Source organism: Ascaphus truei, chromosome 3 (assembly GCF_040206685.1).
Source record: "Ascaphus truei isolate aAscTru1 chromosome 3, aAscTru1.hap1, whole genome shotgun sequence".
Taxonomy (NCBI): domain Eukaryota; kingdom Metazoa; phylum Chordata; class Amphibia; order Anura; family Ascaphidae; genus Ascaphus; species Ascaphus truei.
Window position 1 is genome coordinate 253,048,873 of NC_134485.1, and position 144,179 is coordinate 253,193,051.

At 42.2% G+C, this 144,179-nt stretch overlaps 2 protein-coding genes across 6 annotated transcripts; one reads left to right on the forward strand and one right to left on the reverse strand.

Moving 5' to 3' along the window:
• Nucleotides 1-26,441: 26,441 nt before the first annotated feature.
• ATP4B (ATPase H+/K+ transporting subunit beta) lies at nt 26,442-39,512 on the forward strand. The gene is made up of 8 exons (XM_075590622.1): nt 26,442-26,599; nt 27,469-27,597; nt 31,360-31,473; nt 33,506-33,708; nt 34,694-34,753; nt 37,036-37,122; nt 37,236-37,434; nt 38,380-39,512. Exons 1-7 carry the CDS (start codon nt 26,488-26,490, stop codon nt 37,395-37,397), a joined length of 867 nt encoding a protein of 288 aa, XP_075446737.1. The 5' UTR covers nt 26,442-26,487; the 3' UTR covers nt 37,398-37,434; nt 38,380-39,512.
• Nucleotides 39,513-56,779: 17,267 nt separating this feature from the next.
• Nucleotides 56,780-102,025, reverse strand: TFDP1 (transcription factor Dp-1). 5 transcript variants are annotated; one of them, XM_075590625.1, is made up of 12 exons: nt 101,898-102,025; nt 98,616-98,704; nt 81,424-81,490; nt 74,743-74,849; nt 69,410-69,531; nt 68,018-68,183; nt 67,711-67,857; nt 66,712-66,780; nt 63,159-63,310; nt 61,670-61,836; nt 61,187-61,268; nt 56,780-57,051 (listed from the first exon to the last, which is right to left on the reverse strand). In XM_075590625.1, exons 2-12 carry the CDS (start codon nt 98,625-98,627, stop codon nt 56,907-56,909), a joined length of 1,236 nt encoding a protein of 411 aa, XP_075446740.1. In that variant the 5' UTR covers nt 98,628-98,704; nt 101,898-102,025; the 3' UTR covers nt 56,780-56,906. The 5 variants fall into 5 exon arrangements, with proteins under 5 accessions (XP_075446740.1, XP_075446739.1, XP_075446738.1 ...); XM_075590624.1 differs by lacking the exon at nt 101,898-102,025 and adding an exon at nt 101,303-101,891; XM_075590623.1 differs by lacking the exon at nt 101,898-102,025 and adding an exon at nt 101,273-101,891.
• Between the last annotated feature and the right edge of the window lie 42,154 nt (nt 102,026-144,179).

Genomic DNA, 144,179 nt, shown 5'->3' on the forward strand with positions numbered 1-144,179 from the left:
TGTGTGTGTTTATTAGGGGAGGTGGGTTAGTGTGTGTATTGGGAAGGTCATTGTGCGTGTGTATTGGGGAGGGGAGGTTATTGTGTGTGTATTGGGGGTGGGGGAGTTATTGTGTGTGTGTCTTGGGGGATGGGGTGCTACTGTGTGTGTGTATTGGGAAGGGGAGGTTATTGTGTGTGTATTGGAGGAGGGGGTTTATTGTGTGTGTATTGGGGAAGGGGGTTATTGTATGTGTATTGGGGAGGGGAGGATATTGTGTGCGTGCATGTGTATTGGGAGCGGGGGGTTATTGTGTCTGTGTGTATTGGGGGCGGGTGGGTTGTGTGTGTGTATTGGGAGGGGAGTTAGTGTGTGTATGTATGTATTGGGGAGGGTGGCTAGTGCATGTGTATTGGGGAAGGGGGGGTTAGTGTGAGTATATGTAACTGTGTTTACCCCCCCAATCGCATATCGGGGGCCATTACTTGGTGTTGGTGTTGCATACCTGCTGGTAACAAGAGGGCTGAGTCGTCCGCGGAAACTTTTGGACACAGGAACAGGCTTCTGGGGTCCATACCCCATATAATACTTAGCAGTGCAGCGCCTTCATCTGCCGTAGGCTCCAGGGATATGGAGGCGATCTCCCACGGTAGAACTGTAACTCTCCCCCCAATTAGATCACACAGGCAGGAGGTATATTGCAAAACAGGAACAGGTTTATTACTACTCTTATTGCAGTAATACAGGTATTCAGTAGTCACCTGCCGGATCGCAGTCTCTTCTCTCAGATAACATCGGAGATAGTCCCTGGACAGTCACTACGGGGCTAGGGCACCCGCAGCTGTCGTAGCTATTTCCCACCTCCCTAGCAGAGGCAGAGGTATAGTCACTCTACTCCTCCCCAGAGGGAAGAGCACATGGGAAAGCCCCAATCTCAGTCTCCCAGTCGTGACTTGCCTTCCTCATTAGGAAGGACAACCACACTACTTTTATGGTGGTCCTGCCCTTAAGTACAGCCAGAGGGCGGGCATCCCGTTGATCCAGCCACAACAGGATATGTCACCCCCTGCTGTCATTCAAGCGCAGCACCAAAGGATGAAAAGGGGAAACCCCATGACAACTCCTGGCAAACCTGTGAACACCAGGGTTTACTGCCAGCTTTGTGGGTAGATTTAGTAACCAGGGGGTACCCTGCTACACTCTCCCTCTGGTGGAAATACCAACGTCCCCGCTTGGCGTTCTACATCTTCGGGTACCATCTCTGATGTAACCTGAACAACAAAATAACATTTCACATGATATCACATTAACATGCATGATATATATTTTCGTTGCGAAAACAGTTTAGTTTATATATTCACCGTAAGCTTATATTATGGTTTAAATATCACCTCTATGCTGATGACACACAAATTTACCTTTCAACCCCTGACCTTACACCTGCTATAAAGACCAAAGTTTCTGAATGTCTCTCTGGAATATCATCCTGGATGGCCATCCGCCGACTGAAACTTAACATGGCAAAAACAGAGCTCCTTATACTTCCTCCTAAACCTGGCCCTACTACCTCCTTCCACATCACTGTGGTGAAATACGATCATTCACCCAGTAGCCCAAGCATGCTACCTAGGGGTCACACTTTATTCCTCTCTCATAATCTCCTCTCACATTCAAAACGTTTCTAAAACTTGTTGCTTTTTCCTCCGCAATATCACAAAGATACGCCCTTTCCTCTGTTACTCGACTGCTAAAACTCTGACTCAGGCCCTCATTCTCTCCCGTCTCGATTACTGCAACCTCCTGCTGTCCGGCCTCCCTGCCCCTCACCTGTCTCCCCTACAATCTATCCTAAACGCTGCTGCCAGAATCACTCTACTCTTTCCTAAATCTGTCTCCGCGTCTCCCCTCCTGAAATCCCTCTCCTGGCTTCCGATCAAATCCCGCATCTCACACTCAATTCTCCTCCTCACTTTTAAAGCTTTACACTCTTCTGCCCCTCCTTACATCTCAGCCCTAATTTCTCGCTATGCACCATCCCAACTCTTGCGTTCTTCTCAAGGATGTCTTCTTTCTACCCCCTTTGTATCTAAAGCCCTCTCCCGCCTTAAACCTTTCTCACTTTCTGCCCCGCACCTCTGAAATGCCCTTCCCCTCAATACCCGACTAGCACCCTCTCTATCCATCTTTAAGACTCACCTTAAGACACATTTGCTTAAAGAATCATATGAATAGCAGTGGATAATCCTGGACACATGATACATAATGCTTGGCCCCCTGTTGACGCACTTACTAGAATTCCCTCCTACTGTCTCTATACGTTCCCCTACCTACCAATTAGATTGTAAGCTCCTCGGAGCACTTATTCCCATGACCTGTTATTTATATTATTTGTTATTTATATGATTACAACATGTTTTACTACTGTGAAGCGCTATGTATATTTATGGCGCTATATAAATAAAGACATACAATACAATACAATACATGGTGGTAATAGACACATAGGTTCCTCCAACAGGGAGAACCTTATTATATTATTAGTGCTCCGGTTTTTATAGCCAACTAATGCGCTGTACTACTGGACACTGTTACTGAAATTACCCTATTATGGTGGTCTGCGTACGGCATGGCCTACAAGATTTACAGCAACCACGGAACGACATTCCTGGTAACACAAGGGGCACGCACAACCCGGCAAAGTAGTAGGCAGGGAGTCTATGTATGCAGAAATATCCCTATAGGATAACCCAGGGGAGCGCAAACTTTTAGTGCTGCTCCCCCCTTTCTCTCTCCCCCGTCACGTGACCCGCGATGTCATTTGACGCGTGACGTCACTTCACATGGTTGCCATGGCGACGCAACACAGCTGGCTGAATCCCGGTAAGTAAACAGTTGCAGGGGCCTCACGCGATCCCCCAGCATTTCATTTAAATACCTGGGGAAGAGCACAGGACCTCTGCAACTGCCCGCACCCCCCCTAGCAAATGTCTCCTGCCCCCCTGCGTTTCACGCCCCGCACTTTGCACACCGCTGGGATAACCCATAAGCGCTTTTCTCTGAATTAGGCATACCCCAATCTGAATTATACTCTACCATAATCTCACTAACCCACTGTGGTGCATCATCAGGTTGTGTGGATAGAATTCTGGGCGCATGTTTTTCATGAATTATCAGTGAATCATCCTTAATGACTCTATCAGAGAAACCCCTTAACTCCCTCTCTTTGGTACCAGGCTCACTATCCTCACTCTCATTGGAGCTAAAGAAAATATCCTCATTCCCAGTACTATACTCAAACTCTATATCCTCTCCTATTGGTCCCTGAAAATAGAATTCGGATCTCAATCGGTTTCTTTCCTACCTAGTCATACGCTTGAAATTCGCGGCCATATCTGGTTCAGGCAAAACAGTCTCTATGGGGACAAGAGAAACATTGTCTTTAATTTGCTCCACTTCCGAAGGAGGTGATCCCTCCATGCCAGCAATATAGGACTCTATTGGCGGCGGAAAAGATTGTTCCTTAGCATCGTTCTGGTGCTCAGCCAAAGTCTCACGTATGAGTGGTAACACCGCAACTTGGCTGGGAGCTTTAGAACGTCCAAAAGGCTTACAAAGCCCTCTTGTAGAAGCAAAGGTAACAGGGGCGGTACTCACTGGAGTGGAAATCGGCCATTTCTCGTCCGCCCCGGCAGTCGCCGTTGGAAGAACATCATCAGATCCCGGTATCCCGGAATCTCGATCAGCATCGCTGCTTTCATCCTCGGTATCAGAACTGGCAGTAGAAGGTACTTGGTCAGCTGGTATTGCCATTGGGTTCTGCTGGCAGTAAGGAGGTGGTTTCTCACCGCTCCGTGAGTATATTGGAATCCCGATGATCACTTGAGGCTAGGTCCGGCTGCTGCTCGCCTCATCAATTTTTGACACCCTAGCTCTTCCCCAACTCCCTAGCAGAGGCCGAGGTATAGTCACTCTACTCCTCCCTGGAGGGAAGAGCACATGGGAAGGCCCCAATCTCAGGCTCCCAGTCATGTCCTGCCTTCCTCATAGGTAAGGACAACGACACCTAACTTTAGGGCGGTCATGCCGTTAAGTACAGCCAGTGGGCGCTCATCCCGTTGGCCCAGCCACAAAAAGATATGCCATCCCCTGCTGTCACTGAAGCGTAGCACCAAAGGATGAAGGGGGAAACCCCCATGATTATTGGCAAACCCGTGAACACCAGGGTTTACTGCCAGCCCATTGGGTAGATTTAGTAGCCAGGGGGTACCCTGCTACATTTATATTTGGTAGCAATATGTATGTGTTGCTTCCAATTACCTGGTCCTTGGCACCATCTAGTCCTCTGACTGTAGCAAGAGACTTTCCCCTCTCCCCCCCCCCCTTTTATATGTATATTGCTACTTGGCGTTTAGTCGCCTTCGCTCTTAGCAAATAATTTTATCATGGCAGGATTTCTGTCCAACAGGTCTGAATACGACTTGGCAGAATGAAGCACATGACGTCTTTTCACCGGATGGAATGATTATTTCCCTCACTATTACAGCTATTAAGGGTTATTTCCAGACCTTAGAAAGACTACACAAACAACAGTCTAAGTTGTGGTGGGAAATTACAAGCCTGGAGAACTACATTAAACAGGACATTGTACCAATTGGCCTTAGGGCCAACGTATGTATCTCCATCAGAACAAGCATCAGATGATGATTTTACTACAGCGTGGGAAAAAATACTTATTCAATGTTCCATGGAACTGATGCAATTAATCATAGACCATGAAAGCCATATCATGAAAGGGATTTATCTATGAAAGACTTGCCCCCTTTCTGTTTCCTAGTACAGTAACTCTGAGCCCGTCTTTTGCCTTTTCAATCTTTTCCTCTCTAATTCACTACAGTTGCTGTACTCCCATTGGCTCAGGCGATTTCCCCTCTGGATTGTCTCACAGCGCACCATGTGACCACGTCGCCGCATGGCAACACAATATTGTTGTATCCTCTCCTGGCTGATGCGCCACAGTGCCTCGTAAGCCTAAACAAAAGGAGACACCGGGGCCTGCAGCAACAAAGGTTAGTGGCCGGTGGGTGGCGCCGCTGTCACCACCGGGGACCTGGTGACACCGTCACCACCGGGGACCTGGAAAGACAGAATCTATAAAATACTATAGAATAAATACTATAGCGACTCATGTCTGAGAATAATGTTGCCTTCAATGCAAATATGCAGTAATCAGGGCTGAGTTAACAACAAGAAGCAATTGTTACACAATCTATTATGGAGACCGCCTTAAGACACCCAGAGAAATGTATTTTACATGAATACTGCTTTAAAGCCGTTCAAGCTGTCGTTTACACAAAATGTAATTCAATGTGTGCATCAATACAATTTACACACTGACAAGTGGTTAGCTAGGTTACTTATCGATCCGTTCTCCTGTAATCGATCGCTGAAGATTCGGCTCAGGTTCATTAAATGCATCTTGCGTAATCTTCTGCTGCATTGAATAGCCAAAGTTCTGTGTGGAAGATCATGTGACCAGGCTGGCACTAGATTCAATTGGTTCCCTGCTAGAGAGAGGACAGTGCTTCAAAAAGGTGATGCTGTTTCAGAAGGGGAAGTGACTTTGTAAATGGTTGCTATATGAACAAAAATGCTTGTTACATTAGAATACATAAAACATATCTTTAAAATTGTTTTTTTATTTTTAATGCAACAAGTATTTTCTCATAGTACAGAACTGATCTATTTTTCATTTTTAAAACACACGTAGGATATTGCTTGAACTGCAGCTTTAAAATAGAAAAGAAAAAGAGATCACAAAAAAATGAATATATACATTAAGCAAAGCATACAATAAATACATTAAAGTTAAAGGCCGTGTTAAAAAAAACTGAGCTTCATTTTTTATTCTAGTAAATATTTCAGCTCTACCTCTAAGTGTGAATTTGTGTTAAAAGGTCTGCAAGCAATGCCAATTCCCAATGATAAAAAAAAACAATATATGTACAATAAGGTATCATCTTTAGAATGTTTTAATAATATTTTGAGAGGTTAATTAAATGCATTGTATTAGAGGATATTCCCATGCAGTATCAGATAGTGTGCATTATTTGTTTATATGATAGCAAAAGCTAAGCATTTTGAGGATAGGGAAAAAAGGGGGAAAGTTTGCGCCAAAAAAGAAAGAATTATCCTACTGTTCAATTTGTGGTTCCAGTCCTTTCCACAGAGTGATTTCGCTGCCTGAGTCTTTCAGAGGTTATTCACCAACCTCTGTATGGATTTGACGTCACTGAGGAAGCATTGGCGAAACGCGTCTGACGTTTTTTGGTCTCTACAAGCCACCATAGTGAGGAGGTCTGATTTCCCTGGCCCAGCGTCTCGCCGTCTGCGCATGCGCATGCACAGCGGAGCAGAGAAGCCTGGAATTGTCTGCACGGGGAAGATAGGCAGCCGGAGGGGGAGGACATAGCCTGTGCACGGGCTCTGGACATCCGCACTGCGGCTACCTGCAACCCAAGCCACAGACAGCATACATCTGCCAAGTGGGAACCAGCCGATACAGGACATCACTGCCCAGAAAGGGATTAATTGTGGAACCTGGCGGCATCTCCTTCCTATGCTCGAATTGATCGGTCGCATGTAAGTTTTAAATCTCAAGTTTTTATTCGTTAATAAATTGTATTGCACTATTTTTTCCCTTTATTTTTTTACTAAGGAAGATTTTAGAAGGCATCTCCTCGGCCTCAACCCATCTACCTGCACATAGAAGAGAAGACATCTGTTGAAGACACCTACTACAGAAAGAGAAGGAAATACCAATTCAAGTTTTGAGAGTTTTAATGTGAGTGTGTCCCCAGTCAACAAGTTTGATTTAATATCAGCTTTCCCTTGTCTTTATTTCTCACCCCTCGCAACCACCCCCCCCCCTTCCCTCCACCCTGATGAAAAAGTGTGCAAAACTTTGAGCTGTCTTTTTTCACTGTGGCCCTTCTCTCTCTCTTTTGCCCTGCATATAATACACGCCGTGGAGCCGCAAGCAGAGTGACGCGCCCGAGGACATTCAACCCCGCATTTTGAGGATAGAATTAAAGAAAACAATCTTAATTGTCAAGTATATCCATGAGTCCTCTATGTACACTTGGGTGACATTACAGTAGATCTGTTTCTGGTGAGCCTGTTCCATTTTTTCCTTCCTCTGATATATACAAATTACTAATGCTCTGACACCTATTAACAGAGGATTAGTGATCACCATACATTTGCCTACAGTGCATGTTGTGTCTCGTTGCCTTATGTGCTTTTAACACATGCCAAGCAAGAGGTCCTGGCCATCAAAGTGACTTTTCTAAGTAAACAGTAAATGTTCTACTCTCTGTGCTATTGTAACTAACAGAGCCGTTTTAAAACAGAGTGTGAACACCATTCTTTAGTAATAGATATGTCTCTCCCTTCTAACCGTTTTGATTTAGGACAAGATATCATTGCAATAGAAAAACCATGTTAAAGAAAATCTTACACGTATATCTCACACAGGAAATGCTGGATACATTTTGCATCATTGTACAGATTGTAGCAGTGGTTAATGCTCTTGTTGGCGTGTTGCAGTGGAGCACACACAATGGACCAGCGGGAGTAACCAGCCTTCTAAATGCATACACCGCGGGCAAAGAAGGAACGAGAAATGTTTGTTGAAATCAGACTGCACATAGGCTATATTGATTACATTCACTGTGCCAGACACGTCAGTGCATGGTGAACCATGCGATAAAAAATGCTATTAAACATCCACAGGTAGTAATAACATTTTAAAAACATAGCAAAATGCAAGTAAATTGTAGCAAGGAAGGTGGGTAGAATGATATCCAGTTTTATAGCATACTTAAATATGTTTCACTATATTTTTGTTGTAGCCAAGAAAAAATAAATGTTGGTCCAAATGTGATTTTCTACAGTGTTTCTACATAAGAGCAATTTGTTAACGTTAGCACCGAGTACATTTAATTACAGGTAACGAACTTGACACTAAGCTACTATAAATAGATTTTACTCTTTTGAAAATGTTTTTTCCCCAGGAAAACTAACCCAAAATAAACATTGTGACAGACAAAATTAGGACTAACAATCCTATTGCATTTCTATGTAAGGCAAACAACACCATGCTAACTATATATACTGTGTGTCTATATATATTGTGAGATGCTGCTGTACAACATTTTTGTGTCAAAAACGGCACAAAAATCTAGAAATAACTCCGCAACCTTGTGGGTGCCAGGACATCAGGCGACCACTGATACGTTCTGGGGCACAGGTAAGATTTATAAAAAGAAAAGGAATGAGCAGCGGGTTTGGTGCTTCAACCTCTAGAGTGCTCTTATGACATATCTGGTACATCATATGCCATGGCATGCAAGAGGCCCTATTGACATACTTGGTACATAATGATACAAATGCTTATTTTCGAGAGCAGCAGTGCGCAAAGTGGGTGCGCGAGACTCACTGCGGTGGTCGCGGTGTTTACAGAGGCCCCCGCATGCTTCCCGAATACATTTAAATTAATGCCGGGGGAGCTGCAGGGCCTCTGTAAACTTCTACTTACCCTGTTTCCGACGCTCCTGGTCATGCGTCAACATGGCAACGCGGCGTCAAATGACGCCACTGGGTCATGTGACGTTGCGTTGCCGTGGCAACGCTACGCCAGAGCGTCTAAAGCAAGGTAAGCAGGGGGGAGGTGCGAGGAGAGGGGAACAGGCGGCATGGGGGCGCAGGGAAAAAAGATTGTGCTCCCCTGTTCTAGAGGCTGATCAGGTTAGCACCCTCCAATTCCATTTCTGTCAGCTTGGGGGCGGTGGCAGTCATCTGAAATGCTGGAGGTCCACTGGCATTCTGGTGTCCACTGACCTCTGCCACCACTCATTATTAAGGCACTCATTCATTGTCCTACATTGTATTACAAGCAATTAAAAACATTTGACCACAAGCTTTACAGACATAGAACAGGCTGTGAAAGAATACAAATCACATAATAACAACTATGCAGTGCTACTGGTAACATCTTATGGTGAACACCTGATATCATTCCTGATAGATGCCAATGAAACCAAATCTCATTGACAGCTAAGGAAATTATCTGATGGGATATACCATGACCCCAAGCAGCTTCATGTAGGCAATGACAGTGTTGATCCTGTAAGTCCAAGATTACTGTTCTTGACCTCTATCAGATCAAACAAAGGGATATGTGCATAATTGCAAATCCTATGGTCTGAGACAACTGCATATGGAAATCCTCCCACTAATGGTAAATTGATCTGTAATGTGACATGTGTAAGGTCTGGTAGAGTGAAGTTTAAAGGCAATGCATAGCAAAACAGATACAAATTGGCTTAGCTGTAGAACTTTTTTTTTAGCCAGCTTCAGTCTCACTTGGGTAAGCCTGTAACACACACACATTATGAAGTATGCTCTGTCATTACTCTAAATAGGAAAGACAAGTCATTTTTTAATGACTGAGAAGTCAGGATAGAAATTAGAATGGATTGGTTCTTTATTGAGACTACTTCGTTTCGGACAAACTTAAATTCAATTCTCCTCTTACTGACACAATTTATTCCCATAGATGATCATGTTGCTGATGTTTATGTTTACTTTCTAATTCTGATTTTTTGGAGAGTTGGTCAATCTTTTTATTCTTCAATCTCTTTCTTCTTGCTGCAAGTTTAAATAAGGTTCCTGTTATTACCGCCTTGTGGGCTACCTAGAGCAGTGAAGGAGATATGTCTTGTCTCAGTTTGGTCTTAAAATAAGACGATATCTCTTCTCCTAGCTCATGTATAATTTCTGGAATAAACAAGAGGGCATTGTTGAGTCACCATGTAGGTTGTGATCTAGAAGTGCATAACCCCAGGATGGTCACCTCCATGGCCGCATGGTTCGATCACGTTATATTATGTATTACTGCATTTGTCAATAGCGAGACCAAGGAGGAACTAAAGAATAAGAAGTCGATCCTCAAGTATGACCGGTGAGGGGTAAAGTATGTGTAATCGCTTGCTGTTGGGTGTAATCCCCTCCACATGTCCACCAGAGACCCAGCCTCCAGCCGCTCAGACAATACTCAGGAAGCACATGGGACCTGGCCCAAGATTACAGATCCTTCTGGGGCATTGGATCTGTCCATTGCTGGATTTGGGGTTGTATTAAAATCACCTCCCAGAAGTACTTCTCCTTGTCTAATGGAATTTAATGAATCCTAAAAGGATGTAAAGAATTGAGTTCTGGATTTATTTGGGGCATATACATATACGAGCGTAACCTTAATGTCTCGCATGTTGCCGGTTATGATAATAAATCTACCTGTGGGATCTTTCTTAATTTTGTCTGGGACAAATGACAGTTTCCTATGTAGTAGGATGACTACTCTTTTCTTCACCGGAGCCGAGGCTGCAAACACCTGTGGGTACGCCTTGTTCGAAAAGGTGGGGTGTTAGTCGCATTTAAAGTGAATCTCCTGTAGGAATAACAGGTCTGATCATAATTTTTTATAGTTGTTCATGGCTGTCCTACGTTTGTAGGGACTATTCAGGCCTTTGAGGTTATACGTAATACATTTTGGGTTAGCTATGGAAGATTGATGTGGGGGCTTGTTTCCTGTGGTTTGAAAATGTGTGTTATCGAGTTAAGCGAGGCAGGGATCTATCGCTTACCTTGCCAGGTGTGGATCCTTTCTGGGTGAATCCCAACTTCTAAATTTGGTAGGAACGCCCTGGTCAGGTATGAGAAATCCATGGAGCGTTTCTGCAGTCTGTTGCCACTCAACCTGTGTGCATACTTGCTTCCAACAAGTAAACAAACAGAAATGTACCAACATATCAGGGGGTGTGGGGGGGAGGGGGTGTTGAGGTCAGCAAAGAGTGGGGAACTTTTTTTGGGGGGGGGGACTCTGGGATGTCACATAACCCAGGTGTTGCCCTCCTTCCTGAGCATGAAGGTATTGAATGAATGTAGCAGGTTAACAGAGGGAACAAAAATAGCTGCTTTCTTGTCACAGAGATAGGGGTAGCATGCTGTCATTAGTCAGGGGAAACCTTTTGGGGGGGGGGGTGTTGAGGAGGCCCTCTGGATGGCAAATTTACATACAGTATATTAATGTGAAACACATGAACAGATGTAGGGTCAACAACAGCGTGCTACTGCAGCAACAAACTGTCTCTCCCCTTTATGTGTCGATGTTTCTGCACTTCACATAAGCATATCCTATAAGACATTGATTCTTGCATTGAAGTGGAAGGGTTCTTCAACCGTGTTACATATATTCTGTGACAACGTAACCTGCATTTTAGGAAGACTGTGATGTGTTTAGCAACAGTACATTACCACAATGACACTACTGAGGTCTTTTGGTAATGGTACTTTTTCTCTGCAATAGTCTCTGCATGCTATTCTATACATCTCAAGTCCAGTATTATAAAGATGAGTTGTTATAGGTGCGCTACAGTTTTCTGTATTGTGATTTAAGCATCTAAATTGTAACCAACATGTAAACTTATAGAAACATGTTCTGAATAACTGGTATCAGTAACTCATAAAGCTGGTATAAACCTGTTCTAGGCTGTAACCCAGGAAACGGCACCACGACCAACGCTAACAGTGTTTGGGAAGCAACACAGTCAAATCCCTGTTCATGTCAGGTTACCCTGTTCGCAATACAGAGGGGGTATACTAGTGCTCCGTGGCTATCTCAGGGAAGTCCGAAGGCCTGCCTACAGAAGTCCCTGGCAGCCATATCTGATGTCCAGAACGGCACTGTTTCGACCAACGTGGCCACGCCACAGCTCCAGAGTTTTTATTTTGGAGGTTTGTTTGTAGTTTTGGAAGGCACCTTACTTCAAATTGGTCTCTGTTATTTACTTGAAGCGAGCCTCGTCGCGTTGTCATCTGGTTCCATTTGTACGTCTAGGCCCATTTCTTCAGCAGAGCTTCTACTTCATCCGGATCTTTAATCGATGTCTGTACACGTTTGTATAAGATAATCAATCTGAATGGAAATCCCCATTTGTATTTGATCTCATGTCTCCATAGTTGTTCTGTAGTTTTCCGTAGATCTCTACGTCTGATTAGTGTTCTAGAGGAAATATCTATGTAAATCTGTACGTATGAGCCCTTAAATTCGATGGATGAGGTATTTTTTGCGGCCGCCATTATAATTTCATTTTCTTGGAAGTAATGCAGCCTGGTAATGATATCCCTGGAGCTTTCTGATATCGTCGGTCTTGCTCCCAGGGCCCTATACACTCTATCAAGATGAAAGCGGGATTTATCCAAGTTCGGAGCCAGGGACTGAAAAAGCCTTAGTAGGTATGATTCCGGATTGGGGGTAGACTCTGGGGCTCCTCTCACCCTGATATTATTCCCCCTCTATCTATTTTTGAGATCTTCCAGGCCTTACAATTATTCATCCACGTAGTCTCTCAGGGCCTTCCTCTTCTGGTCAGCCAATTTCTGTTCTTCTAGGACCTCATTGACTTTTGTCTCAATTATATCCATTCTTTTGCCCTATTGATTGATGTCTTGGTGGATTTCTCTGAGGGTGGCTTCCAGTACTGTGTGGAAAACGCCTTTAATATTATGAAATGTCTTTAATGTGTTGTTTTGTGTAGAAGGCAGGGAGTCATGGTCTCTGTGCACGATTCTACTCTTGTGGAGTCACTCTGCTCTGTTGTGTGGAAGGGGTTTTCCAGCCGCTTGAAGAATTCTTTTAAGTTCTTGCGAGGAGGAAACTTTTTTGCTGTTGGTGGGTGTAGACGGACGTTCACAGAGGTACACAATTTGGAGACTTTATAAGGTGAAATTATAATAGGCTTTATTGTGCCTTTTCCTTTTCATCAGGAAATCATCCAAACACAGGGGGGGGAACAAAGCTTCTATTCACTTGGGAGTATCACTAGTGAAAATACCATGCAATTAATTCACAACTCCCTAAGTCAAGCATGTCTCGCAGCCCCAAAACATATAGCATAAAATAAGCAGATATAAGCAGTCTCTTAATAATGACAGTCTTATCTGTTAGCTGCTGTAGAGTAAGCTTCTCTGCTCTCCTGGAACCGCACCCGTGCGTGCACAGAAAATATCAGCATCAAGGTTTAGAAGTCTTATTTGGTGTCTTGCAATCAACTATGCTGGGCAGAGCTCAAGACATGTGCTGTCTCCAAAGGTCAGCTCTCAGTCAGAGCTAAGGAGTCACTTCCTGTCTCAACAGAAAGGCTTTTGTAAGCAATCTAAATCAGGCAGGTGGTGTTTATTAATTGACTACCAGCAGTTAACCACCACACTGTTAGATTAAAGGCACATTACTTGAACAGGGATTACTCCCCTGTTACATACCTCCCCTGTTTGTGGGAAGCTCGGGCTTGCCACGGCCAAAGCCCATAACTTCCACTCTCATTCTAGATATCTCTGTGACTTGAATGAGAGTGGATGGAGGAAGAGAACCCTCAGTCCTGTTGGGATTGGAGCCCTTTCTCCAGTTTATTCGTGTCTCCTCCTGAAGGTGTTTGAGATCAGCACCCCTCAGTCGCTCGAGGAGGACTTTCTCCAAGTATAGTCTTTTTTCTTTTCGGATGCTCATCTTATTGTAGGCATACTGTATGGCAGCAGTTGCAGAGCGTTTAAAAACAGCCCCTTTTAGATTAAGTTGCAATTCCACACACACTTCCAAAGAATGTCCCATTTTTTCAGCTTCATCAGCTAAGGATTCTTCTGGTTTTAATTCAGCACGTGTACCTTCTTTTGTTGCCTGCTGGGTGGCTGAAGGTTTTGCTAGTGCTTGTTTAGGTGGTTCAAATTTTGCAACCTTGTCTTTTAGATGAGCGGTATTCCCAGCTCTCACTGTACCCTTGTCTTCATGGGTTTTTGAGGCTGTGGGATACTGACGCTTAGTCAGGGTCAATACTTGTCCTTGTAGGACTGTAATCTCATCCGCGAGAGATCCCTGGTTTTTGAGTGCATCTTGCAAGTCTCTTCTCAGGGAATTTATCTGCATGCTTTGCTTTCCCTGAGTCTGTATCAGAGTCTCCTTCATATTCTGGAGCGCTGTAATTTTTGTCGTCAAGGTTGCCGCTGCGTCTGTTTTCTCCTTGGTGTACTGACTCAAGGGAATGGAACAGTCTCTCTGTCTCTCCAGCTCTTGCTCCAGTTTCTGAGCCGTCTCACGCTCCCTCTCATACAGAGTCACCTGGTATCGAAGCTCCGCCTCCAATGATGCTCTGGTGACATGCAGCGTGGCCTTTAGCTCCTCATAATGATCTGTGGGGACGTACTGGGTATTCAGACGTTCCTGCAGCGCTTGTACCTCTTTAGCAGCCTGCAGCTTTTCTTCCTGCAGTGTTTGCTGCTTCTCCTCAGCATACTGGAGGTGTGTACGCAGACCTTGCAATTGGTTCTGCAGTCGGTGCTCTGCGTCCCTTGAAATGTCCAGCTCCTCAGTGAGACTGTGTAGTTCCTTTCTGGAAACTTCCAGGTCTGTGCGGCAGCTGTTGGTCTCATGATGTCAGGCATCCAGTGCTCTGTGGAGTGTCTGAACCTCTTTCTGAGATATGTCCACCTCTATCCGGACACTGTTGACCTCCTGTTGTGAGGCATTCAGCTCTATGCGAAGAGTGTGAACCTCTTGCTGGAAGACTGTGATCTGCGTCAGTGCCTCCTCATACTTCCGCTTTAGCGTAGCCACCATTTTATCAGATTGGCTCTGCTTTTCATCCATGGCGGAAATAGTAGCCTTTGCAGTATCTAGCTCAGTCTTGAGATCCTCCAATTCAGTCTTGGCCGCAGAGTAAATTGCGAGCACAGTCTTCTGTAGCTCAGCATTATTTTCTCTCTCCCTTCCCAATTCTTCACAGAGCAGATCACAGTCATGCCTGGCAGCTTGCAGTGCATCTTCATGGCTGGTCAAGGGATCGTCACTCACTGGCTCCGACTCCACTTCCCTGGGATGGTTGGTTGAGGGTTCCTCACTGTTGGCACCGGACAGACACTTCTTTGGGGTACACGACTTCTGCCTTGGGCCCTCTGGATATTCGGTTAACCGCGGGACGAATTCTCCACTTTCTCTAGGCTGCAGGGCAACTCGGTCCCCCTTTTCCTCCACAGGATCTGCGGACGTGTCTGTTCCTTCCACGTTAAGTGAAGAACCGCTTTTCTTTTTCTTTTTCCGCCTTTTTGATTTGGATGACACCGTCCCTTCAGGGATATTGGGGTCTCCATCTTCATTTGAAATTTTAGCAGCGTCACTGGATCCACCCGGCTTTTCTTGCAACTGTAATAGCTGATGGAAATATTCGGTGATCTGCTGCTCCCGCTCTGTCTCCTGTTGATCAGATTCGTCATCAAAGGGAGTGGTCTTTTCTGTTCGTGCCGAGTTCAGGCACCCCCACCATTCTTGGGGTGTTTTGTGGGTGTGACTCGGTTCGGGTTCCCCATAAGAGATGTCTTCCTCTTTATTGGACTGGAAGGGCCACTCTTCCGTGGGGTAGGGTTCATTACAGGAACGCTGCATCTTGTCCTCCATTTTTAGGCTAACAGGTGTAATTTTCTTCCTGACCTCAGGAGGCGCTATTGCAGCTGTTGCCACTGTATTTGCTAGAGCCCCCAATTGTGGTAGTCCTACAGATGGGCATATTTTGCTTGTAGAGGTCATAGCTCTCACAGGCATCTCTGTAGACTTTTGTTTGTTGGGTAATTTTTTTTCAATATCAGCAGTTCTGTGCATGCATTTTCTCTTATCAGGTATACAAGATGTGCAGTTCCTAGGTAAAAAAAAAAAAAGTCTATTTGCTATACACCATTTACTTGCTAGGTGCAATGCCTCCGCTTCAGCAACAGAATTTGGTTTTCTGCCTGAGTTCAGTAATTTTCAGTCTCATCTTTGGGTATTATGGCATTCACACTTCACACTTTCTTTCTCACATTCTTTGCAGTGGACTATTTCTTTCATTCCCGGCAGGGTGACTCAACACTCAGCAATTGTTTGCAAAAAATTCCCCTGCTTCAGCACAGTCTTGTATCAATTTTCACACTTTTCTGCATATACTCCATTCATAGCTGGTAGCTCTATGCAGTGTGGCAACCTTTATTTGCAAAATCAGTCCCACTCGTGGATCACCATCTGTATTCACTGCTTCAGCGAAACTTTTGAAAACAACAAACACCTATCCCTTTTTAAGGGCTGACTCACTTCTTGAAGCCTGACTATGGCTGAAAGGCAAAACCCCTATTTCAATGACCATATTACACTTTGTGATAGGCAAAATAAGGTTTAGCTACATCAGCAGTCTCTCTCCTCTAGGGATTGGGGCAAAGAGTCCATCTGTGGTTTTGTAAGTTTCAGTACAGTGTGGTTTCAGTGGTGTGTATCCCTTTAACTGTGATCTCTGCTGCATGAGGGTTTTTTTTTTTTTCTCTCAGACTGTTTGTAGGCAAAAAGCATAACAAAAAAAATTTCACATAAAATCTCCGGTCCTTTTTAACTTCAAAGACACCTCTTGTCCCACTTCGGACACCATATGTAGACGGACGTTCACAGAAGTACACAATTTGGAGACTTTATAAGGTGAAATTATAATAGGCTTTATTGTGCCTTTTCCTTTTCATCAGGAAATCATCCAAACACAGGGGGGGGGACGGGACCAAAGCTTCTATTCACTTGGGAGTATCTCTAGTGAAAATACCATGCAATTAATTCACAACTCTCTAAGTCAAGCATGTCTCGCAGCCCCAAAACATATAGCATAAAATAAGCAGATATAAGCAGTCTCTTAATAATGACAGTCTTATCTGTTAGCTGCTGTAGAGTAAGCTTCTCTGCTCTCCTGGAACCGCACCCGTGCGTGCAAAGAAAATAACAGCATCAAGGTTTAGAAGTCTTATTTGGTGTCTTGCAATCAGCTATGCTGGGCAGAGCTCAAGACATGTGCTGTCTCCAAAGGTCAGCTCTCAGTCAGAGCTAAGGAGTCACTTCCTGTCTCAACAGAAAGGCTTTTGTAAGCAATCTAAATCAAGCAGGTGGTGTTTATTAATTGACTACCAGCAGTTAACCACCACACTGCTAGATTAAAGGCACATTACTTGAACAGGGATTACTCCCCTGTTACAGTGGGTGGCATGGCCGGGTACTATTGTATTCCCCTTCCTTATTAGGTGGGTAAGCACGCTAATCGGGTCCTTTAAAAAGCTAATGTTGTGTTATTTCCCCTGAACTCATGCAGAGCTGAGCTAGGCAGCAGCCATCTTTCTGATCATTTTTTTGATAATCTCCATGTAGGTGCCATACATCTCATGTTTAATGTGATGCTCTTATGTTTTTGCTTTTCTAGAACCGTCTCTTAGATATACCATCTTTATTTACAATAAGGTTTAATTTACCACTGCCCTATAAATACTCCCATATGTGCCCCACCATCTTATTCTCCTGATGAACCAAAAATAACCTTGTGAAACACGCAGAGCCAAGTTAACAGGAAGATCTCCAGAGGGCAGACCCAGCCCTTCAGCTGCAAACTGTAGCTGTAGCAGCCACTGCACCTCTGAGCCCAGTGGAAACTGTAATCCTCGGCCCCGAAAAAGGTGTCTGTGGTCCTGATAATAATTTTACTTCTATAGCGCTTTTCTCCCAATGGGACTCAAAGCACTTCACAGTTATAAAAAACAACATTTAAAGCTGCAGTTCAGTCAATATCCTGCATGTTTGTTTTTTTTTAATAAATCAGTTCTGTAGTAAGAAAAAATACTTTTAGCATTTTCTGTTTTTAAAAAAACAACTTTGAAAGACCAATTTTCTTGTATTCTATTTTAACAGCCATTTGCTAAGGCACTGCCCCTTCTTGTCCTGTCACAAGCTCTGGCACACCCCTTTGTCAGCCCTGCCCTCCCTCTAGCACTTGTCTGTGCAGGATTGCTCATGAATATTCATGAGCTTCCACTGCCAGTCAAGCAGATTATAAACAAATGCCAGCTTTTAATATGTCACCAAATTTCGACCTATCAATACATGGAAAACGAATTGAGCTGCAGCTATACTGTTCTTTAGGTAATTAGAGATTGCACACATAAAACTACAGGCATACCCCGCTTTAAGTACACTCACTTTAAGTACACTCGCGAGTAAGTACATATCGCCCAATAGGCAAATGGCAGCTCACGCATGCGCCTGCCAGCACGTCCTGAACAGCAATACCGGCTCCCTACCTGTACGAAGCTGTGCGCAAGCGGGGAGACTATAGAGCCTGTTACGCATGCGTTATTTACATCAGTTATGCACATATATGACAATTGCAGTACAGTACAAGCATCGATAAATGGGAAAAGGTAGTGCTTCACTTTAAGTACATTTTCGCTTTACATACATGCTCCGGTCCCATTGCGTATGTTAATGCGGGGTATGCCTGTATTGAAGTAAAAAAATAAATGTAAAAAAAAAAAAAGACTGAACTGCAGCTTTAAGGTTATAAAAGATACCAAACAAGGAAATATACAATACATGATGGGACGGTACTGTAGCTATAAAATTCTGGACAAGTTGTGGTTCATTAATTAAATGCCTGGGTACACAGGTTGGTCTTGAACCTGTTTTTATAGATTTCCATAGAACGGGCCTCTCGAACTGTACGAGGCAAACTGTTCCAAAGAGTGGGAGCAGCGTAGCTAAAAGCTCAGGCCCCAAAGGAAGTCAAAGAGACTTTTGGAACTGTTAGGAGTCCTTCATCTGCAGATCAAAGTGAGCGACTGAGACAGTAAAGAACTAGAAGCTCTTTAAGATAGCTAGGCCCCTGGTCATGAAGTGCTTTGAATGTCAAGAAGCCAACCTTTAAATACATTTTCCATATTACAGGCAGCCAGTGTAGAGAAAAGAGAACAGATGTTGAGTGGCAAAAATGGGTCTGATTAGTTAATGGGAACCCCCAAGCTTAAGGCCAGTGTGTTGACGTAGCTGCAGCCTTGTCTTCCAATGGTTAGTATCCACCACGGGCACTTCTGTCTTGTTAGGATTCAAACCTTCATCAACTGGCACTCATCCACTCTAGGAGCTCAGATAAATATCTATTGAAGACTGATAATGGGTCCTTAGTTTTTGGTGCAAAGGACAAGTAGAGTTGAGTGTCATCTGCATAGCAGTGATAACCCACGCCATGCTGTCTGATTATATCACCTAATGGCAGCATGTACACTACAAACAACATGGGAGACTGGATAGAACCCTGTGAAACTCCACGACAGGGGCATTCATGTAGAGAAGTTCATTCCTGAAGATACTCTCTGTTGCCTGCCAGTGAGAAAAGATCTGAAACAGCTGAGAACTGTGCCACCCAGTCCACAGAAATCCTTCAGGTGCAGTTTTTGTATTAAAGATAAAGTTCTGAAGTATTACGTGCCTATAGAAAAGATAACACTGAGCGCACCAAAGGTGACGATATGGTGTATTGAGCAGTACAAAATACAGCAAGTGTAAACTTACATGTATAATGTCAGCAATTCAGTAGATTATAGAAAGATCTGTTCGTGCTGCCCAGTTTTGGATCCAGAAAGGGTAAGAGACAGAATGAATCTTGGAGCAGTGTATCCCGTGCGCTGGGATCTGCTGTTTCTAAACATTGACCTGCCACTTCCGGATTTGTAAGTCCTGCATGTTGCAGTCAGACGCGTCTCACTTCTGAAAAAGAGAAGGGGTAAAGTGAGGGGGTGGAAGGGAAAGGAGGGAATGATGGGGAAGGGAACAGGGAAAGGGGAAGGAAGGGAAGGAGGGAAAGGTGAATAAAAATGGGAGGGAATGGGAAAACCCACAGAGAACATGGCAGTGTAAGGTGGGTTAATTGATAGAAGTGAATACAAATTAACCGACAAATTTCAAGGGACTGTATACTACAGTTTAAATAACATTTTAAAATCTAAAAAGATTTTTTATGAACCTTTGATCAATTTGGTTAAGGTTCACAAACCATCTATTTTAAAAGGGGGATAAGTTCTATGTAATCGTTTAGTCCCCCATGAAATTTGCTCTGTAATGTAAATATCCAATATTGCTCACCTGGCAATATAGAGATCACGGTCCCCTGCTCTAATATCCTCCTCTATTTTTCTATACCCATGAACCATACCCCATCTGTACTACATCTATGAAAGTCCCAGAAATGGGTCAGAAGATGGGTCAATGGTTTTGATATTTCCTCAAATTTGTGAATATTAAGAATGTTTCTAAGATATTCCATGATTCGTAATTACAGGTTCCTTTTTGTTCTGCCCACCTACTGCAGTCCACAGATACAGTACATTGTAAAACGTAGACAGTTAATAAAACTGGTAATGTGGTACTGAGTTCCTGAAACGTGATGTCAGCGTTTTTTGGGGCATAATTTAGGTGCAGATTTTGCATTTCACGCATTTATAGTTTCCCACCGGGCCTAAAGTGTCTCTGAGGTCTTTCTTGAGTTTTTTATTTGTGCCTTTGAGTAGACTAGGAGACAGTATGTTCTTTAATGTTTGTGATCTTGTAAAAACGACAGGTGTTTTTTTTTAGAAAGGACGTTTTTCAAGATTGGATCCATGTGCAAGATATGCCAGTGTTGTGACAATGTTTGTTTAATGAGCCTATGGGAACTGTTACATTTTGTAACAAAGAAGGGGCTATGTTGTTTAGATGTTGAAATATCAATATTGATATTTGGAGATGTATCATATTTTGTTGTTATGTCGGTTTTTATTAATTGTATATTGGGATCTATTTTTCTTCTTCTTTTGTAGTAGTGTTTCTCTTTTTCTATTAAGAGCTTTTTATATGCAGTTTGTATGAGATGTTCATTATACCCCCTGTTTATGAATCTTTGACTTAAAATTTTAGATTGTTCTTCAAACTGTGTGTCATCCACACAGTTTCGTCTTAAATGGAGAAACTGACTAAATGGGATGTTCTCAATGCATTTTCGTTCATGGCCACTAGTTGGGTGTAAAAATGAATTGACATTAGTACTTTTGAAGTGAGTTTTAGTGAAGATACTATCATTTTGAATATATAGAAAGGTAATGTGATCTTAATTTAATTCACTAGTGAAGTTTAAATTGAATTGGTTGGAATTGATCTGATGAACAAAGTTAAATGATTCTTCGTCCACATTCCAATTAACAAGGATGTCATCAATGTATCTCCTCCACAGCACTAGCATCGGCCCCCCATAGGTGTAATGACTCCCAGCATCCCATATAAAGGTTGGCAAATTAAAGTGCAAACAATGTCCCAATTGCAGTGCAATAAAGTTTGTAAATAAAACTCGTGATTGAATAAAAAATAATTGTATTTTAGGATAAATTCAATAGAGTTGTGAATAAATTGATGTTGCTTAAGTGGTAGTGTGCCATGCAATAACAAGTAATAGTCAATAGCTTGAAGACTCCCATTGTGTGGTATACTAGTGTAGTAAAGTGCCTGAACATCTAGTGTGGATAATTTATATGTGGGTTCCCAAGTGATAGTGTTAAGGAGAAACAAAACAGATGTGGTGTCCAGTAAATGTGAAGGTAATGTGGGCATCAGTGGCTGTAAATAATAATCTAAATATTGGGAAAGATTGGCAGTTAGTGAATCTATTCCTGAAATAATAGGTTGCCTGGGTGGATATAAATGTGATTTGTGAATTTTGGGCAGGTGATAGAATATGGGAATGGTGGGAGTTGGACGATATAGGTTCTCAAATCGCAAAACTCCGGAATCACGTGCTTCACTAAACATCACTTTCAACTCTGCCAAATACTCAACACTGGGATCTTTCTTTAGTTTACAATAAGAATGATCCGAGAGGATTCTATCTTCTTCCTTACAGTAATCTAGTTTGTCCTGAAGTACTGTACCTCCCCCCTTGCCTGCCTCACGGATAATGATATTAGTGTTAGATTAAAAATTTTAAATTAATTTTTTTTTTAAACTTTTCTCCTGAATAGTAAGGATGCCTTAGCGTAGTTTTTGGAATCATGAGATTGAAAGAGATCCAGAAAATCCTTTTCTACTAATGTATTGAATATGTCAATGTATTGTCCTTTGGAATGATATGGATAAAATATCGATTTCGGTTTATGTTGTGAATGAATAATGGGCTTATCTCCAAGCTGATCTGTACAACCTTGATCTACTAGATCTATAACGTCAACTAAAGCAGCTTGTTCATTAGTTGTAAAAGCACCAGTATCCAGTATATTGTAGGTAGCTGGTGTATGTTGACTGTTTATACTGGTAGAAAAGTGTTTGTATAGCGTACGCTTCCTGATGAATTTTTTGTAGGTCACATAGAGGTTAAAGTTGTCGACATTGCTAGTCAGAGCAAATGACAATCCTCTCCCTAGAACTTTCATAAGGGAGGTAGATACATTGAAAATCCCATTTGAGACTAGTGTTGTGTTATCTGGGATAGTTTCTTGGATAGTGTTTCTCTCATTCTCCCCCCTCTTCTACCTCTTCTGAATCTGATCTCTTTCTTGTTATTTTGTTTCTTTTATCTAGTGGGGGTAGGAGGTCGGGATCCCATACGGGTTTGTACTACCTACATCTGCATTATTCAGTGTCTAATATGTGGAACTGTACGCTTTAATCCTCCAAGGCAATGTTATTTCAACCGCTGGCGCACTGTAGCGGGAATTCACAATGCACCAGCGGGAGAAGCAGCCATTGTTTTGAATCAGCTGCACACGTGACAGGTGTGGGGCTTCCTCGCTATTGCACCCTTGGGAGCATGCCAGCGGGTGCAATAATGTTGGTTACATCTGTATTTGAATGCTACTGTGCTTGTTTTATAGATGAGAATAAAAAAGGAAATGGGAGAAAGAAAATACATTCTTGCATTAAATTATTTTTATATTGGCAACATAGTTCAAACTCTCCAAGTACTGAAACAGGAGAAAATAGTTTTTCATGCTACATTTTCATGCTACATATAAAACTAAAGTTTTTCAATATAATTTTTTTTTCTGTAAAACTCAAAAGGTGCAATATATTAAGGAGATGATATACTGGAGGAATACAAAACCCCAGGTATAATAAAGAGACACAATTCCATTGCTATGGACACCTTTGTTACATCTGGTTCTGTTTTTGCCTGGGTTTAGCACCAATGGGCGGTTATAAACTTCAGAGTCCCAGCTTCCAAACTAGGGCAACATTAATGCACCAGATTTATCAAACAAAACATTCCAGTTGCTTTCAATGGGATTCTTCAGAGACATGATGAGGCTTCTCACTATGTTGAATATATTGCTAACTGTACGTTGCTTCTCACTATATTGAATAGAAGTGTAAAAGTCTCACACATTCTGGGCCTGCTTGCAAAGTTATAATGTCAGTGGACCTTTCACAGCTTTAGGCTAAGGCCCCGCTCCCTCAGTCAGCGCGCCCGCACTGCAGACAGGCGGGGCACTGACAGACACAGACCGCGATATGCGGTCTGTAGGGAGCCAGGAGCCGGGGCTGGAGAGGGGGAGTGAGGGGGGCGGGAGTGGGAGGGAAGGGGGCGGGATCTGATCGTTGTGCCGTCCACCCCCCCACACACATACACACACACATACACACACACACACACACACACACACATATACATAACACATACATACACACACATACATACATACATACATATACACACACACACACTTTAACCTGCAGCTCCTTCCCTGCTCCCCGCCCAAGGCACCTCCCATCTAGCTCCTTCCCTCCCCTCCTCCCCATTGGCTGACTCGCGTACCATGTGACGCGTCGCCGCACGGGAACACATTTCTCTGGTATCCCCTGCTGGCTGACGCGTCACAGTACGTAGTCAGTTGGCAGTGAGGAGGGACTGGGACCGGATCGCGAGGCTACAAGGCAATGGCGAGTAGCGCTCACGCGGCCGCCCGGGTCCCAGCTTTAGCCCCTGTACGGTTACTTCCTTATCAAAGTAAATATAGTTATCAGGGTGAACATACTCACAAGTTGTTCACCAACTGCAGACAATGCGTAACACTGGTTAGTGAGGTATTTAGGGGGAAATGGAATGGCATGTGATATCCAGAAACTCTTTGCTCTGCACTATCAGGAGTGTTTATTAAGGGAGATAGTTATGCTAATATAAGAAATGTATTTCATCTGATTTGACGGTAGAAGCCAATGTCATCTAAGCAACCTTCAAAAGTTGCTATATAAGTGAGCCTGGGTTTCATCACAGGCTGCTTTGTGAGTGTGTTGGATTTGTTGTCCAGTAAAAAGGGTTCCATCGTGTTTAAAAAAATGGCAACTTTTAATGAAAAGAAGACTTGTAGTCAGCGCATGGAAAACTTTGGGCGTTTTCTATGGAATCCTGACACAGGAGAGCTGATGGGAAGAACCTTAATCAAATGGGGTAGGTGTTCTTGCATAATGACAATAGTTCAATATACTGTAAGTACAACTATAGGATAAAGTATCTGTCTTCTAAATTTAGCATAGGTTGAACTTTATGGACGTATGTCTTTTTTCAACCTCATCTACTATGTACTGGAACTATGTTCCATCTTTTTTACATGCGTTCAACCATCTACAGATCCTGTAGCCAAATTGAAACAAATGTTATTGATACTTTGTATAGATAAAGGATGGGTTTGGGGCTCATGTGACCTCCAAAATAATAAGGATACATGATAAAATCTATTTATAGGACAAATTTACATGTATCTATAGCTTTGCCGTGTTTAATGCAACTGAAGTATCACAGTGCAGATAAATTAGGACAGACCAAGATTCTACATATGGACAGAGTTTAGCAACCAGAAACCCCCAAGCTTAAGGCCAATTGGTTGACGTAGCTGCAGCCTTGTCTTCTGCCGGTGAGCATCCACCATGGGCACTTCTGTCCTATCAGGATTCAACCTCAACAAACTGGAACTCATCCATTCTAGGAGCTCAGATAAACATCTATTGAAGACTGATAAAGGGACCTTAGTTCTTGGTGCAAAGGACAAGTACAGTTGAGTGTCATATGCATAGTAGTGATAACCCAGGTCATGCTGTCTGATTATATCACCTAATGGCAGCATGTACACTGCGAACAACATAGGAGATAGGATAGAACCCTGTGGCACTCCACATGACAGGGGCATGGGTGCAGAGGAGTACCCTCCTGAAGATACTCTCTGTTGTCTGCCAGTGAGAAACGATCTGAATCAGCTGAGAACTGTGCCACCCAGTCCACAGAAATATTTAGGTGCAGTTTTTGTATTAAAGATAAACTTCTGAAGTATTATTACCTACATCTGCATTAATCGGTGTCTAATATGTACGCTTTAATCCTCCAAAGCAATGTTATTGCAACCGCTGGCGCACTGTAGCAGGAATTCACAATGCACCAGCAGGAGAAGCCGCCATTGTTTTGAATCAGCTGCGCACGTGACAGGTGTGGGGCTTCCTCGCTATTGCACCCTTGGGAGCATGCCAGCGGGTGCAATAATGTTGGTTACATCTGTATTTGAAGGCTACTGTGCTTGTTATATAGACGAGAATAAAAAAGGAAATGGGAGAAAAAAATACATTCTTACATTAAATTATTTTTATATTAGCAACATAGCTAAAAGTCTCCAAGTACTGAAACAGGAAAAATGTACACTTTTACATTAATAGCGTTGTTGGTTTTCATGCTACATATAAAACTAAAGTTTTTCAATATAATTTTTTTTTCTGTAAAACTCAAAAGGTGCCATATATTAAGGAGATGATATACTGGAGGAATACAAAGCCCCAGGTATAATAAAGAGACACAATTCCATTGCTATGGTCACCTTTGTTACACCTGGTTCTGTTTTTGCCTGGGTTTAGCACCAATGGGCGGTTATAAACTTCAGAGTCCCAGCTTCCAAACTAGGGCAACATTAATGCACCAGATTTATCAAACAAAACATTCCAGTTGCTTTCAATGGGATTCTTCCCTTTCAGAGACACGGTGCGGCTTCTCACACTGGTGTCGCTCTCACTTCAGTTGTTAGAACCCATAGTCCTCTAAGTTGATGCATTGCTAACTGTACGTTGCTTCTCACTATATCGAATAGAAGTGTAAAAGTCTCACACATTCTGGGCCTGCTTGCAAAGTTATATTGTCAGTGGACCTTTCACCAGCCTTAGCCCCTGTACGGTTACTTCCTTATCAAAATAAATATAGTTATCAGGGTGAACATGCTCACAAGTTGTTCACCCACTGCAAACAATGCGTAACACTGGTTAATGAGGTATTTAGGGGGAAATGGAATGGCATGTGATATCCAGAAACTCTTTGCTCTGCACTATCAGGAGTGTTTATTAAGGGAGATAGTTATGCTAATATAAGTAATGTATTTCATCTGATTTGACGGTAGAAGCCAATGTCATCTAAACAACCTTCAAAAGTTGCTATATAAGTGAGCCTGGGTTTCATCACAGGCCGCTTTGTGATTGTGTTGGATTTGTTGTCTGGTAAAAAGTGTTTCATCGTGTTTAAAAAAATGGCTACTTTTAATGAAAAGAAGACTTGTAGTCAGCGCATGGAAAACTTTGGGCGTTTTCTATGGAATCCTGACACAGGAGAGCTGATGGGAAGAACCTTAATCAAATGGGGTAGGTGTTCTTGCATAATGACAATAAGTTCCATCTTTTTTATATACGTTCAACCATCTACATACAGATCCTGTAGCCAAAATTGCAAATAATTTTATTGATACTTTGTAAAAAATAAAGGATAGGCTTTTGGCAGCATGTTACCTCCAAAATAATAGGGATACATGATCATATCCATTTATAGGACAAAGTTACATGTATCCATAGCTTTGCCGTGTTAATTGCCACTGAAGCATCACAGTGCTGATAAATTATATCAACCTGTTTACTATCTGTCTGGAGGTGACTTTGTTAGAAACCCCAAGAAAAGTTGAGTTACTGTTTGGGGAAAAATGACTCCTCTCCTGGTTTTACCTACAGGTAGTAAGTGGTATCTTGTTAGCCAACAGAAATTAATAGGGGGTAAAAAATAAAAAAAAATCTCTAAATAGTTTATAAATATAAGAGATGGTTGTTTATTGTCTAACTGATATCTAAAGATTCAAACATTTTAAAAGAGAAATGTCACTTCTTATGTTAGAGAGAAAAACAAATGTATGAATCTACATCACCTAATTTCTAAGTGTTTGCAGGATTACTTTGAGTATGCAACAATGCAATGCGAGAAACTACAGCTAAGTAGTTGTGTTAGTGCTGAGCCGCTGTGCGCAATATACTTTCGCAATGTAGACATTTCTGCTCATCTTAAGCATGGAAGTTATGCACGGGTTACTGAAGCTCTCCGTCATTCTCTAGGGGGAAATACAATATGCTCAGACACAAATGCAGAAGGAAAAAGTAAGAAACAGGAGATGTTGTGGATCCTGTGTCAGGATCTGTCTTTGCAATCTGTTGAAATGTTAACGCTCATTCCCGTTTTATCTTTGCAGTATACATCAGCCTTTACTATGTCGCCTTCTATATTGTAATGGTTGGACTCTTTGCACTCTCGTTGTATTCCCTGATGAAAACTCTCAGCCCCTATGAACCAGACTATCAGGATCGTTTGAAATCGCCAGGTAAGAGAATAACATTATTTTTATTTGAAATTGTACAGCGAAAAAAGGAAACGTCCATGTAGGTGAAATTAAAGAATCTCAGCTATCAATTATTATCTATATTTCTATACTTTTATATGACTTCCTAATCTACAAAACTCCCGGAGTTTTTATTTTTTATTTTTTAAAGGTTGCGATAATAAATTGTTAAACAGAAATGGCATGATGGTCAGAAAGAGTGTGCTATACGTTTATACACCAATACATTCTTATTTCCCATTATACATAGACAGTACACAGTATAACCTGATAACTGTTGGAGACATGCTATGGCTGTTACCTGTCTAAGGACGTGCCTAGAGTGCCGTCGATAGCGAGGGCGACACGACGGGTGATGTCACCCGTCGCTGTTGCCACCGGCGAAAGTTATATTCTGCCGGGCGGCGGCGGCACGTAATTTCGGCAATTTGATTGGTTGAAGAGCTGTCACATGACGCGACAGCCCTTGAAAAATCAAATTTTTGCCGGCTACCAGTTTTCACGACGGCAATGTCGCTTTGTCGCCGACGCGCGCACTATAAGCGCACGCGGCGGCAATGCTTTTGTTTTTGGGCGATGTCGCATTGCCGGCACTATAAGCATGGCCTAAGGAGGTGATTGTATATGTGCCGAAGCAGACAATGACTTCCATGGTGAAATTCGGCAGAAAACAACCCTATCGGCCCTTTCAGCACATATAGAAACAGTCCCTAAATGGTTAAAAACTAAAAACGCTGAATCTGTCAACAATGAATTGTGAGGGGGGACTTCATCTTATGCATTTCATTTAACACACTAACATATATATATTTAAAAAAAAAAAAATATATATATATATATATATATATATATATATATATAATACTGAGTTAAGTTATGGTGAGTAAAAAAAGTGACAAAAACCCTCCACAGGAAAGCAAATATGCAAATATAACTGTATGCTCATCTGCATGTCTTAGGCAGGTCTGGAAAGGTGGGGTTGCAGACCTGCCTAAGACATGCAGATGAGCATACAGTTATATTTGCATATATTTGCATATATATATATATATATATATATATATATATATAAACAAAGAAAAGACTGTGCCTAACAGGTATATTTACCACTGAGATGAAATATATATTGATATAAAACAGTATGGATATGGCAAAAAAAAGTTTGACTATACACTTATTAAAAAATAAAATAGTATAAAATATATAGCTAAAATAATGAGTTATTTGTGGACATGCTAAGGATAAACATAAATGGTGTGAATTGTGGACCAATGAATTAACCAGTGGATACTGATACCCTATTTCAAAAATGAATTGTGATTACAAATAGTAAAAAATGAAAAATCAAGAAAAATAAAAATGAAAAAAAGGGGGGGGGGGTTCAAAAATAGGATCTGGCAGCTCTCCACAAGGACCAACGACCTCCCAAGAATCTGCGAACAACAAGAAAAGAAAGCGCCCGATCCTAGTGCAATATGAAAATAACACTTTTAATAAAATCTAGTAGGTCCAACAATAGGAGGCGAATGAGTATACTCATTACATGCTTTAACTTTTTATTCGTTTGTGAGTGTAATATTGTTGGACCTACTAGATTTTATTAAAAGTGTTATTTTCATATTGCACTAGGATCGGGCGCTTTCTTTTCTTGTTGTTCATATATATATATATATATATATATCCACATATATATCTATATCTATATCTATATATATCTATATATATCTATATATATCTATATATATCTATATATATATATATATATATATACACACACACACACATATATATATATTTGGGGCACCAAGACATTACATCACCTGGACAGCAGAGACGAAGTTTGAGCTTTTGACTCATACATGCTTGAGAACTGTCGGCGTTTGTGTTTAACCATTGCAGACTCACTGCTTGTTTTTTTATTAAATCGTCTTTATGGTATCACACTAGAAGTGTGCGCTTCTCTTTCTTTTTCCTTTATATATATGTAGCGCTGCTTCCCCCTCCCCCCTCTGGGAGATCTTGCTAAAGCTACAGGTGTCATGGTGCTTGTTACCTGTGAGGGTTCAGGAGAGACGAGCATCCGTGATGGTAAGGGGAAACGGGACACGCTTTTGGTGATCCTCAGGCTGACATTCTAGTTCTGGTGCAACACCTCCAGTCATAGCAGGTTCCAGGGTTACTAGAGACAGTCCCCACCATGACAGTCTTCTCTTGCATACTCCTACCCAATCGACTGTAGGCTCAGGCAGGGGTATATAAAACAGGATCCTTTATTGGCATCCACTGCAGGTGTTATTACAGCGAATGCATAGGTTTTTAGGATAGGTCCCAGACCTATCCGGCCTTCTCACAGTCTTGAGGCCTGCCACTCTGTTCAGATCTTTGGCTGCAGTCAGCCCCAGGAGAGCGAGAGCTGAACTGCATGTCTCTACCCCAGGAGGGGGATACCTGGAACTGACTATAATTTTGAACACTTCCTCCCTAAAGCACAGAGGGGCAGGGCACAAGCTCTGCACCATGATTGGCTGTACACAGACCCAGTTCACCCCCACCCCAGTCACTCAGAGAGGCAGCATGAGGGGGGGGGGGGGTAAACCCCACAGGATAGCCTGCCAGTGCCTGTAGATACTAGGACTTACGTGACAGGGGGCAGAAAGTATAACCTGGACCAGCCATGGCTATATATATATATATATATATATATATATATATATATATATATATATATATATATATATATATATGGATTTATAATAGTGGATCTATAATAAATTGGTGGGGTCAGGACAACTTACCTCCTCTGGTATAAGAGGATGGTCATAACATACTGCCAAACAACCATATGACATCACTTACCTTGACGGTCAATAATACTGTAAATATGTTTTGGAGACTGTTACTACACTTACTTGAACTAGGGCAAGCACTCATCTACTAGGCTTCACCACCAGGTCAAATCAGTTGTATTGTTTGCTTTGCCACGCATACGTACAACCATAGTTTCAGAATACCCCGTATTAAGATAAGACAGCTAAACTCGAGCAGTGCTTGGGGAACCTACAACACATGGCTATAATGTAGGAAAGTTTAGGATTTAGTATAACCAGCCTCACACTGAAGATACCCAGAAGGTTGAAATAGCTGCCTGTGAGTAGGTTTACTGGCCATGCACTTCTTTAACCCAGGTTATGCTGAAAAGCTGTGTAATACGGCAGGCATACGCTTATAGGGGTCCAGGCTAAAATGGGCATAAGTAAAAGGTGACACAGTGTGCTCATTTGCATGTAATTTCCCAGAATCCCTGTTTGCAATGGAAGCTATATATGCTAAGAGAGAATGGGGAAAAGCAGGTTGCAGACCTGTCTGAGGCGTGTGAATGTGCGCACAAGTGGTATTTTTATTTGCTGGATTATTGAAAGTAACTCAGAAATACAATAGTAGGTCATTCTTCTTTTACTGATTGTCCATGAAAAAGCTGTTTGATATGAAAGAGGACTAAGTAACCCCTCTGTTCTGAAGAAGGCCAAGGACATGTTGTGCAGAGCAGTGCAGTGACATCCTCTCTATCACAATATTGCAATAATATATTTAGTGTCAGATCGGTCCCCTATGGGACAATAGCATGGAAAGGATGAAACCTACAAATCCAAAAGTAAATCACACTCCGGTAAAGATTAGCACTGATTAATTTTCCTGTGAAATGAACCAATTTTATAAACTGAAAATTGTGTTTCAAATTGACAGGAGTGACAATGAGACCGAATATATATGGTGAAGGCGAAATAGAAATCTTTTTTAACATGTCGGATAGCAGTTCATACAACCAAACTGTATCCAATCTGTGTACATTTCTCTCAGGTAAGAACACCTTCTAAATCTCAAGGCAACATAACTAGTCGCATAATGGTGTTATTCACATAAAGTGCATAACAATACAGAATAAATGATCTCTGCATGCAATGTTCTCCCGCTCACGCCATGCAATGTTCTCCTGCTCACAATATGCAATGTTCTCCCACTCACGCCATGCAATGTTCTCCTGCTCACAATATGCAATGTTCTCCCACTCATGCCATGCAATGTTCTCCTGCTCACACCATGCAATGTACTCCCGCTCGTGCCATGCAACGTTCTCCCGCTCGTGCCATGCAACGTTCTCCCGCTCGCACCATGCAACGTTCTCCCACTCGCACCATGCAACGTTCTCCCGCTCGCACCATGCAACGTTCTCCCGCTCGCACCATGCAACGTTCTCCTGCTCGCGCCATGCAACGTTCTCCCGCTCACGCCATGCAATGTTCTCCGGCTCACGCCATGCAACATGCAACATGCTCCCGCTCACACCATGCAACGTTCTCCCACTCGTGCCATGCAACGTTCTCACGCTCGCGCCATGCAATGTTCTCCGGCTCACGCCATGCAATGTTCTCCCGCTCACACCATGCAACGTGCTCCCGCTCACACCATGCAACGTGCTCCCGCTCACACCATGCAACGTTCTCCCACTCGTGCCATGCAATGTACTCCCACTCGCGCCATGCAATGTTCTCCCGCTAGCGCCATGCAATGTTCTCCCGCTAGCGCCATGCAACGTTCTCCCACTCGTGCCATGCAACGTTCTCCTGCAAAGTCTCCCACTCACGCCATACAACGTTCTCTCGCTCTCGCCATGCAACGTTCTCTCGCTCTCGCCATGCAACGTTCTCCCGCTCTCGCCATGCAATTTTCTCCCGCTGGCGCCATGCAATGTTCTCCCGCTAGCGCCATGCAATGTTCTCCCGCTAGCGCCATGCAATGTTCTCCCGCTAGCGCCATGCAATGTTCTCCCGCTAGCGCCATGCAATGTTCTCCCGCTAGCGCCATGCAACGTTCTCCCGCTCGCGCCATGCAATGTTCTGCCGCTCTCACCATGCAATGTTCTCCCGCTCTCGCCATGCAATGTTCTCCCGCTAGCGCCATGCAACGTTCTCCCGCTCGCGCCATGCAATTTTCTGCCGCTCTCACAATGCAATGTTCTCCCGCTCTCGCCATGCAATGTTCTCCCACTCTCGCCATGCAACGTTCTCCCGCTCACACCATGCAATGTTCTCCCGCTCACGCCACGCGACATTCTCCCGCTCACGCCATTCAACGTTCTCCCGCTCACGCCATGCAACATTCTCCCGCTCGCACCATGCAATGTTCTCCCCCTCGCGCCATGCAATGTTCTCCCCCTCGCGCCATGCAATGTTCTCCCGCTCACGCCACGCGACATTCTCCCGCTCACGCCATGCAACATTCTCCCGCTCGCGCCATGCAATGTTCTCCCGCTCTCGCCATGCAATGTTCTCCCGCTCGCGCCATGCAACGTTCTCCCGCTCGCACCATGCAATGTTCTCCCGCTCTCGCCATGCAACATTCTCCCGCTCGTGCCATGCAATGTTCTGCTGCTCGTGCCATGCAATGTTCTGCTGCTCGTGCCATGCAATGTTCTGCTGCTCACACCATGCAATGTTCTCACGCCATGCGACGTTCTCCCGCTCTCGCCATGCAACTTTCTCCCGCTCTCGCCATGCAACGTTCTCCCGCTCACGCCATGCAATGTTCTCCCACTCACGCCATGCAACGTTCTACCGCTCACGCCATGCAATGTTCTCTTGCTCACGACTTGTTTTATTTTATTTATTTTTTCGATAATAGAGGAAAATGCTTTTAAGAGTAGATTTTCTAGTAGTTACAAAGCGAACAGTTATTAAGCAGTTTCAGTTCCCTACAAATATCTTTCAGTATTCCTCCATTTTAGAAAATAACTAGAGGACCTGTGAATTATAAGAAGAGGTGGAACATTAATGTAATTTGTACAAATACATGTTGTTGAGATTTCTTTTCTTTCTCCCTGATGGAATCGCAGCATATAGCAAAACTAAGCAATTTGAACTGATGAACAAAAACTGCACAAACGTCACCGATGTAGAGTCTGAGCTGACATTCTCCGGCCGCACTAAATATGGCTGCCAATTTACAACGGATATGCTTGGAGAGTGCTCTGGGGAGAAAGATCCTAGCTTTGGATATGCAGCTGGCCAGCCTTGCCTCGTTATAAAAATGAACAGAGTAAGATTCCCATAAAGTCAACATTATTTTTACACACATGCTGTTTGGAGAAATGCAACATTTTCTTTAACCTAAACTCACAGTGTGTCCAGTTTCTGCAGCAAAACACATTTCTAGCTAAAACCCCACGCCTAACGTCATTGGTAGCTGTGTCATCAAGAAAGTCATGGGGAAAATACATGGTCATTCTCCCAAAGACATTGTTCACCAGGACATCACTACACACTGCTAAAAACACGTTCATTTTGCATATAGAAAAATTATGCTACAAACACATTTGATGTTAATTTCTTGTCCACTTCAAATACCAGCGTTGCTACATTTTATACATAGCTTATAGGAAGGTTTATGGGAACAATGAGTATAATTGCGACGGAAACATAAATGAGTTACAGCAAATCATTTGTATAATAAAGCGATGAGATTAGCGTTCGCTAATATATATATAAAAGCCTTGGTGCCCGCAGCCCCACCAGCATCCCACAAACGTATATAAGCTTTTAAGCAGTACCTACAAAAAGAGTATCCAGTTCCTCCTTCAGATATATCACTTTTCAACCGACTTAATCGCCAGGGGTCACTGGTATGTTCAGCACACAAAGTACGCCCACTCTCATGCTCCCACAGAGCTCTGGAAGAGGAGGTTGAGCGTGTACTGGAATAAATCTACACAGCATATGTCATAGACAGGCACGAAATGCGTTGGAGTGTTTCCAGGGCACTTCTGAGCCCCCTATTTTTTGTATGTCTGCATATTTTTAATACAACAAACATAATTTTCTAACCACTTGTTTACGGTCAACTTTCCTTGTTGCTGCTGTGCGCTGATTTGTCTATGATATGCTTACAATATATTGCAGCATCCTGTACATTGCAATATATTTTTAAGTGCCATTAAGCAGAGTTACGTTGTTTAAATTGATGGCAAGCAAATGTGAAGTATAAGAACATATTATGCTTATGAACCTTATTACCTTGATTTCAGATAATAAATTTTGTCCCTGGCAATAAGACATCCCCTCCCCGTGTGAACTGCACATCTAAGGTATGATTATATTGAACAGTCTTATAAATGTTTTGGGAAAACCAATATCGATTTTGTTGTGATGTATAAATGTACATTATAACTGCATAAAAACAAATATTATAAATGGAGCCGTGTATCAAAGTTCTAGGATAATTATATTACTTTGATACAGCCCCAACCATGTACTTTTACAATAGAAAGATACAATTTAAAATGATAATACAGATGTAGCGAGACTCACTGTCTCTGGAACCGTTGATGAAAAAGCAAACGTCTTTGGCTCCAGAGAGCATGCCCAAGGCTGCCAAGAGGGGGGACAGAAGGTAGAGGAGTCCCGGGCCAGGTGGCGGCATGGGGTCCAGCGGCCAGTGGCGCAGCTTGGGCCTGACCTCTGGCCAGACGCGACTGCCGGTTCTCTCCTGGCTGGGCCCCGGCTCTCTCTCAGATGCAGGCCTCTATCACTGTCCCACGCCGACCGGCCTCTGTGACGTCAGCACGCCGGAAGTAGGCTTGGCCTAGCATCAGGCGCACAACGGCATGGAGGGAGGCCCGGCGCACCAGCTCAGTGTGGGACCGAGGGGTAGAGGCCTGAAGTGAGTGAGAGCCGGGGCCAGGCCGGGAGACCGGCAGCCACATCTGGACAGAGGTCGGGCCCCACGCAGAAAATCCACAAGGTAAGTCTGTTTAAAAAAAATATGAATTGGGGGAGTGGGGGTGGGGTGGGCTTGTTTATATGTATTGGAGGGTGGGGGTGTCTTGTTTATATGTATTGGGGGGGTGAGAGGTCTTCTTTATATGTATTGGGGAGAGGGTGTCTTGTTTATATGTATTGGGGGATTGGGGGGGCTTGTTTAATATGTATTGGAGGGGTGGGGATCTTTTTTATTTCTATTGGGGTGGGAGTCTTTTTTATATGTATTGGGGTAGTGTTTTTTTTTTTAATGTATTGGGGGAGTGGGGGGCTTTAAAAAATGTTTTGGGGGAGTGGGGGGCTTTTAAAATGTATCGGGGGAGTGGGGGGCTTTTAAAAATATATTGGGGAGTGGGGGGCTTTTTAATATGTATTGGGGGAGTGGGGTTATATGTATTTTGTAGGGAGGTATTGAGTGAGAGGAGAGAGGGGGACAGTGAGTGAGTGAGTGAGAGGAAAAGAGGGAGTAAGAGTGAGACGCAGGGGAGAGAAATACATGCGAAGTGAGAGTGGGTGAGTGAGGAAGAGTGAATGAGACAGAGGGAAGAGAAAAACATGGGAAGAGGGTGGGAAATAGAGGGGACTCGTGAGGTGTGAAATGGAGGGGGGGCTCACAATACCGCCGGGGCGGGCCCGGATGTAAATCTAGTCCTGGGCCCCTTGAAATCTGTCTGAGGCCCTGCCCGTGCCTGCCGTGGTTCCACTGCAAGAGGTCCATGCTTCCAGATCAGACCCCCCTGTAGGGTTAATCCTCCGGAGCCCGGGCGGTCATGTGACCGCAGCTTACCCTAGTGCCAGAAAGCTTTGGTCTTTTTACATCTGTATATTATAAGGATATAATTACAAGACGCCAATATGAAATATAGAGGAAGGAAACCCATGGACTTGAGATGCTTGTAACATAAGTAACATTTTACTAAAAAATATTATCTTTGATACGGTTACTGCTGAGAAACTGGACTCTCATATTCCCGCTGCCGCTTGATGTGCAGCTGTGGTGCCATGGAAGAAGCCTTCCTCTTGTTTATCACTCCTGATTACGCACCTCTTTCTAATGATATGTTAGCAGAGAAGCTGACTACTCTCCTTAAGGATTCAGTAACACAAATTCAGGGATTTCTGGGATTCCTGGTGCAAACTCGTTTCCCCACCCATCCATTTACAGAAAATTACTTTTGTTTCATTCATTTCAGGTTTTTTTTTTTTTTTAATTGTGTTATAATTTGTCTTGGACTGGCATGTCCTTGACGTAAGTCTGTTTTGACCCTTTTTTTTTCTTCCATATTTTGCTTCATTTATTTGGTACGATTTCCCTTCCTCTTCCCCGCGTCCTTATGTTGCATTCTGTATCCCCACCCTTTTTCATTTAAAACCCTTATTTTATTATGCAAACCATCAATAAAAAGTATTAAAAATAAACAATAAGCGTAACATTTTTGCATCTGTCATGCAAGTATAAAATATTAAACACATCTGAAACACAAGTCCAAAGCATCTTGCCATGTTCAGCTTTACACTGCCATTAATTCATGGCTCCTGACAAACTTCTATGGTTGTGTAGACTTTCTAATGTGTGTACTCTATAAATGCAATTTGTTCTCTAATACAGAGTGATGACCTTGGAATGGTGGAATACTTTCCTGCTGATGGCGCCTTTGGCATGCAGTACTTTCCATACTATGGGAAGAAGGCTCAGGTACTTTCTTGTTATTTTAGTTGGCCGTTTAAAGCCATCATGTTCTGGGTTACCGTCAGACATGTTTGCTGGTTAAAGTTGGTGCACTAATGTGTGTGTTTTTTTTTTGCCAGCCAAACTACACTAATCCATTGGTGGCAGTTAAATTCCTCAGTGCTAAAAAGAATACACTAATCCCTGTGGTGTGCACAATTATTGGACAAGGAATCACCACAGACAATCCCCATGACCCTTACGAAGGAAAAGTGACATTTTCTCTTAATATACAACATTAAATTGCCCCGTGGACAACGCAAATGAAGACATTTCAAGGTACGACGAAATAATTCACCTCAGATTTTCAAGTTAAGCATTTAATGCACAAGGAACAATGACATCAGACACAATGCAAACTACTGTTTGGCGCCTATGAAATTGGGAGATAAGGAAAGTTACCCAAGGTAAATCGGAGCTGGCTCTTCACAATGTACACTTATATCATCGTTGTAGAGGTAAAAGTCATTAACTACATTCCTTCTGAATTGAGGAAACGGCAATTAAATGTTCTTTTTGACATGATTTCCAAATCGTACTTAGTTATGTTTTCGCAACTGTGAACTATGACTAAATAGGCACTTAATGAGTTTTTCAATATAAATATCAAGAAATTCCAAGTCAGGAAGTGCATTTAGTGAGTTTTTGCCAAAACTGCACTTAATGCGTTTTACCTCCACAACGACGATATAGAAACTGATAAATCTCTCAGTAGGTTCTTGTTCACTTAAAATAAAGCATGTATATATTGAACATAAACATGACCACTATAATAACTGAACTGTATAATATATACAGTACTGTGTACCAAATACATCCAGTTACAGAAAACATGTACATTGTTTTATGTTACTCAGGGAAATAATGTCTGCTGCCCATGTGCACATGCAACTACTACTCTTTCCTACCTACCCACTGACAACCCCAGTACAGGAATAATATCCTGCTAGTGTGGCATTAGGTGAAACATAAAGACCTACCCGTACTAAGGTCTTTTTGGTGGGGTGGGGGGAGGAGGTAAAAGGATTTTGATGGTCCTGAACAAGTACATCAATCCAAATTATTTTTATGTTATATTTCACCCATTTTTTATTTTCACGTCCAACAAAAAAAAAATAAGGATGTGCTTTGTAAATGCCAATATAGAGGATAATGACCATTATACTAATGCTTTAGAGAAGATATGCAGTGTCATGCTTATAATATTCTTGTCCTATTTCACAGAACTGTCCCAGCTGTTAGAGATGCCTCCATTAAACACCATACAATGTTGATGTGCTTTGTGGTGCACTGTGAATACACGAGAAAACCAGAGGACTCATAACTCCCCATCATGCCAACTCAAGAGAGCAGACGAGATGACATCCATTGTTTGTGTTTCATACTCTTCATTTGCAAGTAGACTTGTGAGCACTGACATAGAACATAATGAGATACCAAAAACATGTATGTATAATGAGAAAGCTGTTTTAACAGCCGCTAAGCTCTAGGAAGGATACAATGACATCATCATTTCTTATCTTTTCTATCAAAACGCGGGGGCGATTTGTTTGATCCCTTCTATTGTTCCTTTTTTTGAACAGATCTCTTCTAAATATAAGAGGCAATATTCTTATATAACGTGCTACCTTTGGTGTTTTTATCTAATTATTTTAAAGGTAATGTATTTACAGTAACTCACATTATAATGCATTGCACAGATGTAATATCGTATTTGGAGACAACTTCTGATTTTTTTTGCTAGTTTAAAAAAAAAAAAAGTGGGGATTATAAAAAAAAAAGACCACATTAACTGTAAATAAACCACAAAACGTATGATTTTACAATCAACACATAAAAATGTAGAACTCTGCTTTAGCAGTTGTTGTAATCAAATTAAAGTAGCCCCCCCCCCACCAAATTTTTATATAAGTTTAACTCATACAATGTTAGTATGTTGCTCCTAAGCATGTCCTGCTTTTTAAGTTGTGTGTGAAAGAATCATTATTTTTTGAGGTTACCATGGTAGCGTTTCAACTGCAGTGAGCTCTGGGGAGAGCTCCATTTTAACCTTCCGGGCATTTCATATTTTGAACGCTTATAGCTGCTAAATGATTTCACAAATACAAGAGTAAGAAGACAGCTCTAAAAGTAATTGAAAACAAAAAGCAACAAAAATAGCTGCTGCTTTAAAACGGGCAGTTTACCTAAATGATATAAGGGCACAGTGAGAACATCTGTACGCTTGTCAAAATATGCTGCCATATAAATATGTAAACACAAATGTTAATGCTAAAACTGGGCATAAAAATGGTGACTTTTCTTAAAAGCAAACCAAGCAGGACAGTTTCCTTCCAATAAATGTTCTATTTCTTGCTGTGGTGTGTCTGGAGATTGATTGCTTATGCACTTGGTGAGGTCTGAGGCACTTTCCCTCATCCTGAGGAGCTGCAATGTTTTCCAGTACGTGATTCTCACATCTTCATCTCATTTTAACATTTAAAAAGCAACAATGGCATGATTGATAGTTTGAGACGGTGTACAATTACCTCAGAGAGCAGAGCTCATATGATATATTACTTTTAATCATACTATGACTGAAGTTAGCATCAAGCATGTATATTGAACCAATCCAACATTAAAAGGACTATGGGGGGACGATTCACTAAGCATGGACGTAGGGTATCGCACTCCGGCATTAACTGCCAATTTAATTCCAAGGCAGATAACGCCGCATAGGGGTGTGGTATCCGTACTTTGGGGCTTTGTAAATACCAGCCTATTTGTTATCACAACTGCTACATTTCTGGAGATCGGAAAAACAAAATATTGACTAATTGTTTTCAATTGTAATCAAGTTAGATGTTGGGCTGCGGCCATGTTTGGGGAGACAGCGCGGAGGCGGGCGCACGCTTGACGTCACCCGCTTTTCGGCGGGAAAGTTTTCTGGCCAGGCTAGACGTGATGGGGAGGCGTGTCTGGGGCACGGCCTTGACGTCACAGATTTGGTTCGCCCTCATTGGGTGAACCTCTCAATTGACCTGCCCGTTGCACCGTGGAATCTAATTGAACCGATTCCTCGCGCTGTCGCACGAGCAGTCCATGGCTGCGATTATTGCTTTAAGGCCTTGTGATTCCGTCGCACGCCTCTGCGTTGTCTCCCCGAACATGGTCGCAGCCTAAGTCTCAGAGTTAGACGAGTTACAGCAAAACTGATCTTAATACCCCCTTTTATACATGTATATTAAGTTCCAGAATAAAAAACATGTTACTTGATAATATTATCTTCCCTTCCCTACCACTGGGTCAAACGCTTTACTACATTTGGGAAGTTTGACGTTTAAGTTGTACTAGCTGAATTCATTTTGGAGAAGCGTAAATTCACCACACCGTAGGTTGTAGGGCTTAAACCAGTAAGAAAGCTCTTTATATACCGGTAAGTAACAGCTTCAAAAAGTCTCACAGGCTACTTTTTTTTTTAAAGACAATGTCTAAGGGTACAAATCCACAATAATAGATTGCACAATAATAGATCTTTGAGAAGCTTTCATATTAGTCCATTAAAAGGTATCAGAACCTGCGACGTCTAATTTCTTGTAGGAAATAAATTGATATACGCTTTACCTCAAATGCATTTTACTATGCATATGTATTTAATACACTGAAAATACAAAGTATTTGTTTTTGCATATTCCATATTATGCTTTGCAAACATTATTATTAAGGGGCTCAATAGGTCACACAAGTTTTCTTAGCACCCCAAGTCTATCCCTTCTTTCTTTAGTAGAGGTTGGAAAAGTAGAGTACAATAATGATACACATGTAGAGCAGTTTCCCCCACCCTATGGGAGATGTGGCGGCTACTGTGTGTGTGGTGCTTTACCTGTTGCTCACAGAAGGCCTGACCCTCAGCTGCTGGGAGCCTGAGGGATAGCTGATCCGTCTGGTGACAGCGCCTCCACCTGTGCGGGATCCTACTATGTTGGATAACCCGGTCACAGGACCCAATGCAATAACACACACAATGATAGCAATAACAGTTTACTGCATGCATATGAAAAGGGAAATAACAATATACCACCCGCACCAAATAGGCCACGCACGGCGGTAACCCCACAGGGCCCCCCTCAACACAGTGCCCACCCTTGGATGGGATATTTCCCCAAAGTACTGAGGTGCCCCTAGGTACCCAACCACCCTGGAGTCAACCCACCCAAAGTGTGTGTGACAGCGCTGCCCACAACCGTGTTAAAGTTGGTGCACTTGTAGGTGTAGGGGTCGCCCCTCTGGACGCACCCATAACGCATCTGTACTCACAGGAGTGCGTACAGCCCGCCGCTTCACTCCTGCAGCCTCCCAGACACGCCGCACTCTCCCCGGTCACAGCGGCGGTAAACAGAGCCAACGGGTGGACCTGGCCACATATTTATTTATTTTTTGACAAAAAAAAAAATCACTAAATGCACTTCCTGACTGCTAGTTAAGTGCCTATTAAAACATAGTTCTGAGTTACCAAAACATAAAACTCATTATTTATGTGTAAGCCCCACGCCTGTGTGACAAGATCCATACATTCACATTGCCCCCTGGCAGGTTCCTCTCCAATGTGTTTGGACATGTGACTGTTAATGGACATGATAGCAGCCAATGACAAAGTCTGTGGAAGAGGTGGGACTAAGAGGGAGAGGAGCCTTTAGGTGGGGGAAGCCATGACAGATGAGGTCAGATCTGCACAAGCCTGAATGCCGTCAGGCTCGACCGAGAGTTGCTGTGTAACTACGAGTACGTGTGGTGAGAGGACCAGCGCATCCATGGCCGGATGTGATCGGAGATAGTGTCGTTGGAGGGGACCCTTAACGGCTACAAAGCACAGCAGTACTGAAGGACCCTTTGCGGAGTACAGGCCTGCAATACAGTAGTACACTACCAGCTCCCACAGTGTACCAGCACCATCACAAGCCAATAGACCTAGGGTAGCCCACTCACTACTGACACAGATTTACACCTGTGCAGTGTTTCTAGGGATCAGTGTTGTATACTGGTGCGTGTTGTATGTAGTGATCCTCAGCTGAGGATCACAGGGTGTCCAATATCACCAAGGTGTACAGTAAAAGTGTTGTACCCCCCCCCCCCCATACAATGTCAGTAATTCCTGCAATCTTACTGTAGGCCAAGTGTAGCACATTAAGTATTATTAAGGGACTCAGGCCCCCACCTCAGCATTCGTTACAAGTCAGAGGGCTAAAAGTGGAGGCGTTACGTTTGATTTTGAAATAATGTAAAAAAAAAAAAAAATGTGACCGCCTTTTCCTCCGTACTCAAAAATGTAGTTAATGACTTTTACCTCTATAACGACGATATGCATTTTACAAGAACAAGTAGCGTTCTAAGCTTTTTATCCAGCCTGGCAGCTCAAAATTACACCATTTTGTTTACTGAAGACAACATATTTATTTATAAAAAAAAATTAACCAGGAAGAGTTGAGAGTTACCTCTCGTTTCCAAGTATGTCCTGGGCACTGAGTTATAAAAAAATACATGGTTACATTAAAGAACAGAGTTATACAGTACAGTCAAATCACGGACAGATAGAGTTGGAAAAATGGGTACAGGGGATAAAAGGCTTGTGAGATTTAGATTGAAATAGAGCAGCTTTAACATCACCAGACATCAGCGAACGGCAGCAAACGGCTCACACACTTTGGCTGCCCTTCGGCTGTGCCAAAGGCTGTGCACACTTGGGGCAACGCAGATGCACTGGGATGGGTGGCTGAGATGCAATGCAGCTGTGAACAAAGAATGCACCCAAGACTGCATTCACATTTCACATAGATTCTGCCAAGCTATTTCAGTTTCTCAGACATTACGGTGTTAAACCTGTAGATCCAGAACATGGGTTTGCACATAAGCCCATTAAGGCAATTACTTCGGGGTTTTTTGTACCTTTTAACCGGAATTTCTATAAAGTTTCTGCCTGCTGAATCCTAAGATTGTACAGCCAAATCAGATTGGACTTCATGTGTGTATGTGACAGCCCCAAGTATAGGGGTTTTCCAGTTACAGAAAAAGAAAACAGAACAGGAGAATTTAGCAATACAACTCTAATGGCTGTACAAGTGCATTCAATCGGTGGAGGAGTCAATTGTGAAGCCAATTCTTACATCAAAGTGAACCAGTAACATACATAAAGGGTAAATTCTTGGTACTTCATGCCTTCGTTTTGTATTATTTTATTTCTTACATAGGAGGGTTTTACACTTTCTGTGACATGCCTCTGCATTGAGCATGACATGCCTTCTCTCCTGTGTATGCATAAATATGACATCAAGGGTGCTGTGTTTAACCAGCCAAGTTTAAAGGAGCTAGTTTATTTTAATCTTAATATATACATTCGAAAGTTGTGGGGTTGAAACGACATCTGGCAAATCAGATTGGGTTGAAACGACATGTGGTGAATCTGATTGGTCCAGCCTCTGGCCAATCAGATTGGTGGCTCTGACGTGACCCAACTGCCGCCTCACCCAACTGCCACACACACACGCACCACCTCCCGCCCAAATCGCCGCCTCACACCCCTGCGCCTCCAGTCTCCCCACCACACACACCACCTCCCGCCTCCCCTCCCTCACCCCGGTGCCTCCCGCCGCAACCGGCCGGGACCAAGCGGCGGAACGGACGGCCGGGGGCAGCCCACCCCCCTTCACCCGTACCACTCACCCCCCCTCACTCGTACCACTCACCCCCCCTCACCCGTACCACTCACCCCCTCACCAGTACCACACCACCCCCCTCACCCATAGGGTGTGGCGCCGCATGGAACTGCGGAGGCGGGGCCTGCGCCCTAGAAAAGCGCCGCACGGGACTGCGGGGGTCGGGGCCTGCGCCGAGAAGGGCGCCACTGAGCGCCGCACGGATGTGTGTCAGTCTGTGTGTGTCTGACAGTCTGTGTGTGTGTGTGTGTGACACTGTCCCCCCCTCCTGTCCACTGTCCCCCCCTCCTGTCCACTGTCCCCCCCCTCCTGTCCACTGTCCCCCCCCTCCTGTCCACTGTCCCCCCCCTTCCTGTCCACTGTCCCCCTCCTTCCTGTCCACTGTCCCCCCCTTCCTGTCCACTGTCCCCCCCCTTCCTGTCCACTGTCCCCCCCCTTCCTGTCCACTGTCCCCCCCCCTTCCTGTCCACTGTCCCCCCCTTCCTGTCCACTGTCCCCCCCCTTCCTGTCCACTGCCCCCCCCCTTCCTGTCCACTGTCCCCCCCCATTCCTGTCCACTGTCCCCCCCCTCCTGTCCACTGCCCCCCCTTCCTGTCCACTGTCCCCCCCCATTCCTGTCCACTGTCCCCCCCCCATTCCTGTCCACTGTCCCCCTCCCCTTCCTGTCCACTGTCCGTCCCTCCCCTCTGGGGGGGGGGGGAACAGAGAAAGAGGGGGGAGCACAGAAATAGGGGGAGAGAAGGGAGCGGGAAATTTAACTCACGGGCAACGCCGGGTCTCTCAGCTAGTTATTTATAAAAATGTTTTACCAGGAAGTAATACATTGAGTTACCTCTTGTTTTCAAGTATGTCCTGGGCATAGAGTTTTGATGACAAATAATACATGGTTACAAATACATAGTTACATAAGTGAACAGGGTATACATTGTATACAAGACAATGCATTTTAACAGTTAAAGATAATATATATTATAAGTGTATGTAACTGTTACAGACCAGATTAAAATGCGAGACAGCTTTAGTTTTGAAAGAATTTAGACTGGTGGCGGCTGTGAGAGTCTCCGGTAGATTGTTCCAGTTTTGGGGTGCACGGTAAGAGAAGGAGGAGCGGCCGGATACTTTGTTGAACCTTGGACCATGAACAGTCTTTTGGAGTCAGATTTCAGATGATAAGTGCTGCATCTGGTAGGGATGAGGAGCTTGGACAGATAGACGGGTAGCCTGCCCACAAAGTATTTGAAGGCTAGTGGATTAAGAATTCAATAAAAAAGGTCAGACAAAAGAAAAGAGACCATTCTGATTCAAGAGATGATAGATAGATAGATAGATAGATAGATAGATAGATAGATAGATAGATAGATAGATAGATAGATAGATATTCCTCTAGATTATGAGCTTCCTATAAGTAGGTTTCTCAATAGCTTCTGTATCACTTTGCCTCTGTTTGTTGTGATTTGTATGCCATTCTAGTTAATCTAACTACTGTTACCAAGCTGTTCCGTGCTGTGGAATGTTGGCACTTTATAAGCAATAATACAAAAAGGGTAATTCAATGTGTTCCAAGCCAATTTACCATTATATATATATATTTTTATTTTTATTTTTTTGAAGGGTATGTATCTGTATTTGAAAATAAGTTTCTGTAACTTCCTTGTTTCTAACCAAATCATTTATGGTTTTGATAAACAATTGGAATTTTTTAATAATCATCATTTTTTTTTCTTCTTGATGTTGAATATGAAATTCTGAAGCATGTACTGACTGCTTTATTAATCCAGAAAACAATATATTCAAATGAGTGGAAGCCAACTGCCTACACCAGGGCTGGTCAACTCCAGTCCTCAAGACCCACCAACCCTGGCCTACATGTACATTATGCAATGTTTTTGCTCCACGCTATTAAAATTGCTAGCCTTTCTAAATCACATAAAAAAATATTAACTTTCAATATTGGAGTCAAGAGGATGCCCTCCTTTTGCAAACCTTTATGTACTTTTGAAAGAACATCAGAATTCCACCATATGATCCAAGGTTTCCCAGAATACAATCAACGGTAAAAGTCACTGATGACGTTAACAGTCATATGATGATGAACATTGATTTTTGCAATTCATTGAAATACCGATTTCTACATTACTCAATTATAATCCACAAATGATATAGAACTATAGACATTGCTTCCAGGAAGATTTAGGATAAAAATGTGTGAGGTTCCTAAAGCTTGACATGCATGGGGATAATAGAAATATTTTATTATGTTAGTCAAACTGATTTTAAACCCCATTTACCACTTAAAAACACGAGTGACAATGTAACATATCCTAACATTTAAAGGGACACAACCAAAATGCATGTGATTTCCACTTAAAAAAAAAAAAAAAAAAAAGCTATTTTTTTAAAATTAGTTCCAAATAATGAATTAATCTACATAGGAGGTAAATTAACACACACATTCAATTGGATGTAGCATTGGGCACCCCTGTCTTTTGTTTGTCTACATAGGAGTCAAATGTTTGTTTTTCACAAGAAATATTCAGAAACATTTCACATTAAGGGTGATCGAATCTTTGTAAGGAACCAAATTATACCAAGCACTTTCAATAATGTGTGTGTGTGTGTGCATATACACACGCGTGCGCATATACACACGCGTGCTACGAGACTGCCCCTCCTCAAGTTTTATAATGCAAGATATATTTAATAGCTTTTATACCAGAAAGCATAACTAAGAAAAGTGTTGCATATACCACAGAATATAGAATACCTACTATTATCATCAAGTGTTCATCCGAGCTCATATATAGGGAAAGAAATGCAGCCACACTTCTAAAGTTGCACGGACTTGTATGGCGTTAAAGTAGATTAAAAAATATATATGTTTTCACCAATATTTAAATAAAACTACTAATGTACAACAGCGAAGTGTTAACAGAATGAAAAACAAAGGCAATTTGCACATAACCTGGCATACAAATGATACCATATTCACAACAAACATCTGCCTGCCTTTCTATTCAATATGGACTCTAGGCGGAGAGGATGTAGAACAGGTTTCCCCACCACCAGTACCCTGCTTACTGTCAGGAGGGGGGCTGTGTTTATGTAAGCTTGTGTTTAAACACAGCAACATTACAAAACAGACATTAACATAGGTGTTTGGAGAGGAAAAAAAATTATATTATATACATACATGTATATATATACATATATACACTCTAGCATCTACCCCCCCCCCCCTCCCACCCTGCATCTGACCGCTATAGGTTTACTTTAATCATACGGGTTAGACACCCTTCTAAATGTCTTACACTGAAACATGCAAATCTCAAGACTAAAACATTGTACAGGTTAAATCATATGCTGGAGAAATGTGGGATCCTTCTCTGCTCTGTAATGTATCATTTGTTATTCCTTGCCAACAAAGTAACTACTTAGAAAGTTCCACCTTCTTGATAAAACACTAGCGGAGTTTGGCCAGGACAAGGTCAACCTACTAGCCTCCTTCACACAAAAATCAGTCCATTTGTTCTCCTCCATATGACCCTGCAATACCACAGCTCCTTCACCCCATAAGGTGCCACATCACTTTTGTATATGAACTATTAATTCTATATGCCACCTTCTCTGCACACCCCAATGTCCTTTTTGCTCCCGATTAATGAGCTGCTCCCCAGTTCCTGCCCCTCTCTTCCCCCAATGCCAACGGGAACAGGAATCACCCAATGTCCTCCACAACATGTCACATAGAGAAGACTGCTGGGGCTGCTGTTCGCTTCCCTTTTGCCTACACAGGCAGCAATGAGCATGAATGATGCAAGTGGATACTTGCAGGTCTTTGAAAGAGAGAGCAGTCCTCCCTTCTCTACAGGCCAATCCAACCCCCCTACCAACTAGGTATTCTTGAGCACAGGCTAAAATAATAATTATGCTTTCTCCTCCCGGCACACATTCACCCGCTACTGCTTGTAAAAAGCTGGGTGAAGCGCGCATGCTTTAAATACGCGAGGGGGGGGTGGGGGGGGGGGTCCCACGAGGAGGTTGAGACGGAACCGGAGACTTCATCTGTAGCAACAGTACATCAAATTAAAAACATATTAAATTCTCAAAAATAACAAAAACAAAAAAATTACTCTGGAAGCCACAAAGCACCAGGGGTTAATTCATTCTACAACATTATTTTACATGCTTTTGCCACAGCAAACTCATTAATTATATCATCAAATTCTATGCTGTCAGATATTTCATGTTCAATGGATAGAATTGCTAAGCCTGCTAACCTCTGCTGCCCCATACTAGATCGTAAGTAATTTTTAATAAGCTTTGGCTTACCAAAGCTTCTTTCATTACCAACCGTGGGTACAGGTAAAGTAAAAAATATCCTCAGTGCAATTGCCAAATTAGGATAGGACTCTAAAGAGGTCAGGCTGTTTTTTTGTTTTTAAATTGGAGATATTTTTAAAACTTTGCATTTCACTACAAAATTCTTTATTGAGATCATTTTCATATTTAATTGCTAAATCAAAAACATATTTTTTAATTTAGACACTTCCATTTCTTGAATAGCCAATAGTTAAAAATGATAAATCTTCATCAATTTCATTTAATGTACTGCATGGCTAAATGGGTGATCAGGATATGAAATACCTTGTGTATCTCCCTTATGTAAGCTTGATTTGAGCATCTAGTACCATTTCCGTCATTTGAAAGGCCTGTATTGAACCTTGAAGATTTTTTTCTTTTACTTGGCAATTCAGATAAAATATCTACTTTATTGGCTAGTTCAGGGGCATCTTTTTCTAATATGTCCTTAATGGTGCAATTTCTTATTTCCTGAATTTTGCAAGCCTGCTATAAGATTGAACAGCTTGACAAACCTTTCCGTTGAAGAGCTAAATGGATAAATTGTACATGCTGGAGAATGTTATTGCAAACGCATAAATTACAAATGAATGTATAATCTATATGTTTTAAAAAAAACCCGAGTGGCAGAAATTGTTTCAGGATCTAAGATGAGTTTGGAAGTTTTTTTTATAATGCACATTTTATTTTTGGCAGCTGATCATCTTTAAATTTTTATAGCCATATATTTTAATAGCCAAAATATAATTTTAAAGTAATATCTACACATTTCTTAACATCTCCCATACATAAACTTAAAAAAAACAAAATTTGGATTGTGCCCAAAAATGTTTTTTCTGTGGATACTTGGTCAGCGTGATGAGCTAAATTTAAGGAATGATGGGAAAAACATGGTATAATTGTTGCTAAATTGTTTACCTCTAATACTCTGGGCCTGTACTCATATGTGCCTGCCAAGTTAGCACCATTATCATATGCCGGACAACACGATAGATCTATAGCTCTATCAACTCCATCTTTTTATTCAAAATATCAGTTCACATAATAAGTTCAATTTCTGATGATACTATAAAATATCAATCGTAACTTTTCCTTCACATACATGAACATCTCCTGACTGGCAACATTTGTTCTCGGTGTGCATTATCCGTTGCAGTCAGTGAATATGTTGGTCGTTTTATCCTGTTTATAATTTCTAAACAAACGTTATTTCTGAATAAAATAACGAATTCATTTTGAATTGGTCACAAAATATCTGAGAGAATGTTTTTTCAGTAGTGTATTTTATGGACCAATTAATTCTATTAAAGTTTAGAAACAGTCCAGCTTGCAGGTGACTGATTGTCTCCGTTGTTCCTCTGAGTGCAATATTATTTCTGGCACAAAAGAAAAACCATCCAGAACTCTCCAAGGCTGTTTCCAATTGTATGGCTTTTTGTATAGTATTTGTTTCCACCAATTTTTTACCATTTATGTTCTAATTTCCACACTAAATAACTTCTTATGATCAGCTTAATTTTCGTGCTTTTCCAAGCTATATAAATGTTTAAAGTCAGAAAACTCTTAGAATTTGTAATATTTGAGATCTGTTTCCTAAATAATATATAAGAGCATGAGTATTATGAGTTTTGAATATATTAACCATACATACGTCAACTCCATTTTATTGTTTTTTGAAAAAAGTAGTCTAGTCAAGAAAAGAAAAACAAAACACACCACTGCCCACCCTCAGACACTGAATTTCAAAAATCAAAAGCTTTCCCTTGATCAGGACCATGCTCAAGAAGAAAACATTTTAATCACTCATATTGGGCTAAGATGTGGGATCATTGAAATTTAAATTGAGTAAAGAGAGGTCGATTTCCTTGAACTGCATTTGCCTGTTGGGGTCGCAAATGTTGAGCATTTGCAATTATTTTTAGACTTTATATTAAAATGGCAAATACGGCCCTTATCCCCATCCTAAAAAGCAAAGTGTGTTTAAAAAAAATATAATATTTAATATATATATATATATATATATATATATATATATATAATATATACAATGAGGGTCTGCGCTTGTGTATGGAAAACCAGAAATATAGGATATATAAAATTGATTTAACTGATTAAAAATCATAAATATATAAACATATTGTTAATAAATCAATATAATGAATACTACTATAATAAATCCTGAATAGTGAAATCAATTCATATACCAAAAGTGCACTGTGAATGTCTGATATAAAAAAAGCTAAAACATACAATTATACAAAAAAATATGTGTGGTGCTGTGAACTTTGCCTTAATCTGCTAATTGCAGATAGTCCTCTAGAGTCCAACAAATAGATCCAATAATTGGGGAGTGACAGAAGCACTATTAGGATCAACCGGCAGCTTCATAAAAGGGCACAACGACCTCCCTCTCCACCTGCATAGAAAAATATAAGAAAAAAAAGCGCCAAATCCTAGTGCATTACTGTGCAAAAATCGATATATTTAATTCCCAAAAATCTCAATAAAAATGAACTCACAAACATAAAACAATTAAAAGCATTGTATGAGTAATACTCATGCTCCTAGGACCAGGAAACGCTGCTTTGCTGTTGAAGTCCCTCCGTGGCTCCACTGGAACAGATTGCTGCCTCCGTTGTTCACTGCCTGCAGGAACTGACGAATCAGGCACTCCACGATGGTCTCTCCCCCGGTGCACACCAACCAGTTGCTTTTTAGTTCCCACCGGGGACGGTTGAAGTCGCGGACCAGCGGATGACGTCACGGGAACCGTTCTTAATACCGGACCGGTAAAGATACTCAGCAGTTCAATTGCAAGCGTTGAAAAGTCCACTGCACACCTTCCCTACGCGTTTCATCTGATTAACAGACTTCTTCAGGGGATGGACTCTGGGTGTGTGGTGTCTCATATTATATACCCCCCAAGTCCAATTAGCTTAATTAGTTGAAAGGCAAAAAACACTGTGTTGGCAATCTAAATTTTAGGTGGAACAGATTAAGTACACATGTGAACACCTAATTTTGCATCCACATCACTGAATACTTGCCAGCACATAGAAATGTATATAAAATACTGATGAATACCAGTTGTACTGAAAAATAAATAAATAAAAATAATTAAAACAAACATGTAGTTGATGTCCTTGTCTATATTTTTAGTATTTATACGGACTACAAGGGTATACCTTAGGATATCGAGAGAATATACTGTAGTTGCCACCACCTCAATATAAATGATATTTAGCAACAGTTGGGCATTTCATATGTTAAACGAAAAATTATTATTCTTATACAACAAAAGTTATTTTGTAATCAATGTCCTTATTTGTTTTGATTAAACATACTATAAGGGTATATCTCAAGACATCCTAAATACCCCAATATATCTATTAGTAAACAGAAGAGTTAGATATTTAGTTAATACAATATAAATGTGGCTTACGGAGGGTGGATCAATTAATGAACAAGAAAGAGCACAATACTCTATTAGATATTAATTGACTTTTATCTTAGTACATTATATTTTTCTTAGTGTTATCATGGATAAAGATTAGAGGTTGAAACCATAATCCCTTATGGATGGTTCTACTCTTGATATTGTAGAATCATTTAATTAATTTATGAATATGAGTATTAGTCAGTGTCCCATAGGATAGAGGTTAAGGTATCTTTAAGTTTATGTGTATGCAACCAATTTGTACTATGAAATAGAACCAGCGTGGAAAAGAGCAGTATTTAACTCCATAGAAAATATAATATGGAGTTAGAAAGTATATTGGGAAGTTTAGACCGGGCATGTATCCTAGGTCACTTGAATCGTCAGCCCAGCAAGATTGCATGGTTCAGCTTACTCCCAACACTCCTCAGTAAGGGAGAGGGGGGTAAGGGAATGGGAGGGGAGAAAGAGGGGGGGGGGGGGGGGGGAGAGGGGGGGGGGGAGGGGGAAGGGGGGGGGGAAGGGGGGGAGGAAAAGGGGGAAAATATATAAGTGAAAAAAGGAAATCTATATGTATGTGATAAATGAGTGAATTTTAATGTGGATGTGAATAAAATTCCAAAATCTACTGTAAATAACAAATATTTAATAAATGTGTCCTAGTATGGCACTATGCTATATATATATGTGTGTGCTACCAATAATATGAACCCTTAACTAAATGATTATGTGCCAACATAAATTGTTAACACCATGATGCGTGAATAAATATTAATAATCACTTATGTCTGGCGATCACGAAGGGAACATGTGAGCCATGTTCAACCCAGACCTCCGTGGTCACCAGACATGTATGGTACCTATCCTATAGTGACGAGGAGCAAAAAGAAAAAAGAAAAACAGGAGAAAAATACGTCCCAAGACATGGACAGTCTATATTTTCCCCTTTTCCTCCCCCCTTCCCCCCCCCCCCCCCCCCCCCCCCTCTTTCTCCCCTCCCATTCCCTTACCCCCCTCTCCCTTACTGAGGAGTGTTGGGAGTAAGCTGAACCATGCAATCTTGCTGGGCTGACGATTCAAGTGACCTAGGATACATGCCCGGTCTAAACTTCCCAATATACTTTCTAACTCCATATTATATTTTCTATGGAGTTAAATACTGCTCTTTTCCACGCTGGTTCTATTTCATAGTACAAATTGGTTGCATACACATAAACTTAAAGATACCTTAACCTCTATCCTATGGGACACTGACTAATACTCATATTCATAAATTAATTAAATGATTCTACAATATCAAGAGTAGAACCATCCATAAGGGATTATGGTTTCAACCTCTAATCTTTATCCATGATAACACTAAGAAAAATATAATGTACTAAGATAAAAGTCAATTAATATCTAATAGAGTATTGTGCTCTTTCTTGTTCATTAATTGATCCACCCTCCGTAAGCCACATTTAATTGTATTAACTAAATATCTAACTCTTCTGTTTACTAATAGATATATTGGGGTATTTAGGATGTCTTGAGATATACCCTTATAGTATGTTTAATCAAAACAAATAAGGACATTGATTACAAAATAACTTTTGTTGTATAAGAATAATAATTTTTCGTTTAACATATGAAATGCCCAACTGTTGCTAAATATCATTTATATTGAGGTGGTGGCAACTACAGTATATTCTCTCGATATCCTAAGGTATACCCTTGTAGTCCGTATAAATACTAAAAATATAGACAAGGACATCAACTACATGTTTGTTTTAATTATTTTTATTTATTTATTTTTCAGTACAACTGGTATTCATCAGTATTTTATATACATTTCTATGTGCTGGCAAGTATTCAGTGATGTGGATGCAAAATTAGGTGTTCACATGTGTACTTAATCTGTTCCACCTAAAATTTAGATTGCCAACAGTGTTTTTTGCCTTTCAACTAATTAAGCTAATTGGACTTGGGGGGTATATAATATGAGACACCACACACCCAGAGTCCATCCCCTGAAGAAGTCTGTTAATCAGATGAAACGCGTAGGGAAGGTGTGCAGTGGACTTTTCAACGCTTGCAATTGAACTGCTGAGTATCTTTACCGGTCCGGTATTAAGAACGGTTCCCGTGACGTCATCCGCTGGTCCGCGACTTCAACCGTCCCCGGTGGGAACTAAAAAGCAACTGGTTGGTGTGCACCGGGGGAGAGACCCATCGTGGAGTGCCTGATTCGTCAGTTCCTGCAGGCAGTGAACAACGGAGGCAGCAATCTGTTCCAGTGGAGCCACGGAGGGACTTCAACAGCAAAGCAGCGTTTCCTGGTCCTAGGAGCATGAGTATTACTCATACAATGCTTTTAATTGTTTTATGTTTGTGAGTTCATTTTTATTGAGATTTTTGGGAATTAAATATATCGATTTTTGCACAGTAATGCACTAGGATTTGGCGCTTTTTTTCCTTATATTTATTTATATATATATATATATATATATATATATATATATATATATATATCTTGAATAACTACTTTAAAAATTGACAGAAACAGAAGGAAGTGCGACGCACAACCAGGTTAATAATGGAGGGGGCGACTTCCATTTATAAAAACAAAACAAAAACACCACTATACATGTACATACATGAATAAAACTGAGGAACAGGGAACAACCTATGCGTTTCACACCAGGCGCATGATAAAGCGCTTCTTCGAAACTCATAGGTGGTACCTTCTACCAACCGTTTTATTAATGACCGAATATAATCACGTGATATGTATTGACAAATCAAAACAACTTACAACTCAATTCATACGACCCCACTAGGACCTAATGTAATCACGTAATAGTAACATTTAATCTCAAACAAATTACACAGGGGCGTGAAAAATATCACGGCATACCGTGATCAATTCACCAAACGCATTGATACACGGATCAATCAGCAGATCGGCAGGTGTGACGCACGTCATCATAGGGTGTGCACATAGCGCATATGATGTGCATTGCTCAGAAAAACAAAGGGAAACTAGGTAAGCACACGTCACACCATTTACAATTCTGAGTACTATCCTTGCGCCCCTGATTTTGTTGCGCCCTGGGCATGTTTCTCGCCCTTGTTACGCTGCTGCACCTAACCCAGTTGATCACTTTCTGCAGCAGCCTCCCTGCTTGAGTTGATCTGGAATGTAGTCATGAAATTGCAATGAAACGTCAGAATATGCCAATCAAAAAAAGAAGGCTCACGCCACACACACACCTTGTCCGTAATAGAGCAGAAATCTTCACGAAAATTAATTTTAGTCTTGTGTTAAAAGGCAAGAGCGCACCTCGAGATCATTTATTAAACAGTTTTACTTAAGTCTTCAATTACACAGGACTTTAAGCATGTGACTTTAATACTTTTATGAAGTCAAACTTATGGAAAAGTTTTGTAATTTGAGTGTTGTAATCTGCCTCGTAGTGTTAATATGAACAGGAAAGCAACAAATCACCAGAATATTAGAGAACACACCACTCATGTAGTACCTATAATCCTCAAAGGAGCAGTTCTCCATTTTAACCACACGCATTCCTTGCCATACTTTATTCATGCATGTGAAGTCAATAGGCCCTACATATAGTCATGCCCGTTTCCCCTGAGGCAGTGAGGAGTCTCCAAACAAACAAGTAGGGTGGATCAGACCTGAGGGACAATAGGACAATAATTCAGCTGTCCCCTCCAGTGAGTGAACGCAAGTCAGCTGGAGCCCATAATGGGACGTGTAGGACCAAGTCAGATTTAAAAAAAAAAAAAAAAACATCTCAATTCTGAAGTTAATCTCGATTTAAAAAAATAAAAAAAATACACCATGAGAAATGGTGTGGTGTTGTCTTTTATATCCGCGCGATCTGTGTACAAGGATTTGGGTAACCCTACTTAAAGATTAAGCACCAACCTTGCCCCCATTTTATTCTACTTTACATTGAATGGACTTTGACCATAACTTATATTCAACTCAATTTTTTTTCACCCAAGAAAAGCATTATAATACTGCTTCATATAAAGACTCCAAAGAAAATGAAAACATTGAAAATGTAACTTATAGACCAACAAAAGACAACTGTTTTTAAAATAAATTCTAGATTAGAAAAGAACAGCTTATTTAAAATGCCCATTGCATTTTTTTTATTATTAATGAAACCAACAGTGCCAAGCTAAACAAATCAAATTATAAGTCTGCATAGTTTATAAAATTACAGAAGTGTATTTATGTTTCAGTAGAAAAAAATGGTTTTTGAACAGGCAGCTGACAGCATTTGTGCAGTTAATTATTCTGTAAATAGTTTGGTCTGAAACTACCACCATCTACCATGAAATTGTTCATATATAAAAAATGAACTGCTAAAAATGATTCACAAATCTTGTTAAAAAAACATTAAAACTCTATTTAATTTCAACATTATAATAGATTACAGAGAGGTTTATGAAACAAATACAAAACATTTGTTTCAGTACATATCTTAAAATGATATACTTAAGTATGTAAACAACTATAGAATAAAAATAAGATTCCAAAGTCTGCCTGTAAGAAATCAGGCAAATTATACTATAAGCAATATATCATTTGAAAACCTTCAAGACATTTTATATAGCTGCACTAGCATAGCAGTATAAAAACCTTGCCATAAAAAAAAAAACCATTCAGATTTCCCAAAATATACAACGAAAGGCATAAATTTTTTACAAAAAAGTTATTTTTATGCTGAAATTCCAATGAGCAGGAGGGAAGAAAAAAAGCCATCAACCTTACATTCTTTGGACGTTGCATGATTTCACAAAACCATTTTTTGCCTTCCCTAAATGCCTGGCATTATTCAAACCCTACAAATAAATGGCCATTCAGTGAACCCATTTTGTTTTTACATAGAAGGATAGCATTTTATTGTCAATGTACAGTAGATAAAGTACATTTTGTTGAGCCAATTTAGCAAAGTTCTAAGGGGAAAATTGTACTAGAAAAAAAAATGGGAACGTAAATAAGGGATCAGCATTAAATACTGGTATCAGCACATCCATACCAACAAAAAGAACCGCTCAACTAGAACCCCTTGCTTGGTTAAGAGAACTCTATAATTACCTTACCAATATTTCCTTAGGAGTGATGTTAAAAAAAAAAAAAAAACTAAAAAAAAAAAAAAAACAAGACACCCCATCAAACAAAAATAGATTCCTGAAGCTTTTTTTTTTCTTTTTTTTTACTGAAAATAGGAATAAAAGTGTATACAGATAGATCAGTCATCATCGTCATTTTCATTAAAGTCATCCTCATCTTCCTCATCTTCCTCTCCAACGTAAGACACTGGCGTTTCCACCCTGGAGCCGCTGTACTGAGATCCATTGGAGCTAGTCGCCAGCATTCCATCTGTACCCAAGTCACTGCAGCAAGAGAGGGAAGATCTGTTACTTCTGTGCACTTCTTGTGTGACAAACCATGTGCTGACCTATATACAGCCAGAGTGGCCATGAACACGTTTAACAATCTACTCTAGGCCTCATACAGCAAATGGATTAACAATTCATTTTTAAATTTATAGAAGGCAAATTCTATTGAAGACATGCCTGTATGCCAGATATCTTCTTCCCACACTGGGTCACCCAACATTATTTCCCAACCGTCCTATCAGCAGTCTCCCAGTGGATACTTATGGTGCAAAAATGTAGTTATTTGTTCATTAGATGGCAAATATTGGCCACTCAAATGGTGGATCATCATATAAACGCATACTACTAGGTCGGAGACCGGTGTTCTGTATATATTTCCAATGGAATGATAACACAATTATAATAGAATTTAGAACATCAATTTCTATTTTAAAATTCCAAGGACTTGTTCTATAAGCCTTACATATTCAGAATGGGACATTTGGTTGCGACCGCAGGGGGACCATCCGCTGCCAGCCACTTTGATGATGGGGTTAGGGGTTAAGGTTTTTGCAGTAGGGGTAGCTTTGGTAATAGGGGGTGTTGGAGTAAGGGGCAAGGTTAAGTGACTTACTTTTGCGGCGAAGCAGCCGGTGGCTGAGTGTCCCAGCGGTGAGTTGAGCAACAGCTAAACACCAGTGGTCATTTGGCCACGGCAAAATGGTCGTGACCAAATGTTCTAGAACATTACATATTATTCACACTTCAGGTAACGTGTAGGCTGCTGCTAACGGTATGTGGAACAACCAGATGCTTTACAGGCAATTGGTTTTCCACGTGTGGGATTTAAACAAGCAGGAACTTAAACACAGAATTATTAGCATGTTTGATGTTATATAGTGCAATAAGAGGCAATAGTTTTCTGCAAGAAATTCTGGAATTTCAAGTACTGTCTCATCTGCAAGCACTTCTGTTGCAGAAGGAGATTTCTAGACTGCAAGCTGATACAGTATAGGCAAGATATTTGTATCCTTTTGCTCCACACAGGTACTACCCCAGAGAGGCCACTGCTGCCAAAGAGGCATCCCAGGAAGATTGCCTAGCCCTAGACAACTGTGTGCCCTTGAAGTGCAAGTTGTAGATCGCACGCACATCACACAATCTATGCCATTGCACAACTCTGTTACACTAGCAGGACAGAACTTAACCACAAACACCTACTGCAACGGAGGAGATAGGGATCCCAAAAGAAAAGGCAACGCCTCTTGGTTGATTGCATTGCAAGGGGTATAGATCTGGAAACATGTAGTGAGGGGGCGGGGGAGGGGGGCGAAGAGTGAGGTAAGGGGCCTACCTGGCGCTACAGCTCAGTGGAATAAAAGGTGCATTCTGTGAATTGTTAAAGCAGCAGGAGAGGGAGAGCTAGATGGTCATTTATCATTGTCTACATAGGGACTAATGATCAGGCTAAAGATACAATTAAAGTGCAGGAGGAATTTAGGGCGTTGAGGACAGCTCTTATGCAAGTAACATCCTCAGTGGCTCTCGGGGGTATTGCCAGTATATAGGTGTGGGGAAGGACTTCACTAGACTAATGCGTGGTGTGAAGGAGGGATTTGGATTTATTGGACAGCTCTCCCAGGGATATGAACCTATATAAAGAAAATATATCCTAGTTCCCTTGCAAGGTGGATTCTGGCTATTGAGTGAGCAGCTCAGATGTTTCATTAGCAAGTACGCCTACTAGGTGAAGGGGGATATGAATCAGGATAAAACCAACTGCCCTGCAAGAGGATGAGATCAGGTGGGTAATATCCAGGGCAAAGAAGACTGCTTAAATAGGGGGGTGGTGGGGGACCAACAGGTGGTGTACAGAGGAAACAGAAGGAAGGGGTTAAGAAAAGCCGTAACCAGACTCTTTAGGCTGTGTACAAATGCTCATATAGTTGAGGAAATGCAATCACAAAACTAATTGCAATAATCACAAAGGACGATTCAGAAATTGTGGCTACTACAGAGTATAATGGTACAATGAAAATGAGAACCGGAACATACGGTAGCTATCCCAAGTTACAATATTTAGATAAGGACAGAAGGAAGAGTTCCCTTTTATGTGAAAAAGAAATGCTACTTTAGTACAAGGTACTGTAAATTTGCGTAACCAAAAATAACTGGCAAGGTTGCCATTCGTACTGTGGTGATTTACAGACCTCCCTGGACAAGAAAGGAATTGGATAGGGTTTTAATAGAAGACATCAACTAATATGACTAAGAGAGAATCATTTTGAGAGACGTCAATCTGCCAGATGGCATGTTGGGATACGTCAATTTTCCCGACTGGCGCGTTGCAGGTTCAAAAGCAGCTGCATCCTGCATTCCTTGCAGGCAGCAACTCAAGCAATTGGTAAGGGGCTCACTCAGAATACAAGGCTGAAACCCTAGAAATATGTACAACAGTTTAGATGCATTTGTGGGTGAGAACCAGTGACCAGCAGTGTGGTTTGCTATCAAGAGTAAGGCAGAGTCATACCAGACAAACTAAGATTTTTTAGAAATATTAAAATATTTAAGGGATTCTTTGGCGGGGGGGGGGGGGAGAAGGGTGGGGGAAGAGAAAGCAGATATGGTTCTCAAGAGGTAGCAGGTATTGGTAATATAGATAGACCGAAAGAGAGAATATCATGTTAAGCAGAAGGCCAATTAAATAATCAGATGTGCAAAGGCTGAGTAGCCCAGTCAGCAAAGGGGACAAAAGATTTAAGCATAAGCAATAGGAGAAACACAATAGCATGAATAATAAAACTAAAAACCGAAGAGGTTGGCACGTTGAGGTAGACAAAGGTATAGCAGATCACCTTTATTATGATTGCCCACTCTTCGGTGTAGGGGAGGGTACAAGGTTATACATGGAAATGTGGACATAAGTCCTGGTGAAAGTTTTAAAACTGAAAGTGAACAAGCCAAAGCAGTCTGATATGAACAGAGCTTTACACACCATTAACTGAACTATTGAACCAGTCACTATCAACAGGTGCATTTTGAGATTAATGGAGAAGAGCAAACAGTGCCACTTCATAAAAGTAGCATGTAGTCAACTACAAGCTAGTGAACCTGATTTCAGTAGTAGTGAAATGCAGTTGAAATTAAGAATGATTGAATATAAAGTCCAGAGGAAAGGGACATGGGACATGGGAATCATTTAGCCGACTTAAAATCTTGCTGGCTTTACCCACTGCTTTTAAGTTGTATAGGGAGAGGTATTAGCAGAAGAGGGGTGGTGATGCCACTTTATGGACTACTGGTAAGACCTTGTCTATAGTATTGTTCACGTCTGGAGACTATCTCCAATATGGCATACAGAGAATGTGCAAAGGGGTGCTGCTAAAGTGGTGTGTGGTCCAAAAAAGGGCTCTTAAAAATGTGGCCTGTGGGCCAAAGGCGGTCCGCGAAGAGCCTTGATGTGCTCCTTTGATTCAGCTGTCCAAACAGTTAGTATGAAATTAGCAGAAGCAAAGTACAATTTGACACAAACTCACTTGTAAGTCAAGGTAATGTAAATATATATGGTACAGATGTTATACATGCTTGGAATTTTTTTTACATTTATATTCACGTTTTTAAATGAAAAAATACATAATAAGCTTGTGATCCATCTGCTCCTAAAGGTTCTCCAATCTGGCCCCTTCAGAGAACTGGTTGAAGAGCCATGGCCTAAATCATAAGACTTGGCACGACCTTATTATGTGCAGATTTGGAGGAGAGATGGGGTATGACAAACTTTCAAATACATAAAAGGATTTCAATAAAGTACAGGATGAAAGAATATTTCAGGGAGGTCATACTCAAAGTTTGACATTGGCAGGTTTGGGATATGGCTGAGAAAATACTACTAAAAGGGTGGTGGATTCATGGAATAGGCTGACAGAGGTGGTAGGGGCTAATACAGTAAGGGAATTCAAACATGCTAGGGACATAATTCTATCCTAAATACAAAAGAATGCCAGGGATCAAATGGGGTCTGGGGTTTTAAAACAGATGGAAAAACAGAGAAGATTTGGTGGGCTAAGTGGTTCTTCTCTGCTGTCAAATACTAGCTTTATACGCAAAAGTAAAATCTGTACATGCACAATCGTTAACAAGCTCATCTTACCTGGCTGAAAACCGTCTGCCATTTGAGACAGAACCAGATGAAGACGTGACATACACACTGCTAATTGATCCCTGAGCCATTTCTGCAAATTTAAGGAAAGATTAAGCACCAGTCAAACACGATCAAGTAAAACAATAACGCTTGTAATAAAATGATTCTTAAAATGTTGTGCCAGCTTTATTAAAAAAAAAAAAAAAATTTTTAAAAAAAATATATATAAATATAAATATAAAAATATATAAATATATATATATAATGAAGTACAAGTACAAATTTAAGAAAGCCAAATATGTCACATTTGTTTTTTTAATTTCTTGATACATTTATGCTGATTAACAGTTGCCTTCACTTTGAACAATTTGGTCATGTTCAGGACTTAAGCCAAGGTGAAGAATTTTGAATAATTTAACTAAGCAGCCTTCTTAGCAAGTAGAAAATAATTTTAGCTTGGTCGTATATTAAATAAAAATGCAAGTCACTGACCTGTCACATATGGTTCTAGAGCCTTTGGCACGAAGCTCCGTGCTGTCTTTAGGTCCTCTGCTGAACAACTTCCTGACTCCAGGCCACATGCCATCCCCATCCGCTTCAGTACTTCAATATCGTCATGGATTTCAAATGTGTTGTCAAAATTAAAAAGGTATTCAAATCTGGCACAACAAAATACATGTAAAAGCAGACATTTTAGGTCAGCATTAAACGTACACATTAAACACCTAAAGCACAGGTTAAAGTCGATGCACAGATGTCAGTCCATCTAAACTACCATATTACCCTCCTGCATGTTTGTCTTGCTCTTATCTAATGTTCTGTAATAGATCATCTGTTTTCAATGATTTACAAGTAATATCCTTTTATTTTCAGAACAAATAAATTAGGACTCCTTTATGATAGCGATCACGGATTCTTATGATGGTTTACTTTGTGAATTTGACACAAATCTGAACATTTCAGAAACCCTCCAAAAATATAGATTAGTTTTGCTGGTATTTGTGTGTATATATATATATAAAAAATCCCACATACCATGGTTCTTGTATTGCATGGGTGAATTATGAGCAGAAAAACAAAAATCCTTACAAAATATACACAGCCCGTTACTGCAAGAGCAGGTAACTAATATAATGGGAAAATAAATTGTGTTTTTAGCAAAAATGCCAACAGTGATATGCCACATAGGCTTTGACTATACAGGCATACCCCGCATTAACGTACTCAATGGGACCGGAGCATGTATGTAAAGCGAAAATGTACTTAAAGTGAAGCACTCCCTTTTTCCCATTTATCGATGCATGTACTGCACTGCAATCGTCATATACGTGCATAACTGATGTAAATAACGCATGTGTTACAGGCTCTATAGTCCCCCCGCTTGCGCACAGCTTCGGTACAGGTAGGGAGCCGGTATTGCTGTTCAGGACGTGCTGACAGGCGCATGCGTGAGCTGCCGTTTGCCTATTGGGCGATATGTACTTACTCGCGAGTGTACTTAAAGTGAGTGTCCTTAAACCGGGGTATGCCTGTATAGGACATGATCAGTTTTTCATAGCCATGTTTGGTTTCTTAATCAGAATCAGACAGTGAAGACTAGCATGTTTGTGTTTTGTCGTAAATGGACTTCAACATGTAACACTAATGCATCCTCCAAGCTTGAAAGAGCATTCTGGATAAGCTATGCTTGTCTTCTACAGGAAGGAGCTATTGTTACACTACTAATATTACAGGGCAGCAAACCTGCCTTCGTGTAATGAGCTCTTAACATTCGGAAACAGTTTATGCAAGTCCACCAGGAGCCAGAAAACAGAAAAGGGTGACCTTGAGTTAGAGGAAAATCAAATAGTTCACAGAAGCAACACAAAAGGCTTTTGTGGCAGACCCTCTTATCAGGGTAAGGAATGTAACCATTACGCCACAAAACATACCAATCACAAAATTACATGATTGGGCAGCATAGAAGTGGCTATTAACCTACTTGTCATTAGAAATGCTACAGTCAATTACTGTCTTCTTGCTGGTGTTCACAATGATGAATGGTAAGTGTATGACCGAATTGGATGGAGGAGGTCTGTGCGCCTGTAGCTCTGTCTGACGGTTTCTCTGAACTAGGTTCTTGAAGGCAATTTGCTGAAAGAAAACACTACCATGTAGAACAAAGCAACTATGTAGAACAAAGCAAGTTATTCTTCTAAAATAAGAATGTGGCAATATAAAAATAAAATATATGTATGTGATCTACATCAAAATCATGTGGGTATGTACTGTACAATCCCACTAACAAATGCAGTCAACATAGCTACAGATGCACAAAATTGTTGCCCAATTTATGATCTAATTTATTTATGTTTACAAATTCTGCACACAAACGGAATGTGCATTTTAGTATTACAATTCTGTCACTAATTTACAGTTGAGATGCTAAATGTTTTGATATTTGGAGGTCCTATATTCATTGTGATTTACAAAAACCTTGTATCTGCGTTTATATTCCCATGTCTGGTCAGTTCTTTCATATAACAAACGACACTAGATATTGTCATGATCAAAACTACTTTTTACACAAGGAAAATGGAATAATGACTTAGAAAATGTTATGTTTTATTGAAATGTAGCTTCTATCAGAGGCGATTTAAAAAGGTTTTACTATTGCTGGACACAATAAAATGCATTTCAGCTGGGCAGCACATATTGAAGGGAAGTTGGAAATAAATACACTATGTAACACCTATTTTTTATATATGTTTATTTTCATATTAAAATATAAAACCAATATGTTGTCTAGAAAGAATGATTCAGTGGCACATCTTAAATAAGGGAACAAGTTGCAAGGAGTTTGTTCCACACCCACAAGTGCACATTGCCTGCAAGGTAGAAATCGTAAAGAACTGCAATCTTGGTATATCACAAGTGCTGTTGCGCACCAACAAGAAATGTAAAAAAAAAAAAAAACACAACAGTACATGTGAAAAACACAGGGGAGGGGGTGTCAAAGAAAAATCAAGGCTATTTTAGTAGATGCTTTGCGATAAATCTGAGGGAGAATTGAGTTCTTTACAGATATATGAATCAAACTCAGTGGAGCAGTATGAACAATTTTTCAATACATTGCCCTTAAACGTGATTTGCTGAATTGTAGTTGGTCTAATCTCAGAAAATCCCCTCTGGATGCAACATTTTTGGCAGAAAGCCTTCCTTCTTACATTTAGCAGTTTGCATGGCATCATTAAGCATATTGGACATCGTAGCTAGCAATTTCAATATGGGGACAAGAAAATCCAAGAGTGCACAAAGCCTTATGTTGTCAACATGCTTAGCTACGAAGAATGCTGCGTATTGAAATTACAACTCTAACATTCAAGTGGAGCAAGATATGCAAATACGGTTTCTTGCTACACAGCAAACATAGGCTTTTTCATCTCATTCTACCACTTTAGCACAGCTTTCCAAGCAAAAGAAAACGTGTTTTTCTACTAACTGGCCTTTTTACATCACATTTTCCCCCTCTTCAATCTAAGGCAGCACTCATGGTGGCGGTGCGGGCGCACCCTACTGTGGGCGCACTTCTGCAGCCCCAGTGATAAGTGCACTTGGCTGCAGGAGATTGGGGAGGCGATCTGGGGCGTGTTGAACGTGTCACAAAGCTGGTTCACCCTCATTGGCTGAACCAGCTCACGTGACTCTGACATCACACGACTGCAGCCCCAAATTAAAAATATTATTGTCTTCCCAAAATGTAGCAGCGTTAACGCGCTACGGCAGCGGGCACTTGAGGAACTACAATAGGAACACAGGTAAGAGTTCCTGACGTGTGTGCACACGTAGCGACGCCGCCACCATGAGCGTGGCCCAATTCCATTTTGAATGCTGCGGCTCGAATCCTCTCTATATCTACCAAGGTTACTTCAACCACCCCTCTCCTCAAATATCTTCGCTGGCATCTTAAGTCCTGCATATCCTTCAAATGTCTCCGGTCCTTCAAGACATACCTCTTTACGACAACTTCTCTCATGGACGAAACTCCATGCTATCCAGCACCATCCATCCCCCAAAACCTTAATAGATCCAGATGTGCGGCTGGACCATACACCACCCACACAATCAGTGGCCAGTATACATTTTTGTTTCAACATTGCCCCTTTATTCCCTCTAGATTGTAAGCTCTCCGAAGCAGGGCCCTCATTACCTTCTGTATACATTTGCACATGTCTGTCCTTACTTGTATGTCATTCAGTTTATGTAATGGAGGTCACTCAGTACCCCCATTGTCCCACACTGCTGAATGTGGGCACTTCACAAAAAGGATAATACCCCTTCATGAATGGTCATCTCTGCAAGCATGCCTCCTCTTTACGTCACTAGTCTTCAATGTACTGTGGGAAAGCACTCAAGCAGCACTTCCCTACACTGTATTAACACACTCCCACTGTCACTATCTTCAAAACTCAACTACAACCCCCCTCCTAGAGAAAGACATGTCACTAAAACTACCTCTAATGTTAAAGCTGCAGTTCAAGCTGCCGTTATATATATATATATATATATATATATATATATATATATATATATATATGTGTAGAGGTATCAGTACCGTGTTAGCCGAGCTTCAATAATCAAAAAATAAATAGATGATACCGTTCTCCCCATTCAATATCTGCATCAATACAATCTGCACACTGACAAGTGATTAGCCAAGCTGCAGATCGATACATTATCCTGTAATCGATCGCTTGCTCCGGGTTGTTTAATTCTGTTCTTGCATAGCATTTTGGGCAATGTAGTCCTGGAATATGATTGACTGAGCAGTTACTAGATACAATTGGTGCACTGCTAGAGAGAGAGCGGGGCTCAAGAGCCAGAGCCAATCATAAGGGGAAAGGGGCGGTCACTTTGGAAATACTTCCTACATTAGAAACATTACAAATGTCTTTAAAACATTTTTTTTTTTTTTTTTAAATGCTACAAGTATTTTCTCATAGTACAGAACTGATTTATTTAAAAACACACATGTAGGATATTGCTTGAACTGCTGCTTTAACTTCCTTATCACAAGACTATAAATTATGTTTCACTCTTTCCATCTTTATTAACAATTAACCCATCCTACAGCAGCAGCCATTGCCTGGTTATGCCATTTGCACTTATTGTATCTGTCTCCCACTACATTGTCTAGATTAGAAACTCTTCAGGATAAGAACTCCCTCCGTCTCTATTTAGGTCAATAGCACCTTTTCTGACCTTGTACCATCTTGTTCAGTCAATGTATTCCTCATTGTTTTATATAGTGATAAATATATACAAAGTAAGGAAACAAATAATCTAACTGGAGAAATCACATGGATGAAAATTATAGCACATTTATAAGTGGAAACACTGATGCAAATAAAATATTAGCATAGCCCTGTAAAAAAAATGGCATGCTGTCCCACTGGTCAAACACCAATGTTATTTTCAAAACCAAAAATCATCTTAACTTGCAAACATGGAAAGTTAAATAACTGACATCTATAAAACAAACATAAGACTATTACCTGTAATATAAGTTCTTGCAGTTGAGACTGTTTTTGCTTTATTCTTTCGAGTCTTCTTTGTCTCTCCACCTAGATGAATTGACCATTATTTTTTAAAGTTTCATATTTTTTTTGGGGGGGGGGGGGTGTAAGGTCTCAGGTGTCCACATTCCTAAACTACTTGTTTAATTTTAAGCCTGTTACCAACACAAACCATTATGCATCACTTCAAATCAGATTTTGGCCCCCACAGTTAATTATTTTATTTAGATATAGGATAAAAAAATAAAAATAATAAAGTCTGTGGTGTTAACTTGAAGTTTTTTTTATTTTTTTAACAAGTGAATGTGACAAATCTGTGCGCCTACAAGTTTAACCACTTGCACTTATGGTTGGACACAAGCTCTGTGTGGGACTTCACCGTTAACAGCTACACGCTTGTATGTTAATAAGTCACAGCAATGTGATTAACCGAGAAGGATTTTTAACTCCCATTTGAAAGTTTATCCCAGCATTATTTACACACATTGCAAGGCACAGTTAAGGGTGCCTCTTCTTCTTTCACTCCATGGTACCTGGCCTGCAAACATGGAATGGAAATTTATCATCATTAACTCATTGCATGGAAACTAAACTGTTCACGGCAACACTCACTCCACAGCATGGCAAAAATCTAACACTACAAATAGTCACCTCCTAATAAGGTCAAACTAGAGCTCAGTGATGAACTAAGGAAGACTCAAGCAAAGCAGTTTAAAAAATTTTTTTTAAAGTTTGTCACTACAGGTACTCTTTTTTTGTTTATGGTGTAAATCGGAGATGCACGCCCATTGAACCGGAAGGGGGCTGGCAAGTGCATGGTCCTTCTAGGAGGGTGGAGAGGAGGGTGATTAAGGCAGATCACCCAAGAGAACCTTTTTAGTTTGTGTATTTACCCAGTACACTTAAGCAAAAATCATAAGCATAAAGTGTGCTAACTTCACCAGACACTTGCCTCTACATTTACTGCAATACGCCTACCTCTAAATTTTGACATTCCTGAGCAGAGTTTGTAGGTAGACCAATCCACTTTATTTCTTTCTTTTCTTTAGAAATAATGTTCATAGCCATAAGAACATTTAAGGCATCATACACACGACGTCTTATATTCTTCTGGTCATACGCCTGCTATAGTATGGGAAAACAAAAAAAATCTAATCAGTTACTGTGTGGTGAAGTAAGGCCAAAACAGTATCACTATACAAAGCGTGGCAACTCCTACAGCACCAATTATATATATTAAAACAAATAGACTTTAAAACTCAATGTTAAACATCATCATACTTACGGATTCATTTGGCGATATATGGCTATCTGCTGTACTGAATTCTGCCACCAATTCATCTGCCACCTCATTATAGGACGTGGTGCCTTTCTTCTGTACTTTCTCACAAACCTTCATGGAGAAATGACGCAAGCCCTTGCCATTCTTTTCACCTTTCTTGTTTCGCTTCCTGCAGAAAAAGATGCATGTAAAAATAAAGAAATAATATATAACTGCGCGCAATGACAGCATGTCGTCATAACGTGATATACAGGATTCGTGGTCTGACAAGAAGTTAACCTTTTCTACATTAAAATAAATAAGTTACATAAGCCTTTCCTCATCACTATAATTTTTGTATCCCTCCCCATAAAACCTTTACCATTTATAAAAACATTCAAAAAAAAAAGTGATATAAAGGATACAAATTAGAAGATAATTAAATGTTGATAATTACAAACTCCAGGACAAAATCAGTTTGAAGCATGCTATATAGCATTATTAGTTTGATAGGCGAATATGGGCTACCTGTTAACTTTACATTTTCAGATTCAGCCATATGACCAGATTTTAGTTTTTCCAGGGTCGCTATAATCTGAGCAACTGTGGAAGTATGTATGTATGTATGTATGTATGTATGTATGTATGTATGTATGTATGTATGTATGTATGTATGTATGTATGTATGTTTTTGTTACCTGGGAGATATGTTTTCCAGTGTGGGAAAATCACCAAGGATTTATACCAAACATACAAAACCCTAAAAGCAATATTCTTTCAAATATGCACTCTGTGTAGTCCAAAAGTTTGCAATGGCAGACATTTTAATTTCAAAGATTGGTTGCAAGATTTTATTTAATAATATTCCATTAAATGTTTATTTAAAAAAAAAAAAAAAAAAAAGAGAGAGCTTTGAAAATGGTACACTTCTAAATTTGATATGATGGAGCATCGTTATAGGAGAGATCTAAAAATAAAGACCATTTAGCATGTACAAGACAAAAGGATAGGTAAGCTGGGTACTGTGGAGTTGTAAGATACTTGTGTGTTCCTCACTAATCAATTCATTTCTTTCACCTGCAGCTTCTCTACTGGGCTCTAGAGGGCGTCAAAAAACATTCAGGACAGAGCCCTTTATAGCACTATCCAAATGTCAAATCTTTTGGGCAGCTAGGTGCTCTTAAACCAGCAATTATCAGCCTCATTTTTACATCTCATCTGATGATAAAATAATAAATCATTCCATCCCAAAAGATTTACAGGTTAGTACAGTTATGCAACTTCAGACAGAAGCATATAGTACCAGGACCAGTTTAAACTAGTAAGGGACTTTGTCATAGCCAGCAATTGATTACTCTTACTCTGTTTCATGTGGCAATTCATTAGGACAACACTTGAAAGCAAAATGGTGCTTACCCTGCAGACCAAGGTGAGGAGTCTGCAGCCTGGTTCTGTGATACAAAGTGCGTGTTGGGCGTATGGGGACTTCCTAACAGGATGGTATTTGGTGCAGATGGTCTCTGGGGTGTCCCAATAACCTGTAGTTAAAGTAAATTGACGAAATGGAGAAAAATAAATGAAGGGAAAGAAAATGAAACTACAGTCTTAACATGTCTAACAGGGGGTTACTTTGCTTACAGCTTTCCTCTGTTCCCATTCAGCTGCCAGATCGACCACAAATAATCTGCAGTGCAGAGGATAGCAATGTCCATGAGTGCACTGCTTCTAGCAGACTTCTCAGCATGACACCAGGAAAATATAGTTTCAACTGCAGGTATTGATATTTTGTATATGGCCAGGTGAAATGCCAGCTGTCACATAGTGAATTCCCCAAAACTGCCAACAGCGGTTGATCATAGGAAAAGTTTCGGAAGTCACACGAAAAAAAAATATATACATTGTCAGAGTACCTCTACACTTTTTATCAAGTCTCTAGAAAATGCTATGGGGGTTATTCAATAAACCACATAGTTCTGGTCGGGGGCATTATAGCATGGAAAATCCCCAGCACTAATCCCCCTACAAATCAGGACTTTAATGAATAACCGATTGCTAAGGTAATGTCTCAAAATTAAGTTACCAATACTTTAGCTAGTAATTTATGAGTGACCAGTGAAAATCCTCCATTTCCATATTGTCTGAAAGATTTAAAGGGCACTGGCAGTACACAATAGTTAAGCAACAGTAATAAATGGCAGGAACGAATAATGCATTGTGTTAAGAGATTGTAGTCATGGAATAAAACAAAAACCCTAAATGGAATTCTGATAAATAAGCCTGGACAATAGTCATGTCACCAGAGAAATATTTGCACAAACACCCCAAAAAGCAAGAAACAAAGGAGAATAGAACGCTCTGAAATGTGTTCTTAATCTTAAACAGGACATCACTTTAAGTTACTGTTGCCTCCACACCCCAAGGTGTGATAGACATACAGATAGAAAAAAAAACAGTTTTAAGCAACTACCTATCTATCTCTGACTTGCCAGACCATGCCCAGCCAGCCACACAGCAAATTAATTAGTACACGTACATATGTACAAAATTGATAAAGCTGTGATGACGGTATAAACCAAATTAGAATGTTAAAACCCTGCTCAGACAGGAAAGGTCCAACCAGAATTATGTATACACATTCTTTAGGCTACATTATGATGTGAGACCGTAAATTCTACGTTACAATGGTGAAAAGCATTTCAGTACAATATCTGCCATACCATGTGTCTGCTTAGTACCGATCTACTTATGCAATATCACTGTACTGCAATTGCAAAGTGGGATACTATGCGGTCAGACATAGCATGTTAAATTTCTCAAACATTGTGAAGCTATTCAGGACTTCACATGGCTTTTCGTGTGGTAGAACAGTCCATTGAACCTGGAGAGCAAATCTCCACAAGTAGACCGATTCTAGATGTTTCCCTGTCTACATGCTCGGAGGGCCCTGTATAGAGAATAGAGTGCACGCAAACCACATACTTCCCTGCTACTGAACAATGCTCTGGTTATACAAAGTCAGTGGTTCTCAACCTTTGAGCCTGAGCACCCCTGAAGAATTGGTGTATATAATAAAACAAAAACAAAACAAATTATACGGGGCACCCCTGCTTATCAGACTTCTCATTCCCTTTTCACTCACATCATATTACCCGGTTACTCAACATTTATCTCCCCGTATTGCACACACCCGTCAATAATACACTCCACATTCACCACTTCACTTACAAAGCCATACCTCCTCCCCTCCCCAACACCTAAAAAAAAATTAGGCTGTTCAGCGGGCACATTTCTCAGTGTCTGGAGATACATAGGTGCCTTGCTCTGTGGCCAGCTCAAAGACAGATTGGATTGCAACCTCTACGTCTCCAGGCTGCGAGGGGCGCATAAGAGAGGAAGAGGCTGTACACGTATAAGTAGCCATAATTAAAGGTCATTTAACAACTCCAGCCCCTCCTACTGTATATCAAACAACTAACAGTTATTTCGACACATTTAGAGTTGCAAACAAGTACATGAAGTCCATCTGCCTCTGTATAGCACAGCCAACTTATCACTCTGCTTTTAAGTAAGGCCTAATATGATCGTGGGGTCAAATCCCCAATGAATCATATTGAAAATATATCCAAGTTCCATACATCTTTAAATTACTGATCATTATGTTTGAATTACTGAACTATCACATTTGTAGGAATAATTCTTTTCCAATTCTATTCCAGTCACCATTGACATTCTCCAAACTAAAGGGGGAGTCACGACACACACAGGGATACTTTTTAACATATATCACCTAAACCTGGGTAATACACCATATATATATATATTTTTCAGGACAAATAGTCTAAACATATTAAGCGATACCATATGGTAGCCCCAACTACACATATATTCATCTATACAATATTTTTATTTACAATACATTTTTATATTCTTATTTTATTATTTTATATTTTTTATATATCACTCAAAATCCATCCATCTGAGCATAAGCTTTTTTGCATTTAGTTTAAATGTCACACATCACAGAAGTTCTAAGTGCAAGGGCCACTTTAGGTATGAAATTAATTTGCTGAAGGAATTACTTAGAGGTTTACTTCACAAGTTATTGTGCTGCACCTGCTACCAATTTTAAGAGATTTGTTTAAAGATGTCTGTAGATTGCACAAATTACTAATTGCCTACACCTCGAGTGAGGGAAGGTCTCATAGAACTGATAGAGATCATGTGTGCATGATTAACTACTGTGTATAACATTGTCACTACTTGTAACATATTTATGTATGTATTTAGAGTTTAGCATTATTGGTCTTTCATATTATTGGGCATTAGTCCAACACCCAACACTCAATAAAGGTCGTTTTTACATTTTATTATTTAATTGTACCAATACCAATTGATGACCAATCCAATCATCAATTAGGTATTTGCCTATAAAGAGGGAAGACACAGGGCATCTGGCAGGAACCTGACGAAGCATTATTGCGAAACTAGTTGTTCCCTGCCGGAGCCCATTGATTGAAGGACCCAGCCAGCCTGCTGACATCCGGTAAGACCTCCTCTTCCGGTCCCGCCGTCGGACGCGACCACGGGAGCTGTACTGGTGAGAGGAATATCACCGGACGATCAGGCTGATGCTGGGCTGTTTTAAAGCTGTACCGTGAGTGTTATTTTGACTTTGTTTTCTGTACCTAATAAATTCTATTTTGCTCACTCACCGAGTTCGGCCCTTTTCTTCCTATTTGGGCCCCCGGGAGAGAAGCAACTCACGTACTGCCCCCACCAGGAGGGTGAGAAAGCTATTGTTTTTAGCAGCATTCAGTGAAGGAAAGACTGCGCATTAAACTCTGCTAACCAGCCCCATTATCCCCTTTTTACCTCAGACCAACAACAGGCTATATAAACACACCCTGTTAGTCATCCACATATAGCACGTATTTTGCTTCTGTTCACAAAAAAACCACACAATTCCATTTAAATTTTATTTAAGGATTTTTAAGCTATTTTAGAATATATATTTTTTCATATATTTACTTTTAATTACCAAGGTTCTTTAATTCCAAAGAGTTTTAAGCTATTTTAAAAATATATTTTTCATACATTTTTAATTCCAAAGTTCTTTTGGCTGTATTGTACCGTTCGATTACTAAAACACTAATACCGTGTTCCATATCTTCCTATCCTCTTATCTCTACGTTTGAGCAAAATCCCGTGCGCTGACCAACCCTCCACCTCCACTGCAACTACAAGAAGATTCCGGGCTTTATCTTCTCTACTGGTCCAGCTGCAGAAAACAACAAGGGCAAGTATACACTACCCTTTCTTTGGTTACACACTACCACACAGGCAACATCACAAGCCTATACAAATAGGGAGCGCCCCAACCTCTTTTCTTTTTGTCAGAGTTGCATAGACCACAGAAATTTATACAGTACTATGCATAATATATATGTCCATTTAACTTCTTTTCCATATTAGATTTTTTTTACTTTCTGCCTTAACCAGATTACTATTTATGATTACATGTTAAAATATATATATGTCCCACTATATAGCATAAAAATAAAGACCACATAATACAAAAGTGTATTTCACTGGCAGCAACCCATGTTAATATTTAATTCACTGAACAATTTATGATAAGGAATATGACAAAAAAAAGGGGTACAACTAACAAACCAGAGAGAAATTCCTTAACTCAGGAATCCTACAGAACATGGTAATTAAAACCTGCTCGGTAGCTGAAGACCAAGGTTAGAAAGGAAGCACAGGTTAATGGAAGATAATATCATGGGTTATTTTAAGCTTGCTATCCTTTTGTTCTCCTCCTTAACTGGATAAATGCACTACTTACCATGACCCTATTAGTTGCTGAGAGGATTTTTTTTTGTTTATTTATTATGATCTGCTTTAAGTCCTGGTGACCTCGTTCAATGTTAACTGCCCGAACCATGTTACAAAGCGTCCCAATCCATTAAGGAATGACTGTTTATTTTTATACAAAATGTGAGCATGTATTTTATTTAGGTCTCCTACATTTTCAATAATTGTATATGTATTCTGCCAGAGAAATACTGATAACCGTAACTAGAAACTGTACAATAGTGAAAAAGTACATCTCCGAGCAATATTTTACCAATCTAAACATCTCAATTACATACAGTAGATTAAAGGACCAATATGTACATTTCATGTTTTGCTAGGGCCCCACTATAGGTTAATGAAATGAGAGGTTTCCATTAATTATTCTAGGGTAATGGTATAAAATCCAGCAGAAGTTTTGCCATTAATGTGCAGAGTTTTGGAAAATAAGGAATGTCGCAGGATTTTACAGATGGTACATTTTGTATACGCTTAAAAAAAGCTTTATGCCATGTTTCCTTTAACCAAATAGATGAAGCTACAGGTAATTTAAATATGTAATTTCCATCATAATGCAATATAGTACAGAACGATCCCTTGCTCCAAATGTCCACATGGATGAAATGTATGCTTTACTGTACCATGAGATAAAATATAGGATTAATGATAAACACATTCACTGTCAAAATAATCTCAAGTGCATGATGGTCCTTAAATAAGGGTCAATTACAACACGAAAGTAGTTATTTTGCATGCAAACTGAAAAAATAAAAAGCACCACATACCATAGCTCTCAAATGTCGTAAACAAAGAAGCGCTGTTCATCAGCAATGTTTGGATAACTCCACAGCTCATTAGCACAAACACATCACGCTCTCAAAATGTCTGCTTACCACTTGTTGACCAATGTTAACATTAGACTGTCCAAATGTTTTTGGCAGGAGTTGTTTTCCAACAGCATTAACAGAAGATTGATGGACAGCCAATAACGACACTACACCTAAAAGTGACAAGAAATATTTAACAAGTTAATTGACCACAACCATATTTGAGAACCGGTCAACATCAGCCACATTAATAAAACAAAAAAACAACATCGTCTCTCTCATGGAGACCATACAAAGTCTGTGCCTCTGGGTCAGGGGTGGGCAAAGCCAGTCCTCAAGGGCCTCCAACAGTTCGGATTCTCAGGATATCCCCGTTTCAGCACCGGTGTCTCAAAGACAGCCACCTGTGCTGAAGCAGGGAAATCCTGAGAACCCGACCTGTTGGTGGCGCTTGAAGACTGGCGTTGCCCACCTGTGCTCTAGGTCCTGTTTCACAAGAGTTGCCCTCAGGTTCAATTGGGGAGAAGTAAAGCTGTAGTCCTGCTTGCCTTACGTAAATACATATATAGCAGATCCATGTCAACCATTTAATTATTATTCGTCATCAGCAACTACTAGTTAAGTGTATCCATCAATATAGATAGCCCTTCACAGCAATAATCAATATTTTGTTACATGACAATGGGAATAAGAGCTTAAAACAAACGTTAACTTAAGTAAAAGGAGTCCTTGCTCTGAAGAGCCATCAATCCAAATGGTATGTAGGGAGAACTTAGACAGGAGGGTGTTATGGCAAGTATGGTTAGGGGCGCGTTTTGTGACTGTTCTTGAAGGTGGGGAGAGATGGTGCTTGTCTGATATTGAGTAGGAAGGGCATTCCAGGGGTGTACATTAGATTCTGTGTTTATCCTTTTATTGTGTAGAATCTGTCTGCATTTAGTATAACTATATGTTCTTGTAAGCTTTCTGTAACCCAAATACTGTCTGTGTATATGAAATCCAAGTAATGCCTTGGACTCTGATTGAACTTGTGCACGCTTTGGAGCGTAATTTAAATTTTAGAACACGTTTTGCTACAACAGAGGTGTTTTCAGTGCATAGTTTTCTTAACAGAGCCTCTGTACGCACCCTTCATAATACCTTTGGTGGTAGTGGATTAAAGATATATATATTGTAACGGAGTATGAGTAAATCGGGGCAGCGAGTCGGCTGTGTGTATTAACCCTTGTTGCATATAAAAGTCACGTGCTCACAAGTGTGCTATTCGCGACAGTTGGTATATTGGGACGATTGAGGGGATATTCATTTGAGTGTCCAAGCATGGAGAAAAGTGAATCGGCTAGATACACACCGCTATTAACCCATGTCCCATATAAAAAGGTCACGTGCTCACAGGTGTGCCATACTTGACACGCATACACAGGATATTTAAACCCAAAAGTCGCTTGAATGCCAATAATCTGCACCGCAAGATTGAATGCAGTACCATTGAAAGGCATAATGAGCGCTCCAACGCAGATCTTGGGCGTTAACGAGTAATTACGCCTGCTGCATCTGTAAACAGATATTTCAACCTACAGCTTCAATTAATTCTCAGTCCTTTTTCGGTTTCCTGCCCACCACTTTCTAAATGAAGATTACACATTTTCCTATAGTCTAACAAAACATGCTAGGTGGCGAAATTGTTGGATCTGGAGGTTGGAAGACCCAAGAGAGCATATTTGTGATGAAGTGCTACTTGATGTATGACAGTTACTGAAGTAGAAACCTTAAGTCATACAAATGGTAGGTGTTGCAAATGAAGCTCAGACCTTTAATTACACCTAACCTGAGGAATTTACAAACATACGGAGCATCGAAAGGTTGCACCGAATCAGTTTGCTGCTTGATGTAGTTTACTTCCCAGCACAGATATATCTTTGCGTTATTAAAAACACACACACACACAATATATGTTGAGCGTAGTGTGATTTACAGCACTGTTAAGTTTGCGGCCAGGGTGGAGCGAACTGAGCGCTCACGTTCGGCACGATCAGAGTGATAACTCTGAATGCCCTCGTCCAGGGTGAGGGTGCGTGCACGTGCCCTTGCTGCTTGGCGAGACAACCAAATTTTATTTGGCTGGTCGCTGATGCGTCACGTGAGCAAGAAATATGCACTACTCATCCACTGTTTGAACAATCTGCATCAAATAAGCATATGGTATGAAGGTGGTGTGGAGGGAGTAAATTTGGCAGCAAAGGCTGTAACAAGTTATATGTATAAATATGCTGTTGCTTGTATTTACATCCAATATGGAGCAGTCAACGCTTATGTTAAGTCATCCAATTACAACTATGCAGTATTAATAATACTGCGTTTTGCTGTATATGGCTTTTATATTTACATAGCCTACACCATTGGTCTAACAATCTGTATCTAGTAACTAGCTAATCCTATACATCTATGGACATACAACCCTGCATTGATTGATTGTGGCTACTTAGTCTCATACACTGGGTATCTGGATTATATCAGTACTAATATTATGCAGTGATGTTAGAGCTGCGACATCCTCCTCATGACATTTATTTAGATAGTTATTACAGCTTATTGAGATTTTGTATGTAATGTGAGCAATGTTCATATATTGGAGACCAATTTGCTACAGTGTCCAACACATAAAATTTTTGTATGCATGAGGATTGCATTGATTGTGTATACTACAAAAAAAACTGATTGAATATTACACTGTGGGTAACTGTGTAATTTGACTAAAATCAGCACTAATATTATGCAGTGATGTTGGAGCTGCATCATGCTCCTCATGACTTTTATATTTAGTGAGCCTTCACAGTTTATTCTGCTAGTTCATACCATATGCTTATTTGACGCAGATTGTTCAAACACAGTGAATGAATAGTGCATATTTGCATGCATTGTATTGATTTTCATATCGTTTTCTGATTATCCTTATGGAGATCAGGTTCTCTAACAGCAACAATATAGACACATGAAGGTTCAATTCCTGTAATTTTATTTGTTTATCTTAAACATACACACATCAATATAAGCAAGTGTAGACATATTTTTATATCATTAAAAGTTAAGTTTTAACCACCTTTGAGTGCACTATCAAATGTGCTTCTTTTGGAGGGTAATGGTATATACCAGTTACTCTTGTTCTGAAAAAACATATCAACTTAAGCACATCGGTAGCACCGGTTGCCATCTCAGGAAATTTAGGCACTCATTATTTCACTTACATAATAAATATTGGTGAGCGTTGGTTTCAATGTGTGTGGGATGGGTCACGTGAGCGGTTCGCTCAATGAGGACGAACCAGCTCTGTGATGTCATGGCCGTATCCCTGACATACCCCCTACCCCCGCGAAACTAGCTGCCCAGAAATCGGCCGAGCAGAGCACATTGTCACAGCGCTCGAGCCCCACCACGCCCACTCCCAGCCTGGCCGCAACCTTATGCATCGTAACAAGACACATGGGGGGCTTATTCAAGCAAGTGTAATAGTGCCTATTGGATTTCAATGTGATTGCACCACATCGGCACTATTGCACTTACTGTATCCGAACACGTAGGGGCTTATTCAATAAAGTGCAATAGTGCCTACGTATTGGGATAAATGAACATGCGTGAAAGAAAAAGTATCCTGGGAAAAAAGTGAACATAAATGTGAACACAGTTTGAAAGAAAAACAAGAAAAAACACTTAGTTCCCAAAATATACATCCATTTTAGTATAGGCCTGCTCTATAATTTTAAATACTTATAAGCCCAAGACAAATTTGAGCTATACAAAAAATATAAAACAGATTTGTATTTATTACCCTTTAAATTGCCCATCTACGGCTATAAATAATTCTAGCTGAAAGAATTGCCACTGTAGAGTAGGACTATGGAGGCCACTTCCCCTCAAAAATCACCTGCTTGTATCCTGCTCAAGGTTCATCTACTCTAATGTGAGGACAGTGAAATCAGACTGGAATTATAGTCCTCTAATTTTATCTGCCATGACGATCTATCCCAGGAATCAGGTATTTTTGGACACTTTCACATGTAGATTAATCTCAGTTTTCTATTTTGGAGAAGTAATTGTATGAACATTTCTGGAAGCATAATAAAAAGTATTCAGCATTAAAATCACAAAAATGTGGAAACTGCTACAGAAATTGCTAGTATACAGTAGATATTAGCCAGGAAAGAACATGGAAAGTCAGCATAGGGATGGCAAACACCTACACATATGCCCAAATACAAACTTCCATGACTATTCTTATTTTTTTCAAGCAGACTTAACAATCCAATGTGTTCTCAAGATCATTTTCCATCAGAATATTGCAACACCCACTTTACTTGCACATAACCAAGTTTCGTAATGGCTGTACAAGTATACAAGTGTACAAGTATAGCAAGGCTTTGTGCAATCATTTAGAGATCATGTCTTATGAAATAATGTAATACAAGCTCAGCAAAGTTGTTTTTTTTCTCTTTACATTGTCAGGAGGCCTAAGTTACCATTTCACAAGGAGACGTAATGGTACCCCTATTCCATATACTTAGAAGCAGTCTAATGCAATCGTCTGAAAACCGCCATTCAAGGCAGTTCTCTTCAGAGAAATCTGAATCTGTTTTAGTGTCAGGTTGAGGTGCTGTGCTACAGTCTGTCACTGCTCCATAGTAAAGGGCAGAAGAGAGCAAGAAATGGCAAAGGAGGTTGATTCATAAGCATCTTAAGTAAAATTGTAACGTCTATAAATGACAAACGCTCACTTCCATATACAAGAACACAGTGCCACTGTGTGGTCAGAAACATTATCTGTGAAGCACACAAGGGATTTAATTACATGTTTTACCAGTAAGGTGCTCAACAAGGACAAAGTGTGTTAAGGAAAAAAAATGGCAAAGCAACTCACAAAACCAATAGAAAATTGTGCTGTTCTGGCATACAGCATAAACTGCTTTCTATGCATACATTTTGGGAAAGTTGAGCAAAACAAAATGTACATTCTGGTTTCCATCTTAAAGGGTGCCAGTATGTTCTGCTATTCAAAGCTCCCACATCACATGGGCTAATAGGAAGTAGCATCAGGTTAAGTCACAGCTTACTATTGGCCTGCAGAAAGCTTTGAAAATCAGCCATAATGTGAACCCTGAAGTAGCTACTGGCATCCACTACAGCTGTGTCTTGGGAAGCAGGGTTTCTCCGGAGCTGAAAATAATGGGGTTTAACTCTGGAGACACCTGGCTTCCATCCTGAATTAAATAAATGATCAGAATCCGTAACGGATTGCCTCTAATAAGTTGTCTTCATTTATACTCCAACGCATGCATTTGACATGGAAAACGTTCAAAACTATTTGAAAAATCTGTATATTGGAGTTGTAGATTTAAATATTTAGAGAAGTTAATTTTGTTACTTTGTTTTGACCTTTCCAGGAATAAAACATTAAAGCAGCACTCCTAGCGACATTGTTTTTATATAGGATTGAAGCAGGGGGTCCTGAACCGCATTTATTACATTTATATACAACAAAAATTGTCGCCAGGACTGCCTTTTTAAAAGTAGGGGAGAATTATTTGTCACTGTTTTCAAATCACAGGTTCTCACAAAGATTAGATAATTGGTGCGCAAACTTCAGGTCTGCGCCCCCCCCCCCTTATCTTCAGCATCAAATGACGCTGTGGGGTCACGTGACCTCACAGCGCCAAAAACAAGGTAAGGGAAGTTAGAGGCCTCATGCGATCCCCGAACATTTATTTACATGCCTTGGGGAAAAGCACGGTGCCTCTGCAACTGCCGCATCTCCACCTGGAAAATCTTGCACCCCCAGTTTGCACACCCCTAGATGGCAAACAGTCTATATCTAAAAGATTTGCCCTTTACATACACAGAATATGAAAAATATAATCAGGTGTAAATACACATTTTGCTTGTTACATGCTTTTTAATTTCACAATTAAACCCTGTTGTCTCCACAAAATGCCTGTATGACAATCTACCAATGCAAATCCATTTCCACGGTCACAAATAGCCAAGCACCAAGGTCACAGACTACCTTTGACCCCAGAAATTCTTTAAGATATCCAAATTTACCATCTGCGACTTGAAAATGTCTAGTCAACCCAAATGGTACAACACACACGATAAAGGGATGTCTGTACAGAATTCACACACGCGTTTAGCAGCTTCCCTACACAAGCACAGCTGCACTATCTTTTTTAGTTATTTGGGGAGTAACCTTGCAAGTTTTTTTCTTCGAGACATTTAGATACCATGTAGGTTAAGAAAACACCTGTCATGGGACCAAGATTAGTCCTCAATAGGTCAAATTATACTGTAAAGAGCTTTCCAAAACTTCATGGGTTTCTTGAAGAATAAAACAACAAGGTTTCAAAAGCTCTGTACACAAAACTGTACTGTCACCTATGAAGACCTGTAATGTTGGTCCGATAAAAGGCATCAACCTACACTGAATCCGCTTTTCTCCACATTGAAAAGGAGGAAATACTGATGTACAACTTCACTGGACATAAATTCGGGGCATGTTACAGGTCAGCAGAATAAAAGCCTTTTAAAAAGGAGTACCTGAACGCCAAAATAACCCTTCAATGGCGCGCTTGCATGGAAGTTGATGGAAGCTATTTTTTTCCCCCAAAAAAAACATTGCTGCAAAATTAGCGGCTAAAAATAAATAAAGGAACTGCTAGAGGATTAATGTGCAGCTGAAACCAGGCCATAGCTTCTTACCTTTTCCAGGACTGAGATTTTGATCTACAAATACCTTGAGCTCTCCATTTGCTTCAATTAGGCCAGCCTGTTGAAATAAGAACTGGAAATCAGTATGGCATGTTTCCATAGTACACGCAGAAATTGGTTCCGATAGCGCAGTGTCTTTTAGCAATTCATCAACTGATTTTTATTTGTATTTTTTTCTCCTTTTGGTGAAAATAATCTAATTTTAATACAAAGAAAAACAGAATAGTTTTGTTACTATCATTTGCCCAATGCAATTATTTGACTCCAACATATTGAGAAATACTGAAATTTAATGCACAAGGTTAGATATAGAAACACAGCACATTGTCGTCAAGCTCAAGTCATAATACGGTGGGGGGGGTGGGGGAGGGGGTTTGCAGGGCAGCTTTAGAGTTCTGCCCCGCAATACAAACAGTAATTTTCTTAGCTCGGGCAGTAATGTTTTTCTTGGTAATTGCAAATGTTCCAAAAGCCATATTGTTATCTTAATACCAGTGCTTGACTAAATAACACAGATATTGCGGTCATTAGTTTATTTCATTGAATCAGAAATTACAAATGTTCCACACAGGATAAAGCTAAACTAAAATCAATGGTATTTTAATAGGTTTTAATAGATTAAAAACAAAATGAGGATACCTTTTAGTAACACTTCAAAAACGTTAAACATTTCCCAACTATGACAAGGAACCTAAATGGAGCGATCGTTAGCATGTGATAAGGCCATTAAGGGGAGGCGTAGAAGAAAATGGTTAAGACAGAGAAAACAGAAAAACCTGAAACAAATATTTTCAGGATCAAATGTATAATATGCAAAAACTACTTTTCTTGTTTTACTTTTATTTTTTTAATAAAGTGTCAACCATGTAAGTGGAACCTATTAACCATACCCCCCTTTAGCTCAAATTGGTCCTACACGAGAATGCACCTTAAGGCTGCGTCCCCACTGGCGCTGACTGCACTCATGCTTGAGAGTGGTGACGTCAACAACTCTAAGCATGAGCGCCGGGTGTCCTATTTTGCAAGCAGGAGTGGGGGGGGGCATTGGGGGCATGTTGAGCACGCTTCAAAGTCACTTTTTTTGTGCCTCGTTAAGCACCAAGCTTGGGAGAGCGTGCGTGCCCGCACTGCGTGAGCGGGGACGTCAACATAAAGAGTACAGGAAGTAAACGTGGCAAGCGCCGAGCACACAGCACCAGCGGGGATGAAGCCTTAGAGTCATGCTGATTATTTTGATTTTTTATGTTCCGTTGACACGCCCAAGCAAAAAGGTAGTATTATGCCGATATGGTCCTCTATCCCTCACCTGATGCAAATTATAGATAGATATGTTCTGTGCGTGGCTTCAAAATAAACTAAAAATCACACTGTTGCTGGGGGAATTGTGGTCGTCAGGCCCAATACCTCCTTTAAGATGGCTCTGGAAGATCTCTCCAAAATCTACAAATTGAATTACATTTCCATGTTAAATAAGAGGCAGAGCTAGATAGGTGTAACGAAGTATTGTTGACGTGGTGTGGAAGGATCTCCAGTTAAAATGATGCCGTTAGCAAACATCGCATGACTGCACTACCTATAGCACTCCCACAGCGCTTCTTTAAAAAGCCTGGACAGAACAATATTGGATTTTGTTTAGTCTGGGGAAAAAAGTTAGGGTCAGGCGGGAGAACATATTCGCTCGCCCAAGGCGATAGGTGAACTGGCACCAACTTTAAAAATTACTACTGGTCTGCACTTCTAAAGGGCATTTTTTTTATTGGTACTATAGGCCTATTAATTCTCACTGGGTAAGACTAGAGGAGTTCAATATTCAAGGGATGACAATTTACAAACTACTTTTTGTCGAGGCCTAGGGATAGACTATCCTGACATGGCCTATGCCAGTATTTCATTGTTGGATTAGCTAGGCAGATAACTTAATCCAATATAAGAAACGATACCAATCTCCTCGGCTCAAAATGGCATACTGATCTTTGTGCCGAAATAGAGTTTTAGGACTGGCAGGATATTTGGCTTGACATGAATAAATATCTATATTTTCCAACATGATTAAATTATCCTATAAAATAATCTATCGTATGTATCACCGTCCGCCGTCTCTAAAATGTACTTAGCCTGCCAGACACCTTTGGCAATAGGGCGGATTTTTCCCATATGTTGTGGATGTGCCCCAAAATGAAGTGTCTAAAACAGAATCACTAGAGAAATATATATTACCCAGGTGGGGCTCAAAGCAAGCTCAGTGTGTGCTATTGAGATGGCGGCCTGAGGGGAGCCCAGTGTTAAAAGATACGAAGACTCAACCACATGTTTTTAGCGACTACAGTATTGATTGTGCCGGGATGGAAATCCGTTAACCCTTCTACAGTTAGTAGTTGAAGCAAAACTATGGGATATAGCTCAAATGAAAAAAGTTGACTTGTTAAAAAATCAATATGGGCAATGCATTAAAACTTGGGAATTGGTACTTCAGTTTATCTAAAAGGAGAGCCTTCACACAGGTACACCGACTACAGGATAGCCACTGAGAAAGAGGGCATTGTTTTACATGGCACACCTTCACACGGGTACACCGACTACAGGATAGCCACTGAGAAAGAGGGCATTGTTTTACATGGCACACCTTCACACGGGTACACTGACTACAGGATAGCCACTGAGAAAGAGGGCATTGTTTTACATGGCACACATTCACACGGGTACACTGACTACAGGATAGCCACTGAGAAAGAGGGCATTGTTTTACATGGCACACCTTCACACGGGTACACTGACTACAGGATAGCCACTGAGAAAGAGGGCATTGTTTTACATGGCACACCTTCACACAGGTACACTGACTACAGGATAGCCACTGAGAAAGAGGGCATTGTTTTACATGGCACACCTTCACACGGGTACACCGACTACAGGATAGCCACTGAGAAAGAGGGCATTGTTTTACATGGCACACCTTCACACAGGTACACTGACTACAGGATAGCCACTGAGAAAGAGGGCATTGTTTTACATGGCACACCTTCACACGGGTACACCGACTACAGGATAGCCACTGAGAAAGAGGGCATTGTTTTACATGGCACACCTTCACACGGGTACACCGACTACAGGATAGCCACTGAGAAAGAGGGCATTGTTTTACATGGCACACATTCACACAGGTACACCGACTACAGGATAGCCACTGAGAAAGAGGGCATTGTTTTACATGGCACACCTTCACACGGGTACACCGACTACAGGATAGCCACTGAGAAAGAGGGCATTGTTTTACATGGCACACCTTCACACGGGTACACCGACTACAGGATAGCCACTGAGAAAGAGGGCATTGTTTTACATGGCACACATTCACACAGGTACACCGACTACAGGATAGCCACTGAGAAAGAGGGCATTGTTTTACATGGCACACCTTCACACAGGTACACTGACTACAGGATAGCCACTGAGAAAGAGGGCATTGTTTTACATGGCACACCTTCACACGGGTACACCGACTACAGGATAGCCACTGAGAAAGAGGGCATTGTTTTACATGGCACACCTTCACACAGGTACACTGACTACAGGATAGCCACTGAGAAAGAGGGCATTGTTTTACATGGCACACCTTCACACAGGTACACTGACTACAGGATAGCCACTGAGAAAGAGGGCATTGTTTTACATGGCACACCTTCACACGGGTACACCGACTACAGGATAGCCACTGAGAAAGAGGGCATTGTTTTACATGGCACACCTTCACACAGGTACACCGACTACAGGATAGCCACTGAGAAAGAGGGCATTGTTTTACATGGCACACCTTCACACGGGTACACCGACTACAGGATAGCCACTGAGAAAGAGGGCATTGTTTTACATGGCACACCTTCACACGGGTACACCGACTACAGGATAGCCACTGAGAAAGAGGGCATTGTTTTACATGGCACACATTCACACAGGTACACCGACTACAGGATAGCCACTGAGAAAGAGGGCATTGTTTTACATGGCACACATTCACACAGGTACACTGACTACAGGATAGCCACTGAGAAAGAGGGCATTGTTTTACATGGCACACATTCACACGGGTACACTGACTACAGGATAGCCACTGAGAAAGAGGGCATTGTTTTACATGGCACACCTTCACACAGGTACACTGACTACAGGATAGCCACTGAGAAAGAGGGCATTGTTTTACATGGCACACCTTCACACGGGTACACTGACTACAGGATAGCCACTGAGAAAGAGGGCATTGTTTTACATGGCACACCTTCACACGGGTACACTGACTACAGGATAGCCACTGAGAAAGAGGGCATTGTTTTACATGGCACACCTTCACACGGGTACACTGACTACAGGATAGCCACTGAGAAAGAGGGCATTGTTTTACATGGCACACCTTCACACGGGTACACTGACTACAGGATAGCCACTGAGAAAGAGGGCATTGTTTTACATGGCACACCTTCACACGGGTACACCGACTACAGGATAGCCACTGAGAAAGAGGGCATTGTTTTACATGGCACACCTTCACACGGGTACACCGACTACAGGATAGCCACTGAGAAAGAGGGCATTGTTTTACATGGCACACCTTCACACGGGTACACCGACTACAGGATAGCCACTGAGAAAGAGGGCATTGTTTTACATGGCACACCTTCACACGGGTACACTGACTACAGGATAGCCACTGAGAAAGAGGGCATTGTTTTACATGGCACACCTTCACACGGGTACACTGACTACAGGATAGCCACTGAGAAAGAGGGCATTGTTTTACATGGCACACCTTCACACGGGTACACCGACTACAGGATAGCCACTGAGAAAGAGGGCATTGTTTTACATGGCACACCTTCACACGGGTACACCGACTACAGGATAGCCACTGAGAAAGAGGGCATTGTTTTACATGGCACACCTTCACACGGGTACACTGACTACAGGATAGCCACTGAGAAAGAGGGCATTGTTTTACATGGCACACCTTCACACGGGTACACTGACTACAGGATAGCCACTGAGAAAGAGGGCATTGTTTTACATGGCACACCTTCACACAGGTACACTGACTACAGGATAGCCACTGAGAAAGAGGGCATTGTTTTACATGGCACACCTTCACACGGGTACACCGACTACAGGATAGCCACTGAGAAAGAGGGCATTGTTTTACATGGCACACCTTCACACGGGTACACTGACTACAGGATAGCCACTGAGAAAGAGGGCATTGTTTTACATGGCACACATTCACACAGGTACACCGACTACAGGATAGCCACTGAGAAAGAGGGCATTGTTTTACATGGCACACCTTCACACGGGTACACTGACTACAGGATAGCCACTGAGAAAGAGGGCATTGTTTTACATGGCACACCTTCACACAGGTACACTGACTACAGGATAGCCACTGAGAAAGAGGGCATTGTTTGGCATGGCACACCTTCACACGGGTACACTGACTACAGGATAGCCACTGAGAAAGAGGGCATTGTTTTACATGGCACACCTTCACACGGGTACACTGACTACAGGATAGCTACTGAGAAAGAGGGCATTGTTTTACATGGCACACCTTCACACAGGTACACTGACTACAGGATAGCCACTGAGAAAGAGGGCATTGTTTTACATGGCACACCTTCACACAGGTACACTGACTACAGGATAGCCACTGAGAAAGAGGGCATTGTTTTACATGGCACACCTTCACACAGGTACACTGACTACAGGATAGCCACTGAGAAAGAGGGCATTGTTTTACATGGCACACCTTCACACGGGTACACCGACTACAGGATAGCCACTGAGAAAGAGGGCATTGTTTTACATGGCACACCTTCACACGGGTACACCGACTACAGGATAGCCACTGAGAAAGAGGGCATTGTTTTACATGGCACACCTTCACACGGGTACACTGACTACAGGATAGCCACACCTTCACACGGGTACACTGACTACAGGATAGCCACTGAGAAAGAGGGCATTGTTTTACATGGCACACCTTCACACGGGTACACTGACTACAGGATAGCCACTGAGAAAGAGGGCATTGTTTTACATGGCACACCTTCACACGGGTACACGGACTACAGGATAGCCACTGAGAAAGAGGGCATTGTTTTACATGGCACACCTTCACACGGGTACACTGACTACAGGATAGCCACTGAGAAAGAGGGCATTGTTTTACATGGCACACCTTCACACGGGTACACCGACTACAGGATAGCCACTGAGAAAGAGGGCATTGTTTTACATGGCACACATTCACACAGGTACACCGACTACAGGATAGCCACTGAGAAAGAGGGCATTGTTTTACATGGAACACCTTCACACGGGTACACTGACTACAGGATAGCCACTGAGAAAGAGGGCATTGTTTGGCATGGCACACCTTCACACGGGTACACTGACTACAGGATAGCCACTGAGAAAGAGGGCATTGTTTGGCATGGCACACCTTCACACGGGTACACTGACTACAGGATAGCCACTGAGAAAGAGGGCATTGTTTTACATGGCACACCTTCACACGGGTACACTGACTACAGGATAGCCACTGAGAAAGAGGGCATTGTTTGGCATGGCACACAGGGCAAAATCGTAAAACAAATTATGGTTAATATTACAATGTACATTGTCACAAAATTGCGATACTGAGCTGTTTACCGGTTAATACTGACACAGAATTCATGTCAACACACCAAATATACAAGGTACTGTACATAAACTATAACGTGTTTTTTTATTAACTTTTAACAAATCAAATAAAATATTGGTGGTGTTGTCCATCTGTATCATATCTATGCTGCATATTAATCTTTTATTATAGACGGAAAAAAATGAATGCGGGGGGGGGGGAGAAATGGATGCTATGTTCTGAAATAAACAGAAGACACAAATTAGCCATAAGCATAGCTGCTCATGCTCTACACGCTAGTCAACAAAATTAAATGGATCATGTATTGCCAGTTAATAAAGGCCTTAAATTTAACCCACAGGTGTAATTTACATCAAGCCTCTGTCTAGGTATACAATAGTTTTCCCCCAAATTTGGTATAGCTAAAGAAATAGATCCTTGTACATTGATGAGCTGTGCAAAAGTCTAGAATGCATTATGCAACAGTGGGGAGCGCTGGCTGTGGAGTGTAGAGGAAGTGATGACTAGCAGAAAGGAAGTCACCATGTCACTTTATAGATCAGGGGTAAGACAAACTAGTCAAACAAAAAAGTGGAGATAAAAGTGAAGAGACATTCTGCATGCCAAGTCAATCAGTCTTGTCATGCAACAAGGTGATTGGAAATATCACAGGATGGTGTGTAAATTAGCCATCATACAGCACATCTAGTAAATTAATGAAAAAGTTCATGGCAAAATTAAACGAGGTTAATCTGTGAAAGTCTTTAATGGCAAATATTTCTAGTACTCTATACAAAAACTGTTTTAAATGTTCTTGCACATTCAGCAATGGGGACAGTGGCATTTGTTCTTTTGAATGCATATTACCAGTGAATGTAAACATTTCATACTTTAATTATAGCTTCTAAAAAAAACCTCACTGGCCATTTGCGGTGACTAATTATACGGATGCAAAAATTAATTTAAAAAAAAGCTTTGTAGTCTGTTTGGATTAAACTATCAAATTGAGTCTCTGCCCTCACTGGCTCAACCACAATTGCTACAATCATTGTAAAGTTCAATTGGACATTTTAGGCATAGTTAATGTTTCTTGAATAGTATTCATCTAATAATACAAATAACCAATCCCAGTTTTGTTTAGTGAAATTGTAGCTGAAGTTTCTGAAAGGTAGGAGGCGCGATTTCACAAATCTAATATTCTCCGGTGGTTGTAAAAATTAGTCTTCTGCCCTCATGTGACGCAAGGATAAGCTTCAAATTAAAAAATACAAAGTAGACACACCCACACACACGATCCTTTTATAATCTAGCAACAGAAGCTTCCCCCAACTGCTTTAATATTCTTACGTTATGGAGTTATTTTTCCTTTGCACTAATTTCTACTGTCACTTGGAATCAGCGAATTGCATTTACCAAGATATTGCTACGTAATGCAATGACAAATTGCATTTTCCCAGTACAAAAACTGCAGCTGTGAATTTAAATACCACATCTATTTGGAGTGATCAATTAATGTTTATACTAGTGTTGTAACGAATCCTCTTAAGTGACAGGTACCGGGGTACCCAGGGGAAAATAGAAATTTTGCCAGGCAGCATTGAATTACCTGCAGCTGGCGGTGGGTGAGGAAGACCGCTGCAGAAGGTGAGGACCATGGTGACATCGTGAGAGCAGCGGTGCAGACATCCTGGTGGCGGTGGCAGCAGAGGAAATCATTGTTGAGCCAGTAAGAGCAGCTGAACATGTGACCGGACAGGAGTGTTATAATTGGACAGCCTGCTCCTCCCCGGCTGTCCGAGTAAGGCTCCTGCTCCGGTCACGTTCTGCTGGTCCCACCGGCTCAACAATGATGTAATCTGCTGCCACCGCCACCAGGATGTCTGCACCGCTGCTCCCACGATGTCACCGTGGTCCTCCTCACCCTGCGCCGCGGTCTTCCTCCTCCGCCTGCAGGTAAGTGTTCTGCTGCTCTGCTCCTGCCGTTCTCCAAGAGGACCGAGGGCAAAGAGAAAGAAAAAAAGTGTTTGGTAAGCTGGGTAATTTCCGGATACTGTGTACATCACTTATAGCGAGGGCCAGGAAATTACCCGGTGCCCGGCGCTTTTTCAGCTAACTGGACATTACCCAGACCCGGCTACAGAGAAGTGGAACCGGCGCTGGGTAATTTCAGAGTAGCTGAAAATACATCACTTACCTGCAGCTGGCGACAGGTGGTGAGGAAGACCGCGGCGACATCTGGGAGCAGCAGCAGCAGAGGTGCTGTATTCCTGCTGCTCCCGCAGGCTGAACACAGACTTCTGTTGCTGCCACCAGCACCTCTGCTGTTGCTCCAAGATGTCGCGCGGTCTTCCTCACCCTTCAGGCAAGTGCCGGCCGGGTAGAACTGATTTTGCGTTACCCGTTTTTTTTTTAATTAGGGCCCGGTACAACACTAGTATATACCCTTCAGGGGGCAAGTAAGGCTTAGTTCATAGAATGAGTGACAGCGCGAGCGACATCACGCAAGCCGAAAACAGAAGGCCGTAAGGCAATGCGCACAGCCATAGAGTGCACGAGTGACGGCCGGCCGATACTTTGAGACAATTTTTTATATTTTGCCGCGCGACGACCGGGTCACGTGCGCGGTTCAGCCAATGAGGGTGAACCGCTCACATGACGTCACGGGCACGCTTCCGGCACGCCCTCGTCGCACAACCCACGGATTGCTTCTAGTACAGGACGTCATGCTCTACGTCGTGTTTGTGCTATATTGAGGCCTAAGAAGCACAGTCAGCATCTTTGCCTCATTTACTCCATTTCCATTTTGTAATACAGGCATTGGGAAACCTGTGTTTAAACATCGCTGTAGCACTCAAGTTAACATACTGTACTTTCTTTAGAATACAAAAAATAAGCTGTCATAGTACAGTAAAACATCGGGCCTTTGAAGGAGACAACCACTGAACGAAGAACAGCATTTCAAGACAACTATAATACCCAGCAACCTTACAACAAAAAATATAGTATTGTTCTACAATACCATTTAGTTTCTAAAAGCAGTGGTTTTCAAACTGCAGTCCCTGCTTCCAGGCTCACCAATGGTCCCTAAATGCTTAAAACAGGTTCTAAAAGATATAGGAACAACTCAAAATTCCTGTTTCACCTTTACAAAAATGCAATGCCAGTTTTTACTGTAACTAACCAGGGTGAAGGCTAAAATACCACTCAGCATGTTTCTGTTTCAAGTAGGAATCTTGTTCATGAAAAAATGAAAATAAACTGCCTCAACACTACCTCAGTGTTATGTGGGAAAATGCTGCGCACCAAAAATCTAAATAAACCAGAGATACTAATACCGGAGCTCTCTGAGGGAAGGCCCGCTGCAATCCAAGTACCGGATACACAAGAAAGGAAGAGTAGAGGCTCCACGGGTTTTATAAATGCAATAATTTATTGAAGCCAAATAAAGTGTCCAACGTTTTGGCTGTCACAGCAGCCTGTGTCAAGAAGTGGCTGCTGTGTAATCAATACTACCTCCAAACATATAGAAAACAATTATCCTGCTAGCAGGGATGAACATCCTGAAGAATGGAAACTTTGGGAGGGGTGTGTGGGTGCACACATCTTGTCTGAACGAGTAGCTCAGGGTCACCGTCTTTGAAGCAGATTAATGAGGATTGAATCTCGATGCAGTGACGTTGGGCAAGTCACTCAATCTACTTGTGCCTACTGCACCAACATTACATTGTAAGCTCTATAGGGCAGGGACCTGCAGAATCATATACTTTAAAAACCACTCTGCTTATAAATGCGTAACCACACTGTAACAACACAACCTCCACACTGTGAAAAAAAACATCTGCTCAGGAGAACACCTACTGAAATGCAAGTCCATTGGTCATAGGACCCACACTATCCCCCAGTGGGCGAAGTGCACCTTAACAGGTGTAAGAAATACAAATTGAACGTGCCAGTTTATTATTAGGAGAGTTCCGATCTCTCAATATTTCCTAGTCAGGTCCTACCTCTGCCAGCACCCCCACACCTGCCTTACCAGACACGGGAACATTCACACTACCAGTGATGCATTACTATCTGGTATCAGATCTGCAGGGAGGTATGAGACAGGAGTTGTTACTGCTGTAGAGTTCTGATCTCTAAATGTTATCAATTGTATCTCGTAAAAATCTCTCAACTTTGGGGGATAGTTTGTAGAGTACAGCGAGTTAGGGATCCCCATGAGCATTTATAAGCAAAACACCAATATGTGGTGATTATCTATTTTCAGGGAACTATCATCACCTGATTCGCTTACCTCAAAAAAGGTACAATGGCTACATTGCAGTTTGAGGCCAAGGCTGCATTTATAGTGCCTTGCGACGGCGCTCCGAATCAAAATATATTGACTCCGTCGCAAGCGCCTATAGTTAAGTGCAACGGCAACGGAGCGACAAAACATTTTTAAGCTGGGTCTATTTGATTTTTTACAGAGTCGCCGCATGTGACTGTCTCTAAACCAGAGACCGCGGCCCGCCCGCTTTCGTGATGTCGCTGGCGACAGTCCCGGAAAATCTAATTATAACTTTCGCTGGTGGCGACGGCATCGGTCGCGTCGCCAGCTCTATAAGCGCGGCCTGAGGGCAATTTTGCCTTTATTATTTCTGCCACCTTTTCCTTATCTCAGAGTGTTCATCAGATGCTTTAGGCCGGCGTGACATCATCCGTCACAGCAGCTATTTTTGCTAATAGACTTAGAGACAAGAGACACGAACGGGGGCATGGCCGTGAGCGGTTGGCCCTCATTGGCTGAACCGCTCACGCAGCCACTGACATGCTGCGGCCGCTGAAAAAGCAATTTCTCGCCGACTTCCAGCAATCGTGACCAAGCAGTCGCTCCGCTCCTACTACAGGCACATGCAACAGATTCAAGTCATTTGTTTGACACCACGTCTCGTCGCCGGGACTATAAGGGCGGCCTTAGAGGTAACTTGCCTTATTCACTACCATACCCTCCTCCGAGCACCAATAATACAAACTAATTAGAGTACGTTAAACAAATGTGTTTTTAGTTACTATTGCGTTCAGTCACTTTATTTTAAGTTGTGTATTAAAAGTTAAATTTTTAAACACATACATTTCACCTTTGCGTTATCAACCCGCTTAAGTGCACCTTTATAAATAGGTAGGTGTCTTTGTGCTTCTCTAACATTCCATTTGTAACTACACTGTGCCTCAAAGTTCCAACAACCACAAACAGGAACCCAAGCGCCTTTATCCTCTGAGAGGAGCCGCTGGCCCTGTGAGATAGACAAGCTGCAAGCAAGTGAAAAAGGGACAACTTCATGTTGCTTGTCGTGTAGATTATTGGCTGTGCGCTGGTGTGTGGCACCTCCCTCATACTTGTCATGGGTATAAATGGCAGGGCTGCTTTGGGCTCAGTGGAAGAAAGGTTGGGGAGTTCCAAATCCACCTCAACAGAAGCTCAAAACCAAAACAACTGGAAAGAGCTTAAAAATGTTAGATTAGCCAATATGACTTGACAAAACTAGAAAGATAAGCAGATGCACAGACCATGAGAGCCTGTTCTGAACTCTGAACATTAGTGTTTCCTTGTGCCATTCTCTTACAGAAAACGGAAAAGTCAAAGCATTTTCCACCTCAGTTTGCAATCTAAGGCCTCGGGCATGGTCAGCGCTTAGGCGCGCTGCTGCTCGGCATTGAGCCCCTGCAGCCGCAATGAGAGCGGATTTAGCAGGGGCTCGCGCACGCTTCCGCACGCCTGCGGAAGCGTGTCTTAACAAATGTTAAGTTTCAGAGCTCGCCGGAGCGCAGGGCCGGTCACGTGAGCGGTTCGCCCAATGAGGGCGAACCAGCTCCGTGACGTCACTGGCCTGCCCCCAGACGGCGCACGCTCTAAGGCCAGGGAAAGCACCGCTTTCCCCGAGCCTCAGCGCGCCTCCGCACGGGCGAAGTGTCTATGGACCAAGTCTAAAGCTGCATTTGTTTCAAGTGAAAATGGGAATGCACCTCTGCCCCAAAACATAAAAGTTTAGCTGCACCTCTGAAACCCACCTCCGTATAATATCAGTCCAGCACTCATTTTAAAGACCCCTGCACCCCAGGAAAAGAAATAAAGCTTCCCAGCACATTTGGCTTTACCCCTGCCTTGTCACCGAGACTACATATTATTTCTGCTTGTGGGGCAAAACGACTGGGATCAGGAGGCGATGATCGTTTCTATGTAGAACTAACACGTACAAACTCCACAGCCATCATTTCAAATCATTTTCCCTTCCATTTCATTCAACCGGAGAGAAGGCGAAGCATTTTACGTTCCGAATGAGGATGGCGTCTCAGATTTTATGCAACAGAACTATGCATAATCTGTGGACCATGAAGTTAACAGCAAGCCCCAACCTCTCCCCTTCAATTTTCATCTGGGGATTTTGCACGTTATCAGGAATGGCAAAATTGTTCCTTTGGGCCTTATCGAATTCAACTTTTTAGAAAAAGGTTTACATTTATTGTGTGCATTTCATTTGAGAACGTAAATGCCACACGCATTATTTTAACAAATAAAAAAGATAACCCTCATTGGAAAGAAAAATATATGAATTGCTTGGCATTCTCAAAGAAAATCTCATTTATCACTGTTCTGTAATGCCATTTGATTTCTAAAGCAGTGGTTCTCACTGTAGTCTCTGGATCACCAGCAAACCGCAAAGCCATTTAAAACCCATTCCAAGAGTGTTTAGGGCTAAAAACATTCAGTTTAATATTGTGGGACTTTGTCATCTTTCAATTCCAGTTTTGGCTATTCTTAAATGTTTTTAAACAAAGGCTCAAATTGCAGAACTGTACCAATTTAGATCTTGCCAAACACTAAAGATAATCTTATATTCCTGAATACAAAGTAATTTGTTGTGGTCACATGATCAAGCATTCCTATGGTACCAACAGAAATAGAAAGCATATCTTAAATTGAAAGACAACGTTAGTTACCAAGGATACACCACAAAAACATACATAAACCATTTCATGCAAAAACATTGAAATACCTCGACAATGCCGGTCACAAGCCAACAGTAAAGAGATTAAAAGATCCTGATTTTAAAACAGGAAGTTTTATTATGTTGCCGATTCAGATGCCATCTCGTACAGCAATTGTTCAGCTTTTATTTTACATCGCAAATGTCCTGCTAGATGAAATTACCTTCAGAAACCCTTAACTGCTCATCAAAATACCACTTTAAAAATAGAATTAAAAAAAAATTAAAAAAAAACACATTTGACTGCTATAAATGCAGTAGTGTCCTTAGCTCATGGAGGGACCCTGCGACTATTAGGCAGCACCCGTTAAACACCACAGCACAGCCCTATATGGGGCAGGCCCCAGTGGTCGTGTGTGGGCGCATGCAAAGCGCTGTGACGCGTACACTAGCAGGGAAGACAACTTTTGTCTTCCCGTGCCGTGATGAGGTCACGTGGACGTGCACAGCCAATGAGAGGGCAGATATGTCCAGTCATGATCGTGCCCCCCGCCCCCTCCCTAGATCTCCCCTACAGATAGATCGCGGCTGTGGTCTCTGCACGTGCCGCGTGTGCAGCAGGGAGGACTGGGGCTGTAGGCTTAAGGTTCTAAACCGCACAGAGTAAAGCGACGTTGGTGGTATAGCGTCACTTACTGACACAGCTGCCAAAGGCACAGCTCAACCCCACAATGCCTTGCAGAAGGAAGGAACTGTGGGCAGCAACTTTGGAAGTTTATGGGGTAATTGCAAAACTACTCCACCCACACAGAGGTGCTGTTTAGAACCTTCCTACGCCTGTAGTCTCCACAGGCTCAAGAACCCACTATAATCCCCATTAAATTATATTATTTTTTTTTAGGCGATCCACTTGAAGACTCCTCAGGAAGACATATGGGTTCATGAACCCCCAGCTGTACAGCAACTGAAACTGGTTTAAAAAGCAAACCATAACAAGATCGCTGAACAATGTCTGCATTGTACAGGGAAGCAGGAATTGCTGAGAAAAGAGCGAATGCGAGAAAGCATGCTCACTGAAAAAACTTAGTAGGTGGCTGTAACAGGCTCAGTCTGGGCGCGTTCAATGAATCGAATAATAAATTCAGACAATTCTGCTGAGTTAATGAATTGAAAAGGTTAAAATTAGAGAAATATTTTAAGGTTTGCCATAAATTCCTAATTCTCTAGGTTTTTGGATTTCATGGTTACACAATGAGACAGTACCAACAACCACCTTGTCGTTATGTGCAAAATAAAAAAATTTTTTAAAAAAAAGAGAGAAACTGGCCTTGGTAAACAGGTTTGAACATACATCCCATTATGTGGCATTGTGACGTATGCCAACATCTTACCAATCCGTACTACTCGGCTCAGATACAAGAGGAGTTGCAAATTTGCAGTGAGATTTTGGGCCTACTTTGCATCTCATAGTAAATGAACATGCCGAACGGTTAGATATTTTCTACGGGCGTGCTCAAGGTGGCGGTGTCGCTACGTACGGCGCACTTCCGGGACATTTACCCAATTGTCTACGGTAGTTCCTCAAGTGCCCGCGGCGCCGCGCGCGTCGAAGCCGCTACATTTTGCCAAGTCAATTTGAAATTTTGCGCTTCAGTCGCATGATGTCAGCGTCGCGTGAGCTGGTTCAGCCAATAAGGGCGAACAAGCTCTGTGACACGTTCGCCACGCCCCCCCCCCATCCCCAGCAGCCTGAGCACACATCGCTGGGGCTGCAGGAGTGCGCGCCACAACCATGAGCTTGCCCTAATGCACCAACAGTTGAGGAACTCATCACAAACCACCAATGACAGCAACAAAAACTGGACAGACCTTCAACCTGTCTGGACTGAGTAAATTAGCAAATTATAGCTATCCAAGAAACAATACTCTCGACAAGTCTCTGGCGGAGATTGTTGATGTGGCATAAATACACATGCATGGTTTAGATCAGTGTTAACATACATTAAACGAAAGATGGGACAAAATGTTTACCAGGACACGCTGGGGGTTGTTTACTCATCTGAATTACACTGTGGTTACGTGAAGCAAGAAAGCAGCAATGTTATTACTTCATCTTTCTCCTTTCCTGTCCCCTCCAATGTTTCACACATTTATTGCATATTGAAGGATTTTTTTCCTGCACAAGCAACAGTGGTGCCCAGAGAGGAGACTTAAATCCCATTATGAGCCATGTCCAGCTCACAGGTTGCCGATCTCCGTTGAATAAAAGTAAATGCATGCCAGGGAACATTTGAAAAAATATGGGGGGGGGGGGGTTTCTTCCACCCTGGAGCAGTAATGCAGCTATTAAATAATTTTTTTACCTTATGTGAAGCAGAGGGTTCCTCCATAACAGAATTGCAGAACTCAGATTACAGTGACCTCTCGTTGCCCCGAGATATTTCATTTTGAAATTCCCTGACAATAGTTCTTGTCTGGAAGAAAACAGTACGGCCACAGGGGCCAGCCAATAGAAAGCCAAGACATTGCGAGGTGACCATGAAGCTTTCGATTGGATGACCCTGCTGCAACCTGTTTTTCGTTGCAAATACTAGAATAAAATGTTTTCAAATATCGACAATCAGGAGGCCACTGTAGCTAAGCACCATGGTTCAACTCCAGAGGATGCCCTGGCTCAAAAAGTTTTTTGTTTTTTTTAAATTATTCATTATTCAATTGGGTGATGAGAATCTAGTTGATGTACACAAGGTGTATGCCAACATTAGACCTGCTTAGCTGTTCTAAACTAATTTAACAATGGTAATGCTGAGAAGACTCACCAACCAAATATTTGTATGGTTGCTGTAACTGGGCAACATGTGAGGTGCATTTTATTATTAGGCTGCAAGAAATAAATATGAATAAAAAAAAAAAATACATTTCCAAACTGACACCTGCATAAACATACAAGTAAATCTTTAAGATAGTTAGTGTTAAGCAAAAGTGTTTAGAAGTCTTTAACAGTCAGGTAATTACATGGTAAGACAAGTACTGTAGCGAGCATAGGTTATAAAGCTAGTTAAACGTGAACTATGTTGGACTGTGTTTTGAGTACGTATGTATATCTTGATTTGTACAGCGCCATCCATCTACATAGCTCTTTCGAGCAGTAATGCACGTAAATCTTGCTTTACTCTTCACATTAAACATCTTGAAGCACATTCATAGTTGGTAATGAACCCCTCTCACATGCATCCAGCATCATGCATGATTTTCAGATAAAACCACACTGATGTTTATAAGTTATTTCTTTTGATGTATACAATCCAGCAGCAAAAAAAGCCCTAAAGAGAACTTATATAAGCCTTTTTTAAAAAGCAGTGTTTCTATTAAAAACCAGAGGCAGTTTTCAAATCGTGCCGAAAAATCACAGCCCAAAGAGAAAGCACAGACCCAAAACCTTTATCAGACTACATATACCAGCTAAAAAAAGTTTTTCTAAGCCATCCAGCAGTGTAAGTGGGCCTCCAAATGTCACTAAGGAGATGCAAGATTCAATAGTTACTTACATCTTTTGCCATGTTACCAAATCCTCAAAGTCAGCGTTGTGAAATTCTCAGCCCTCAAAGAGCAGTAGGTCTTAAAGTTGACTGCTTTTCTGTTAAAGGAAAGAAAAAAGAAAAAAAACATAATTATAATATTTATCAATATCACATGGAGTCCTGAGTAGTCTTTGTGTTACTGTGCTTACTAAAACACAAAAAATAAATATTACAGGATATCCGTTTAAAAGGAGTGCTACTGAAATGTGTAGCTGAGAACTCCACTACAGAAATCTTCACATTTTAAAGGCAACTCCCAAAATATATACCGGAGCTCCGCGGTATTTACCATTCAAAGCATCCAATAAAGTGAATACACTAACACTGCAAAGTTAAATAATTTAAAATATTTAATGGCATTTCAAATGTATTCCTAAATGCCCAACAAATTCCACTAAATATTAAGCAAAGCTGTAAGCTCAAAATATGCATTGCATTTGATGTACACAAATGTTTCACAGTCATCTGGAATTAGAACTGCTGCAGGATTTAAGCATGGAAAAAAAATTCATAAACAAGCTTACCCAAATAGACATGAATTGCAATATTGCACTGAAAACTAACTGGGTCTGGGTATATAAAATGATGCAATAGATGAATAGACTATTTGGGTGGCGTTTACAAGTGCCATTTTTGACCAACCACACAGTCTGATAGATCTATTGCATATAACAGGCTAGTGAAATAAGTGTGCAGAAATAGAAAACAAATAATCAGATACTGTAATGCTGATTCACAGAACTCCCCCCCACCCCTCCCATTTACTGAACCTGAAATACTGCATTTTCACCTCTAAAAAAAAAAAAAAAATCATATGACAAGAGTTGTGCATATGAAAGCATTACCTATGGGTTTCTGAAATAAAAGAGGATGCCAGCACTACAAGCTTTTTAAGTCCTGCCACTGCGCCCAAGCTGCCACCAGGAGGGATATCATTGCCCACGACACCACTTGGCCAGTCTTTAATACAGACAACTGAAAAAACTTGCAGCTCCCAATTCTAGGCCCCAGGACCTCCTGTGTTAAGCAAGCATGAGCAGCCAAAACTTCTTGAGCCAGAGAGAAGTCGTGGGAGGTTTAGAGGGCCTCACATACACAGCCCACGCCCCTGGAGGTGATGTCAACCGTGCATTAGGTGCGAAATGACTGTTTAATATTACCCCCTGGCAGATATAAATCAGGAAAGGTTTTAATTGTGTAAGATCATCCTTATCTGTGATTTCTTGCAAGGCATTTAGTCTGCAGCGGCACTTTGGCACTACGGGGGTTAATAAGACAGACACCCCCCTGCCTCCCATACACAATTTATGCCGCAGCTGGGTCATCCCAGGTCGGGGGGGGGGGGGGGTTGTGCGTCTGCTCCCCCTCCCTCACCTCCAAAATAAGCCGAGGACACACGAAGCCCTCACAGGAAGGGATCATGCATGCACCAGGGGAGGGAGGGAGAGGATGAAGACTAGTGGAAAAAACCAGCGCACATGTGCAGCAGCCCAGCCATACACACAGGGAGGGAGGATGAGGGAGCCCAGGGGCAGCTCTCCCTCCAACCCCATGGAAGGCAACTCAAGCACCGGCAGATGTGCTCCCCTCCTCCTCCTCCAAGGGCCCCCACTCCCTTCCCCAGCCAGGCACAGGGGAAGAGGTCTGAGCGCTATAAGCAAACAGGAAACTGGGACACCACCATAGCAAACAGGTCCTGGGGTGGGGGAGCCCTGCAACCCCACACTACTACCCACCTATAACATGTATATTAAATACATATACATGTTATAGGTATGATGCATGTTATATTAAATACATATCGGTGTGATGCACGTTATATTAAATGCATACATATACCCCCGAGGTGGGAGACGAGACTAGGATTACAGATGCTGGTGTATCAGTACCATGGTGTACCCCAAACTAAATGCATACTACATGCAGCCCGGGACACATTACCCAGAGGTAGGTATTATATACACACACGTAATTATGAAGAGTTGGGTGTAAGCAGGATGAATGCTGACCCTCCCGGGGCCCGTGTTTACACCCCGGAGCTGATCTCGGACACTAGGTAACCAGTGTCCGCCAGGCCCCGACCTCCTAATCTAAAGTGGGCCCAACTCTGGCTCCTGTCCCAGGACTGTGGTTAAAAAAAATGGGGTGGTGATCAGCAGGCAGCCATTTTACTACCCGACCACCACAACTAGCTGCCCCCATTGCGTGAGACCCCCTCCTCCCCCGCATACATGGATATGTATACACGCAGCGAGCCCGTGTCATGGTGCAGCCCTGTGTGCCAGGCGGTGCAGACATCCGCAGGGACGGAGGTGAACCCCCACCCAAAAAACGCCTGCAAAGTAGAGACAGGCTGTAAAGAACACGAAAGGAAGATTTAATAACGTGTCAGGGAGAGGAAATCACCAACAAGCCCTGCAAAGAAACGAACCGGAATAAACAGCAACACCCCCTCACAAGAAGAGGTTAACAAAAGCGCCCCCCCAAAGCTGCACAAGAGACGGGGAGAGAGGGGGCGCCCCGTGCTCCTGCCACATGCACTGTATGTGAGAGCACATCGCACGGTATGCATACACAGGGTCGCACACTATACACTTCTGTAATATGCATACACATGTCCCCACCTAGGCCCGTGCCTCGTGCAGGACACCAACCTCCTGGGCCGAGCAGGTAGAGGAATCGCGCTGTTCCCGTGGTTACACCGCCCGTGCGGCAGCTGGAGTCGCTCCCCGGCTCATGTGTGGGCGAGAAGCAGGAGGATAAGTGGAGGCTTGGAGAGGGGGGACCGAACCGACTGGTGCAGGCGATTGGAGGCGTGAGGGGAGGAAGAGCAAAGGGATCAGCTGCCAAGGAGTAGGGGCGCGGGTGTCACGGGGTGCAGCGAGGTGTGGACAGGGCCGGGCCGCGGTGCTGCATTCTCATTGACGGGGGCCTCGCACAGTGTATATTTATACGAATATCACTACTACTGTATGTATGAGCGCGACACGCGCCGCTGCCCGGCCTCGCGACGTGAGCGCCTCGCGCCACTGGCTCTCCCGGAGCTCGCCAGCGTCTCGCGCCACTGCACGAGGGGGGGGGTCTACGCGTTCAGTGCGGCGAGAGGGCGCGCACTGCTGCCCGTCCTGTTCCCCGCGCCAGGACTTGGGGTGCGTGGTCCGTGTTTCTTTTTTTTTTTCCCCTTTTCTTGCCCCCACTCGGCCGCAGCCTTCCAACCCCCTTTCTCCTGTATCCTCCTCTTCCCGTCACCTCAACAAAAAACGAGCTTGGCGGCGTCTCGCCGACACGCGCCCCGATTGGCTGCGCGAGCTCTGACGTGCCTAGAGTGACACGCTTCGCGCCGGTTCCGGTTGTCTTTTCCTCGGCTGGGGGTTTGCTGTGCTACGTCACCGCCGGGTCCTGCCTCTAGCAGCTGATTGAACAGAGCCGACGTCAGTGAGAAGAGAGGCGTGGCCGAGGGAACGCGTGCACAGAGCGCTGACGTAATTAACCGCCTGTTTTATTTACCTTCCAGTTAACCCCTCACAGCCGGGGCAGCAGCTGCGGGGTCTGCGAGCGCCGGGTTGTAGCTGCTTCCCCATCTTGTAGTGAGTCCTAAACTCACTTTATATCTTTCCTCTGCTAATAAGTGGTTCTATGGTTATCCTATAATGCACAGTATGTATGTACAGTATGTATGTCTTTATTTAGATAGCGCCATTAATGTACATAGCGCTTCACAGTAGTAATACACGTGACAATCATATGAATAACAGGTCATGGGAATAAGTGCTAAAGACATAAAAGTAATATTAAGGAAGAGGAGTCCCTGCCCCGAGGAGCTTACAATCTAATTGGTAGGTAGGGAGAAGGTACAGAGACAGTAGGAGGGAGTTCTGGTAAGTGTGTCTGCAGGGGGCCAAGCTTTATGTATCATGTGTTCAGTATTATGTGTATAGTATTATCCACAGTGCTATTCATACGCTTCTTTAAGCAAGTGTGTCTTAGGCCGCGCCTATAGTGCCCGCGACACGGGACGTCACCCGACGCCGCTAGCAAAAGTTGTATTTCGCTTTGCGTCGCGGGCGACCAGGGCATAAATTGGTTCAGGGGCTGTCACATGAGGTGACAGGCCCTGAAAAATCAAATATTCCCGGCTTCAGAAAATCGCGTCACCCCATCGCCGTCGTGCTTACTATAAGCACACACAGTGGCGACAATGCATTTGTTTTCGGTCGATGCCACATCGCCGTAACTATAAGCGCGGCCTTAAGATGGGTCTTAAAGGTGGATAGAGAAGGTGCTAATCGGATACTGAGGGTAAGGGTTTGTTTTTTGTTACAGGCAGGGCCGCCAATATATTTCCCAGGTTTCCTAGAGTTTCACATGGCACCCCCGCCCCATACCATAACCACCCCCTCCCCCAATACAATGAACCCTCCACCCCCAAATAAAAGTACTACTACCACAACCCCCAAGTACATTTTCCACCCCCTAGTACAATCACCCCCCCCAAATAAAAATGACTAGCACCACCCCCAAGTACATGCACCACCTCCAATACAATTACCACCACCAACACCCCCCTCAAATAAAATTACCACCCCCCAAATATCCAAATACAATTACCACCCCCCCCCCAAGTACAATTGCACCACCCCTCCACCCAAATACAATTACCACTTACCTGAGGTTGCCGCTGCCGAGCCCCAGCTCCCAGCTGCTGCCTGCCACTTCCCACAGCCTCCGCCTGGAAGCTGGGCCTGACTTCTGAGTGCACGCAGCTTCCGGTGCACACCAGTGGGAGAGAGAGGACGGCGTGGGAAGAGGTAGACAGCAGCTGGGGAAAGCTGGGAGCTGGGGCCCGGCGGCGGCAACCAGAGGCCCAACAGCTGGACGCAGAAGCTGGGCCCAGCCTCTGGCCGAGCCCAACTTCCAGCACTGGCCAGCCGGGCCCCCCACAGCCTCAAGGCCCGGGACACTTGGAGACTTTGCTCTCAATACCAACCTCAAGGTCATTAATAAACAAGTTAAAAAGCAGAGGTCCCAGTACCGATCCCTGAGGTACTCCACTCACACCTTTAGCCCAACCTCAAAAGGTTCCATTTATGACAACTCTCTGTTGTCTGTCCTGTAACCCGTTCTCAATTCAGGTGCATATTTTTATAAGTCCAATTTTCTTTATTTGGTACACTAACCTCGTGTGGCACCATATCAAAAGCGGTCATGTAAAAAAATGTTCAAGTCTCCTTATGCAGAGTTCAAGTAGACTAAAGAAGTAAATCATATTCCGTAACGCTTTACTAACTAATCTTGTGTGTCTTCCACCTGATGAAAAGCCCAGGAATGGACCTGTAACGTTGTGTGTACTAGCTGATTGTACACGGATAAAATACAAGATTTGTAAGTAAAACGTTACAGAATATTATTTACTTCTTTACTCTACATAAGGGCAGATATCCAGAAGGAGAATTGGAGCACAGCTACAAAAAAATGCTAGAGAGTGTTTCCCAAAATGAGAGGTTTATTATGGTCAGAGCATGGTTGACAGAAAAAATAGAGCCCTCAGGCCCCCACCGACATGTTTCGAGCGTGCGCTCTTTATCAAGGTGTACACCTTGATAAAGAGCGCACGCTCGAAACATGTCGGTGGGGGCCTGAGGGCTCTATTTTTTCTGTCAACCATGCTCTGACCATAATAAACCTCTCATTTTGGGAAACACTCTCTAGCATTTTTTTGTAGCTGTGCTCCAATTCTCCTTCTGGATATCTGCCCTTGCTGTGGAGTACCGGATGCACGCACCTAGGAAGGTTAATCCCTGGAGGACCACCTGCCTTATGTGAGTTTATTTACTCTATATACACCGTTTTTTCCCATTCAATGATTTGGCTGGACACTAGCTAGTGTGAGTATTTACCAATTGGGGTTATACTCTTCCGGTTTATTGATACCTGGTGGAAATAGGTGTTTATGCTATAGGTGGTCACCATTTATATGTGGGATACTCCAAGGACAAACACTATGTTATACATTATAATTGAAGTTGCTGAGTCTACGTTTTAAGAGCACCACACAGTCTGGTTTTCTACTCTACATAAGGGGACCTGAAATATTTTTTACATGATTGCATTTGTGTGTTGACCGTACTCTTTTGTTCTGTTTGCCCCATGTGAACTGCTTGAAGTTCCTTTTTTTGTATTGTACCACACCAAAAGCCTTTGCAAAATCTAAGTAACCAACTGCATTACCCTGGTCTAAATTCATACTTACCTCCTCAAAGAAACAAATAAGGTTACTTTGGCATGATCTATCCTTCATAAATCCATCCTGACTATTACTAATAATTTTGTTTTCCATTAGGTATTCCTGAATATTATCCGACACTAAGCCTTTAAGTAGCTTCCCCACTATTGAAATCAGGCTTACAGGTCTGTAATTCCTCGGTTGTGAGCTAGCTCCCTTTTTAATATAGGCATCTCGTCTGATTTACGCTAGTGGCACTGTGCCTGTGGAAATTGAGTCCTTGAATATTAAATATAATGGTTTGGCTATTACTGAGCTTAACTCCTTAAGAACTCTTGGATGTATGCTATCGGGGCCAGGTGCCTTATTTACTTTATTTTTTATCAAGCCACCTATGAACTTCTTCCTCAGTTAGCCAATTGTTCATTAATATTGAGGTTGTGGTTTCCTTCTGTGGCACTATTTTTGCAATTGATTCCTCCCTGGTAAATACAGAAGCAAAAGAATTTGTTTAATAGCTCTGCTTTTTCCTTATCTCTAATAATTTGCGCTGCCCATCTCACACTGAAAGTATCCTATATAACTTAAGGGTTGATCTTACTTTCTATTTCAATCTTTTTTCATTTTCAATTTTTGCTAATTTGGTTGTTCTTTTGCAGCTTTTGTTACATTCCTTATAATTCTGATATGCTGCCTCCTGACTGCAGCCTTCTGACTTTAAGAATCTAAACACCTGCCTCTTCCTTTCCATTTCCTCCCCTACCTTTTTTGTTAGCCACATTGGTTTAGACTGGTTTCTTTTATATTTTTTACCCAGGGTATACACTAATACGTGTGCTTTTCTAACAATGTTTTGGACTGCCCATTTATCTTCCACATTTTTTCCTGCAAAAATGTAATCCCAAATTATTACTTTTAGATTATTCCTCAATTTATTAAAATCTGCTTTTCTAAAATGTTAACTCTTTGGTGAACCCATATAATATGGTTTTTGATCATTTATTTAAGGTGAGACAATGATCACTGTTTCTCAAACGTTCCCGTACTAATTCTACATTGTTTGATATGAACAAATCTCTCTTGGTTGGTTCCTCAATCATTTTGGTCATGTAATTGTCTTTTAGCACTCCCAAAAATCTGTTTCTTTTAGTGTAATGCTAATCTTATTGCTCCAGTCTAGGTCTGGATAATTAAAATCATTCATTATGCAAACATGACCTAGTTTTGATGCCTTCTTCATTTGAAAAGGTATTTTGACTTCCTCAATCTCACAGATATTTAGTGGTTTGTAGCATATCCCTACAAACATTTTCTTTATACTTTAACCTCCACTGCTAATTTCTATCCACAAGGTCTCTACATTTTCATTATTCCCTTCATAAACATCTTCCATTATAATAGGTTTAGATCCGGTATAACATATAAACATACTCCACCACCTCTACTATTTGCTCGATCCCTCCAAAAAAGGAAATAGCCCTCTAAATTAACTGCCCAGTCAAGAGTTTCATCCCACCATGTTTCAGTAATGCCTATGATATCATACTGCTCCCTTGTAGCTATTAATTAAACCTCCCCCATTTTATTGGGCTTCTTGTATTAGCAAGTATGTATTTAAGTTATTTTTTTTCCAGTTTTTGCTATTATTATATTATCTGTTCCTGTCTTTCTACTCCATTTGGATTTAGTCTTTTGAAGTTTTCTAGTATTACCTGTATTTACTATGGGTGCCTCCCTGCTTGACAAACTCCAACTTTCCCCCACCCTACCTCCATAAACCCCTAGCTATTTCCCCATTCCTATCTATTCTGTTGAGTCCATTGCCTCTTGCTTGTCCCACCCCCTCCTTCATAGTTTAAAATCTTCTCCAACGTTTTACCACCCTCCCCCCTAGCACAGAAATTCCCTCATCGTTGAGGTGCAATCCATACCTACCATAGAGATAGCATCTCTCAGAAAAGGACTCCCAGTGCTCCAAAAACCCCAAACTCCTACATCACTTTTTTAGCCATGCATTAACCTCCCTAATGCTGCGCTTATAGTGCCCGGCGGCGCGATGTCGCACCAAAACAAATACATTGGATCCATCGCATGCACGTATAGTAAGCGTGACGGAGCTACAATTGTTTTTGAAGCCATTGAAATTTGATTTTGGGAGAGACAGTCGCCACATGTGACTGTCTCTACACCAATCACAGAGTGCCTACTGCACTCTGCCCGCCCCCTTCGTGACATCACTGGCCTCGTCGCCAGTGACGTCGCTCCAAACCTAAGTGCAAATTTCACCAGGGGCGACGGGTGACGTCATTGGTCGCATCGCCGTCAGTCCCAGCCCCTCACAACAATCTATCTACCCCATCCGCAATATGTGGAACTCGAGCCCCCGGGAGACAACAAACTGTTCAGCTCATGCAGTTACAGCAACAGATTGCCCTCTCTACCCCCTAATAATGGAACCCCCTACCACCACAATCTTTCTTAATTTCTGAGTATCCTGAGTCCCCTCTGTGATGGAGGAATTATTCCCCTGGCTGCTAGAGGAATCAGTCTCCCCCAGCCTTGTAATACAGGAAAAGGGAGACCAAAAAGCGCACCAGCACAAACGGAGCAGGAAGGACCCAAAACAAAAAATAATTAAAAGGGCACTTTAATGTGACAAAAGACCCATCCAACTCGTTTCGAACGTCACAGCGTTCTTTTTCAAGGATAAAACACAATGTAATAACATCCATTATATACCCTCTTACCTGTGGGCCGTTTCGCGCCAAAAAACGGAACCTGATGACGTCATGACGCTACGCGCGTCATCGCGCATGCGCAGAGCGACTCAGTGCCGATCTAAGGGCAAAGCAAGTCTCACAGGCAGTGTGGCCATCTTGGTTAAGGGCAAGTCATAGAAAATCACTGCCCCACTAATACAATACATCCCTTACGACGCATACATGCAGTGCTAATCACTGCGCATGCGCATTTCGACGGGGCAAACATCAACAATGCTGAAATCCAAAACATTAAGAAATATAGAAGATAGAGAAAGACAAAACATTCTATAATGAGGAAAATTAAGAAAAACATAATAACTTACAACTTATACTGACACATAAGGGAAAAATAAGAGGTATATGAAACATATAAACACAATTTGACGAATAAATTAAAACAACCAAATAACCTTATTTTCAGGGGAACCTGCCGATGAGACTGAGGGTGAGTGGGCTTGTACCATCTACCACCTGTCTTCAGGAGGATGGTACCCATACTATTGCACATTAAGTACTATATTATTTTATTAGTACCCTGGTTTAGTGGTTTGGCTTATTTTGTTCATTACACCTGCATTTGAGCGCTTCAGCTATTTTCTACATTGCAAATACATACAGGTTGGAGCTGCACATGCATAGGTTTTTTGGAGCTTAATTTTGACTTTACAAGGAAGGTCCCTATTTTTATATTTTTTGGCTATTTATGCTTATTTTTATTGTTACTTTTTTGTGGCCTCAGTACCCCCTTTGTTTTCCATTATACCGTTATGGAGGAACCAGGGGATAATATGGATGAATTAGAAGATATTTCAAGTAGTTACTTCTTCAATAATTGTGATGATACACAAAGAAAAAAACAAGCTTTACGTGTGTTTAACAACATTGTGGATTTGGATACCACTGATATATCTCTGACCTCAAAATCCATTTTCAAAAATTGGAAAGGTTATTGATTCATAAAAACCGCTTGTGGTGGGACATTATAAGCCCGGAGAACTATGCTAAATGTAAAAGGATCCCAAGAGGGTTAAGGGTGAAGAAAGCCCCCTCTTTTGGCTTTCCAGATGTGGATTTTGAAAATAGATGGGTGGCAGCTTTAAATGACTGCTCCTTTCGCTTAATGGAGTTAACAGTGACACAGAAAATGAAGGAGAAAGATCAGCTTGATATTCAAATCACAGAACTGCAGAAAAATCTATATAGTTTCAAAAGTTTAAAGGGCTTTAAGGAATTTGATCTTATTCTCTCCAAAACGGTAAAAGATGTGGAATGTGGTATCATGTCTAAGAAACAAAGTAAATATGATAGGGACAGATATGACTATGAAAAGAACCAAGTTTACCATTGGCAGAGGATAAATTCCATTCAAGATAGATCGAATAAGAAAGAGAAATCATTTATTCAGTTCAGGTCTACTCCCAATAAGTCTATTTTATACAATGTTCTTTATATATGATAATTGTTATATTTCCCTGGTTCCTAGGATTTAGATATATAATATGTGTTATGCAGTATTCATGTTTTAACATATATTTTTAAGGTTATTTGGTTGTTTTAATTTATTTGTCAAATTGTGTTTATATGTTTCATATACCTCTTATTTTTCCCTTATGTGTCAGTATAAGTTGTAAGTTATTATGTTTTTCTTAATTTTCCTCATTATAGAATGTTTTTTCTTTCTCTATCTTCTATATTTCTTAATGTTTTGGATTTCAGCATTGTTGATGTTTGCCCCGTCGAAATGCGCATGCGCAGTGATTAGCACTGCATGTATGCGTCGTAAGGGATGTATTGTATTAGTGGGGCAGTGATTTTCTATGACTTGCCCTTAACCAAGATGGCCACACTGCCTGTGAGACTTGCTTTGCCCTTAGATCGGCACTGAGTCGCTCTGCGCATGCGCGATGACGCGCGTAGCGTCATGACGTCATCAGGTTCCGTTTTTTGGCGCGAAACGGCCCACAGGTAAGAGGGTATATAATGGATGTTATTACATTGTGTTTTATCCTTGAAAAAGAACGCTGTGACGTTCGAAACGCGTTGGATGGGTCTTTTGTCACATTAAAGTGCCCTTTTAATTATTTTTTGTTTTGGGTCCTTCCTGCTCCGTTTGTGCTGGTGCGCTTTTTCGTCTCCCTTTTCCTGTACAGGCGGTCCTCGGTTATCCGACGCAATGCGTTACTCAAAATGGCGTCGGATAGCGAAGCGTCGTAAAGCGAAACCCGTTTTCCCATAGGAACACAGTTTAAATTAAACGTTCCGTTCCTGAAGGCATTTTTAATGCTAAAATACACAGAAAATGTTACTCAAGCAATAAGATATGCAGCACACACATAGATTATGATGTAAACATTATATTTATTGATTACAGAACTGTAAAATAAAACTATAAAAATAAAACTATGCTGTATTCTGTACAGAAATGTACACGAGCAAAAAAAAACACATCAATTATTGGAGGAAGATGATGGGGGGGGGAATCTTCAATAGACAACGGACTTTTTGGAGGTGATGTAGGTGCGGTTGAAGGTTTCGGCCTCTTGAAGAACCTCTTCATTGAAGTCTGGACAGATCCTTTCCTTTTCTGCGTGTAGATCTCTCTATAGCAGCTGATTTGGTTAGACACCCCACGACTGACTGTTGAACTCCGTTCAATGTTAGGGTCATTGTCCTCAAATATGGCCAGTGCGCTATCAATGTGCTTGAATGCCGCAGCCAACATTTTGCTAGACAAAGATTTACGTGGCTGTGGCTGTGCCACATCAGCAGATTGGTGGGCCTCCTCTTCAGCAATTTTTTGCTCTAATTGCATGAGGTCTTCATTGCTCAACTCGTTAGAATGTGAGGCGAGCAACTCCTCAATATCCTCGGTTTCCACCTCCAAGTTGAGATCTCTGGCCATTTGCACAACAGTTTCTGTAACTTCTGCAACAGTCTCTGTAAGGCCTTGGACATCAGACACAAAATCCGGGCACAAATTACGCCAAACTCCGTTTAGATTGGATTGTTTCACCTCATTCCATGCCTCTCCGATGTTTCTCACTGCATGAAGAATGTTGTAACCCTTCCAAAATTCTTTTAGGGTTGGACCACCTTCCACATCGGTTGCTCTGATGGCCTGGGCAAATGTTCGCCTAAGATAGTAGGCCTTGAAGGAAGCGATAACACCCTGGTCCATCGGCTGTATCAGTGAGGTGGTGTTGGGGGGCATGAACACCACCATGATGTTTGGATGATGGTCATCCAGGTACACGGGATGGCCAGGATCATTGTCCAGGAGCAGCAACGCTTTGAAATCGAGGTTCTGGTTCATGCAATATAATTGCACAGTCGGAACAAATTGATGCTGGAACCAGTCCTCAAAAAGGCTCCCTGTTACCCATGCTTTACGGTTGGACTTCCAAATCACTGGAAGTGTGTGCTTTGCATAACCCTTGAATGCCCTAGGGTTTTCTGCATGATAAACAAGCAAAGGTTTTAGCTTGAAATCACCTGCAGCATTTGAACCAAGCAGAAGAGTCAGCCTGTCCTTTGCAACTTTAAACCCGGGCATAGATTTTTCCTCTCTTGCAATGTAGCTTCTACTGGGCATTTTCTTCCAGTAGAGCCCAGTCTCATCAACATTGAACACTTGACGTGCGCAATAGCCACCGTCCTCTATAATTTTGGCCAATGTAACAGGGAAGGTTTTAGCTGCCTCCTCATCAGCACTAGCAGCTTCACCGGTCACTTTAATATTATGCAAGTTTGCCCTCTCTTTAAACCGCATAAACCAGCCCTTACTTGCAGTGAACGTTTCCTCAGTGGCCCCTTCTCCATGCTGTTGCTTAATGTCCTCATACAGACTCAAAGCCTTGGCCTGAATTAAGGCTAAACTAATGGGCACATGACGCTGGGATTGATCTTCCAGCCATATGATGAGGAGTTTTTCTACCTCAGCAATATGCCCAGCACGTTGCCTTATTGTCGTACCTTGCATAGGTGCTGAGCCCTTGATCTGTTCCAGGATTCTTGCCTTGTCTTTTATTATAGTCACAATAGTTGTGCGAGGTATATCCAAGGAACGTCCAATTTCTGTGTTCGTCTCTCCTTTCTCAGAGCGCTTTATGATGTTGTGCTTGGTCTCCAAAGTTATAGATTTTCTATTCCTTTTTGGAGTAACAGCACTTTGCTTTTTGCTTTGATCAGCCATGGTTTAGGGCCTAAAATACACCACCAAACCTTCACACAGACTGTTCAGAATGATCTCCTTAGCCTGCAGCCGTCTGGTTGTTCATTTGTAGCAATTTTTTAAAGCGTCGTAAGAGCGTCGGATAAGCCGTTCGGGCGTCGTAAAACGGGCCATAGGGATGCATTGACAAGCGTCGGATAAGCCGTTCGTCGTAAAACGAAGCGTCGTAAAACGAGGACCGCCTGTATTGCATAATTGTAGCTGCACAGCCTGCCTACCTACTACCAGGATGTGAGTATTGCTTATTTTCAGGGGAACCTGCCGATGAGACTGAGGGTGAATGGGCTTGTACCATCTACCACCTGTCTTCAGGAGGATAGTACCCATACTATTGCACATTAAGTACTATATTATTTTATTAGTACCCTGGTTTAGTGGTTTGGCTTATTTTGTTCATTACACCTGCATTTGAGCGCTTCAGCTATTTTCTACATCCCCTAGCCTTGTATGTATGTGTCTTTATTTATATAGCGCCATTAATGTACATAGCGCATCACAGTAGTAATACACGTGCTAATCATATAAATAACAAATAGTACAAATAACACATAATGGGAAGAAGTGCTTCAGACATAAAAGTAACATTTATGAAAAGGAGTCCCTGCTCCGCAGAGTTTACAATCGAATTGGTAGGTAGGAACGTACCGATACAGTAGGAGGGTGTTCTGGTTAGTGCGTCTGCAAGGAGCCAAGGTTTATGTATGAGGTGTAAAGTATCAGCCACGGATCTACTCATATGCTTCCTTAAGCAGGTGGGTCTTAAAGGTGTGTAGAGAGGGTGCTAGTCAGATATTGAGGTGTGGGGCAGTCAGTGAGAAAGGTTTAAGGCGGGAGTGGGCTTTAGATACAAAAGGGGTAGAGAGAAGACATCCCTGAGCAGAACAGGATGGTGTATAGCGAGAAATTAGGGCTGAGATCTAAGGCCTGGGACATAGTAGATCGTGTTGGGCTGAGCCGTGCTGAACCGCGCTGAGTAGATGCACTTATCCCCTGCATCTGTCATCAGCGCGGCTTTAGCAGCTTCTTCCGCATGCGTGCGGAGGTTGAGAAAATTTGCCGAGACAGGCAAGTTTGAAATTTGCCGCTCGGGAGCGGAGGAGCGGTCACATGACCGCTCGATATCCAATAAGGCTGCAGCCGGCATTTTCAGTGCTGTGTCTGTGTTCAGAGCCAGCAGAGCAGAGAGAGCAGAGCCAGCAGAGAGAGCAAGAGCCAGCAGAGAGAGCAGAGAGAGCAGAATAAACAAGAGAAAAATGAATCCCTCCCAGATAGAGCGACTAATAGATGAGGTTGAAGTGAGGGATTCCTTATAAAATCAACGATCCAAATCCTACCATGATAGGATTATGCACGACAAATTATGGAAGGAGATAGGACAGATTATGAATATAGCACGTTAGTATTTGATAGTATTTTATATGTTAATAATTGTAAGTTTAAAATTGTGTCATATTTATGTAAAGTGTAAAAAATGTTGTTTATAGTACATGTATATTTTTAGTGCCCCCAAAAGTGTCAGCAAGGGCATGCGCAAGTGTATTTTTAGTGCCCCCAAAAGTGTCCGAAAGTGTATTTTTAGTTTGAGAAAGCTCGAGTACGAGTGAAACGCGTTAGAGGTGCAGGGGCTTTTCTTCCCTCCTCTCAATTTTTAACCATGTTTGAATAAAGGATTTTTTGACAGTACAGTCCAGCCTCTTGGAGTATTTCCTGCACCGTAGTGCCCGCTGACTCATCTTCCCTCCTGGTACAAGGTGATTTCGTTTGACAAGATCCCTATATTAAGCACTCACAATAAGCCTGTAATAACTAAATCAAAAAAGAAAACAAAAAACCTGGAACCATGAGTCAGCAGTGAAAATGCGTCAAAGATTTTAATAAGAAGCAGTGAAACACACTAACATAAAAACATACATAAACTAATGGTAACCTAACAAAAAATAACAAGCAAGAAACGATATGAGTATATATCAACACATGCTAAGTAAAAAACTGAACTAATGAGCCAAAAAACATATCTCAGTAAATATCCAATAAATAAATGGAAAGATACAAATCAGCCAAAAAAGAACAGACACCCCTTAATAATCCTAACTACCAGAAAATAAGAAAGAAGAAAAGCTAAATACGAAACTCCTAAACTAATATTCAAATCAAGAAAACTGGTAGAAACAGAAGAAAAATATAAATTACAATAAACTTATATACTAAAAATATAGTACACAGAAAAAATATATGTAACCAGGGGGAGACACAGGGGAGTAAAAAGATGGAAAAAACCCTCATACCCTGGACAAACATAGCATGAGAAAAATAGTAAACATATCCATGAACAAATGAAGGTGCATGAGAGGATCCACAAAAAATACTGATTGCAACAAGTGCTAAATTGAATGTGGAAAAACCAGTCCCATAAAGATGAAACCCCTAATGACAAGCAGGGAAATACTCAGCTCCTAATGGAGATGATGAGTCCATAGGAATCCTGATGGTAGAGATTTCCTCCAAATGTCCATATGTCAGGATGGTAAATAAAATTCACAGGGGGTGCACCAAAAAAAGTTAATCTTGCAACTAATAGTGACAAGGGGGTAACCAAGAGACACACTCTATTAGTTTCGCCCAGCGGGGGGCTTCATCCCAGAGTGATTAAAAAGTTTAGTGGAGGTGTGCAGATATTTATACAGGAACAGGAGGAGTTTCAGTGCTGCCTCCCTAGGTGGCCTAAGCAAAACCCAAAAAGAAGGACGAGGCGGGGAGGCAATAAAACTGCGCGACCGACGACAGTACAGTTACAGAGGCAAGAACAAATGACGAATGAGATAAAATCCGACCAATTGACGGTCATTAATCTATCGGACATTGTTCTCACAGAAGATCATACACAGGTTCTTCAAAAAGGACTATCATTTGCTCCAACGTTCACTTTGGACAAATTTGAATGGGTCAAGGACCTTCATTTGTTCTGCCGAAAATTACTGCTAAAGAAATTCTTTGCAAAATCTAAAGATATCCCTTCTCAAACATGGGATTTAGACGGTTGGAATGATGAAGAACGTCAACTGATACAAGACATGGCCACAGAATTTATAATGGATGAAAATGTTATTCAAAATGAATCCATGCTTCTTTCGCAGTTTTGGCCTAAATCATCTTTTTGCCCCCCCCCCCTCCCCCTCCAAACTTGTCCCCAAATAGAGGTCTTTGCTTCTCTAGTGACTTCTGACATCCTCAAATTGCCCGAATATTCAGGGGTAAGAAAGAAAGAAAGAAAGAAATCTTATCGGAAATGGCTTGCAGTGAAAGAATTAGGAAAATTAACAACAGTGGAATTTAAGCCAGCGGATAACGGGGGCAATGTTGTGGTATGGCCCAAACTTCAATATGAACGTGAGGCCTTCATACAACTTCGTGACTTAAATTGCTATATGGAACTGACTGCTGACCCAACTGACAAGTTCAAGAAAGAACTTGATATTATTCTCAATGAGGCATATTCATTGGGTACTATCACCAGTAAAAATAGGGAAAGCCTGATTTCCAAACACCCAACCGTAGCTACTTTCTAACTTCTACAGAAGATCCACAAAAACTCAACCCATCCACCCAGGAGGCCAATTGTGGCAGGGATCGGTAATCTGTGCGAGCCCATCAGTAAATTTTTGGACCCATTTCTTCGACCCGCAGTGGAATCATTGCCCTCATATCTCCGTGACACCATGGATGTCCTCTCAAGGTTGGACGGTGTCACGGTAGATACCAACACTATTGTTGCAACATGTGATGTGGAAGCTTTGTACACGTCCATCAGTCATGTAGACGGGTTACATGCTGCAAAGTTTTTCCTTAATATGTCACAGTTGAGCCAGAATCTAATTGATTTATTAATGCAACTTTTGTCGTTCATTCTACATCACAATTTTTTTGTTTTCAAAAACAGATTTTACCTTCAGAAAAGAGGGACTGCAATGGGGACAACGTGCGCCCCATCTTACGCTCATTTGTTTTTAGGGTGGTGGGAGAGGGAGGTGGTCTTCAGTGAATCTAACGTTGATATGACTGCACACGTTTTGTTGTGGTTGAGATACATCGACGATATCCTCATTCTCTAGCAGGGCTCTGCCCGAGGGTTTGAGGATTTCGTCGATGTGCTCAACCGCAACAATTATAACATAAAACTCACATGTAAATCTAGCTCTACCACCATAGATTTTCTTGATCTGAAAATTAATATTGATCAGAGTGGGAATGTGAGCACAGATATTTACAGGAAGACCACCTCTACTAACTCAATTTTACATGCCTCCAGTTTCCATCCACATCACCAGATGCGGGGCATCCCTCGTAGTGAGTTTATCAGACTCAAACATAATTGTTCTACAGAGGAATGCTTCAAGGTTAGAGCAAAAGAGATGAAGGATAGAATTATTTATAGGGGGTACAGCAAGAGAAGTATCCAGCAAGGGTATCAGTGCTGTGTAACCAGTGATCGCTCAGTACTTTTACCACCTAAAAAGAAAATTAGCGACACAAAGATCAGATTTATTGGGACCTTTAATGACAGGTGGCGGGATCTCCGTTTGATTCTTCAAAAACATTGGCCAATCCTGTGTACCCTCGGGGAAAATGTTAATCTGACAAGTAGACGCTCTCCGAATTTACGGGACCGTCTGGTTCACAGTCACTATATACCTCCTGTTAATCAGACATTTCTTCCCGTTAGAAGGAAGGGTTTTACTAAATGTGGCAGTTGTTCTGCTTGCAGGTTTATGTTACAAACTGATATCTTCTCTACCAGTGACGGCACAAAAACTTTTACGATTGGTTACCCCTTAAACTGCAAATCCAAAGGGGTTGTTTATTGCCTGACCTGTCCTTGTAAGCTTATGTATATCGGCATGACAAGCTGTGAACTTAGGTTCAGAATATTAGAACAATCGCAAAATATCAAATTTTCTCAACGTGTGTAACGCTCAGCTTGCCCACAAGCCAGACGAGACCCCGGGACTGAGGTAGAAAGGAGAAATACCACACACCTAACAGTAAACGGGGGCACGGCCGGAGTTTGGAAGTAGTGTAGTTGGTCCAGGGAACAAAAATAGAAAGAGTACCGTACTTGCCAACTCCAGCGTAGAAGCGTAAAGTCCGTAAGCCAATGGTTAAGGAGTAGGGAGAGCAGCGTGGTAGAGTGTCCGTAAGCCTGGGTCGTGGAGCGTAGAGAGCAGCATAGTAGAGGTTCGTAAGCCGTGTCCAAGGGATGTAGAAGACTGCAAGGTAGAGAGTCCAAAGCCAAATACAAAGGGTTCCAGAGAGCAGCGTAATCAAAGTCCAAAGCCAAGGGTCAAAATCCAGGGAGGTCAGCAGAGAATCCAGGGACAGGAAAAGGAACTGAAACACAAGAGAGCCAGGCAGAAGCAGACAGCACCAAGGTACAGAAGCTATGCAGAGCAATGTGGTAATGGCAAGGGGAGACTAAATAGTGGCCTGGGACCTATCAGAGGAAAGGGAGGAGCGGAGGTGCGGCCCAAGGCAAGCCCCGATAGGGGAGAATAGTCTGGGGGGCGGACCTGGTGGAGCAGGGGCAGGGAAGCGCGCCGATGCGCGCGCCGCACCTGAGGAGACGGGGTCAGGTTCCCGGCGCCAGGAAAGGGAAGCCTGGGTCCGCGCACGCCCGTAAGGGTGACGCGCGTGACCCGGAAGTGCGGGAGCAACCGCGGGGGAGATGCCGAGGGCCGGGGCATGCCGCCGGGGACCAGAGGCAGCGGGGAGAATATATATATATATATTTATCTTTTTCTCTCCTTTTTTTTCCCCTCCTCTGTTTATCTTTATTTGTATTTGAGAATATTGATTTAGTATATATTTTGTTACTGTAACAATACTAATGATATTGTGTCTCCAGCACTCTTTCTTTACAGCTGTTGCTGGTTGGACACTGCTATTCTCACTCCAGCATCTTACAAAGATAGGGGTTAAAACATCACGCTGCGGATGACGTCATCTCAGCCGTCCCGCGGCGATCCCTACAATCTGCTAATCTATGCGCAATTGGAGAGCTGCTGTCAGCTGTGATTGGCTCCGGAGTAGTGACTTGCTATGCACCTTTTCATTACACCTATATCTCTGGCAGCTGCTTTGATGACGCCTATGCTCCGATGCAACTTTGTAATTGGCTGACAACCTAGGGAGGCAGCACTGAAACTCCTCCTGTTCCTGTATAAATTAGTTATTAGTTGCAAGATGAACTTTTTTTGGTGCACCCCCTGTGAATTTTATTTACCATCCTGACATATGGACATTTGGAGGAAATCTCTACCATCAGGATTCCTATGGACTCATCATCTCCATTAGGAGCTGAGTATTTCCCTGTTTGTCATTAGGGGTTTCATCTTTATGGGACTGGTTTTTCCACATTCAATTTAGCACTTGTTGCCATCAGTATTTTTTGTGGATCCTCTCATGCACCTTCATTTGTTCATGGATATGTTTACTATTTTTCTCGTGCTATGTTTGTCCAGGGTATGAGGGTTTTTTTCATCTTTTTTCTCCCTTGTGTCTCCCCCTTGGTTACATATATTTTTTCTGTGTACTATATTTTTAGTATATAAGTTTATTGTCATTTATATTTTTCTTCTGTTTCTACCAGTTTTTCTTGATTTGAATATTAGTTTAGGAGTTTAGTATTTAGCTTTTCTTATTTTCTGGTATTTAGGATTATTAAGGGGTGTCTGTTCTTTTTTGGCTGATTTGTATCTTTCCATTTATTTATTGGATATTTACTGAGATGTTTTTTGGCTCATTAGTTCAGTTTTTTACTTAGCATGTGTTGATATATAATCATATCGTTCCTTGCTTGTTATTTTTTGTTAGGTTACCATTAGTTTATGTATGTTTTTATGTTAGTGTGTTTCACTGCTTCTTATTAAAATCTTTGACGCATTTTCACTGCTGACTTATGGTTCCAGGTTTTTTGTTTTCTTTTTTGATTTAGTTATTACAGGCTTATTGTGAGTGCTTAATATAGGGATCTTGTCAGTCTTTTTTGTGTGTTTTCATATTATTTTTAATCCCTTAGCACCCCCAGGATTTATTATTAGTTTGCTTAAGTTAATCTTTAAACATCAATATTATATTTATTTTTGGGTCCTGGGTTAGCCTTTTCTATTAATATAGTGTTAGTGACCTTTCCTTTTTGTGTGTGTTTGAGATATATATATATATATATATATATATATATATATCTCAAAAAATAAATAGACAATACCGTTCTGTGGCTAACGAAATGCTTTTATTTGTGCGAGCTTTCGAGATACACTGATCTCTTCTTCCGGCGATGTTACAATGAATGAAGCAAGCAAAGGGTATACTTAAATAGAAGTGTATATATATATATATACTTACATTACATACATATACACGTGTGTGTGCACACCCATTGACCAGCTCCATAAATGGGGCGCTCGAAGCAGGTCAGGATTTGTCGCCTGCTTGCATGTTGGTGATGTCACTGTGAATGAGCGCCAGCGTGCCCACTACGCTATTTACGTCACTCTGGACGCAGCCTTTTAACTCCACAAGACACATAGTGAATCAAGGACAACATGCGCCCATTCACAATATATGTTTTGGGCCTTGTATGTGCAACATGCCATTGATAAATACTATGTTTGTTTAAAAATTGATAAAAAAAATGACAAATGTTTCAGACACAAGAAACTTGTTATTCAAAAGGAACACTTTTATTTAGCACGTAACAGTATTTTCAATTTAAAACACCTTGAATTTGGTAAAGAATTATATTGATCATTTTTAATAAACATGGTAATGTATTTTTTTACACATCATTTTGCCATGGCACTGCTCCCTCGGCATTGAAGTTATCTTTGAACGAGTCACGTATACATTTGGCCTTTTTCCCAGGTACATTATTAGCTTTATTTCGACGGATAGAACAAGCAATTACATCTTGAGAATCTATAACAGAACAATCAACAGACCCTTTGTCACGATAGCTTATGACAGGTTGTAATTTACACCAAATAACTGGGTTTGAACTGAACGAGGCTTAGATATAATAAAGTATATTTATTCCTTTGGATAGGTGAACACACAATATAGTACAGTAACAGACAAGAAGTACACTTACATTGGGGATGGGGGATGAGAAGTATGTTGCATAGCAATTCTCTCGCAATCAGGTACAATCAAGATGATATCAGAAGACAATGGGGATAGGGATTACCATAGTTTATATATCTTTTGTAACCCTATCCCTAACGTTAAGTACAGGTGATTGGTTTTCAATTATCTGTAGCCACTCTCTAACGTGGGAACACATTTTGATACATGCCCCCCTGCTAGTTGGCACATGTGCATTAGAACTCTGGGGTCTCATTTCTGTAGTCCCACATTTGCATCAGGAATGCCAGCCAGTCTACTAAATGGAATTTCTGGCAGGATACTCTTTATTGTAAGGTGTGAAATGGGACACTTACAGCCTGCTCTGGTTTGAGTCATCTCCGCCCTCCTGTAAACAGTGTAGGAGATAAACCCCTTTGAACAGCACTTAAATTCTAGACATTAGGGCGCTTCCCTGGCCATCTGCTGCCTTATGGCCAAATGAATTTTCTCTGGTTCCTGTCCATACCTTGGGACACAGTATTAAAGATAAAACACAAACATATTAAAATATCCGGTTCCGTTGGGTCCAGCGGGTCCAAACTTCCCAGTTCTCAATGCCAGAACTGGGACACCCTAGGGTCCAATTTGCGACTTGCTATGACCCTCGGAACCGGAGTTACACAAATACACCTTAAACCGTTTCCTATTTTAATACAGTAAACTCCGTTGAAAATTAAATCACAGTTTTTCACTAAATCCCCATTGAAACCAACGGGCTTCGCCGCCATAGACTTTCAATGGCAAACCGCCGCCGTTGGCGGCTATGGGAATCCGCCGCCATAGACTTTCAACGGGGCTACGCCGCCGTTGAAGTCAATGGGGTTTTTCCGCATAGCCGGTCAATGGAGATTGGCCGCCATTGTAGTCTATGGGAAAAGTCCCGAACTCTCAAGGGGGTCCATACTCCGTCGGGTTGGTCCAGGAGGGTCAAGAATGGTTCTGCAGCGATGCCGGAGCAGTGACTACAGGTACCCCAAACACTGGCCCTCTGGACCCTCCGGAACCGGAGATATGGATTCCTAAATTTCAGCTTTTTACACTTAGCCGTTTTCTTGAGCTGTTTCTGCCGCCGCCATTGGAACCTATGGCGCGACCTGCTCTTCTCGGTTCGACCTTTATCAGGGGTCCAGGATTTGGGGACCCAGTTGTGGTCGAGTGGGGGGAGGCCTAGGAACTAGGGGCAAAAACAATTTTATTTCTAGGTGCTCTAGAACTGTTTATTCCCACGCCACTTGTCGTTGAACTTGACTGCTAAGTGATCAAAGCTCTCTTATAGAAAAAGTATCCGCTTTGCGTTTTGGACGGCAGCCAACTCGTTCCTGGAAAGCGCCGTCGTGGAACCTCCATTGAAGTCAATGGGCCCATTGACTTACAATGGGAAACCGCCGCTCCTCCTCTCGGACGTCACCTGCTGGTCTTCACAGGAAACAGGACCAAAACAGCAAGATTCGCCATTGAAACGCATGGAGCTCCAATGGCGGCCTATGGGACCCTGCAAAATGGTGCCTGAAAAGGCGGGAAAATTACACAAAGGGCTATAATCACTAAAGAACTATTAACCCTTTTACTCCCGGATGGATCCTAGTGTGTGTGTGATGCAGACACTGATTAAACCAGATATTACAATAAAGCATGGGAACAGGGGAATACACATTTTCATGTCATAACAAGGGTTAAATCACATTTCTGGACCTCAGCCCAGTTAACCCCTTGTCTCCCTGGTGAGGTCAGGGGATGGCCAAATGGGGTGCAACCCCTTTAATACCGGGCCACCCCCTTTCTCCCTCTACACCCTTCTAAATTTATGACCACATTGTGAAGTACAGTCACACATTTCACAATATGTTTGGCATTTGGCACAGATGTTTCTATAAATTTTAATAGTATTCGCCATTTCCCTGACATGATACCGAATGCACACTCAACACAACGTCGGGCCCTAGATAGTCTGTAGTTTTAAATTTCGGCCTCTTTTGATAATGATTTTCTAGCATACGGCTTCATGGGGTACTTCAGCAACGGGTAGGCCTCATCTGCTACGAGTACATGAGGCATCTTGTCCCGGTTACTTGATGGCAATGTTTTGTCAGCTGGGAACACACGTTTTTTTTGTTCGATTAACTTGAACAGTGAGGATGCTCTGAACACACCATCATCGCTTTGCTTCCCATATGCTCCGACGTCGATCGCAATAAAATGATATTTGGCATCAGCAACAGCTTGCAAAACTATTGAATGAAAATGTTTGTAATTGTAGAACATTGATCCTGACTTTGCTGGGAGTTTTATTCGAATATGCTTGCCATCTATACAGCCAACGCAATTAGGGAAATTCCATTTAAACTCAAATTCCCTAGCCACATTTTCCAATCTGTCAACTGTTGGGAATGGCATATGCTCAGGTTGCAACGAAATGTCAATGGTGGTGCATGTGATATGCACTATTGATGCAACTGTGGATTTGCCCATCTTAAATGAAAAGGCCAATGCATGAAACGACAGTCCAGTTGAAATAAATCTGTAAAGAAACAACAAAGAAAAGGAACACTATAATTGCAGTATGTTAACAGCATCACAACAGCAACAGACAAACAAATACAGACACAAACACATACAAATATATACTGACACACACAAAACACATACACATATATATATGTAAACCTGCACAGAAAAAAAAGAATCCCCTGATAGCACTCTAGCATACAAAGGTAACAAAATTTATTAATCACAAATACAAATAAACATGCATGGGTTAAAAAGGAACAGTGGTGTCCTCCCTGCTGTAGAATAGTACTGAAACTCCTTAAAGACAAACATAACAAGCTGATGTTGCTGATGTGCTGAGGCGCGCTGAGGCTCAGGTAAAGCGGTGCTTTCCCTGGCCTTACACAGCGTGCCATCAGGGGGCGGGACGGGGGGGGGCCAGTGACGTCATGGAGCTGGTTCGCCCTCATTGGGTGAACCACTCACGTGACCGCCCTGCGCTCCGGCAAGCGGGGAAATTTCAAAACTCCGTCAGACACACGCTTCCGCAAGCGTGCTGACGCGTGCGCGAGCACCTGCTAAAGCCGCTCACATTGCGGTTGCAGGGGCTCAGTGCCGAGCAGCAGCACGACTCAGCGCATAAGCGCTGACCATGTCCCAGACCTTACAGAGTTAGAATGCAGTCTAAGAGGAGAGCATACTACTGAAACATAATGTAGACACAAAGTAGTGGTACTGAGTGCTCAGTACATGATAATAACTGCACCAAGGGGTAATAAGAGTGTAGAAGCAAACTGTGTTTGCCTCTTACAACTCTGACCAGCGGGTCAGTGATTACTGAAATAACAGCCCCTGTATTGAAGCTGTGTGTGCATAACAGCAAAAATATGCAATAGAGATAAATGTAATTTGGCACACACAGATGTTAACTAGTTGACAGGTGATAGCAACAAAGTCAAAAGAAGATGCAGGAAATACTTAGCATGAGTCCAGCAAAAATGAGTGTCCACAACTGATAAGAGTCATCAAAAGTTCAGTGATGTTAGGTCACAGCCGCAACCGCCACAGTGCGCATGCTCCCTGTATGATGGGAGCATCGGGCGGAACCACGTGATGCGGCAGGAGGAAATGATGACAGCAGGGGGCACCACCGGATCCAGGGGAGACAAACAAGCCCCGACGTGCACGTTTCGCCACCTGCTTCGTCCGGGGGCTTAACGTGTAGTGCTACAGAAAGCATTTAAGTAGTCTGTTCAATTTGTGACATATGGAGTAGTCAGGTGAGTGAGTCAGCTGGAGAATAAACAATGGTAATCAGCTTTCTCCATGGACCCTGATTCGTTAAAGGGGACTGCAGTGTGAGGCAAATAATGACTGCTGAGTATAGGGAGAAAGTGAAATAAAGAAATTGTAATGATTAATACAGCACACAAGAGCTCACAAGTTTGCAGAAGGCAAAAACTAATACAAACTAATAAAAGAAAAAAGAAAAGAATAGAGTGTATGTATATGTATAGAGGAACCAAAGAATAAAATTAGGTTTCAAAATTTGAAAAAACAAAATAAAATGCCAAAAATCATGTACAAAAAACACATAAATGCACAAATAAGTAAATACTGCAAAATGTGTTAATGATGAAATTAACTGGTACTAAAAGCGGCAAAAAGTATGGCTGGCAACAATATATAACTACATAAATATATGTTTATATAAGTGCCAGGAGGGGAGACACTGGATCGTTTTAAAGGAACATTGCGAACCCCATATATTCATTTATTCCTAGGGGCAGCAAGGTTCCCAATTTAACGATCCAGCGGCATTCGCGTTGTAATAGTGATCTTTCCAGATCGCCACCTCTAATGCCCAAGGATACCTGATCAATGGCAAAAACTTTTAATAGGTCAATATTTGAATTATGCTTAAGTCTAAAGTGTCTTGCAACTGTGGTCAATTTACATCCTATTAGAAAATCATGATCACTATTTTTGATGTTGCGAACGTGTTCTAGCACACGAAATCTAAGCTCTCTAGTTGTCATCCCAATGTAGATCATTGGGCATGGACATTTAAGGTAATAGATCACAGCCTTAGACTTGCAATTCAAAGTAGACCTTATTTCACATTTTGTAAGTCCTCTAGAATCATAGAATTCCTTGCTAGCCTGCATATAATGACAGGCTGTGTAGGATCGACAAGGTGTAAAACCTTTAAGTTGTTCTCTTGTAAGAAAGGTGGAGGATCTGCTGGGGATATAATGGCTATTAACCAGTTTGTCACCTAAATTAGGTGCCCTACGGCTAACTAGAGAAACTTTCTCACCCAGAACTTGTTTCAGATCCGCATCTGTGGTGAGAATGTGCCAATGTTTTTGAATGGCTTCCTTATACCTCCGCCAATTGCGATCATAGGTGCCGATGAAGCTTATGGTCTTATCTACTGGTTTTTTTTTCTTTTCTGCATTTTAACTCTGTAACAGCTTATTTCAGCTTGTTATGTTTGTCTTTAAGGAGTTTCAGTACTATTCTACAGCAGGGAGGACACCACTGTTCCTTTTTAACCCATGCATGTTTATTTGTGATTAATACATTTTGTTACCTTTGTATGCTAGAGTGCTATCAGGGGATTCTTTTTTCTCTGTGCAGGTTTACATGTTATTATCATCCCCAGCACCGCCAGTGGTGTTATCACTTACACCTTATTGAACTGGTTTTAGCACAGTATATTGATATAGGTCTGTTGCAGGCTTCTCTGTGTATCACACACACACACATATATATATATATATATATATATATATATATATATATATATATATATATACACATACATACATATATATATATAATATCTATATATATGTAATGACAGACAACGACACACACACGCATAAATTATATATATATATATATATATATATATACATATAAAAATGTATATATATATATATATATATATGTGTGTGTGTGTGTAATTACAGACACACAGGCAACGACACACACACACACGCATAAATATATATATGCATATAAAAAGGTACATTTGTCCAAATGTACAATGTACAAATTAACACATTAACATATTTTTAAATAGCAATATTTTTCGTGTCAAACTTACCGCAAAGTGACCATCAATCTCTCTTCGGCACGAATGATGTGGCAAAAATTAGTCTGGACTGGGGTAATTTTTTCCTCTATTTTTTTCACTATATAATCAAATGTTGTAATAGACATTCGCATGTATTCAAAGAACTTACGTTCATGCAAACAAAGCATGGGATATAAGGTCGCAAATTCGCCAAGTGTCTCACGCTGGAGATTTATCTCATGGACACTTGTTGTCCTGCCACCCAAAAGTTCACTTCTGAGATACACATTATCCAATAAAAAAAAAACATGCAGAGCTCTTTAGACATTGCCATTGTACCAAAAAGCTGACAAGTCCCACTGTACAACCTTGGTCACTATATAGTACTAATTGCTATATTTAGTACAATCTAGTACTGCCTGTGATTTGAGAAGGAGGAGAGGGGACAGTGACAGAGAGAATTTTGTCACATCAAATAGCACACGTCTGTGATGTATGGGGAATTGATGGCAGTGATGTATGGGGAATTGATGGCTTGGACGTCGACGCTGCCGTGACGTTGAAGTCGCCGCTATGACGTTGACGTCGGCGGCGTGACGTTGACGTCGGCAGCATGGCATTGGCGCCAGAATAGCCCTGCCTGCCGACACGCCCACCACCCGCCTCCCAAGCGCGCTTGCTGTCTCCTCTGCCAGGCCAGCAAAAAGCTCCTGGTTGAGCGAGCAGCAGCACGGGTCAACGCAAATTGATCCACCATGCCCGAAGCCTAAGGAGGAGCAGAAGAGTGTAAACTTTAAGCTTTAAAAGTGAGGAGGAGAATTGAGTGTGTGATACGGTATTTTATAGGAAGCCAGGAGAGGGATTTCAGCAGGGGAGACTCTGAGGCAGATTTAGGAAAGCATAGAGTTATTCTGGCAGCAGCGATTGTTGGGGAGACAAGTGAGAGGCAGGAAGGCCGGACAGCAGGAGGAGGTTACAGTAATAGAGACGGGAAAAAATGAGGGTCTTTGTCAGAGTTTTAGCAATAGAGGAAAGGGCGTATCTTTGTAATACTGCGGAGGAAAAAACAACAGGTTTCAGCTACTTTTGAATGTGAGAGGAGAATATGAGAGAGGAGTCGATTGTGACCCCTTGGCTGCATGCTTGTGCTACTGGGTGAATGATAGTACTTCCAACAGAAATGTGGAAGGAGGTAGTAGGGCCAGGTTTGAGAGGAAATATGAGGAGCTCTGTTTTTGACATGTTACGTTTAAGTCAGCAGAGGGCCATCCAGGATGATATAGCGGAGAGACATTCAGAAACTTTGGTCTGTACAGCAGGTGTAAGGTCAGGGGTGGAAAAGTACATTTGTGTGTCATCAGCATAGAGGTGATATTTGGTCAGGAGATGTGATTAGGTCACCTAAAGAGAGGGTGTAAAGAGAAAAGAGAAGAGGTTCCAAGATCAGAGCCCTGGGGTTCCCCCACAGTGAGATCGATAGAGGAGGAGGAGCAAAAGAGACACTGAAAGTATGGTGGGATAGGTAAGAGGAGATCCAGGATAGAGCTTTGTTACGAATACCAAGAGTATGGAGAATGTGAAGGAGAAGAGGTGGTCCACAGTATCAAATGCTTTAGAGAGGTCGAGTAATATGAGAAGAGTGTAATGGCACCTGTCTTTGGCAGCATGGAGGTCATTAGTTATTTTAGTGAGGGCTGTTTCAGTGGAGTGAGCAGTGCGGAAGCCAGATTGTAGAGGGTCTAGGAGAGAATAGGTGGTGAGAAAATGGAGCAAGCGAGAGAATACAAGACGTTCAAGGAGTTTAGAGGCAAAAGGCAGGAGGGAGACAGGTCGATAGTTAGAAAGACATGTAGGGTCAAGCTTTCTATTTTTGAGTAATGGTATAACTGTTGCATGTTTGAAGGAGGAGGGAAAGGTACCAGAGTAGAGGGAAGAGTTAAAAATGTGTGTGCGCATATGGATTATTGTAGGAGCAAGAGGTTTTAGGAGATGGAAGGGAATGGGGTAAAGAGGACAGGTGGTGGAGGGAGAAGTGAAGATCAGCAACGACACATCCTCCTCGGTGAGAGCAGAAAAAGAGTTGAAGAAGGCAGAGTTAGGAAGAGGTGTAGGATGGGTTGAACATACAGAGGGGATGTCCTGACGTATGGATTCCACCTTTTCCAAGTCCTGAGGTGAGATGGGGAAAGAAGAACAGGCAGCAGAGGGTGGTCTGCGTAGGGAATCAAAGACAGAAAAGAGTCGGATGGGTTAGGCCGCATCCATGCATAGAGTGACCGCGCGCGCGACCAAACACATGCGAACATCCATAGTGTGGATAGGGTCCATAGTGTGTCTATGCGAACATCCATAGTGTGCATGCATGTGAGCGATGGCGCGGCTGTTTTTTTGCGAGACAATTTTTTTAAATTTTGTCTCGCGACGGCCGGGTCACGTGAACGGTTTAGCCAATGAGGGCTAACTCTCCCCCTGCCTTCCTCAACTCTTTTTCCGCTGTCACAGAGTAAATGTTGTAATTGCTTATCTCCTCTTCTCCCTCTACCACCTGTCGTCTTGACACAATTCCCTCCCATCTCCTAAAACCTCTTGCTCCTACAATAATCCATACGCACACACACATTTTAAACTCTTCCCCCTACTCTGGTACCTTTCCCTCCTCCTTCAAACATGCAACAGTTATTGAGTTGGGCCGCGTCCATGCTTAGAGCGACCGTGCGCGCAACCAAACACATTACGTCTATGCGCACATGAGCGATTGCGCGGCTATATTTTTGCAAGACAAGTATTTTTTATTTTGTCTCACGACAGCCGGGTCACGTGAGTGGTTTAGCCAAGTAGGGCGAACCGCTCATGTGACATCATGGACAAGACCCCGGCACACCTCCCTGTTGTTGTGTATCACAGGTCACAGATCGCTTAGACGACAGGCGCGCGTGACGTCGCGCGCCCTAGCATGGGCGCGGCCTTAGACTTTGATTAGTGGAGAAAAGTATAGCTTGAGAGAGGGCATCTTTGCCATTCTTGCCCCTTCCCCCCCCCCCAATTTTTTCACTCAATCTGGCAAATCTATTTGGATGGGTCAGCTCAGACCTGGCCATGCCTTTTTAAAGCTGCAGACCCAGCAATATGCTACGTGTTTTTTTTTAAATAAATCAGTTCTGTACTACAAGAAAATACTTGCAGCATTTTTTTAAACAACTCTGAATGACATTTGTAATGTATTATAATGTAACAAGCATTTTTTGTTTCTATAGCAACCATATACAAATTCCCATTGCCTTCTTCTTCTGAAACAGACTCTAGCACACCTCTTTTTGAGCTCTGCCCGCTCTCTACCTGGCACTGTACCAATTGTATCTAGTGACTGCCTGGTCACATGATCTTCCCCACAGAACTTTGCATCTTTGGTCCTCTTCTGCTGCACTGACTGCCATTTAGTGAACCCCCGAGCCGAATCTTCACCGATCGCTTCACCGATTTAGCTAAGTACGTATCATTGTGTGGATTGTATTGATGCACATATTAAAAAGGGAAAAAATAATAAAATAAAAAAAACGGCAGCTTGGACTGTTGCTTTAAGCCTTTATGTCTATATCACACTGGAAACATTTTGCAGTTCACTACTTCTTATCTCATTACAAACATTGTACCACGCATTCCCTCTTCCTATCTTCAAGACTCAGCTTCAAATCTACCCCTTGCAAGAATGCTATTAGTAGCCTGAACACTGCTTCCATGTCTGCTCTACCAGATCTTTCTGAATCACCATTCATTATGTGTAGTTTGAAATTATTTTTGACGCATCCAGTGTTTAGTACAATTTAAATTAAAACAGAGTTATGTATATATTTTATTTAGAACTAATATTAGTAAATATTCGTTATTAATGTAATATTATTTATAATAGCCGTACTGTGAAAAGAATACATCTTGCTAACCTTCATAATAAAACATCCATGCTGTGTCAAATACCATTTTTTTGGCATACACAGCAACTTAATTCTTTGCTAACACTATTAACAGTAATTTTATAGTGTATGCCACGTTGAACTTGGTGGATGAATATGACACACTTTTTCCATTTATTTTTTTTGGCACACATTCTTTTTTAGTATATACCATCTGTACGCCAGGTCTGCAGCTGGGGCCCGGCGGCAACAAGAGGACCGGCAGTCGGGCAAAGAAGTCAGGCCGAACTGCTTTGTCCAGCCGCCAGGCCCCGGCTTTCCTCAGCTGCGGGCTTCCTTCGCTGTCCCGCGCAGGGCCTCTCTTTGACGTCGGCGCGTGCACCAGCATGAGAGAGAGGCCCGGCGCAGGACAGTGAGGGAGAGAGGCAGGCTCAAACAGCGTGTGAGAGGAGCAAGTCCAACTGAGGCCTGCAGCAGCTGGGGGAGAGCCGGGGCACCAGAGGCTCACCATCCCCAAGATTAGTGTGTTTTGTATGTATTTTGGAGGCAGGGTTTGTTGTGTGTATTTGTTTATTTGGGGGTGGTGGGGGTTATGTATTTTGAGGATGGGGGGTTGTAAGTATTTTGTGGAGGGGGTAATGTGTGTGTGGCTGGGTGTTGAGGGAATGAGTGTGAGGAGGGGGGGATTGAGGAAGCTGGATTGAGTGAGAGGGGGTGTAAAATAGGGAGGGAGCAAGGGTGAGGGGGGAGAGTGTGAGTGAGGAAGAGAAGGGGTAAGAGTGAGATGGGGGGAAAGAAATACATAGGAAGAGGGGGGGGGGGAATAAAGGAGAGGGCTCGCGAGGTGTGAAATGGAGACATTAGAAGAAGACCGCTGACAAGGGGGGTTGATGAAACTCTAGTCCCAGGCCCCAGTAAAATGGTCAGCGGTCCTACGCCTGGTGCAGTCTATTCATGTACCCTAGAAAATATAAACAATTTTTTTTGCTGCTGCTGGTACAGATTGAGACATTGTGAAAGACTACATATTACCGCGCTTCTCCCTATAGAAGTTTGCTGCTGGTAAAAAGAAAGGCCTTACATATAGAAAACAAAAAGAACGATTCCTGCACTCCTACCAATTAGGCTAAGATAAAATAGCAACCTCCTGAATAAGGATTATTTTGTTAAACCCTTTGGCCAAAGCGTTATAAGCCTGCAAGCCACGTCAAGGCATACATTTTGCAGGTACCTACACTGAATATATGTAATTGTTGTCCCATGGACTAGTGAAAAACAGATTGAGACATTGCAGGTTAGTACATACAGTAGGCGCACACAAGCAATTAAGTTTTCCATGCAACAATTTTGTGCCATTATAATGATAGGCCCCTTACTCATTGATTTTGCAGAACCTTTGTTTTACTAGAGGTGTATCACGAGGGTGCTCATGTTAAAGTCAAGGTGTGCTAGCACTATCTAGCCTGTAACAGTGGACTGGCACGCCAATCGCCTGAGCGACGCGGTCTTATGACGTCATCGGCTGCCGCCCACTAGACTCATGGAGCACTCCCTGCGTTCATCGCCACCAGCATTGGGAGTTCCCTGCAATTGTAACATAGCTCCACCTCCGTGCCCGAATACCAACGGATCACCACCAGAGGCTTAACATTCTGGATCCAGGACCCACATAGACGTAACGGGAGGATCCATCGCCCGTGACCCGAGAAGGGACCGTAGCGGGCGTCTCCAGATGCCGATGTCCAAAGCGGTAACATGTACCTGACATGTGATGCCTGAATGTTACTGATCTCTTGTACGGATAATACTTACCCGTTTGCAATTTAGCACAAAATATATTGTTTGATACACTGAGTCGTGCACTGTCCTTTTCCTCTCATTAATATTCCAATATCACTGTGCATGTTGCTATAACAAGAAAGGTGCTGTTGAATGAATAAAGTTCTTGGCGCTAATTTCTGTATCATCACCCAGCCGCACAAAACCAACACCCTCACAAAGTAATCAAACCTGAGTAAGTCAAGATAAGAGGCATTGATGTATACTCCCTAGGAGCCGGGCAGGGAGGGTTGCACATGTAACACAGTTTTACCATTTTCACCGACTGGTCCAGGCTTTCGAGATCATGAATACCTTGTGAGTGTTGGGCCGGATTCTTAACTTGGTAAATAAAGCTCACCAGCATAAAATGAATATTACTTTCATTAATCGCATCGTTTTAGGGAAACTAATGGTGGTGAAATTTAGATCATTTCAATCCTTCAGATTTTCAAGTGTCTTCCAATTTCGTAGCAAAAATATCTTATGAAAAGCAGTGCATATCAGAAATGTAATAACACTAATTCATCTTAAATGTCAGTCAACAATTCATAATGTATTTGTATTGTATTGTATGTCTTTATTTATATAGCGCCATTAATATACATAGCGCTTCACAGTAGTAATACATGTGGTAATCGAATAAATAACAGATAATATAAATAACAGATCATGGGAATAAGTGCTTTAGACAAACATAACATTAAGGAAGAGGAGTCCCTGCCCCGAGGAGCTTACAATCTAATTGGTAGGTAGGGAGAACGTACAGAGACAGGAGGAGGGAGTTCTGGTAAGTGCGTCTGCAGGGGGCCAAGCTTTATGTATCATGTGTTCAGAATGTTCACAGTGCTATTCGTATGCTTCTTTAAGCGTGTGTCTTAAGGTGGGTCTTAAAGGTGGATAGAGAGGGTGCTAGTCGGGTACTGAGGGGAAGGGCATTCCAGAGGTGTGGGGCAGTCAGTGAAAAAGGTTTTAGGCGGGAGAGGGCTTTAGATAAAAAGGGGGTAGAAAGAAGACATCCTTGAGCAGAACGCAAGAGTCGGGATGGTGCATAGCGAGAAATTAGGGCTGAGATGTAAGGAGGGGCAGAAGAGTGTAAAGCTTTAAAAGTGAGGAGAAGAATGGAGTGTGAGATGCGGGATTTGATTGGAAGCCAGGAGAGGGATTTCAGGAGGGGAGATGCTGAGACAGATCTAGGAAAGAGTAGAGTGATTCTGGCAGCAGCATTTAGGATAGATTGTAGGGGAGACAGGTGAGAGGCAGGAAGGCCGGACAGCAGGAGGTTACAGTAATCAAGACGGGAGAGAATGAGGGCCTGAGTCAGAGTTTTAGCAGTCGAGCAACAGAGGAAAGGGCGTATCTTTGCCAAGTCTCAGCTGATTTTTATTTAAAAAAAATATATATATTTTTGGCATCAGCAATCTTATAGACTTCAATAAAGTCTGATAATAAAAAATCTTTACTTTCTCATTAAAATTTGTGCTGCAAATTTCCCGGATTTAGCTAGTTGAAGTCCGCATCCCTGAATCGGCCTCACCATACAGTATATTCTGTAGTAGTCATCATTCACATTTCAGCATTTGGGCCTAAATTTACAAAGCTGTTAAACATATCATCTATCTATATATATAAAACTCAAAAGATGTTTGTCTGTGGGTTTGTGTGCGATCTCATTGGCTGTCATTGCCTGTCAAGCTCTCTCAATGCCTGACTGCGGGACGGGCCTTGGGTCTCATTGGCTCACTACGGGGCGCACCTTGGCTCTCGCGGTCTCTGAGGGCAACGCAGGGTGACGTCACGCACATTCGGAGCTGGGGGGGGGGGGGGACCAGAGCCAGTTGCCGCACAGCCTGCCCGCTACCGTAGCGGACAGCCGCCAAGTAAGAACCCGCCAGCCCTACAGTAAGTCACCTGCCGCCACCCACCCCTAACACACACCGACCCCAAAGTCAGCCGCCACAGAGAAACCCCCCTGGCCACCCCCGCAGCGCGCCGCCGCCCCCCCTTCAGTAACCCGGCCGCACCCGCCGCACAACCCAAAAGCCGCCCGACCCCCCCCCCCCCTGTGAGCCGCCACCAGCGAGCTCTGAAGGGGGGGGAATTGGAGATGTGAACGGGGGGGACCGGAGCTGTGAACTGGGGAGGGGGGGAACGGACAAGTGATGGGGGAGGGGGAAATCACAGATGTGAAGGGGGGAGGGGGCCCCGTCGCAATGAAGGGGGGGGCGGAGCTCTGAACAGGTGGGGGGCCGGATTGCTGTGAATGGGGGAGAAACAGAGAGGGGGGGGGAGAAAGGGGAAGGAGGGGGACAGGGGAGGGGGGAGAGAGAGGGGGGAGCGGAGAGGGGGGAGCAGAGAGATAGGGGGGGGAGTGGGAAAATGACATCCCGGGCAATGCCGGGTATATCAGCTAGTAGCATATAAAATAACCACTACACAGGTTTTTATATACCTGAGATATTTTACTTCATTTCAATTATCATTAGAAATGCTAAAATAAGCATCTAGCATTTGTGCTTCATTCCTATTGACTTTGTCTGGGAAAAAATGTGACTATTTTAATTTCAGTAAAAAAAACCAGATGATTTTGGAGGTCAACATTTCTAGATTGCATCATACAAAAAAAAAGGGGGGGGGGGAGAGACAACACCTATAAAAGCACAGGGAACTCTGCTAAACAGCTACATTGATAAAAGAAAAAGTTTTTTTTTAAAAAGCACATGGGACGGCTTTAATTCAACCCCATGTAAGCAAGACTGCTGGTCCTGTTATAATGGACTGTTGCCTAACAAACAGAGCTGCCTCCCCAGTTGTAAGGCAACATGGAACTTGTGGTGCTACCAACTTTTTCTGTTAAAACCATAAATAAAAGTTGATAGCATCGCCACCCACACTTTTTTTTTACAATACGTGGAGACCTATGAACCAAGAGGAACACACCTGAGATATATGCAAGTGTAGCCAGGTCTCCCCAGCCTGTCAGCACCCCCCTCACCTTACTGACGATCGCGGGTGCAGCCGAGTCAAATGGCGGCACCGCGCGGCGATCTCAGGGGTGAGGGCGGTCAGGCCCCGGCTCGGGGGTTGCCAGGGACGCGTGCGGCCGGTTGCCAAGGCCGCACGCGCGTCTCAGGGATCCCGGCGCTCTCGGAGCCGGGTTGTATGGGCGCCGCCATGTTGCGCCGGTTCGCGCATGCGCAGTAGGTCCCAGGCGGCCCCGATAGCTCACGCATGCGCAAGGAGAACCCTAGCGCCAGGGAGCAGTTGCGTGAGGGCAGGGAAAGCGCAGGAGAGTCGCGTGAGAGTAGGGATAGTTAGTGAGAGGTTGTGGCGGCCATTAGGGGTTAGTATAGGCAGAGGGAGGGCGCGCACGCGGCCCCAATGTAAGTACAGCCTCCACGGGACTACAATTCCCATGAGGCTTAGGGCCAAGCACATCAGGTGCTTCATAGGAGCCAATAGGGCTGCAGGACTGCCAGGAGAGCAAGTGGATACATTTCGCGGGCAAAAGAGCTGCGTAGTCAGTCAGAGGAAAGTCGGAGGAAGGAGCAGACAAGGGAAGGAGGTAGGGTGCAGGAGAAAGGGACTCCCCTGTATTAGGCCAGCAACCCCTTGGTCCAAGATAGCTCAGCTCCCCAGTAAGGTGAGTGTTGCCAGGGGCAGCCCTCAGGTTAGGGACCCTGTCACTTACATTAGTGGGAGCTGGAAAAGGCAGGTTACAAAGAGTTGGATTCAGGGAGCTGTGAGGGAAGGAAGGGTGCGGGGAGCGAGTGCAGCTTCTGCCCCATATAGGTACCTACACCCCAGGTAGGCTCCAACTCCCCACTAGTTGGGTGGGTAAGTGCTTAGGGAGGCCCAAGATAGGGACGCTGCCCTTAGCATAGAGTGCTGCACTGTCAGAGTCACAGCGGGCATTGCTGTGAGGTCTGACAGGCAGGCACCTTGTATAGCAGCACGTTGGCTGTTAGAGTTAGTGAGGCTGAGGGATGTGGGTAGTTAGGGGAGTGGGACAGGTCCTAACCCTTTAGGCCCGTAGGAGTATCCCAAGCCATCACAGGTTGCTGTATTATAGGGACGGCCTATAGTGCAGCACGTGCCCCTTATGTAGGTAGGGACACAGAGAAGTATTGCTGTTCCCGTGAAGCGGTTGGACCCACGTTGGGGTCCGCAGAGACTGTTCCGGAGTGGAACCGCTCGAGCGGTCCACGTACAAGGAGTGCAGTGGAGGATCAGAAGGAGGCATCGCCCGACTGATCCTTTGAGAAGCTTGTTGCTGACCCGAGCACCGGAGTGCTCGGCAGGTATTATACCAACACATGTGCACCAACAGGCCTAGAGGTTCTTAGTGACTGCGCAGTCACCCATTGACTATCTCTGTAGGAGTACGGGACATTGGGTGGGGTTCTTGGGACACTGGGTGGGATCACCTGGTGTCGGGGAATCGTCCTGCGAGACGTCACTGTTAGTGTCTCCTCGTGAGAGAGACACAGGTTATTATCCTTTGTTAGTAAAGTCGTTAGTTATATAGTCACTGTGTGTGTGGTTTCTGATTGGGTTCCTATGTAGGGTCATTCTACACTTCCCTAGAATCCTACATAGGTGGAGGCGCTGAAAGAAGATCCGTTCCAGAGGATTCACCCCAGGCTCTCATTAGCGGAGGCTCAGACCTCCTGTGAGCCTGCAGGTATATGCACCACACCGGTAACACCGCTCACCCACACTATATATGCGATTGGGTGGGGTGGAATACCCGTTACACAAAGTATATTCAAATGATTTAAATTAGTATATACCCCAGGTCTCTATACACATATTGTTTAAATGTAGTGTTTGGGGAGGTATACATAAACTGAGACTTTACAAAATTTGGCTCAGGATCTCGCTCTCTAAGAGAGAAGAAACCAGAAGAGGGGAGATGAAAAATCTTCAAGTGATGTAGCCTCCCCTTTGGGGACTACTATAGCAGTTAATGGGTAAACGTCCTAGATTCCTTAAGTATGTCGGTCTCACTCCGGATACTCCCCTCCCCTCCGGCTCGGGGGTTGCCAAGGACGCGTGCGGCCGGTTGCCAAGGCCGCACGCGCGTCTCAGGGCTCCCGGCGCTCTCGGAGCCGGGTTGTAAGGGCGCCGCCATGTTGCGCCGGTTCGCGCATGCGCAGTAGGTCCCAGGCGGCCCCGATAGCTCACGCATGCGCAAGGAGAACCCTAGCGCCAGGGAGCAGTTGCGTGAGGGCAGGGAAAGCGCAGGAGAGTCGCGTGAGAGTAGGGATAGTTAGTGAGAGGTTGTGGCGGCCATTAGGGGTTAGTATAGGCAGAGGGAGGGTGCGCACGCGGCCCCAATGTAAGTACAGCCTCCACGGGACTACAATTCCCATGAGGCTTAGGGCCAAGCACATCAGGTGCTTCATAGGAGCCAATAGGGCTGCAGGACTGCCAGGAGAGCAAGTGGATACATTTCGCGGGCAAAAGAGCTGCGTAGTCAGTCAGAGGAAAGTCGGAGGAAGGAGCAGACAAGGGAAGGAGGTAGGGTGCAGGAGAAAGGGACTCCCCTGTATTAGGCCAGCAACCCCTTGGTCCAAGATAGCTCAGCTCCCCAGTAAGGTGAGTGTTGCCAGGGGCAGCCCTCAGGTTAGGGACCCTGTCACTTACATTAGTGGGAGCTGGAAAAGGCAGGTTACAAAGAGTTGGATTCAGGGAGCTGTGAGGGAAGGAAGGGTGCGGGGAGCGAGTGCAGCTTCTGCCCCATATAGGTACCTACACCCCAGGTAGGCTCCAACTCCCCACTAGTTGGGTGGGTAAGTGCTTAGGGAGGCCCAAGATAGGGACGCTGCCCTTAGCATAGAGTGCTGCACTGTCAGAGTCACAGCGGGCATTGCTGTGAGGTCTGACAGGCAGGCACCTTGTATAGCAGCACGTTGGCTGTTAGAGTTAGTGAGGCTGAGGGATGTGGGTAGTTAGGGGAGTGGGACAGGTCCTAACCCTTTAGGCCCGTAGGAGTATCCCAAGCCATCACAGGTTGCTGTATTATAGGGACGGCCTATAGTGCAGCACGTGCCCCTTATGTAGGTAGGGACACAGAGAAGTATTGCTGTTCCCGTGAAGCGGTTGGACCCACGTTGGGGTCCGCAGAGACTGTTCCGGAGTGGAACCGCTCGAGCGGTCCACGTACAAGGAGTGCAGTGGAGGATCAGAAGGAGGCATCGCCCGACTGATCCTTTGAGAAGCTTGTTGCTGACCCGAGCACCGGAGTGCTCGGCAGGTATTATACCAACACATGTGCACCAACAGGCCTAGAGGTTCTTAGTGACTGCGCAGTCACCCATTGACTATCTCTGTAGGAGTACGGGACATTGGGTGGGGTTCTTGGGACACTGGGTGGGATCACCTGGTGTCGGGGAATCGTCCTGCGAGACGTCACTGTTAGTGTCTCCTCGTGAGAGAGACACAGGTTATTATCCTGTTAGTAAAGTCGTTAGTTATATAGTCACTGTGTGTGTGGTTTCTGATTGGGTTCCTATGTAGGGTCATTCTACACTTCCCTAGAATCCTACATAGGTGGAGGCGCTGAAAGAAGATCCGTTCCAGAGGATTCACCCCAGGCTCTCATTAGCGGAGGCTCAGACCTCCTGTGAGCCTGCAGGTATATGCACCACACCAGTAACACCGCTCACCCACACTATATATGCAATTGGGTGGGGTGGAATACCCGTTACACAAAGTATATTCAAATGATTTAAATTAGTATATACCCCAGGTCTCTATACACATATTGTTTAAATGTAGTGTTTGGGGAGGTATACATAAACTGAGACTTTACAAAATTTGGCTCAGGATCTCGCTCTCTAAGAGAGAAGAAACCAGAAGAGGGGAGATGAAAAATCTTCAAGTGATGTAGCCTCCCCTTTGGGGACTACTATAGCAGTTAATGGGTAAACGTCCTAGATTCCTTAAGTATGTCAGTCTCACTCCGGATACTCCCCTCCCCATCATGTGATGTAGAATGACTGTGCAGAAGGGATACCACTCCCTTGTATGTCTTTTTACCGGAGATAGATGGGTATACATAGTTCCACCCAATGTTCTAGAAACAGGTTCTTCAGAGTTCTGACTGGGGTCTTTAGTGTGAGTCCTGTAAATAGATTTACCCGTACAGTTAAGTGTATTAAGAAGTGTCCTGTTATCGTTTGTTGTTTTCAGTTAGAAATGTGCCCATTAAGTAAGCGCCAGTAGTAAGGATCAAAGATTCTCACTATTGAAATTGAGGAAGCATGGCCTTGATAGGAGTTCTCGGTTTAGTAACTCCGGAATATGTTTGGATCGGCCTAACCGGAAGATTCCTAGTGCAATCCTGATCGCAAAGGTACGGAAGTACCTGTATGCTGTACATAGTAGCGGGTTACAAATTCAACAGGCTGAAATGTATTCCCGGTGAGGCATTACTAGCGCTATGCAAGAGACTGCCAAAGTACCCCTTACTGTGGATAACAAGTACAGGCAGTCCTCGTTTTACAATGCTTCGCTTTACAACGAATGGCTTATCCAACGCTATGCAATGCATACCTATATTCATTTTTACAACGCCAAAATGGCTTATCCAACGGTCTTCCATGCTTTGCAACGTAGTGTATGTGTGTATATATATACACATTCACATAAACAACGTTGCAAAGCATCCTAAGAGCGTATATATATAATTTTATACTATATAATATTATATTATACTATATAATATATTATTTATTATGTTATATTATATATATAATACAGTATATACACTATATACACTATATAATTTATGTGTGTGCTGCATATCTTATTGCCTGCATAAAATATTTGGTGTATTTTAGTGTTAAAAATGCCTTCAGGAATGGAACCTTTCATTTAAACAGTGTTCCTATGGGAAAGCGTGTTTCGCTTTACAACGTTTCGCTTTACAACGCCATTTTGAGTAACGCATTGTGTCGGATAACCGAGGACGGCCTGTATAAGTACCTCTCCAGTGTAGGTGTGAGAGCTACCAGTGGGTAAAGTCAAGAGTAACACGTTTTGCCACAAGTTTTCTGACAAGTGAGATGTATGTCAATACCCGTTGAGCCTTATAGATGAATTTTTCAAATAAAGCACCTTTTATGTTTTACAAAAGTTCCTGGCACCCATCCTTTTTCTATCTGTTTATTCACACCCAGCCGGGTAAGGAGGGTTACAGCGATAACAGAGCTCATAGTAAAGACAGGACTGAAACCAAGCGAGAACAACTAAGGCCCGTAATATAGTGGGCGCGCTTGCTCCGCCGTGTGCGGCACTTATAGTTGGCTGTGGATAGCCAGCCGTCCTATACTAGGGCCGAACGCGCGCGGCAGTGAGCGTGGAGCTGGCCGATCGGAGGGAAGATTCAGAAAATATTTTTTCACGCTGCTACCGCCGCAATGTGTGAGGCTGCTATGTATGTGTATGTATATATTTATCAACGTTAATAAATAATTTATTCTTACATTATTTTTAATTTTAAAAAAATTATATAATAAATTATTAACTTTCACACAACACACACCACTTCAAGCCTGTCACTCACAGCAACACAGACCCGTACACACAAAAAGTGTGCGTTACGTGCATGAGCATTTGCACAGGCGCGTGCCAACTATAAAACAGGCCTTATGTGGCGGTGATTCGCTTCTTCTTAACCATTCTGGATTCCCTCCTTTGTACATCGAGACAAAGATCCATTTATTTACTATTAAAAGAAAAGTTGTTATAACATTTTAGGGGTCATTTACCAATATCTCCCAGCAGCAAAACAGGGCCCAAAAATTGCACCTTATGTATCAAGTAAACACATTTCCATTGAAACCCATGTGATTCTGTCCATTGTGGCATAGTGCACAAATACTGCATTATATGTATCGGTTTTGCAGCTGGAATTTTTTGATAATTACTTATATAAGTTCCTGAAGAACAATGGCAATTGTATGTATTACTTGCATTCCCCAACCCTTTATTTTTAGTTACATTTTAAAAGTAACAGATTTAAACAGGGAAAAAAAACAACTTTAATAAAATGTAATGGAGTTAAGAAAAAAAAATCCACTAAAACCTCTTTATATAGATAGCATTTATAAATTGAGTGCGTGGCTTTTGTTTCTTGCTGGCAATCATGTTACAGAACCCATTGTGGAAAAAGCAGGTACACGCTACCGGAGGCGCCTGGCTACAGTTGGTAGAGAATGAACAATTTAATGATGATCCCATCCACAAAGTAGAGATCCAGGGATCAACGCAGAAAATCTGTGGACTTGGTTTGTGACCAGTGTTATTTCAGCACGTGCTTTGACAAGCATTAGCCCTAAAAGTAGTTCATGTATTTGATTTAAAAAACAAAGGCATATCTTTGGTATTCCTATAATTTAGCAGGCCTTTGTACCTGGGGAAGTGATCCTTGCCTACTTATATTTTATAGTGTAGCACTCTTTTCCATTATAACCAATGACAACGTTAGAGAAAGATGGAGGGTACTAAAAAATGATTACAGGGATCTAGGCCAAAAGCTTAAGGCAAGGACCTCCAAGGTAGTATTTTCTGAAATACTACCAGTGCCATGCACTACCACGGGGAGACAGTCAGAGATCAGGGAGGTTAATGCATGGCTAAGAAAGTGGTGCAGGAAGGAGGGGTTTGGGTTTTTAGAGCACTGGGACTCCTTTTCTGAGAGGTGCCATCTATATTCTAGGGACGGATTGCACCTCAATGAAGAGGGATCTTCTGTGCTAGGGGGGAGAATGCTAAAAGGGTTGGAGGAGATTTTAAACTAGGATGGAGGGGGGAGGGGAATGAAACAGATAATGAACTAAATGGAATAGATGAGGATACAAGGTGGTATGGAGGTAGAATGGGGGCAAGTGCAAGTTTGACAAGCAGTGAGATACCCATAGTAAATAGAGATAATACTAGAAAACTTCTAAAGACTAAACAAAGTGGATGCAGAAAGGAAGGAGCAGATAAGATAATAGTACAGGCTGAAAAAAAACTTAAATGCATGCTTGCTAATGCAAGAAGCCTAACAGATAAAATGGGGGAGCTTGAATTAATAGCTACAAGGAGCAGTATGATATCATAGGCATTACTGAAACATGGTGGGATGAAATTCATGACTGGGCAGTTAATTTAGAGGGTTATTCTCTTTTTCGGAAGGATCGAACAAATAGAAGGGGAGGTGGAGTATGTTTATATGTTAAACCGGATCTAAAACCTATTATAAGGGATGATGTCTATGAAGGGAATTATGAAAATGTAGAGACTTTGTGGATAGAAATTAGCAGTGGAGGTAAAAGTATAAAGAAAATGTTTGTGGGAATATGCTATAAACCACCAAATATCTGTGAGATTGAGGAAGCTAAAATACTTTTGCAAATGGAGAAGGCATCAAAACTGGGTCATGTTTGCATAATGGGGGATTTTAATTATCCAGACATAGACTGGGGCAAAGAGATTAGCGTTACAACAAAAGGGAACAGGTTTTTGGGGGTGCTTAAAGACAATTATATGACCCAAATTATTGAGGAGCAAACCAGGAGAGGGGCAGTTCTGGATTTGGTCATATCAAACAATGTAGAAGTAATAACAAATATTCAAGTCCTGGAACATTTGGGTAACAGTGATCATAACATGGTCTCATTTGAAATAAATTATCAAAAAACAGATTACTTGGGTTCAACAAAGACCTTCAACTTTGGAAAGGCAGATTTTAATAAACTGAGGTCTAATCTATTAGTAATACAATAGGATGAGGTTTTTGCAGGGAAACAATGTAGAAGATAAATGGGCAGTCTTTAAAACATTGTTAGAAAAGCACACTTATCAGTGTATACCCTTGGGTAATAAGTATAAAAGAAATAAGTCAAAACCAATGTGGCTAAATAAACAGGTAGGGGAGGAAATGGACAAGAAGAGGAAGGCGTTTAGATTCTTTAAGTCAGAAGGGACAGAGACATCGTATCAGAATTATAAGGAATGTAACAAAAATTGCAAAAGGGCAATCAAATTAGCAAAAATGGATAATAAAAAAAGGATTGCAATAGAAAGTAAGGTCAACCCTAAAAATTCTTTAAGTACCTTAATAACAAAAAAATGAGAAAAGAAAATATAGGACCCTTTCAGTGTGAGATGGGTAGGCAGATTATTGGAGATAAGGAAAAACCTGAGGTATTAAACAAATTCTTTGCCTCTGTGTTTACTAGGGAAGAATCAAGTTCAATAGTAGTGCCGCAGGAGGAAGCCACAACCTCCATATTAATGAACAATTGGTTAATTGAGGAAGAAGTTTATAAGCGACTTGAAAAAATTTAAGTTAATAAGGTACCTGGCCCCGATGGCATACATCCAAGAGTTCTCAAGGAGTTAAGCTCAGTAATAGCAAAACCATTATATTTAATATTCAAGGACTCCATTTCCACAGGCTCAGTACCACAAGATTGGCGTAAAGCAGATGTGGTGCCTATATTTAAAAAGGGAGCTAGATCAAAACCGGGAAATTACAGACCTGTAAGCCTGACTTCAATAGTAGGGAAACTACTTGAAGGTTTAATACGGATAATATTCAGGAATACCTAATGGAAAACAAAATTATTAGTAATAGTCAGCATGGATTTATGAAGGATAGATCTTGCCAAACTAACCTTATTTGTTTCTTCGAGGAGGTAAGTAGGAATCTAGACCAGGGTAATACCGTTGATGTGGTCTACTTAGATTTTGCAAAGGCTTTTGATACGGTTTCACACAAGAGGTTGGGTGTACAAAATAAAGAAAGTTGGACTCAGTAATAATATATGCACCTGGATTGAAAACTGGTTAAAGGATAGACAAGAGAGGGTTGTCATAAATGGAACTTTTTCAGGTTGGGCTAAAGTCGTGAGTGGAGTATCTCAGGGATCGGTACTGGGACCCCTGCTTTTTAACTTGTTTATTAATGACCTTGAGGTTGGGATCGAGAGCAAAGTCTCCATCTTTGCTGATGATACTAAATTGTGTAAGGTAATAGAATCAGAGCAGGATGTAATTTATCTTCAGAAGGACTTGGAGAGACTGGAAACGTGGGCAGGTAAATGGCAGATGAGGTTTAATACAGATAAATGTAAGGTTATGCATTTGGGATGCAAGAATAAAAAGGCAAATTACAAATTAAATGGAGATATATTGGGGGAATCCTTGATGGAGAAGGATTTAGGAGTGCATGTAGACAGCAGGCTTAGCAATAGTGACCAATGTCATGCAGTAGCTGCAAAGGCAAACAAGATTTTATCTTGCATCAAACGGGCAATGGATGGAAGGGAAGTAAACATAATTATGCCCCTTTATAAAGCATTAGTAAGACCACACCTTGAATATGGAGTACAATTTTGGGCACCAATCCTAAGAAAAGACATTATGGAACTAGAGAGAGTGCAGAGAAGAGCCAACAAATTAATAAAGGGGATGGACATTCTAACTCAGGGGTGAGCAAACTTTTCATGCCGAGCCCCCCTTTTTATCCATGAAATTTCTCGGGGCCCCCCCTGCCTGATGTAATCAAAATCACATTAAAAAAACCTTTATTAAACGGTATACAATGTAAATACAAATATGTCTAAGGCCGCGCATAGAGTGCCCGCGACGGCGACGCTAGCGAAAGTTGTATTTCACTTTGCGGCGGCGGCGTGGGCAACCAGGCCATTGATTGGTTCAGGCTACAGCCCCAGAAAAATCAAATATTGCCGGCTTCAAAAAATTGCGTCACCACGTCACGCTTACTATAAGCGCACGAGGCGGCGGCGACAATGCATTTGTTTTCGGGCGACGTCGCGTTG

What these genes read in the sequence shown, in the direction of transcription:
- TFDP1 (XM_075590625.1), bottom strand. An exon ending in TTAACATTGGTCAACAAGTG is followed by an intron (nt 69,532 to 74,742) that starts GTAAGCAGACAT and finishes CTTTAACTACAG; the next exon opens with GTTATTGGGACACCCCAGAG. An exon ending in TGTAGCATTTCTAATGACAA is followed by an intron (nt 61,837 to 63,158) that starts GTAGGTTAATAG and finishes TTGTTGTGCCAG; the next exon opens with ATTTGAATACCTTTTTAATT.
- ATP4B (XM_075590622.1), top strand. Translation starts at nt 26,488, where the DNA reads ATGGCTACTTTTAATGAAAAGAAGACTTGTAGTCAGCGCATGGAAAAC. An exon ending in TCGTTATAAAAATGAACAGA is followed by an intron (nt 33,709 to 34,693) that starts GTAAGATTCCCA and finishes CCTTGATTTCAG; the next exon opens with ATAATAAATTTTGTCCCTGG. An exon ending in GTGTGAACTGCACATCTAAG is followed by an intron (nt 34,754 to 37,035) that starts GTATGATTATAT and finishes TCTCTAATACAG; the next exon opens with AGTGATGACCTTGGAATGGT.